The sequence below is a fragment of the Arvicanthis niloticus genome, chromosome 21 (genome assembly GCF_011762505.2).
Source record: "Arvicanthis niloticus isolate mArvNil1 chromosome 21, mArvNil1.pat.X, whole genome shotgun sequence".
In the NCBI taxonomy this organism is placed as follows: domain Eukaryota; kingdom Metazoa; phylum Chordata; class Mammalia; order Rodentia; family Muridae; genus Arvicanthis; species Arvicanthis niloticus.
In genome coordinates this window covers 38754361-38898539 of record NC_047678.1, presented here as the reverse complement: position 1 = coordinate 38898539, position 144179 = coordinate 38754361, and the positions used below count along the sequence as shown (strand labels likewise).

General features: G+C 43.9%; 3 protein-coding genes and 1 pseudogene across 18 annotated transcripts in view; 1 reads left to right on the top strand and 3 right to left on the bottom strand.

Annotated features, from left to right (window-relative positions):
• Nucleotides 1-10943, bottom strand: part of Itga9 (integrin subunit alpha 9) — a 295010-nt gene extending 284067 nt beyond the window's left edge. Inside the window, exon 1 of the mRNA XM_034484311.2 lies at nt 10558-10943. Within this exon, the coding sequence (XP_034340202.1) occupies nt 10558-10745 (188 nt within the window). The 5' untranslated portion in view covers nt 10746-10943. The remainder of the gene's footprint in view (nt 1-10557) is intronic.
• A 24076-nt stretch (nt 10944-35019) lies between these two features.
• On the bottom strand, nt 35020-118274 carry Golga4 (golgin A4). 14 transcript variants are annotated; one of them, XM_034484479.2, is made up of 27 exons: nt 117920-118224; nt 105840-105929; nt 97971-98069; nt 93654-93719; nt 90308-90619; nt 87388-87435; nt 85909-85965; nt 83074-83172; nt 81985-82129; nt 80432-80616; nt 80041-80124; nt 78313-78460; nt 73024-73044; nt 67862-68040; nt 64787-64918; nt 62472-62627; nt 56649-60850; nt 56029-56150; nt 55599-55729; nt 50756-50866; nt 49375-49395; nt 49102-49170; nt 47286-47361; nt 44831-44934; nt 40603-40689; nt 38186-38246; nt 35020-35696 (listed from the first exon to the last, which is right to left on the bottom strand). In XM_034484479.2, the coding sequence occupies exons 1-26, from the start codon at nt 117989-117991 to the stop codon at nt 38217-38219; spliced, it is 6846 nt and encodes a 2281-aa protein (XP_034340370.1). In that variant the 5' UTR covers nt 117992-118224; the 3' UTR covers nt 35020-35696; nt 38186-38216. The 14 variants fall into 14 exon arrangements, with proteins under 14 accessions (XP_034340370.1, XP_034340371.1, XP_034340373.1 ...); XM_034484480.2 differs by having other exon boundaries at nt 64787-64915; XM_034484482.2 differs by lacking the exon at nt 73024-73044 and having other exon boundaries at nt 117920-118274.
• LOC117693746 (translation machinery-associated protein 7 pseudogene) lies at nt 76473-76663 on the top strand (annotated as a pseudogene).
• Nucleotides 118275-131859: 13585 nt separating the features above from the next.
• Nucleotides 131860-139673, bottom strand: Eomes (eomesodermin). Of its 3 annotated transcripts, none has more exons than XM_034484088.2 (6): nt 138373-139673; nt 137249-137403; nt 136485-136606; nt 135732-135890; nt 135585-135646; nt 131860-133722 (listed from the first exon to the last, which is right to left on the bottom strand). In XM_034484088.2, exons 1-6 carry the CDS (start codon nt 139257-139259, stop codon nt 132984-132986), a joined length of 2124 nt encoding a protein of 707 aa, XP_034339979.1. In that variant the 5' UTR covers nt 139260-139673; the 3' UTR covers nt 131860-132983. The 3 variants fall into 3 exon arrangements, with proteins under 3 accessions (XP_034339979.1, XP_034339980.1, XP_076773507.1); XM_034484089.2 differs by having other exon boundaries at nt 131860-133665; XM_076917392.1 differs by having other exon boundaries at nt 133340-133523.
• Nucleotides 139674-144179: the final 4506 nt, after the last annotated feature.

Genomic DNA, 144179 nt, shown 5'->3' with positions numbered 1-144179 from the left:
GTCTGGTGTTGCTTGTATTCATATGATAAATTCTGTACCCCAAAATCTGGTTGCCCCAAGATGAGCAAATATCCACGTATGGCAGCCTTTGTTGTGTAACCTTACTCCCCAATTTAAAACCATTGGTTAAATAAAAATGCTTACAACCAATTACTGGGGATAATAGAGGTAGAGTTTTGAGTTGTGAGGTTGGGGGGGTTCAGGTAGGGACCACACACAAGGAGAAGGAGAAAGGAGAGAGAGAGAGAGGGAGAGGGAGAGGGAGAGGGAGAGGGAGAGGGAGAGGGAGAGGGAGAGGGAGAGGGAGAGGGAGAGGGAGAGGGAGAGGGAGAGGAGAAGAGAGAGAAGAGAGAGAGAAGAGAGAGAGGAGAGAGAGAGAGAGAGAGAGAGAGAGAGAGAGAGAGAGAACGCTTGGAGGAGAAGACAGAACAGGCGGTCTTCATTAGTTATGATGAACCAGAAGCACCTGCCTGCGTGAAATGCCTCCCCAGGATGCCAGACTGCTGGAGCAGAAGTAACCTGGGAAGATTCAAACAGTAAGTATCTGGGGAACGCAATTGGGGAAATAGCCGGTCTAGTATTAGAGAATTAGATTATGGGTCATCCCACAGTAGTTGCAGAGTCTAATAAATAAAGAAATCATAGTTTGAGTCTCCTTTGTTTGAAGCTAGACATAGAAAAGCATAATCCATATTACTTTACACTTCCTTCCTTAACCGCTTCTTGTCAGGTGCTCGGTTGCAACCACAAGAAAAATAACTACTGCACTGTCCCAGGAACTGACCATTTTTTTCCAGCCACATAACCTTGGATAGGTCCCTAACCTTCCTTCCCTTACCTCTAGAGAGATTTCATGACCTCTCCCTATCGAAACAGTATGATGAGCCACAAGGGGAAACAGCAGATGTCAAAAGTGTTTGGGGAGAAGCTAGGTGATGAGAGAAAGGGGGGGGGGCATGGAAGCAGATGTTCACGTGTCTCCACCAGTCAAAGATAGTTTATATATCTAGGTTGGGTATTGGGTTACACTTCTGATTGAGCATTACCAAACTTATAAAGTCTTTGATTAACATTTTAAAAAAAATTGTATAAAAGCAAAAAGGAAAAGGGGGCATGGGATAGGGGTGTTCTAGGGAGGGGAAATGAGGAAATGGGATGGCATCTGAAATGTAAATAAAATATCCAATAAAAAAAAATTTTAAAAAGGGTTTGGGGACCCCACACCCCAAAGTGGGTGGATTAGGATGTCTCATTTGTAAGGACTTACAAAATGCTCCAAAGGGGTATCGGATTATCTCTTTCTTGCTTTAGAACTTACTTCCTTGAATAAGGACTTGGTTGGGGTGAAGGAAGAGTAGGAGATATGCTGGTCTACAAAGTAGTTGGAATGGCATTGAATTAGGGCAGCTTGGGTTCAAGTAACAGTGCCACACATGTACTTGCTGTGTAATCTTGGACAGGTGGCGTGGCATCTCTGTGCCTCAGCCACAGTAGGCCGACGACACACACAGTGCCTCCAGTGCACAGAAGTATCCGTCAAAGGTGGTTAAAATAGCTTGGAGTAATCGAATGGAAGAAGAGTCATCAGAGAATGAAGCTGATGAAGTTTTGAGTCCAGCTGATGGGAGGAAGGACATGGAGTGGGGTGGGATATGCCGGGATGAAGGGACCTCAGAGGCCACTGCTATTAACAGATGTGCCCAAGGCATCAGATAGGGTAGAACTCAGAGCCAAGGACTGTGTTCTCATGCGGCTGAGAATATCAAGTTCACACTGCAGTCCAAAGGAATCTGGCAGGGATGAAGATATGCCGAGTGACATTTGTGTCCCATGAGTTGGCTATTGGACTGTCAAAACAAAGGACCCCCCCCCCGAAACTGGAATTCCCCCAGGAATCTCACGCTGGGAAAAGAAAAATGCTGACATATGGTCCAGCCAGAGGGAGAACTTATCTCTAGAAAGAGATTTCAATCAAAGAGATTGACATCTTGGAGGGGTCATCTTACTGGAGGTACTGGAGCCCCAAAACAATGATAGGCAGGAACATACCTTGCCCGGGACTGCCTTCCCATGCATGATGCTGTCCTCCATTTAAATAGTAACCTCACTTCAAGACCTGAAGACAGACTTGGGCAGAGAGAGCATTCCTGGATCTGTCTGCCACCCTCCCCAGTCGGCTCACACTGAAGAAACATCTTTCTGCTTTTCGCTACTAATTTGGCAGTTTTAATTGGCTAATGGTGGGTGGATGACTGGCCTGGCTTGGGGCATGGGCTGTGGTCCCATGTCAGGCAAAACTACAGCAAGCTTAGACCTCTGGAGATCAAAGTGGGAGCCGACACATCCTCTGTTGTTTCTGGTCATTTCCTTCTCCAAGGAAAGCAGAGCAAGGCTTTTACATCCTAACAGCTACACAGTGGTAAAACTATGTTATCCTCAGCATCTCTCTCTACATCCTCTTGGGACTGCAGGCAATGTGGTGGTTAGTGCTTGTGTGTGTGCACATATACACAGGTGTGTAAAGGCCAGGCATCTGTGATGGTTAGTGCTTATGTGTGTGCACATATACTCAGGTGTGTAAAGGCCAGAGGACAAACTTAGATTCACTCATTTCTCAGACACTATGCATCTTTGTTTGAGATGTTTTCTCTGGGGCCAGAGAGATGTCTCAGCGGTTAAGAGCACTGACTGCTCTTTCAGAGGACCTGAGTTCAATTCCCAGCAACCACATGGTGGCTCACAACCATCTGTAATGGGATCCGATGCCCTATTCTGGTGTGTCTGAAGAACAGTGAACTCACATACATAAAACAAATAAATAAAATCTTTTTTAAAAAGAAGAAGAAGAAGAAGAGGAAGAGGACAGAGGAGGAGGAGGAGAAGAAGAAGGAGGAAGAGGAGGAGGAAGAGGAGGAGGAGGAGGAGGAGGAGGAGGAGGAGGAGGAGGAGAAGGAGGAGAAGGAGGAGGAGAAGGAGGAGGAAGAAGAAGGAGGAGGAGGAGGATGTTTTCTTTCACTGGCCTGGAACTCACACAGTAGACTTTGCTGGCCAGCAAGCCCCAGGGATCTGCTTGTCTCTGCCTTCTCAATGACAGCCATGACAATTACACGGCACCATGTCTGCTTTTTGCAGAACCCAGGTCCTTGTGCATGTGTGGCAAGCAGCATACTGACCATCCACAGAGGTTACTCTCAACTGTTAGCTTAAATGCCAATGCATAGATTAGTAAAGCATAGTCGGGGGTGTGTGTCTGTGATGACATTTACAGAGATGGTTAGGTACTGAGAGCTCTGACTAATGGGTGGCTCTGTCCTCTCAGACTCTCAGAGTCCGGGGAAGGCAGGAGGCAGGGTCTAGTTGGAGGACTCGAGTCCCTAGTTGGAAACATCTTTGGAAGACACGTTTTTCTCTGGCTCCTTCTGTTTCACGATGTATTTCCTTTCACTGTGAGGTTCAGAAAGTGCCTCTGAGCTGCTTGCCTGCCCCGCTTTCATTCCCAGTGGTGAATGTCTGTCCTGCCATTCCATGCTGCTGCTGGCATCATCCCTGCTGATATCAGAAACCAGCTTCTTCAGCCTTGCGGAGTCAAATGAAGGCATGTGAGACACGTCTTCTCAGAACGAAGAGACTCTTCTCAGAAGAGTCTCTGAGAATCTTCCAGATCATCAGCTTGAGTCTGGGCCTGATGAGACATTGTACTTCACAGACTAAGCAGCTACCAACCTCCCAGCCTCTCCTGAATGCAGACAGCCATTGTTGGGCTACCTAGCCTCTTGTGCAATCCAGTGAAGTAGATCCCCCTACATGATATCTTAAAAAGAAGTGCCTCAGCCACACACACCCCCCATCAATACAATGCTCTACCCATGCACACTGGGCAAAGCAGGTGTGGGCCCAATTAACTCTCAGAAACTGTGACCCAAAAGAAATCTTCTCTCCCTCACGTGGTTTCTGTCAGGTATTTGGTCCCAGAGGTGATTTTTATAAACCGGCTAAGAACAACTTACTTTCTATACTTGTGCAGAGCCCGGGGCAGGAGCCAGAGCTCCTGTGACAGCTGTAGGTGCTACCTTCTGTCAGCGCTGCAAGACCATGAATGGGGAGGACACCCCAAAGTCTAGGACTCCCAATCCCATAGGTCTCTGATTCAAGGTCCAGCTGTCACATCAAGTCTTTCTGGCATTCAGTTAAGTGTTCTTGAAAAGATGGAATGTTGACCTAGCTTCCCGCCTTGTTGGCACATCCACATCCATTCTGGGTCTCCCAGCTCCTGCCACGGAATGAGGAAGCGCCCTCCTGTCTGAATAGCAAACAGCTTCTCTTGAGGTTGATGACGCCTGCATGAAGGTAACTTGCTGCCCCCAATATAGGGACACAAAAAGACACGAAATTTACCTCCTCCATTGGCTCTCACCTCTGATGCCTTCCAGGCCACCCAGGAGACCTTCTCCTCCCTGTTGGTGCAGCCATTGTTGCTAATTTCAACCCACAACACAAATCTCCTTGGCTCTTTTGAAGAGCAGGCCTCTGGGACCCAGTGAGAGGGTTTTTTTTTTTTTTTTTTTTTTTTTTTCAGTCTCTCACTCCCTACTTCCCGGCTTAGGACTTGCCCTCACTCCCTGAGACTTCCTCTGGCACAAAGAAAGGTGGGGAATAAAACGATTTATTCTGCCTTGGCTGTTAGCCAAATCCACTTGCTTAAAAAGATTTACAGTTCACAGACCTCAGTGATTCAAAGTTAGGAAGTCTGCTGGGCCTTCGAAGTCCCTCTCCCGAGCCCTCTGGCATCAGAAACAGAGAACCCCAAGATCCAGCTTGTGGCAAGAATAATGCAGATTCAGCTTCCAAGTCATATTCCCAAAGGCCAATCATCACTCCCTATGTCTCCCAGGCTGTCTGGAAGGAGCAGGGCGTAAGACTCAGCTAACAGGCCTGGGGAGATGACATAGTTGGCATCTCCCTTACAACTTGAGGACCTGAGTTCAGCCCCCAAAACCCACATTTAAAAGCCAGGTATGGTGACATCATACTTAAAATCATGGCTTTGGGACTCCTAGGGCTTGCTGGTCAGCCACTCTAGCCTACTTGGCCAGCCCCAGGCCAGTGAGAGACCCAACACATAAAGCAAAGTGGACAGTATTTAAGGAGTGGTAACTCAGGTCCTCTGGCCTCCATGTATTTGCTGACACATGTGCACACACAACACACACTCACACACACAAAATCCAGTTATGCCTATGGATATGGCTGACCTGTCGGCCTTACCCAGCAACACTCTGATACAATTCATTTTGCCTTTTAAAGTTACGGTCCACTCCATTGGAGGTAAACGGTTCCCAAGAACACTTTGACTGCTTTAAATAAACACGAAAACAGTTTCCCAAAGACAGATCGCACACATTATCAGAAGGAGCTCACATCTGGACAGACACACATCACAGGGAACAGGAGCTGGCCGGGGACAGCCATTCACTCTCTCACACTCACAGCTGGTCCTCACTGGCTGAAATGACAAGAGTCTGTCTTCTGGACCTGGCAGGTTCTCCCTTGAGTAATAAGGTGATTCAGCACCAGCTGGGGAAACAGCACCCTTGGCTGTTCCTCAGGATCTTCAGGGAAGTCCTTCTGAAGATTCTTCCTGGGTCCCCTTTGAGCATGGATCCCATGTGTGTGCTTTCAGCTCTGCCTCCCAGGAGGTTGAGAAAGTGGGACAAGGGAGGCCCGGTTTGAGCACAAGTGCCCCAGGAGAGCCTCTGAGGAAGTCATTGCATGCCTTCTCCTGCAAGCTCCCAGTTGAGTAAACGTAGACGTAGACGTAGACGTAGACGCTGAGCTCACTGAGCATGCGCAACGCCACAACATTGGTCAGAGAGCTTATGAGACGGCAGAACTACCTAACAGTTCTGGTGTTTCCTCGCAGAGATTGACAAGACCAGATGAGGTTGGGGAACAGAGTCCCATATCCCAAGGCCCCCGCCTAAATCCTTCATCTTCTCCGGAATCTCCCTCTTCCCTCAGAATAAATACCCCATGCCTACCTTCTCTCAGCTGGAGCCTATGATACAGCTGATATTTTGCCTGAGGCACAGGTGAGAACCCCAGAAAACAATGGGTGATGTCTCCGTTAGCTCTCGGTACATGACAGGAGCTTCAAAATTTTACAGATGAAAAGACAGCTTGTCCCCTTCCATGCTCCACAGGTTTTTTATGTACACATCTTGCTGAGGTTTTAATAGTAAAATATGCTAAGGATTGACCTTTTGGTTGTTGCTTCTGAGTTTCCTTCAAGTCTTTAAGCTCTTTAAGACTTCAGTCAGTAGAGCCTTCTGGGCCCGACAAACATTTCCCTATTCGGGCTGTCCCGGACATAGCCATGTGACTACTCCTACGTGACTGTGCGATTGAATTCTTAATTTTGCCTAGTTTTAGTCCGTTTTTATGTAAACCACAATACTCTGGCAGGTGTCAACATCACCTGGCAGCCCATTGGAACTTTAGATTCTCAGCTCCAAATGCAAACGGAAGGTTGGAACTGCTCGGATTCCTCAGTCAATGATGCTCCTCCAGCCTGCCACTTCTGAGAGCTCGCTCAGTGCCTGAGCACAGCAGTCTTGCTGTCCCAGGAGAAGCAGGAAGCACGTCGCCAGAGAGGAAGCCAGCGCACCCAACCACTTTGGACTCTAGAGTGTGTGTGTGTGGGGGGGGGGGGGCTGCAGGGGCAGCCAGGCTCCATTTATTTATATCTCAGAGTGTTACAGTTGTCGGTTCTGCAACTGAGAAAGTGCTAGAGACCGGGACAGAAATTGGCTTTGTCTATGTTCCCTGGCATCTACTTATATTGTTCAAAGGATGCCAGAAGAATCAGGGTTGGGAAGGGTGGGGACAAGAGAGTTCTGAGTGTGCAGATACTCCCTGGGTGTCATAAGAAGAAAAAGAAAAAGAAAAGCTCAGTCGCTTTCATGTCTGCATCAAAACTGATACCGATGTCATCAGTTATGACAGTTTATCCACGGGGACAATTCTTGCTGTCCATGGCATGGTGACAAGGATCTGTTCAAGAGGTACTTTGAACAAAGCTGGTTGTGTCATGAGTAGGAGTATGATTTCAGGAGCCAGACTCAACTCAGGGGTTCTGAGAGCCAAGGTCACCCCTGTTTTATGCAGGCATTGAGCTCCCTCAAAAAAGGAACAATTTGAGTTCATAAAGAACTTGATTACAGACCCAAGAGCTGACAGCTTCACTGCAGAGACACTTCATGTACTCTGTGACACACACTCACCTGTGAGTCTTATAAAACACCCTGCAGATCGGGCTCAGGCCCAGCTTGTCACTGCTGAGTGGTGGTAACCCTTTATGGGGTTAGGCCTGTGGCAAGTCTTACTCTTAAAAAGGACAGCCCAGCCCCTGCCTCTTTCTCCATTTTTGCCCTTCACGAACTTCCACCATGGTGTACCCCTGACCCTGACAGAGCTAAAAAGCATTAGGGCCAACAACCACAGACTCCAGTCAGACTCTGCACTGTGAGCCAAAACGAACTTCTCTTTGTAAGTTTACTAGGGGTGTTTGTTACAGTAACAGAAACCTGCAACCTGGACCCCTCAGCTCTGCCACCTGGTGTCTGGGTTTTCCTTGTCCTTTCTAGCACATTCTCTGTCCTGTGTACCACACAACTGGGAGCCAATTAGCTTGAAACAAAGGTCCCAAATCATATCACAACTGATAATCTAAAGACCATCTCTTCTGGAAGTGGAACAGAGATACAATGTTTCCTTAACATTAGTCATCCTTTCCTACCCAGGCTTCAATAAGTTTCTCATGTAGAAACCCCTTCCCTTCCCCACCTTCCACCTGTGAACTTTCTAAGTTACTCCCTGAAGTTTTTCTCTGCCCTCCCACTGCACCATACCGGCCTTTGGCTAAACAGCTACCAAACGCCAAGACCCGAATCTCCTGTTTCCCATTTCATGGGACCCTTTGTAATACAATACAGAATGCTGTAAAACTGACATCCTAGCTGACTGAGGAATTCTGATTCCAGCAATTGATTGAGAGGAAATAATTAAGAACGTCCATAGTGTTTCACTGTAAGAATGCTTACAAATGTTGTTACAATTATAAATAACTGGAAATGACCCGGTAAGCTTAGAGGACAGTGGGCTCAGGGAATACCTAATACTAAGAGACTTTCGTTCAGTCATTAAGTCAATCAACCAACCCCAGGGTTATAAGTAAAGGCGAAGATTTAGGGTAGACCTATATAGTTCACAAGACTAGACCAGTGGCTACTTCTAAGATTATTCTCAATGTATAGGAATAAAAGTAAACCCGGGGCCGCAGTAGGGGCTCGTGTAGGTGAAAAGCCTTTGTCTGGGGCTCCACTGACCTCACACAGGCCTCGCTCTAGAGAAAAGGAAGAGAGAAGAAATGGAAGTTTCTCCTGCTTCAAAGTCCACAAGTCCCTGACTGGGGGTTGCATCAGAAGAGGCCGTATTTCGGAGCCAAGAAGAAAATGTGGGGGGAATAAGGAAGAAAGAGTGGAGGACAGGTTTTTAAGCAGCAAAAGAATTCAAGAAAGAGACTATGGCATTGTAGTGAGAAAGCAATCTGCTTTAAATAGATTTATTTTATCTTATATATATTACATATAATATATTCATATATATATATTTATAATATATTATATGTAATATATTTATATTTTTATTATATATGTAATAAATATAATTAAATATATATTAAATTTCAGAGGGCTGCTAAAAAAACTGAGGAACCAGCAGCACTCCAGTACAGGGAGTGGTTGGGCAGGAGAGGCACTTCTGAGATCAGCAGGCCAGCTGCTTGTCCCCACAGAAATACCTGACCCTCTCCTGACAAGGTCAAGCCCCAGCATGTCCACCATCACCATGCAGCCTGGGTGCCTGAGCATCAGGTCAAACCCTCTTTCTCTGCAAAATCTATTCACGACGTCTTTCAAAAACAAAGCAAGCTGAACACCTTCTCTCTACTGGGTCTGCTCCTACCAGTCAGAGAGGCTGTGACCTGGGGTCTATCCAAATCCAGGTGACAGAAACCTGGCTCCTGTCCCTGGAACCAGACTGTTGCAGGGCACACAGGCTAGGCACAGCTTGCAGTTCCCACTTAACCTTTGGGTGCCACAGCTGCCTGCCCTTTCCTTAGTAGCCTCCCCACCCTGAACAGCCCTTCTATTTCTGACAGCTCCTCCCATATGCTTAGTGCTGAGGCCACACTACGTGGGGTTCTGGGATGTATTCTACAAACTGTTTCTATCCAGCCATAAGCTGTACCAAGCCCAAAGCCCATAGTGGATCTGGAGTCTGCAGAACGTAGGAAGTGTTCTGCCCTGCTGTCTGAAAAGGAAGGGTTTGGCAAATGCAGGAAGCAGCCTTGGCTGGTAACTCTGTGACTAGAATCAATGTCAGGAAGGGATGCAGATGAGAGCAACACTCAAGGACTTTGAAAACTGGTTCTCTTGGACGCTGCTCTCCTAAATATACGAAAGCGTTAACAAAGCCAGTCACAAAGTTCTTTCTCCTGGGTTCTGAAAGACCTGCATCCACAACCCCCCACCCCCACTGCTTCAGCCCCTGTCCAGTTCTGAGCAGAGACTCCTAGTATATTGCATGTCCAAAACACACACATATCCAGTCTCCATCACCCAGCAGGCTGCCTCTAAGGATGCTCACTCACGGGATAACACCCTCAACTCGAACTAGCCATCTCCTGGGCCCACAGTAACATCATCTAAAATGAGGCTGAGGAGTTACTGACAACTAAACTCTAGCTGCTATGAAAAGGTGGGCGTGGTGCATGGTGCGGCTGCTTCTTTCTTAGAGAAAGTGGTTTACCCACCTTCTCTAAGCGCTCCTGCTGTGGGGTCAGTTAACTTCACTATTGATGCTTAGTGACAGAGAACCTTAGTCTTTTCTGCAGGCCCACCCATCTCCGCTGGTTAGCAACTGTACCCTTTGAACCAAAAACTTCATCCTCTTAAGTCTTGTCTCTCTCTAGACTGGCACGTGGGAGAAGAGCTCCAGGCTGCCCACTAGCCATACATTCTGTTCCTTGGGGGAATCCTCCCTGCATCCTAGATCCTCTCTGAACTTTGTGGGGCCCCTGGGTACCTCTCCTGGAGATCCCTAAGCCCTTCAGGACCCAATCCCACCACATCCCCTGTTTCTCTGCTTCTTGCATGCTGCGTCCTAGAGTTACATGAAGTGGTCCCCAAGAGCAGCCTGGCCTCCTAGGGGCCCTCCGGGGATCTGGGGCAGTTGGCCAGCCAGCGGTGGCCCCTCGAGGGCACACAGCCAACTAACTTTGCTGTGGCGAGAGCAAAACTGTGCCTGACTGCCCAGGGAGGGCAGGGACCCCCATGGACCTCCCGGACCACGGAGAGCAGGCCAGGATGTCAGCGTGGCCGCCGGACATTTAAATCGGCCCCGCGGGAGGCGGCGTGGAAGAGGCCGGAAAGGCGGCGGCCAACTTGGGGGACCGCGGGGTGGCCGCGCCGGGGTCGAGGATCCGCAGGGGACACTTACCAGCGCGTGTTGTCGTGGAAGTGCTCCAGCACCGCGTAGCCGAAGAAGGAGCCCGAGGGGCCCTGGAAGTGCACGGGGCGCTGCGCGTCGAGGTTGTAGGCGCCGGCCGGGACCCCCGCGGCCACCAGCGCCAGCAACAGCGTGCGGAGCCCCCCGGCGCCGGGCCGCGCCGCAGCCGGGCCGCCCATCCCCAGCCGGCCGCCGCCCTGCGCCCTGGCCCGCGATCGGGGCTCCCGGGACACGCCGCTGCTCAGGGCGCGAGCCGTGCGCTCCGTGTCTGAGCCTGGGACGCGGCGATGGGCTGCAGCGCGAGCGGGAGCGAGGCCAGGGGCGGCCGCCAGCTCACCGCGTCCTCTCGATCCCCGCCGAGAGGTCTGCGCTCTCGGAAGGAGCGGGTCCCGGGCCCGGCGGCACTGGACTGCTGAGAGGCGCGCCCGCGGGGTGGGCGGCCCGGGTTGCCCGGGCGGGACGGGCCCGCAGCGCCCCCTGCTGGACGCGGCTCCAGAAGCATCGGCGGGATCCGGTGCTGGACCCGGGTGAACCGCATCCTGTCCAATGTCCTAGGCTCTGCGGGATTCAGGTTGACTGGGTCTCTCCTCTTTTGTTTTACAATGTGAGTTTTTCTCACACACAAAGGCCCGAAGCCACTCGAGCCAAGGATGGGTGAATAGTCTGCCCATCTGGAACCTCTTTCTTCAGAGGCAACCTCCAGTCAGTTGCTGTAAGAATGAATCATGTGGAAGAGAGCAGAGCATCCTTCCATACTCCTTGACCTGGCCATTGTGCCTTCCAGCTTGGCAGACACACAACACAGCCGGGTGTGCTCCCCTGCGTGTGGGAGATGGTGGTGCAGTATAGGTTGCATAGAGTCTACGTCTTAACCTCGTTTTGGTTGTGTCGTCATCGATAGCTCATCTCGCAAATTAAATTATATACAAGTTTAACAAGCACGCCCAGCCCAGTCCAGCCCCTGGCAAGCTTCATTTATCTCTGACTCTATGAAGTTGAGTATTCCAAGTTTAATGTTATTATTGAACTAACTTTTTACTCTGGTAAAATCACAACCCCCTCCCCACTCACTCCTTCCCACTCTCTCCACGTTCAAAGTCTCATTCATACTAAACACACTTGACGTTTTCTTCTGTTTCTTTCTAATCGGGTTTATCCTTACAACAACAGTGCAAAAGCCTAGGGTAGGCGAGGGTGGGTGGGTGCATGGTCTGGAGTTATGCACTCCCCAGTAGTCTAAACACGGGGATGTTTACAGATAAAGAGTCTCTCCTAGCTGTCGTTGAAGAGGTGTGACAAAGGAAGCGAGATCACAGCTAGCTTTGGAGGTGGAGTCTATGAGGTAATGAAGTCAGGCAGCATCTGAGGACAGAGAGATGTCTTCTCCCCTACCCCTTCCAGGAACGCAGGCCAGAGATAGAAGCCTTGGTGTCAGTCCAGTAAGCCCCCATGATCTCCAGAATTGTTAGATGATAAATGTTTCCTGTCTTAAGCCACTGCATTCAGGTAATTTGCATAGGTCTGACGCACAACTGCTGTCTTACTTGGGGTCAGTATTGCTGTGATGAAACTCCATGACCAAATCAAGTTTCGGAGGAAAGGGTTTATTCAGCTTATACTTCCACATCACTGTTCATCATCGAAGGAGGTCAGGACAGGAACTCAAAACAGGGCAAGAACCTGGAGGCTGGAGCTGGTGCAGAGGCCATGGAGGTTGCTTCTTACTGACTTGCTCCCAGTGGGTTGCTCAGCGTGTTTCTTGTAGAATCCAGGACCATCAGGGCCAGGAATGGCACCTCCCACAATGGGCTGGGTTCTCCCTCATCAGTCACCAATTAAGACCTTGGGGAGTGAAGCATTTTCTCAAGCGAGGCTTTCTCCTCTCAAATGACTTTAGTTTGTGCCATGCTGATGCAAAACTCTCCAGCGTAAGTGCCATATCCACCTGTCTTAGCGTCCTTCCTGGACTGTACTGAAACAGTCTGATTCAAAGCAACTTGGGACAGGAAAGCATGTATCCCAGTTTACAGGTCAGTCTCACTGAAGAGAGGCAGGGCATGAAGCCATGCCAGTAGCTGAGGGAGAGATCATGAAGGATCTATGCTTACTGGCTTTCCTCATTGCCTTGCTCTTCCCTGTGCTCAGTTAGCTTTATGTATGTCATAAGTCACCTGTTCAGGAGCCAGTGCTTCTCACAGTCTGAGCGCTCAAACACCAACTAACAACCACCCCACACTCATGCCCACAGATGAATCTGATAAAGACAACTACTCAATTGAGGGGTTTTTTTTCCAGGTGATTTTATACTGTATAAAACTGGCATTAATGCCAACTAGTACAGAACCTTAAGTTCTATGCAAAAGTGTGTGTGTTCCTTAGTGAAAGACCTGTAGATTTTTAAAAAACAAATTCTTAATAGGTAAGGTAGACTTTAAAAGGTTAGGAAGTGGGAACTGGAGACATGGCTCAGAGGTTAAAAGCACTTGCCACTCTTTTAGAGGACCTGAGTTCAATTCTCAGCACCTACATATTGGTTCACAACCATCTGTAACTTCAGCCCCAGAAGATCCTATGTCCTCTTCTGACCTTCACAGATACTAGATCCGTGCTGTGCCCAGACATCTATGCAGGCAAACAATGATACACAGAAAATAAAAATAAGTGGATCCTTAAAAGATCTTCAGATCCATTTGGTCTAAAACACACTGATTACAATCTTTATAAACTAAACCTCAAAGTTATACTGGTTAAAAAAAAAAAAAAACCAAACTGTCGTATTGGCATTTCATTTCATAAAGCAGGGGTTCCTAAACATGATGATACAGCCAAATCCAGGGATTTAAAAAGGTAGGTTTGGGTCCAGAGACATGGGCTCAACCACTAAGAGCATAGATGCTCTTGCAGGGAACCCAGGTTCAATTCCAAAACCCATACAGTGTCTCACAGCCATGGGAAACTCCAGTTCCAGGGAACTTCCTGAGAATAAAATAAATAAAAATATAGATTCGCAAGCAGTAAGCTGGGTTGGGTTCAGTAAGGGGTAAGACCCAAGAATCGTTTGTTAAGCAACTGGGAAAGAGATCCCCAGTTCGGCATTGTGGTTCTGAACACGTGACATTATGGCAGGAAAACCACAGACTCTGAAGTAAAATATATGGTGCTATTTCCCAGGTCTGACCAGTTGTGCTATCGTAAGGTGTTGCAGTAAATCTCTCGCCCATTGGAAGTCCATAGAAGAAAAGACACAAGTCAATAAGTATCAAATGAATGCTGCATGCCTAGATTGGGCAGATTTACCATTAAACTACACTATTCCCCGGCTATGAGAGCTCTTAACAACTTGCGGTTTCCTAGGTCAAGGCCTTCTTCGTCTTCTCTCTCTCCACCAACTTCCCTCTAGCTTCAACCAACTGCCAACTCCCTGCCCCCTCTCTCCGGCTCTCCTCGTCTTCCCCTCCTTTTCCTGCTTCTGGCTCCTCCCACTCCTCTTCTACTGCCCAATCACTGGCTGTAGCCTTTATTTAACAAATTTGATTGGACAGAAGGTTTACAAGATTCACTCCTCCTTCGCAACCCCTCCCAGGAGTGGAGTTACCATGACAACAAGAGGCTAGGGCTATCCACCACATTTCCCCCTTTTTGTCCAATAATAAAAAAAATTTTTTTTTCTTTTCACATATTAATTGAACACTAACTATATTACCATGTTGTGTTTGTTAAAGTACAAGATAAACCTAACACCCAGTCCATCATTTTTGTTAACTAAATAGAACCTTTGCCATCTCTCTCAATTAAAAAACTTAGTTCTGAACCTGGCTTATGTCCTGTCTTCAAAATGAATAGCATCTGAAAATCATCTTCTCAAAGTAAATAGCCTGGGTTGGCTGTGAGATTATAAATCTTCAACCCCATCAGAAATCCAGGATGACTAGTTAATTAAAGATATGGGAAGCACAAAGCGTGGCTTCTAAAACTCAGCCAATTTAAATAGACCACTGAACATCTAGACAGTTCCTTATTTCAAAACGTTGGAGCATCTGGTCTTCAGCCTTCTGGCCCAGGAATCATCTGACAGACCTAGTAATGCAGAATTACTAAGGGCTGATTACTCTGTCTTGGCAGATATAATCAGTCGACTATTCTGCAAGTGTGTTTCTTTTTTGCACACTATTTTGTCTGTAGATTAAAAGAGGCAACTCTTGCCTAGTGGCTGTCATACCACAACTGGTGTAACTCCAAAGATGCTCAATTTCTTCTTAGAATCCAAGACTGGGAAGCTGTCAGGATCAGATAGGTCTCCAATAAAATAAATGTTTATATCAGAATGTTTGTAATGTCAATTCTATGGATTTCTGACGTTTTTGAAAATCAACTATGTAAGGCAATCTGAACAGTTGTCTGTTAATTCCTTTCCACTAATTTTTTTTTTTTTGATTAAAAAGGACTGGGTCTAAGCCTTGTATTTCTAAATAAGATATATAGGTACAATGCCTATATGAGAGTAATATATTAATCCCACTTTTGTATTAATAAGAAACTTATGCCAGTGAAAATCCTAAATTTGTATAAAATAAATTCCATATCAATGTAAGAGATTATAATTTCAACCTTGTAACTATCATAAAGATTTCTTACCAATGTAAGATATACCTATTTTTTTAAAACTGGGTCTAAGCTTTGTATTTCTGTATGAGTTATACAGGCACAATGCCTATATAAGAGTAAAATATTAATCCCACTTAATTCCTGAGATTTAGCTCTCTAATTCCCTTCCTGTCTGAAGCTACATTTGTAAAGTATTCCTTAAATTACAACACATGTATAATTTACAAAGTAACCAGAACCATCCACCCCAACATAAGGAACTGGGGCTATGATCTCCTTTTGTCTGCTTCCAGCTGAATTGGGGTGAAGAATTCCCATCTGGGGGCCCAAAGGGAAACAGGAAAATTGGCTTAGTCAAAGGAGAGCTAGCTGGCATCATTTGCCTTGAAGTCACTGTGTACTGAGAAAGTTCATAGCAAAGCTGACACCATAACTGTTACAGTCAGAAAGGCTGGACAGGCAAGCTAGATGTTCTGGAAAAGTTCTGGAAGCAAGTCCTTAAAAGAAGCGGCTTCGATGCAGTTGCAGTAGAATCAAGCACGAAGCTGGAATAGGAGGTCCTAGAGACTCAGAATCCCCAAGTATAAATCATGCTAGGGCTGAGTTTCTCTTCTTTCATCCTGTAACATATAAAACTTAAAAGCAACAGGTAGTTTTATAAAAACATTCACGTGGAACATGTAGGGCACACAGCTTTGTCAATGAAGATCAATAAAGAAAGGCCACTGCCCTCTTCAGGTTAGTTTGATTACTTAATCAAACTATATATAACTTATATACATGCCCTCATAAAGGATGGCATGTATTAAGTCATGAGAAATTATTACCCAATTAAATGTTCTTGGCTTTGTATTGACATTTTAGTCCCAGGCAGTTAAGTCCATATAAGAGACATAACACCATATATACATCACCCATTTGGTTGGTTGAGTTAGTCTCCCTTTTCTTCTGTGTTGACTAGTGCTTCAGGGGGGTCTCCCTTTGTCATTTCTGATCTTTATCATTTTGGAAGGAACCCACAGCTTTTCTTTTCCTGTGGAAACATAAGCATAACCTCTCCCCCAGCGTAATACATTTCCCACTTTCCATTCTGACGTCATAATATCCTTAATATAAACAGGTTGATTTAGTTCAGAAGTTTTTCCCACCATCCAATGTCTCTCAGCAACTGTGGTGTTTTGTTCATTAGCATTTAAAAAATTTAGAGTTAATAAAGCACTATGTAATCTATCTTTGGGGGTTCTTATTGATCCCTTTTGCCTATTAAGCATCTCCTTTAGAGTTCGATTGGATCTCTCCACAACTGCTTGTCCCGTAGGATTATGTGATATGCCTGTAACATGTTTTATATTATAATATGTAAAAAACTTCTCCATCTTATTAGAGGTATATGCTGGACCATTGTCTGTTTTAATTTGTATGGGTATTCCCATAATGGCCATGACTTCTAACAAATGTGTAATTACAGAATCAGCCTTTTCTGATGCTAATGCAGTTGCCCATTGAAATCCTGAATATGTGTCTATAGTATGGTGCACATATTTCAGTTTGCCAAACCCTGTAAAATGAAAGACATCCATTTGCCAAATGTCATTTCTTTGAGTACCCTTAGGGTTAGTTCCTGTAGGCAATGGAGTTTGGTTATATAATGAGCAAGTAGGGCATTGCCTCACAATTTCCTTGGCTTGTTGCCAAGTAATAGAGAACCCTTTCTTTAAACCTTTTTTTTTTTTTTTTTTCAAATGAATGCTGCATGCCTAGATTGGGCAGATTTACCATTAAACTACACTATTCCCCGGCTATGAGAGCTCTTAACAACTTGCGGTTTCCTAGGTCTTCTTCGTCTTCTCTCTCTCCACCAACTTCCCTCTAGCTTTGACCAACTGCCAACTCCCCGCCCCCTCTCTCCGGCTCTCCTCGTCTTCCCCTCCTTTTCCTGCTTCTGGCTCCTCCCACTCCTCTTCTACTGCCCAATCACTGGCTGTAGCCTTTATTTAACAAATTTGGACAGAAGGTTTACAAGATTCACTCCTCCTTCGCAGCCCCTCCCAGGAGTGGAGTTACCATGACAACAAGAGACTAGGGCTATCCACCACAGTAAGGCAGCGCAAAGATGATGCTAACACACTGGCAAGCCTTTGAAACGTATCGACGAACTGTCTGCGGTATCTTAAAAATTGTGAGATGGGATGGTTATTAGTTATTCATGTTATCTGACAGCAGTAGCCAGCAGTGAGCTCAATTTCCTGCCTGCCAGAACAAGCTTTTCTGTCTCTAGGATGTCTAACTAGAGGAATGGTGCGTCTGTGAACCTCAGAGGAAGAAGTGTTGACTGCAGCTCATGGTTGTAGCAGTGGGCGGGGGTGGGGTGGGTAGGGGGGAAGAATGGGCATGACTTGTGGCCTCAGGAGCACACAGCTGAGCCACCTCACATCTGGGCAGACCAGGATACAGGGGGAATGAGCTATAACAACTCTCAGCTGGCTTTCTCCTTTCCCTTTTAACTCACTCTTGAATCCCAGCCTATAGGGTGGTGCTACCCAAGTTCACCTCGGTCAAACCTTCATGGACGCAGACATGTCTAGAGGTGGGTCTTCTTGGCAACTATAATCCAATCCAATCCAGTCGAGGATGAAGATGAAGAGCACGGGGAAGCATTCTTTTCAAACCTTCCCACGTGGGAGGCAGACTTGCTCCTCGGCACTATGCCGTTTTAGAAACTGCACCTTTTGTCCAAAGGTTCCTTTTCCTTTGCACCCAGAGAATAAGGCCATTCTCAGCTTAAAGGCTTCCTTTTGCAACAGGACTCACAGGCCAAGGCTCAGAGGATTAGAGACTCTGTAGCGCTAAATGGAACACTTAGGTTTCCATTCTTTCTTTCTCCCCAAGGCTCAGGGATTATCATGGAATGAAGGGCGGGAAGACAGGAAGAGCCGGTGGCAGTGGAGGGCTGCTGCAAAACGCTATTTTCTGGACACACCAGGTCATGCAAGCTTTTGGTGGCTGGCTGTGACCCCACGCACAAGCCCTGCGTAAGATCAAACCAACACACTCCTGGCACTGATGGCTTCAGTTGCCACCCCTAGCTGAGGAACTTTTGGCAACTGATGACCGATGAGAGAGGGAGTTCATTTTCTTCAGAGTTGTGACCCCAGCTAGGATGCCCAAGCTCTGACAGTTGTCCCTATACCCAGAGTAGCAGCATAAGATGAACTCAGAGGCTTGATAGAGAAGTCTGTGAATTTGAGAAGGGAGAGCCATGCACCTGTGTGTGTGCATTGGGGTGGGAGCTGCCAGCCTGCTCCTTGTTAATTTAAGAATTGTGTGTGGTCCTTCTGTTTCTGTGCTGGGATTAACCCAGGGCCTTTGCACATGTAAGCACACGTTCATCTGTGAGCTGCATCCCATTCAATCTCTTTAGCCTCTTTCTCTTTAATAGTATGTTTATTAGACAGGGACTTGCTACATAACCCAGGTGAGCCTGAACTCTCACTATTCTGTCTGTCCTGCCCCCGGGCACTGGGACTTCATATTTGGCCCCATGCCCAGCCCTTAATCACACTTCAGCTGCTTCCTTTAGGTTTGTGGCTAATCTGGCTTTGATTATGCAGGTGTGTGAAGGCTGTAAATGTTCCTCCCTCTCCAGCTTGCTGCTTCTGCTTGCCCTCTCGGTCTGTGTAGCTTCTTTCCCTGTGTTTCCTAAGCTTTGGCTGCAAATTCATGTTCCTTGGGATTTTTATCTCCGTTTGGAATATATTTTTCCATAGACAAATTGTGCTTCTTTCTAGGGATTGCCTGAGTACTTCTGATCTACCTGTGCTGTGACCTAATGTCTGGTTTATACAGGAACTGACAGGTCGATGACAGATTAAAAAATATACAGATAGACAAGTAATCGATGATCATAGATAGGTAGATAGATGATAGATAACAGGTAGGCAGCTGAATAGGTAAGTAGATGAGTTCTAGTAGACAGATATAGATGATAGATTGATAGTAGACAGATAGATAGATGACAGATAACAGATATAGATGATAAGTAGATAGATGACAGATAGATGATAGATGATGATAGGTAGACAGATATATATGACAGATGGGTAGATGACAGATAATACATATAGATAATAGATAGATGACAAAGAACAGATATAGATGATACATAGATGGATGATAGGTAGCTATAACACAACACAGACTGTTTTTGTGCGCCTGAAGGCTGCCTTTCATTTTATTGACTTACATTCTGCCAAGAGTCACAACCCAAACAGGAAAGATTTAGTCGTGGTGTTTATCCCAGCAACAGAAAACAAACTAGGACAACTTTAGATGTTCTTTCGATGGGGCAGAATATTCCAATTCACCTCCTAAGGAGTTCATCTTGATCTGGGGCCACCAGTCCGATGGTCTCCCAGACCCTGTCTTCCCAGGCATGTGTGAGGCGGATCCAGATGCGCCCACGGCTGGGGCTGGGGGTGATTCCATCATTCCTCTGCCCTCTGTGTGAGAAATTTTCATTATTTTTTGGCCTCTGAATATTATCTTCTTACCAGCCACGCTATCTCTTGCTCAGTTTTATATTTAATTCAACAATCTGAGGTATAGGAAGAAAGAGCTTTAGACATCTGGATATTTATTAACCTAAAACAACAAAAAGGAAAGCACTAATTTTTAAGTCATTGAACAACTAAACCATATTTGAACCCTATTGTCTATGAGGAAGTTCACATAATCTCAAACCCTGCTTGTATGCATGTGTGCTTGTGTGCATACACATGCTTATAAACTTGCTGTGTACAGAGGTGTGTGTGTGTGTATCTGTGTGTATTGTGTATGTGTGTATGTGTGTATTTGTGTGTGTGTCTGTGTGTGTATCTGTATGTGTCTGTGTGTATATCTCTGTGTGTATGTGTATATCTGTGTGTGTGTGTATCTGTGTGTGTGTGTATGTGTGTCTGTGTGTGTGTATGTGTGTATCTGTATCTGTGTGTGTCTCTGTGTGTATCTGTGTGTGTGTATCTGTGTGTGTGTGTGTGTGTGTGTGTGTGTGTAGACCAGAGGATGAGGACAACCTTTCGTGTCATTCCTCTGGCACTACATATCTTATTTTTTAAGGATTTCTCACACCTGAAACTGTGAATATAGAAAATGGCTGAAGCCACCAGTCCAAATGAAAGCCTGTCATGAAGAGAAAGCAAGCCCTGGCATGGTGGTGCACACCTGCAATTTCAGCTGCTCAGGAGGCTGAGGCAGGAGGGTCATTGTAAGTGTGAGGCCATCCTCTACCTAGGGAATTCCAGGCCAGTCGAGGCTATATGCTAAAACGCTGTCTCAAGATGAACAAGATGAACGAGAAGGAGGAGTATGGGGAAGAGTGGAGGGAAGCCTTGGACTCAGTGCCCACAGAGCATCTGCTCTCCAACTGAGAGGAAAACGTGGACTTGGCTGGATGGCGGAAGCAGGTAGAGCTAAGCACAGCCGCCATTACCAGTGTGCCCTGCCCTACAGTCCTGGCGTCTGTGGATGGGCTAACTTTGCCAACAGAGCTGAGGAAGAGACCAGCCAACATCATGTGGAAGAAGGAAAATGGTCAGTATCCAGATGGCACCTTGTGATATTTCCAGAAGAAGAAAAGAAAAGAAAAGAAAAGAAAAGAAAAGAAAAGAAAAGAAAAAAGGTCTTTTAGATCACTCCCAGGGCCATAACTACCCTCTGGTCAGTAGCTAAATGCAGTTGGGAAGCTAAGTCACCTAACCTAATTTTTTTTATACACAAGACAAATGTTACTTCCACATGTTCTATAAGCATGATAAGTTCAGGAGGAGGGTAAATCCCATTGCCAAATCTTCAACTTGAATAGCAGGTGGAGACTTCAGTGAATACTTTCCCACTGAGGTACTCAAAAGGCCAAAGTCCAACTATTACTATTGGGTGTAACTTTTCCAATCCGTTTCCAGGCTCAATATCTTTTTCTAGAGATCTGCATCCAGCGAAACTGCTCTTAGTAACAAATACTGGTATTAGAATAGATTCACACACCTTCTTAGATGCTGGGCTTAAAAAGTTGTCCTTGTTTTCTTTTAAATAATGAAAGTGGCGTGTGACTTGTCAAAACACAGACATAAAAATGATGTGTGTGTTTACAATCCTGTGAAAATGTTCCCATGCAAATGTTTCACTTTCCCACTTACAAGTAAGTACTTACTTGTAAGAAATTCATCACTTTGCTATAAAATAGGCTTGCGTTGGATAACTTGGCTCAACTGCAAGCTAATGCGGGTGCTTTGAGATGTCTGAGGTGGGAGAGGAGGAGCTGTAATCTTCAGGATACCAAATATATCAAATGCACCTTCCACTGACGGAGTTTTCAACTTTCAAAGGGCTAGTTTTCAATTTTCAAACATTCAGGATGGAATCACATTGTATCTTGGAAAGGGCAATCCGGATGGAATCACATTGTATCTTGGAAAGGGCAATCCGGATGGAATCACATTGTATCTTGTAGAATGGGTAGCTTTCCAGACAGCTTACCTTGATGAGTAAGAATGATCCCAGTGGCCTGGCAGGCATATTTGCCAGCTCAGGCTGCCATAACAAGACACTACACAGTGCCTGGCTTAAACAACAGAAATAAAAACTTTCACCGCTCTAGAAACTTTGAGCCTGAGATCAAAGTGCCAACAGGACCTGCCAGTGGTTGCCTGCCACCTTCTGATATGTCCTCTTTGTGATCTTTTCTTTGATTTGCATGGGACAAAGGAGAGGAGGGGAGGGACAGGCTGGGGATGTTGCTTAGTGGTCGTGCATATCCAGAGTGTGTAAGACCATGAGTTCAAACCCCAGCACCACAAGGAAAAACATTAGAGGAGGAGAGGCCACGTGAGTGCGTGCGGGCATCTCTTCTCACAAAGGTACTACCCTGCTAGGTCAGGGCCCCACCTACATGGCTTTAGACACTTCCTTACCACAGGTGTGTGTGTGTGTGTGTGTGTGTGTGTGTGTGTGTGTGTGCTCAAACATGCTGAGGATACACACACTCAGTTGATAGTGTTGGTATGTGACCCTGAGTAGATAAACTGTAGGACTCAGTCTTCCTGTTTGTAAACAGGGCATTGTGTTCCTTAGGTAGCTGTAGGGACTAAATCAAATAAACCATGTAAAGCGTGTCACAGAGTGGTGTCTGGAAAGCAACTGATAAGTACGAGTCTCTCTGCCGTTTGAGTCTCATGACAGTCTGAGCCAGGCGACACAGAAGCTGAAGGGACTGTCTCAATGTTCCCTGTTGTGGGACTCCCTTTGTGGAAGGACTGATGCAGATATTGCCTGCGAGACTTAAGGCCTGAAACAAAGTCCTGATTTATTACTGATTAGGCCCAGGACTCATTGCTATACCTTACTTAAGCCTTTGCAGAGAGATGACAATATCGGCCTCCTCGGTTATGATGGTATTAACAGAATAGACGCCCAAACCAGAGTCTCCCAGGAGAGCAGCTGGGCTCAGAGGGCTGGTGTTCTAGTTTGGTTTCTGCTGCTGTGGTCAATGCCATGACCAAAAACAAGGTGGGGGGGGGGGGGAGGATATACTTGGGATACAGGTTACAGTCCATCACCAGAGGAAGCCAAGGCGGTGGGAGCTGAAGCAGAGGCCACAGGGAAATGTTGTTCATCGGCTTACTCAGCCGTCTTTGTTTTCTAGCCCAGGCCCATCTGTCCAGAGACGGCATTGCCTACAGTGGTCTGGACCTGCCTACATTAAGCAGACTATTTAGAAAATACCCCTGTGGACTGGCTCACAGGCTAATCTGATGGAGGCAGTCCCTCTATTGAGGCTCTCTCTTCCAACGTGTGTTGACTTGACAGGTGAAGCGAACAATAACAGAAGGTGCATAATGAAAGACATTTGTGGGGCTGGGAGACATCTCAGGGGATAAAGTGCTTGCTATAAAGGCATGAAGATTAAGCCCAGATGCCCAGCACCCACACAAAGCTTGGGTATGGTGGTTCATCCCTGAAACCTCAGTGTTGGGGAGGCAGAAACAGGAGGATCCTTGGGGTTTGCTGGGCAGTGAGTTTAGTCAACTGGTACACTTCAGGTTCAGTGAGAGACTCTATTTCAAAAAAACGAGGAAGAGAGTGATAAGGGAAGGCAGCTGATGTCGACACCTCTCGTCTCTAAATGCATGTGTGTGCAAACTCTTATTCGTGCATACATGTAAACACACACACACACACAAACACACACACACACATTTAAAGCATGAACAACTAATACTGTGACTACTCGTCCAAGCTACAGAACAGTTTGGCCTCATGATGCCATGAGTTTCTGGAAGAATGACCCCCACAGGCCTGACAGACAAGGCCCACACAGTCCTCCCTCCCTGCCTCCCTCCCAGTATTATCTTATCTAAATGAATTCCCTGACAGGGACGTAGTGAGATTGTTTTTAAAATATGCTTTACTTGGAGTTAATTAAGAATTAAAAACATCTTTTGGAAAGTACCGAGACAGCCCAATTCAGCTTGTTTTTCTGTCTGTGTCTGTGAGCATGTTCCTCTCACGTTGTGACAAGTCACCAGGCTCTAGCACGTGGTTATAACCTGCTTCTTGAGACAGAAAAGAGAGGCAAGCATCAAAGCTGCAAACCAGACAGGGATCTGGTTCATGGCATAGTATTTTCTTGGCATGTATATGTTTCTAGTACAAAACCTAGGGCCTTATACATGAGACAAAATATAGTTTTGAGCCATAGTCATGAGGGAAAACTGGAAAAAGGGTTTCTTAGAGATATAAAATCCTTAAGATACCTTGAAATATGGAAGGCAGTAGAATCTAGTTTTAAAAGAATCCCTGTTCTGAAGCTCACACAGGAAGGACTCTTGCACAGAAGTGTAAGATATGAAGGATGCCAGGACACTGGGAACTGAGGTGGAGAGAAGCCACTTTCGGATCTCTGTGCAGAACTAGACTCTATACGCCATGGTGATTCCCCTCCTGAGGAACATCAAGAAGTCATAGAAATCTAACTCCATGGGAAAGATCTCCGACCTGATATACAACTTACTTCTAAGGAAACAGAGCTAGCAGACTGAGCTGATCCGAATAGTATACTCAGAAAGACACAAAATCAGCACACTCCACCGTGATGAGTGGTCCTCATCTTAAAGATTGAACAGTTAATAATTGGGGGAAAAAATCAATATACAGGCTAAGTGACCAGTGGAATGCACTGCCAAGTCACTGTGTGACAGTGTCAGGACAAGTGTGTTTGTCACTCTTCTTGTTGCTGTGACAAAACAGCTTGAACTGTCTGACAAGTTCAAGCACGTGAGGGTCTGTTTTGGCTCATGGTTTGAGAGTGTAGCCCATCAAGGCAGGGGCAGTGTGAAGGCAGGAGCTGGTCACATTGAGCCCCTGTCAGGAAGCAAAGAGAGTCAGATGAATGTACTCTGCTCATGGGATAGTGCCACCCACTTTAGGATGGGTCTTCCCACCCTAATCTAGAAACTCCCTCAAAGGCATTTAAGACTGTCTCCTAGATGATTCTAGATCCTGTGATAATATTAGCCATCACACCAAAGAAAGCTTACAGGATGGAACTCAGGTTTTTAAAGTATGGAGTAGAGTCCCTGAAATGTCGAGTACTAAGAGCAATTTACCAGAAGCAACAGCTTTTACTCTCTAGACAGAATGAAAATATAAACCAGACACAGAGGAAATCTTAGCAAAACGTCTTTATAACAAAAGGCTTCTCTTCCCTAGTATGGGAAGACCCCCAGACTCAACAACTATTGAACTAACTCAGGGAATGTTAGATTTGGCTATCAAGTGTCCTCCCCATCTCACAGAAAAGACTTATGGCTCAGATGCTGAAAGACCAGTCGTGGGTCACATTCTGATGGCTCTATTACACGGTGGGATTGATGGGAGGTGGAAGGAAACAGGAGCCAGGGCCGTGTCAGGGGGCAGATTAGAGAATGACTTTGTGGAATCAGTTCTCTCCTTCCACTTTGCTGCTCCTCTGAGCCATCTCGCTGGCCCTGGATTATATACAGCTTATTACATGGAAGTCACACCTCGAGGCGGCTGTTACTGTAACTGTATGTTGTGCGTGCATGAATGACCTTGCCCACCTGCTCATCTGCCGTCTCCATTTGCAGAACTGTGGCTTACACAATGTGACAAGCCAGGGCCTGAGCCAGGCTCCACCTCACGTGTGCTGAGCACGTCTCACTCACTGATGCAGTCTCTCAGAGCCATGGGCTTTAAAAGAGAGCTGTGGTCAGGAATAAATGACAAATAACCTGCAGCAGAATACAGTGGGTTCTTGTGAAGTTTAGTCCGCTACTCTTGTAGAAATGAAAGCATCCAAACTTCCGGTCTCTCCAGTGGAGCTACCTTTATATTTAGCCGAGGAAGCCAGCCCGCAGTCATCCCAAGTCCAGAGGTGGAAAGGCAAAGCTGTTGAAATGCTGATGGGCCTGTGGCCCCATGTGCTCTGCATTAGCCTGCCTGTTTGTTCTTCTTTGGGTTAGACGCTTTCAGTTTTTGTGTGAAAGGTTTAGACACATCGTAACATCTATGTCACTCTACTCTAGGCCCCTTCTTCAAGGCTTCTGACTCTTGTTGGCTTCTGACTCTTATTGGCACTATCTTCCTGGGGAAGGCCACTGGGGACCTTTGCTGGAAGTGTTTGTGTGTACCACCCACACCTGAAGGTGAGCTGGGAAGGATCAGAGCAGCAGAGAGTGGGCGGGCCCAGCAGCAGCCCCCCATGCAGTTCTGGGAGAAGTGTCTGAAGCCTGAAGGCTGCAGAGGGCTGGGGAATGCCATCAGGCCCTCTCCTTTAGGACCTGGGTATTGGATACTGAAGTTAAGAATAAAAACACACTAAAGTGGAGGTGTATAACTTTTTAAAGGGGCTACAAAGAGAGGGGGACCAGCAGTTAAGAGCAGTTACTGTGCTATAAAGGACAAGAATTTGGATCCCAGAACACACATTGGGCAGCTCACAAATGCCTGTAGATTCAGCTCCAAGGGATTCAAAGCTTGCTTCTGGCCTCCAAGGGCACTCACATTTACCACACACCACATACAAACACACATACACAGAGACACACATACACACACAGACACACATACACACCATACATACACACACACCCCACATACACACACACCCCACATACACGCACATCACACATACACACACTACACATACACACATAGACACACACATACATACCACATGCACACATACACACACCACACATACACTACATACACACACATACACACACACCATATATATACACATACACCCACACACCACACATACACACATACACATACAAACACACACATACACACCATACATAACACACACCCCCAACATACTACATACCACACATACACACACACTACACCTACACACATAGACACACACATACATACCACATGCACACATACAGATACTACACATACACATACCACACATACACACACCACACATACACACACCACACATACACCACATACACACATACACACACATATACACACACCATATATATATACACATACACCCACACACCACACATACACACATACACATACAAACACACACATACACAAGATGAATTATAACCATTTAAAGTCACGTGACTACAAAGTCATTGCATCACACTTACAATATTGGTGACAGAGTGGCAGTTGCTGAGCACTGTTGGCCGAGTGCTGTTCTGTTTACACTTTACAGGAAGCTCGTCGGTCAAGGACTTACATGAAGGTCCATCTCTAAGTGACTCATGACGTGAAAGAATTGTTAGCGGTTCAAACAGCTGAGAGTCTGGGTTTCATTCCAGTGTCCAGAGAATTCTGCTCAGATGCCCCTGGATGCCCCGCTCCTCCTTTCTGCTTTCTCATGGCTTCTCTTTGGGTTGCTGGTGTTCGGTGCAGAAATTCCATACTTTCCTATGACTACGAAATCCCAACAGCTATGCCGGAGCTCACATCTGTATTGTATATCAGAAGTCCTAGAATTAGATTTCTCTCAAAGTGGGTCATGTGACCTTCCCTGAACTGGTCTTCGATTGTGGGGGGAGGGGATGGTAAGAGAGATTGATTGATGGACTCTCTCGGGATGAAGGTGCAGTGTAGCCCCACTTAGGAATGGTAGGTGGAGCTGTCCAACACCCCGGCAACTTGGTTTACCTCTGTTGCTGTGATAGCCACCATGAACAAAAGCAACCTGGTTACAGTCCCTCATGACAGGAAGCCAGGGCAGGAACCTGGAGGAAGGAGCTGAAGCAGAGGCCTTTGAGGGTCCTGCTCACTGGCTTGTTCCCATTAGCTAGCTCAGCCTCTTTCTTATAGAACCCAAGACCATACCAAGTACAAGTATCAAGTATCCGTTCATCCCCTGAACTTAAAAATTCCATCAATTCTCCTTAGAACTCACTGCCCGGGGACTGTTGTGGGGAGCATCAACTCCAGGGACAAAGGCTTATAACCAACAAGAGTGGGGGGCCACAGAGAGCTGGGAGTCTGAGAACACAGCTAATAGCATCACTACCTGCCTTCCGGATAACCAAATACTCTCTCCCTAAGGGCCCTGGAAACTGCCCTCATGATGCAGAGAGACAAATGCTAAGGCTCACCCAACACATTCACGGTGCTTTTTCCTCTTCAGGTAACCTTTCTGGAAGACAGCTCCAGAGGTGTGTCTCCTAGGTGATTCTAAGTCTAGCCAGGAGAAGATGAACCATCACACCAAGTGACGGAAGAGTCTCCAGGAGAAAGGCCACTGTGGAGAATCAGCAGAGGACAGAGAATGTCCACTGGCCTCGGCACCAGTATTACCAAGAGTGGAGAGAGAAGATGGGTTACTAAGTAAAGGGGTTCACAGGGGGAGGAAAGTCCCCTGAGTGACAAGCAGTGAACACAGACACTTGCTTAGGGTTCATCTCTGAAGAGCTGTGGGAAAACTGACCTTCTGTTCCCTAGAAGGGAATGTGGGGTGAAGACAGAGTCAACCATGTAAGGAAGAGGCCATGGATGGCATCACATTTACATATGGATGGCGATGACCTGGGAAGGGAGACAAGTCTGACAAGTAGGCCTTTCCACCTGCTCATAAAGATGAGGGTGCTGGGACTGCTGAGTCTGTGAAGTACCTGGGGCTCACAGTGTGGTCCCTAGAACCCACATTAGTGAGCCAGGCACGGTGCTGTGCACTTTCTATCCCAGCATAGAGGCGAAGACTGGTGAAACCCTTGGGCTTGCTGGCCAGCCAGCCTAGCTAAATCAGCAAGATCTGTGCCAGCAAGAGACCCTGTGTGTACCCTTGTGAACCTGCACACACACACAAAGGATGTTGTTGGCCAAGTTCACAGAGCAGAATGTTACTCCTACCTCCGGACCCAATAGCCTCTGAATGAGCACAGCAGGGCTCTGGCTTTGCCCATAAATGGCCACAGATTTGTGAGTGGCCTCTAGCCCTGCCACCAGAGACAAGCTGCCACAGAGGGACAATAAAAGAGAGGCCGCCTCCATTAATCAGCATGTAGGATTAGATATGAATGGCTGAAGCCTTGCCAGAGAGCTACAACTAAGGCAGCTGACTGGGGAAGTCAGGCGGCCCTTAAGCAAAAGCATGACTCCGAGAGCTTCCAGGAAGCCTATCTGAAGAAAGACTGCGTAGGTTAGACAGTGCACTCTGGCTCAGAGAACCCAGCAAAACCACAAAACAGAGCGACAGACCACAACCCACACACACTGGAAGGCCTGAGTGGGAGCAGAGAGATCTCTTACTTTGCTGGTTCATAGTTCTACATAGTCTGTACACTGGCCCAGTGTAGTCAATGTCTGTAAAAAAGGAAACAGCTTTTTGCCTTTTCTGGACATGCACTCCTTGACATTAAGGTGTGGCCCCGTGTTTTCCCAGCCCTTGAGTCTGGATTAGCCTTCAAGCTTGCGCTGCTCAACAAAATGCCAAAGTGTCAGAGTGTAGGACCCCAACCTAGGCCTCAAGATGCTGTGGACTCCCGTGGACTCCCATGGCAGCAAGCTTCGACCGGCCTGCCGATGGTGGATCATGCCAGGCCGAGATAAAACACTCTTCTTCCAGGAGGAGCCAATATGGTGATTTAGCATCTGGCACATTTTGGGTCTCTGATGACCTAGGCTTCTTGCTCACGGGTGCAGTGAGAGCTAAGAAAATAAGACAGGAAAAGCACCTGGTGTAAAAGCAGTTGTCGGGCAGGCCATCGTACCAGCTGTTTTCAAGGTAAGAACTCTTTCTCTGGGCATACCCACCCCTCATAGCCACACTGTCTAACGCTGAGAAATTATAGCACACCCACTGTTCAGAAACTAAGATACTAAAAGTATGTTATCACAGGAACCAAGGCCCTGGTGTTTTCTGACCCTTGAGCATTTTCTTAATGAACCTTCACCCTTGCCATGTTCAGTAAACTCCAGTTTAAAAAAATTTTTTTTTTAAACTAAGATTAAATATGGCTATAAGGGAGTTCTGGATCCTCAGGAGGTCTCCCACTGGCCTGTGTCGAACTTTCAGAAAAGGCTGATTAGAAAAGCCGCGCCTGTCCTTTCTCTTTCCAAAGAGAGCAGCGCCCTCTGTGGGTGTCCAGATGCAATTACAGGGCTTCCCCCTGAGAACAGGCAAAATCCCTTACCTGTGTGTGAATTCACAAGTTGGGGTCCTCTTACTCTTCATTGTGAAGGTGGAGCACTGGGTCCATAGCATCTTGGAGGCCACAGACTTGAGCTTGCAGAGGAAGGGCTGCATGACATGCTTCAGGGACCCCAGTGTGTGAGCAGCAAGCAGCCATTGCCATTCTTCTGTCAGGACCCCTGCTGTCCCCTCACTCTCCTTTACTGGCTCTGCAGGGGCTCCCGGGTTCTTGGTCTCCAGCTGACAGCTGCCTCTTCTTGCTCCTTTTCAGAATGTTTCTCAGCTCTCCTGGGTCCTCTCCTTTTCCATCAGACTTTTGCCTCTGGGCCATTCTCACCCAGGTCTCTGTGAACCACACCCTAGGTTCTACTGAGCTCCTGATTCACATTTGCGGCTTGGTCTCTCCTCCGCCTTCCCTTGCTGTGACACAGTGTACATCAGTGATCACAGCCACTTGAGGGGCTGAGGCTGAAGGCCCACCTTTGGCATTGTGGCAATTGTCTCAAAATTAAGAAAGGGGAGGACTAGGAATGTAGGTCTGTGACCCTTGTGCTTGTCATGTGTGAGGCCTTGGGACAACAAAACAAAGCTGGTGGGTTGAAGGTAACATAAGCCAGATTAATAGAATGGTGATAGCCCTTCCCTTGGTGTGTCTGGGGTATTTGGAGGAACACAGGTACATTCTTCTGTAACGAATCTTGACTTCTGGTGTATTCCATGCTGATGTGGCTTTCCTCAGTTTTGGCCTCACTGTCAGTCATACCTATTTGTCTGTACCCTCTTGGCACTGTTTTGGAAGCTCATGCTTTTAGAAACATATACATTTCCCTGGAGATTTTAGTTATGAGGAATATTAAAATTTCAAGTATTTTCTCTCAATCATCCTTTGGATTTTCCTGGTCTGTTTTGTCTCTCCATTTCCTCTCTAAGCATATTTATTGTGTCTTCTTTCACTTTTGGTTTGACTAAAGTTTGTCAATCTCATTCATCTCCAAAATCCAAGTATTATTACTTTCATTGTATTAACCCTCCGTCTCCAGGTCATCTCACGGTCTCTAGGTTATCGATTTCTTCCTGGCTTTTTCATTCTGTTCCTTCTCCAGCTAATCTGGGCTCTACTTGCTTTTAGTTTTCGAAAGCTAAGAGGCCACAATTGCTCTGTTATTCTCTTGTACTCTCTCTGAACTGTTTTCTGTTGTTGTTGCCTGGTCTTGCTATGTAGCCCCCATATAACTAGCAATAAAATAGAAGAGGCCAAACAGACCCCAAGCAGGAAAAAGAAAGCCTGGAGACGTGGCACTGTGCTACTGTTTTACAACTTTCACTAGATTATACTAAAGTAACAAATCCGAACCTCAGGTTTGCAACAATCAAGCTGTTTCTTCTTTTTCATTCCCGGACCTACCTTATTCTTTCTCTGTGGCAGACGGAAGACAAAGGTTGAACCATGCCAGGACTGAGATGTGGCTGACGTCTGTCAGACTGAAGATGGTGGGGAAATGATTACCCCACTCTAAAAGGAGAAAACCACAGCAAGGTCCATAGTGGCAGAATACAAAACAGGAGAGTGAAGAACTGGAAACAACACATCCATCTACCACAAACTGTGCAATGGCAGCCAAAGATGCATGTCCTCGTTGGCTGTCCACTCACCTGCACCACAGGACAACCTGAAAGCCTTGTCCCACGACTGCACTAGATGTCCTATCCAGATCTCATCATCCGTGCCCCAGATTGATGAATTTAAAAAGGGAAATGAGGTGTTTTGGCCACTCCTGACATACAGACGTGGAAGAATGGGAACAGAGCAGGGACACAGTAAGCATTCCTTGTTTAACAGCAGACTCCATCTGGCAAGGGGACAGACGCCTTCCTCCTGTAGCATGGAAAACTTTCCATCTATGTGTCTGTCTGTGTTGGGGGGACCAACAGTGGCCAGAGGGGATGCTGTCTCCCCAGAGCTGGAGTTAACAGGCAGCTGTCTAGCCATCTCCACCCCATCAAATGGACCAAGACCACACAATCAAACACACTGCTCTGCATGCTGAAATAAATATTAATTTTAAAAAGTTAACACTTCTAAAGAACAAAAACCCAACTAAAGATGTCCCAGACTAAATTATGAATTTTAAATTCTGTGCAATGGGGACATTGCACAGAAGCAGGTGGCTCAAGGCTGGATGGTTGGCTATCCCTCACCTGCTGTCCTCACATTGCTGCCAGGGTGTGTGCTTTAGATGGACTTATTTTAAGTCACCTCTAACCCTTCAAATTTTGGTGATGCCACTGGAAGATGACGATCCAAGAGGACATAGACTCAGAATGTTCATCTGGGCATCAGTCCTACAATGCCAGTGACATGGTGCCAGACAAGGCTGCCACAAAGTGACTGGAAGTGTACTCACTTGTGGGCAGCAGAGGCTGCTGGGGCAGACTGGCTAGCTTGGTTTTTTTTCAAGTGTTCTCATGCCATGGACAGTAAGTTCATTGTGGTGTACTTAATGCAAGTACTAAGTGCAACTAACCTAGCCAACAGCTGAGAAATGGTTATTACATTAGGCATGGCCTGTGAATAAAATGGCACATAATTCAAGACAGAGTTAAATCAGTTTTAATGACTTTCAATACAGACTTACAAATGGACGCATGCACACACACCGGGTTTTGAAAGGGGGAAGACAGAAGAAAAAAACAAAGCAAAAACCTACAGTTGGCAGAGGGCTCGCCTGGCATTCATGAAGGCCTGGGTTTAAACAAGAAACAGGCTAGGGGGCTGGTGAGATGGCCCAGTGGGTAGAGTTACTTGCTGCAAAAGCCTGCTGACCTGAGTCAATTCCTGAAACCACAGGAAACTGGAAGGGGAGAATTAACTCCACAGAGCTGCTCAGTGTCTCTGCACGTGAGCCATGACATGCACCCACGGTCACGATGCACAAACGTGCATATGGTAACATTAAAAACTGCTTTAAAGGGCTAACACATACACATCATAAAACCAAAAACATAGTGTGCCCATCCTTTAACTTAGAAATGACAAGTTCAATCATTTCTAGCAGCAGGTAATAACAAGGCCATCGTCTACTAAGCTCTACATGCGCACACATACACAAAGCAGCACAAATTACAGTCACTGCAGGGAAAGGCTTTGCCAACGTGGCAACCGAACGAGTCCTCGCAGCTTTCCCCGAGAAGCGCTGTTTTCTTGGCAGCAGGGCTTTTGACCGCAGTGATGAGGACAGCCAGCCTCTGGCCAGGTCTGGACTGAACACTGAGATCACAGCTCTTTCTCTGTGGTCTGGAGCTGACCCGCAGCCATTATAAACTTTCATTTCTCAAGCATCAGAGAATGGAAGACAAAGCACCCAGCCCTGAGCTGACAGCTGTGATGTCAATATGTCCTGTAACTATGGTAGAGAAATGTCTGACATCTTCCAACTTCCAATCAGTAAGGGTTGTTGAAAATGCTCACCTGGGCCCAAGGTGCTAGCATGAGTATAACCAAATGTCCTTCTTCCCACTGGGTAAGTAGGCTGAGACAGCGGTGCTCACACAGAGTGTGAGTCACCGAGGCAAAGCCAGCAACACCTGCTTGCCATATGAACTGCTATTCCTCTCTTGACTCCATGCTTAGAGCCCAGCTTGACTGGCTTCTTAGGAGCTGGCAAACTATACCTTAGAACCAAATTCTGGTTTAAAAAAACTTTTTTTTAAGATTTACTTTTTGTGTATGAATGTTTTGTCTGAATGTACGTACGTGTGCCATGTGAGCGCCTGGGGCCGATGGAAGTCAGAGAAGGATGTTGGATCCCCTGGAAGTAGAATTACAGATGGTTGTAAGCTGGTAGGTGGGTGCTGGGACTGAACCTATGTCCTCTGCAAGAGGAGCAAGAACTCTCAACTGTGGAAATATCCCTCAACCTCCTGACACCTTCTTTGAAAATAACATTTTGAATAGTATCTGTGGGACATGACAGCACAGTTGCACGCACGAACTCGCAAAGCCTGGGGCTGCAAGCACAAGGCTTGCACAAGATCAAGCCAGCCAAGATCTCAGCATGGATGGGAGGAGCCCATAAGTCCCATTTCTGGAGAGCTACTGGGCAGATGATGGCTACTGGGAAAGGGAATCAGTTTCCTTCAGGGATGTGGGTCCCCAGAGGCTGCCCACGCTCCAGACGGTCCCACATCCATGTACATGCAAGCAGCACTAATAAACTCTGTGGATATTAAATTAATAACAACTTTAAAAAGAGAGCACATGAAGTTGGGAGGGAAAGGGACTGGGAAGGTGGATAATATCATCCAAACATATTTATGCATGTGTACAAATATTAAACATTTTAATACAAATAAAGTTTTATTGAAACACACTATGTTCACTCATTTAAGAATTGTCTATATAGTTTCTTCTGACTACAACAAGAGCACATGGCCTCTAGGACCAAATATGCTTACTAACTGGCCCTTTATAGAAAACCTTTGCCAACTGACGCCACTCTCTTACATGTGGGTATCTGCATAAGGGGTTAAGGAGAAATTACAAGACATTGTGTGGAGAGCACTGAGAGGCCGGCACTGCCACCCTGGAAAGAGGCATAAAAGACAAGAAGAGAACTACTGTCTCAAACCCTTCAGTGGGACACAATTTTGCCAATTTAATAAGCCATGGGTGGAAGTGTCTTCTCTCTAGAGAATAGCGAGCAAGTCAGTTGTAGAGTGTGGGTGGCCCCTACCCCACCGTGCAGGAAGCCCCAGCACGCTAGCAGGCTGGTTGGATAACCAGTGCAACATCCTGGGCAGAGGTTTTATAGATCTGAGTCTAAGAACCATGTTGCCCAGGATGTGAGGAGCGAGAGAACCCTTCTGAGCAGTTCCCACAGCTTCATGTCCAGAAACTTCTCTCTTATATGGCTTAAGAACAATCAGTGACTCCTAGAACAGAAACCCTCCTGTAACATACAGAAGGGGCATCCATGTCCTCCTTAGTTACTCATGTAACTTTGGACATACACACACACACACACACACATCTATCCTAGTGATCAGCATTTAGCTGACCTGACAGCCCTCACTACATTCACTCACCTGAACTGAAACATGGATGCTTAACCATCTTGAAGTGATTTTAATTTAAAAAGAAGCACAATGAAAACTATTATATAGGAAATAAACTTTATTTATCTGATCCTCTGAGATGACATGGCCAACAGTCACAGAGCTGCAGACAATAGGATTATGTACTATTTACAATTTACAGTAGTATTTTTTCCTCTGAAAAATAATATAAGTACAAAAGCTAGGTAAACATGAGGTACTGCCATTTGGGACTTATCATAGCATAAAGAATTAGGCTTTAGCAAATATTCAAAAAAATCAATCTGTGGAACAGTCGATTAAATTCTCTAATTTAGCAGAAAAAAATTCACTAAATTTCACCTCAAAATGTATTGCACAAGTCTTAAAGAAGAAAAAGAAACCACCCTAAAATAAATAAGGAAGATGGACAGTTCTTTACAGAGAGAGAGAACACAAGAAAGAGACACTCGACAGCCAAGCCAGGTGGGGCCAATCAAACCAGCCTTTAAACCATGGAAAACTTCCCAAGAAAAAAACTGAATAAAAAAGAACAAAACTATCACCATTTCTCCACCAAGAACGTCTGCTTCAAAAGCAATGTATTTGTGGCCAGGGTAAGAGCTGTCTTCAAGCTACACAAATGGCCTGTAATGACAGCACCATCCTCCAAAACCACCACACGGGGACAGCTTCTCAGGCAGCGGCTGCCAGCCTCATGCTCCCCATTTCTTCAAGATGAGGTTCGGAGCCATGACTGAAAAGAAAAAAGGAAACTTGGGTGAAATCAGAAAAACAAGCAAGCGAGCTCCTACAGCCAACTTGTGTGAGATTTGTTTTGTTTCTTCAAGATAAATAAATTAATGATCTAGGAATGACAGTAAAAAAAAAAAAAAAAAAAAAAAAAAAAAAAAAAAAAAACATTTCAAATACTGATTCTAATTGGAATATTCTAGAAACTACTGTTAGAATGATTTAAACTGATTGACAGCATTCCCAGAAGACAGAGCTGCCGAGCCCTGACAAGAGCCATGGCACAGTCTGTGCTATGTGGGCACTCCCACCAAGTGCAGCTCTTCAGACAGGGCTCACAGGGAAGGCGGTGGTCCCACCTTCCCAAGTGTGGATTTGCTACATCCTGCCATGCTCTCAGCAAGACAAATGCACTGTGGTATAAAGGCTAAGCTTCACTGGAAGTTCATGAAAATTTAAAACATGCTGAGACAAACCCAGACTTTTCCTAAGAGTTTCCTGGATTAAATTGCTAAATGCTATGACTCAGATCTGAGTAGTTTAAGATCTTACAGAAGTAACTGCCCAAGTAAGTTTAAGTAGCAGAGAGAAACTGTCCATTTACACTCAGGAGGGAAATGTTAAGGTGTTCTGAGTATTTATTTACGAAGCTAGCTCAACAATCATGCGGGCCCGGGAACCTAATGGAGAGATGGGGAACAAACAAACCTCTGATAAGGGTGCTCCTTTTCAATTAGTCTCTGAAACTTTGGCTTGAACACATTTAGGAAACAAAAGTCAGCTCCGCAAAGCAGCACAAACCAGTGCTGTGAAAGCAGAAGACCAGAGGCCCAAGAGCATCACTACTCAATGGAATGTGTGCTCTTTGTGGAGCCTGAGGTCTTAAATATTGATGAGAGGTCTCATCTGAAAACTGGGGAACTTGACTGTTATGTATAGTATCAGATAACACTAGGTATATCTGACGGGTGAGTCTCCTGAGCATGGTGATCCCCATGTTAAGATGCAGTTATCCACTTAAGTCTGCGCAGTCAAATGATTGTGGTAAGCACGATGCTTATAGGTAACTGCAAAATGCTACACAATGGGGAAATACATGGAGAGAAACCAAGAGTGAGAACAGGGAGAGGTTTGCACAAAATGTTAGAGATGTATAAGTGATGGCAGATGTGGGCATTCACTCAGTTATGTTTGCAAAGCTTAGGTTTCAAACCAGGAGTCCAATGGACAAGCACTCAGTCAACAGAAGCGCTGAGGCCCGCACTCCCAGTGTGAGGGGACGCTCCACAGCACTGCAGGGTGGTACAGTACTTACAGGACCAACTGCTTGTCAGGTCTCACCTGCTTAGTATTAAAGCAAACTAATGAAGCCATGCTCTGCAAGGCCAGTCTCAGGAGAGGAGACAGGAACAACTCAGCTCTAGATAATCTTGTAAGCAAATTAAATGATAAGATGTGAAAATCAAAAGGAGATTCATGAAGGGACTTCTTAAAAAGGCAAACAAAATTAAAAAACAAAACCGAGGCGCTGGAGAGGTGATCTACTGCTTAAGAGTGCTGGCCGCTCTTGCGGAGGGTCTGAGTTCGGGTCCCAACACCCACACAGCAGCTCACAACCCCGTGACTCCAGTCCCAGGGATTTGACACCTCTTCTGCCTCTGTGGTACACATACATATAGACAAACATAGACATATAAAATAAAATAAGTAAATCTTTTTAAAATAAAATAAACATTTTTAAAAGCTTCTTTAAAAGATCCATCACAGCCTTAATGTTCTTCATCTTGCTTCGTTTGTCCATGCTGAACAAACCATCATTATCATCAAGTATAATCAGATGTTAGTCACTGAGATTCAATTTGTGATTTGCAAGAATTACACAAAGTTTAAGGTACACGTGTACTCTAAGGGGTTAAGGCAATGTTAAATCAAGCTAATGACAACGACTACTGTGTGAGGCTGGGAACCCTTAAATGTTGAGGACCAGTAAACAGTGGAAAACATTTTAGACAATTATATTTCACTGTAATAGATGTTCATCAGAGACAGCCATAGTCAATTACACTAGGCTGCTAAGAAGCACCCACAGAACACACATGCTGTCTCGCAGTGAGCTGTGTGATCATGGATGTAATAAAACTGCATTTATTTTTAACCAGCTTTATTAGTTTTATTTTTTTCAACCTAGTGGTCTCACTAGGCTTTGCAGTGACTTGGGCTCTCTTCACTTGGATCTGCAGCACAGCGCAGCGCTGCCCGTCCTCACCTGCATCCACAAATATCCTAAACCTCTCCATCACGACCTGTAGCCATTCGTGGTGGCTGTTAGTCTATTTATCAGTCTATTTCACAGAATCAACAGAAAGCAACTCCATTAACCCAATGTCGTAATCATGTCCATTAAAAAGAACAAAATAATCCCAGCAAAATGGTTGATGGCATACAAAACACGTGATCTCTGTACCAAAGACACAAACATGGCTGTCCACTCACCACATGCTCACTAAGCACAGACTGACGGTTATCAGAAGATGCCACTGCGAGGCGAGGTGAACTACAAAGCCAAGAGGAGAAGCTTATTGGGTTAGTTCTCAGACAGACAGTGCAGAGGCTACACTGTGCACACGAAGTGGACAGAGTTACAGGCGGTACCTAAGTCATTTCCAATTCAGGGTCATTGGGCAAAGCTTAAGGAATATGTAATACTTCCCCCATCCTAGATTGTACTGTCAATTTTCATTTAAAGGTTTAAATGCTGAAAGATGCACTTCATGCTAAGGGTGCATTTAACTGCCAAGTAAATTATGAAGTGATTTTTGTTATAATTCCATTAGCAATTACATTAAAATTTGATTCATATAATTTCAGCTTACCCCTACGAATTTTTAGAAGTCAATGAATTTGAAATTCATATATACAATACACCTGTATATTGAATTCTCATTCTTAAAAGGTGTCAATTTTATCACTGAATAATTCCCTCATAATTCAACAGACTGTCAAGAGTAGCTGCAGGAATGATGCACCATGTTGCAATTCTAATGCAAAGGAATTTGATGTCAGTTTGTTACACTGTAGCAAACTTCTTAAATAAATCCCATGCCCTAATTTCAAAGGGCCATCATCCACCATCAAAACTCATGTCATGGTTTGCTTTGAAATGGCAGTATGACAACAAAGGCTGCTGACAGACCAGAGATGAGCTTATTTCTGGATGGTGTGACAAGCCTCTGAAGTTGTGTGTGTGTGTGGGTGTGTGTGTATACACACACAATGAAGTTAGTAAAATGGAGCAAAATGAAAACAAACTAGAAAAATGTCTTTCAATACACAGAGCATAGTAAGGTTAGTATTTTGCAAGAAAATCTGCAGAAACACACAAGACATAGGAATGTGGACATCCTGTGTCTTCTTTTAAGGTTAAAAACCATGTAGAGAATTGAATAAAGAGGAATCGAGTGGAACTATTCAATGTTTTATGTTGAGAGAGTCTCCCACATTGTGACCCACAACAACTTTGAACTGGGATTCTTCCGCTTCAGCCTCTTAAGTGCTGGTATTATAGGCACGTTCCCCAGCCTGCCACACTATTAACAGCGATGAGCTTGGCATGGGACGAATAGTTAAAAACATATTTACATATGTACTGTTTTTCATTAAGCCTCATTCGTATCTGCATTTGTTTTCCAAATCCACCTGGCATGCATCTTATTACATGCCAGGGATGGATAAGCTTCATGGTGGGGTGGAAGCCTTCATCTAAAATGCTATAAAGTTCTGACGATGTATCAACTTAGGGGAAACGAGTGAGACAACAAACCCAGCATGGTTGGTCAAGGACTACAACAAATGACACTCGAGGTTGGGGATGGAGCTTGGTGGCCAGGGCCCCAGCACGCATAAGGCTCTGGGTTTCAGTCTCCAGCACCACAAAGCACAGGAACAACAGACGACATGGAGGACAAGTGTGAAAGCCGAGCACAGTGAGCAATGGAAGGCTTGAAGCAAGGAGAACAAACCTGGCAGACCAAGGGAAGGAAGCTCTGCCCCGCCAGTCACTGGGGGACAGACAGGGTTTATGTTCCTGGATCTGTAGCACTTCAATGAGAGAGTGCGCTTTTGGGAAAAATTAAGAACAGACTTCTCTATAACAAAAAACTCTCTGATTCCAGTTTTAGCCAATTACAATATACTTTATAAATGAAATTCTCTTAAAGATATGGGAAAGGATCCTGAGTCACTAAACAAATATCAAGACTCTCTTTAGACTGATAAAAAGATCAATCAATTTGATGAATTTTCAACTTATAGGATCTATCCCACTTCATGCCCGTACATTACTTCACATTTCCTACGCACCTATTTTATCATTTGAATGGTCTGCCAGGCCTATCTGTCATTCACATATGATTAAATGGAAGTTACCATTTATCCCAAAAAGTAAAGCTTCCATGTTCTTTATAGCTTCAAATTTCCTACCTTCTCTGTAACAACACAGGAGCAGACGGCTGCAGACTGGATTTATTCAGCAAGCAAAGGGTCATGACATATGAGGCTTTGTTTAAAGCCTGTGCAGGTTAGCCTCAGAAGCAAAGGAGGATCAACTCAAACCCAGGGCCCACTTCATCCCTTCCTAGGATGAATGCTGTTTAACTCAAGCTCTGGAACCCCACCCACAAATGTGGCATCAACTGTCCGCACTACTAAGAACTATTTCCCTGACAGTCCCCATTAAATCTGCCTGGGATTAAACTTTCTTAGTGCCCATCCACTGCCACTGCTGAGTTGTGGTACAAAAGACATTCAAAAACTTTTGATTTATTTTACAAACAAAGAGAAAGGCTCTACAAACTAGGCAGAATATAAACTGTAAGAAAGCTGCCTCCCTACAGATGACTTCTGGAACTTACCGTCAGACGAGCATCTTCTCTTTCCAAAATTTTCTGAGCCTGATCATCAGGGAACTTCAGGACAGTGGTTATAACTTTGGCCATGGTCTGGAAGCAACAGGAAAAAGATCATTGGCATAGGATGAGGCAAACAAGCCTCACAGCATTCTGACATGTTCTGGAAGATTCCTTAGTGCTCTCAATGGAAGCCACAAACAAAGAAGTATGATGTGAAGGTGTCAGTCAAGGAAGGAAAGACCAGCACTAGCGTCTCAATTTACGAGGGCTCCTTACAAAGTCTACCCTTGAATTACTTCAGATAATGTATTTCCAATAGCATAAAGCTGAATAAAGATCTAGCTGTTGATCTTTTGTCTCATTAAAATAAAACTTCATCACGAATTCATCTGAAAGGGCCTTATATTTTCAGTAGCCTATAGGATGCATTGTCAGAACAGACGCTCTACGTAACCAGGATTAGAGGTTCTAACTAAGTCACATCATATGTCTCATAGACACGGGCCACTGCATGGACATGAACATGCTCAGTAGTTACTTCTCAAGACATGCAGCATGTCAGCCTAACAGAAATTACATATTAAAGGAACACAGATGTTTTGTTTGGTAGAACACATGATGAATCAAAACATTACACATGGGAGTTTGCAAAACAAGATCATAAACTGTGCAGATCAGAATAAATATACCGTAAGTCAGACTGTCACCCCAAAAGCTCCTGGAAAATTCTCCTCAAAGGTTGAAAACTCCCTATTGTGTATCAAGATGAGATGTTGTTAGGAAGACAGAGAGGAGAGAAGATGTCACTTATGAAATGAGAATGATGATGAGCTCAGTGCTTACATCTCAGGTCAGGTGGTACTCTCTCCTGGGGACTCCTACAGTGCATGGTAGAGCATCCCAGAAGAGGGGACCAGCGCCCATGGCTACATGAACTCTGTGTGTAGGCCTGTGTGTTTGGTGGCAGCAGTGGGGTTCTGGGAAAAGTTGTAGGAAAAAAATCAGCACAATATTATCAACCCAAAATTTTGGAACTATATTCATATCACTAGAAAAAAATTAATTATTAACAAAAAGGGAAGAAACTAACATTTGTAAATTCCTATTACCTGTAGAGAGTTGAGGCAGGACAGTGCATATTCCTAATAACAGCTCAACCAGTTCAACTGAGTCTATTTTCAGCTGCAAACCCCATATATAATAACTTTAGTTTCAGACATCTTGTCTTTGGCTTTACCATTTTAATGGCTTAAAAAACATTTTTAAAATGCCATTTAAAACAACCACATTCTTGGAGGATCCCAGAGGCATTGACAATACCTCACCTAAACCATATTAACTAGACAGAACACAAACTAGTGTGTTAAACTTGAGTATAGACATCAGGTATATGTGTCAAGAACTGGCAAAAAGAAATAAGAAGTAGAACCTATTTCAGTACTTTCTTTTTACACAGAGAGGACTTCTTGTGTATCACTAATAAAGATTCCCCTCCCCTCCAGGTTATCAAAAATCTAAAATTCAAGGGTTCAGTTATATGGAACATTTCCTTAATTTCATTATCATACATATCAAAGCTTTCATCCTGAAAGCACACATGCATGTTCAAACATGTTTATAAAAACACAGTTGTAAACTGTGACTAGCTGTCTCTTCCCACTTGTAGACAACACTAAATGGAAACTCTATCCCTAAGTTTGTCAGCAACACAGAATCCATAGCTGACAACCAAGAAGGCCTCTAGCTTGCCAGAACCTAGGCTCTTTACACCTGGGAAAGAAATCAGACTGCCTACTCTCCAAACACGTCCTCAGGCCCGCCGAGTGAGATAGTAAGAAAAAGTTCAAATGAACCACCTGATTTATAATCGGCTCTTCAGCTGGTGTTTCCTCAGGGGATGCCTCTTCAAGGACGCTTACAGAGCAAAAAGGCAGGCAGACTGGATTCCAGTGTCAAGTGAAAGTAGAGGACCAAAGCCCGTGAAGAGGAAGAGAGCAGAGCTGAAGTAGCTCTAACATGGTAAGAACATGTCACAGAACACAGCACCCGCCAAGCACCTGCCTCATAACAGACGCTGCAGCAAAAGCAGGTGAGAAGCAGGTAGGATGACACGAGGAGACTGCCGATGCGGCGGGCAGCACATTGCCAAGTCCTTCACAGGCTGCTCGCCACTTCTGAGCTCTTTGTTAAAGCAAACCACAACAGATGCATCTAAAACCAGCTCTATTCTTGTTGGAAATCTCAGAACTATCTTCTCTGTGATACATATACACAGGTAAAATTCTGGAAGTACTTCAGATCCTCTAGCCTTCAAGACAGTCTGGTCCTAGCTGGGAACACTGTACCTCACAGATCCAGTGTTCAGATGGACCAGACTACTTGGCACACGGGAACTCACATGGTTTTCTTGGGCCTTCACTCTGAGCTGCTGCCCATCCTGCATGAGTGCTGAGTATTCCGTATCAAAACCTACTTCTCCCCTGGCTTAGAGCCCAGTCTACCTTGACCCTCCACAAGTGAAGCGCTTAAGTCCTCACCCTGCCCTGCTCCACAGTCTGCTTAACTACGGACTAGGCACTGTTCAATTCCAGAGTCAGCCAGGGTATTGGCTTCCACATTACTATCTACCATGACAGTCCATATAGCAATGACTGGACAGTAGAGTAAACACTAGTTTCAATGTTTACATATGAAATGTGATGAAGACTCATAGACTGTTCATCCTTAGCCAGAAAATCACAACAAACACAGACAAAGGTGGATGAAGAGCTCTGTCACTGAGGCAGTGGCACAGCCTTCTAAGCTGTAACCTGAAGTGAACAAAGGCTCCCAAAACACAAGTTACATTTGGCTTGGGCTATGTCTCTCTTCCAGAGGCTCAAACTTGGAAAGCACATTTCACAAGCACTATACTTCCCAGGAGCAACAGGCAGCAGCTAACTTGGTAGACTCAGGAAGGCCACAATCTGTTCGTCACAACACTTGAACCACAACGTTAGAGTCTACAGTGTCTACAGTCCTGGGAGCAGGCTCATAGCTCAGCCTTCTTCTACCTACTGCACTTGCACAAATGCCAAGTCCAGCTGCTGCTTTAGCCTCTGTGAGAACGCAGTATGAGAAAAGAGTTGTTCAGCACCTTTGCTTTACCAGAAAAGATGAACCAAGAAAAGGCCCTGGATCACAGTGAACAAACATACCCTCTCTGTAACACAACTCAAGATCGTATTACTTAAACATAACTTTTACTTGAAAGGATCTGATAGCCAGACATGGTGGTATATGCCTATAATCCCAGTTCCTGGCAGGCAAAGCAGGTCATCACACAGCAAGACATTGCCCCAAAAGTCTAAAACCAAGGGGTTGCGGAAGGGGAAACACCTCCCTAAACTTGTTTGATGTAAATACAACTTAATTTCTATATATACTAAGATATATACTAAAACCTCAAATGACCTCTGGCTCCTGGTGCTTTTCTATGTATCCTACGAAGCTGTAATACTATCTTTAGGTTTCATCTATGCCTTTGCTCTCTTTGGTTTTATATATATTTTCCAAATCACTGTCTGAACTGGACTAGCATCTCTATAACTCACAGAAAGGTCATTATCCCATTCACAGTCGTGATACAGACAATGTAAATCCCATGAGGAGTCTACAAGTGTCAAAAGCAGAAACTGATCACAGTGAAAACTTTTACTGATAAAAAGTTCATGAAATTCCCTAACTACATTTAATTCCATTCAAGATATATTTATCAAATGTCTAATTTAAGGTTTAAAATAAACAACAATCAAACTATAGAAGACATATATAGTAAGGCTCTGTATCAAGAGCCTTATGTAGGAGCTATGTTCTAGAGAACAGATTGGCTAACAGTTCCTACGTGCATAGCATGATAATTTAAACACGATCAATAACCAGCATATGTAGAAACAACTTGTAACAGAGTAAATTATCTCTGGATGTTCCTTAGCGTTGCTGTCATGGAGACAGAATGGTGATTCACAGTGCTATCTACAGGGTCCTAAAACCTCCTTAAAATACAACTGCTTCTCCTACTATTAAGATTTGAAATCACACACTCACACACATACACAAACACACACATGTACACGCACACACAGTGTTCATTTTTGTGAACACTGTCTGCCCCTACGATCTACTGGTGCACATCCTATCAATGTGTGTGTTAAAAGGAGTCTCGTAAAAAGTCATGAGGCAGGACCTGTACCTTGGTCTCTCGACCCATCATATACTCAAACAGCACTTTTCGCAAATATTCAAACTCAGTAGGTTCTCCGAAGAGTGAGACCTCAGTGTGGTACAAATTGCCACCTGTCAAAAAAGACAAAACCAAATTACAAAAGGAAACCAAATAACTAATGACTCAGTAAATGAACACATCAGGAAACGAGGGAACAGAACGAGGTTTGTGCCCCACCAGCTCCTGTGCTATGCACATGCTCACACTATAAATATCCCAACTACTACAGTAGAAGCAAAAATTAGAACTGTTGTAAAATTTTTGTTTCCCATATGCATTTTTCTCCTAGAGCACATGACTAGCAGATAGCTCCTTAACTTTGGTATTTCTCTACTAAACAGTACATGAATGACCTCAGATATTCCAGTGACTAACATGACCATTTTCATGTTATCAAGGATCTAAGACATTTTTAGTTTCTTTTTAAGCATGCCAATACTAAAGTACTTAGTTTCAAATTTTCAAAAATGCTTTGAAACACAAATAAGAAACCTGAAGTGTGCAAAGTATCAGTGTCATAGTGATTTTTCAAAGACTTTTATGTGAACTGGGCCCAGTAGCACAGCCTGAAATCCCAGCTACTTGAGAGCTTAAGTAGACTATTAAGTATATGAAAGGGAGGAAACAGAAAGAGGAGTAAGAAAGAAGAGTAACGACCATGGATATGCTAAAAGTATATTGTATGCATACATGGAAATGTCCTGAAAGCTCATTAATTTGTATAATATATGCTAATAAAAAATAAGGCAAATAAGTAGGGTATTTAATGACTTATGGAAAAGAAAATGCTTACTTAACTTTAGAGGACATGGAAGACATAAGGCATGCCACCAAAAAGAAGTGCATGCTACTAAGCTAATGAGGAACACGACATTCCCTGGTGATGCTCAGCCTACGTCTAAGACTAGGAACAAAGTTACCAATTGTAGATCAGCTAAGCCATGATACAGCAGCAGAGAGGCCACTGGGGTGCCCAGGGCCGGACACTATGGAATAAATGCAGAAACATCTAGGTGGGCCTCGTATACTACTTCACATGTTGTGGCATGTCAGTTCTACTCTCAGTCCTATATTTTACAGAAAATCTTTCACATGTAGACTATGGAAAACATGTACAAGTATGTACCAAACTAATGGAATAAAATATACAACCTAGATGACTCACACATCAAACAAAAGAAATGGATCATGTAAATTCCCTAATTTGGCAAATCTAAATACAATGTTGCCAGAAACTTTATAGACAGATGTTAAATAAGAGGGCAGAAGAATGAGTATCACAGAGTCAGAGGGATTCAGCACCATCAATGTGCTAACTATATTATTATACACGTACACCTAAGAGCTTAATGGGAACAGATGATGCTTTACCTCTCCCTACGGGAGGCGGGCATTCAAATGTTACTGCTTAAAGAAGAGCATGGAGGAGAGATGTGTGCACAGTCCATCAGACTTCTTAGATTCCTTTCATCATTGACATGTGCTGATACATGCAATGTGTGAAAACAAAGTCTGGCAATGGAACTTAGCATCATGTATCAAAGACAAAAGGTTAAAGACATTACATGAAACAAAGCACAGCAGACATGGAATGACAAGTGCTGTAGGGTCTCGCCTCCACATGAAACCTACACAGGCTGGGGGAGAACAGGATGAGATGGAAGCTGCCATGGGCTGGGAAGGCAGGCAGAGCAGACGTGTTCAATGTTCAAAGGAGGCAGATTTCAGCATCATAGTAGAAATCCCTTCAAGACAGATGGCTATTACACTGGGGACAGTGTTGTGTTCAATTACTGAAAGTCGCAGGACTAGGTTTAAAGCATTCCCACCATGTGCTTGGCTGGATGAGAACAGAGCACAAACTCATGTACTTGAACATTTGGTCCCCAGTTCTAGAACTTGTTTTGGGAAAGAGTAGGTGTGGCCTATTGGAGGTGGAATGACTGTGGAGTAGACTTTGAAATTCCAAAAACCACAGCAAGCCCAGTGTCTCTCTCTGCCTGCTGTCTGTGGATCAGGATCTAAGTTCTCAGCTACTTCCCCATTACTACCTATGCCTGCCTACTTGTTCCCATGTTCCTAGACATACTCATCATGTGAAACTGGAAGCAAGCCCAGTTGTCTCTTCACAGCAGAACAGTACCCAAGACTCACAGGAATATGTACCAGTGAGCTCAACTTGTGCATTGCATAGTGAATATGTATTATAAAAGCATCCTGGTGCAGGATGTACACAGTGAATACGTATTACAAAAGCATCCTGGTGTAGGAAGTATATATAATCTGTACTTGTCAACTACTAAAAAAGATAAATAATACAAATAAGAGAAGAATATAAATTAGCAAAGAAAAAAGTAAAGCCATTCATAAGCCTGCCAATAAGAGGTGTGTGCACACAGGTGCATGGGAGAAGTCAGCTCACCTTTGTAAGGTGTCCCCACAGCTGCTGCACATACATTCTTTTCATATCTTTTCAAACGGTCTTCTAAATTATGGACCTAAAAGTAATATTCAAACCGTATCATAAAATTAATATGGAAATCACAAGTAAGGAAAGGAAAGCTACAGCCATTACATTCTCCCTACTGCTAAAGGAATACTAAATACAGATAAAATTTAAAGAAATAGTTTCTTTGGTAGAAACTAAAGGCATATTTAATGAAAGAAAAAACTACATATACTGAATTTTATTAAAATTGAAAACTTTTGTATATCAAAAGACTGTATTAAAAATGTTGGAAAAACAAATTGCAAAATGGGAGAAAATATTTACAGATCACGTATCTGATAAGGAATGTGTGTCCAGACATGTAAGTCCTTACATCTCAACAATAAAAAGAGAACAGAAATCCAAAACAATCAATAAATACATCACTTTAAAGAAGAGATACAAAGGGCCAACAAGCTGATGAAAAGGCAGTTAATGTCATTAATCACTAGAAACAACATAAACTAATACCACAATGAAGTGATGCATCCTGCCTCCTCAGATAGCTATAATCAAAACCTTGTTGGTAAGGATGTAAAATATGGAGTCCTCATAAACCAGTGGTGTGATTCAGCATGGAGCAGTTGCTATGAGAAACAGTGTGGCCACTTCTCATTAAGTTTTAATACAGAAAGCCGTTGTACTCCTTCCTGTACATCTAACTAAAAGAACAGCATGTGCCCAAGCAAAGAGGGACACACAAGGTCAGGCTCTGTGGCATGCTCCTTCAATCCCAGCACTCAGGCCGGAGGATCTCTGTGCCAGCCTGGTTTATAGAGTGAGCTTCAGGACTGCCAGGAATGCACAGAGAAACCCTGGCTCAAAAGGCAAAACAAAAACAGGCACACAAATGCTCCTAACAGCACTACTTGCTATAGACAAAGGTGGCAACAGCCCAAATGTGTATAAACTGGTGAGTGGCTATATACCTTGGCAATAGGACTCATACACTGCTCACAGAAGCAGTTAGGTATGAGGCAGCTTGGAGCAGCAGCCCATGCCTCTTATCTCAGCCAGGGCTACACAGCGAAAGACAGACAACATGGATGGACAAAGACCATACACTGTTTCACTACTGAGGCTAACATCATAGGTTGTGTACTGGACGGGTCCATTAAATGAAATGCCTGCAGCATGTGAATCCACAGAAACAGAAAGCAGAGCAGTGGCTGTCTGAGTCTGAAGGGAGACAGCAACAAGGACTGACAGTTAAGTAAGTATAAAGTTGAAATAGATTCAAATAGAAGTGTAAAATGATGAAAATGATGAATTTATGTTATGTGAACTTTATCACAATAAAAATGACTAATACAAACATCACTGTGCTGTGACAGTTTTAAAGAATATAAATTATTACAATAATATAAACACAAAACATCATTCAAAATATTAAACACTAGAAACAACAGAATATAAATGTTCTAGTTTGGGCCTGGAGAAATGGCTCAGGGGTCAGGAGCACTGGCTGCTCCTCTAGAGGACCCTGGTTCAATTCCTAGTGCCCACATGGCAGTTCACACTGTAACTTGTTTCAAGGAATCCATGGCAACAGGCATGCACAGTGAGTATGCTCACAAAATACCTTTACAAATAGAAAAACTTAATGTTCCAGTATACATATATGCAGTCACAGGTGGAAGGACTGCCTCAAGTGCGTGTGGGTTTGGAGACAAACTTCATGGCAGTATTAAGTCATCACCAAGTCAACTGTTCCTAAGTACACATCACTAGCAGCCACACTGGCTTGTACCTGCTCTCTCAACTCCTGTTCCTTCAGCTTGGAATCGCTGATCAGAGTGGTCTTCTGGGCTAGCTGTGTCTGAAAGAACAAAAGCCAGATGGAAATGAGTGTATCCCCTCAGTGCCTGGACCTGTTTCTTTCTGTACTGCTTGCAAAAACTTCTTTGTAGAAATAGTATCTACATTTAAACTTGTTAAAATGGAGAGGGGTGTGGGGTATGTGGGTGGGGGTTCTCCTAAAATGTCCTAGCTTCAGTAAATGTCAATGAAAAACTAATCTTACCTGTAGCTCCATAACTGTTACCTGGAGATGAAAAAAAAAAAAAAAAAAAAAAAAAAAAAAAGAACTTAAACAATAATACCCACGGGGAGAAGAAACAATCAGAGCATCATGCATGAAATGACAAGAAAATGAGAAGCCAGCTTTACAATCTTAAGAGAGTGAGCAGGTCTTAAATAAAGCACTGTTTCTAACCTGATCTATCTTTGATATCTAAACTGACCACATACAAACATACATGAACACAGAGGAAAGGACTGGAAGGCTGAGACAGCTCTAGCAGTAGCTGTCACGTCAGAAAGGGAGCCAGATGCCCAGCACAAGCAGTGATTGCTATCCTTCAGAATTACTGACACAAGAATATGTTTGTCTACCATGCACTTAACTTCGTGAGTAAACATGTCTCATCTTTCAAAGTCCTTTAAGACATTTCTGAACACAACCTCTGAGGCTCCTGCTGGGCTCTGCTTACAAAGTGTTTCTCATGGAGCTCAGCACAGGTATATGTGACTCAAGACCTCAGCAGCACCTAGAAGGAATACCGCATCAGCTCAATGCCAGCTATTTGGGAGGCTGAGCTGGGAAGACGGCTTGAGCAGAAGCTGACTGAACTCAAGGCTCAAGCCAGAGAAACATGGCAGGACCTACTACCTCAAGTAAAGTCAAAATTAAAACATTCAGAAGCACTGGCGCATGCTCAAGGAGGATGTCGAGACTACTGGAAGATAGTCTCTTCCTTCTACTGTGACAAGGATAAGAGCTCAGAGCACCTGCGTCACCTTCACAATGCATCAACACTCTGGTAGTGGGGATGCAGCAGCAATACTCTCATGCTAGGGAAGTTCATGGTACTAAGATATGTGTTTTCACAGACGCAGTACTTAATAGCCAAGATGTCCCCTCAGCCACAGTCACATGCTAAACAAACACAACTTGTTTATAGCTATCTTGAATAGGAAAAGGGTCCTTTCCCTCGCTCACTAGTGAGGAGTGCTGTCAGAGAGGCCTTTTACAGAGGCTTCATCCCCGCACTCTGGAAAAGAGAGCCAAGTAACCGGCTGTTAGGAAACTGCTGTTCTCAGTGACTGGTAACCTGGAAGAAATCTTCTCAAGGGTGGCGTCACAGTCTGCTAGATTGTCTGTGGAAAGGCCAGGGAGTACTGGGAAACAGCAGAGTTTAGCTTTGGAAGCCTGGATTTAAATTCCATGACAGCACTTAACACAAGATCTGAACATTTGGTTTTAGTTGCATTGACTGAAAAAGGAACTTGAGTCCTCAAAGGCCCTTGGATTAAATGAGCTGAGTGTGTGGCAGCAGGTGAGCCAAGCCGTGGAAATGGCCACACTTCCCAGAACCACGAGAAGGAACTCAAAGTTCTCTCACACTGTCCTTGGCGCTCTCCTCCTGCTCCAGCCTGTGCTCGTATTTCTTCTGGAGCTCCTGGAGTTGGGTCTGCAGGTCTGTTACTTTCGCAGTCATTTCTTCTTCACGGGCCTTTAGCATGAAAACAGCAATGTGACAACAACATTACAAAGCATGCAGAGACGGAGCAGTGCACAACAGTCACACAGCGGTGAGACCAGAACTTCTGTCACTACTCTCCTCTGCCCCCTTCCTGACCCAATCTAAGTCTGTGTTAGCACTGCTCAGTCTTCTTGGAATGCCACGGCTCCCACACACTCCGTCTACTCTATCAACCAAGGCCATCAGCTGGTCTCACCCCTCACGATGCTATTATCAGGTCTTACTGTGCACGGATCCCAGGGTCTAAGGTTTCAGAGTTTTGATACAGTAAAGTTCCTAAAGAGATTCAGGAAATAAAGTAGTATTTTCACACCCAGCTGGCAACTGACTGATCCCAAGAAGCTGTGGAATGATCTGGTTTGATTTCTTCACTAATTCCGGGTGAGCTGGGTAACTCAAGAGTTGGTCTTGGAAGCTTGTCCACTAACCTGCACATCTCATTCCCATCCGTCCTCACATCACACCGGCAGTTCTCCATTAACAGAATACAACTATCTCTTCATTTTCCCAAAACATTGCAAAACAAGAAAAGAGACAAAGCTGAACTAGAAAAGACTTAGATGATTTTTGTCCCCATGGTCCTGCTTAGAAGTCTGACACACAGATCACCTTCTGTTGTGTTCCGAGGGCGCTCCGATCTTGCCTCAGTGAGGAATCCCAAGACCTCTGTGCTAAGGAACAGTTAGAACTGGAATACTGTACTGATGTGATGAGCGAGCTACAGGAAAACCACCACCACTAGGTGTCACTGAACAGGAGCTGACTGTCAGACGCATGGGAAACATTGTTCTCAAAGACAAGCAGATGGCTAGGCACAAACAGTGTGATGAGCCACAGAACACTTGAAAAGTCTGATTCTTCTCATGAAGGTTTCTGAAGCTATGGGAAACAAAGCAGCAGAGCCCAATCTGTGGTGACAGATGTCAAATGTCTCCTCAGTGAGGCACACTGACCTAGCCCTATGTGCAACACCATCAACCTGCAATTGAGATATTACTGTCTGTGGTCTTGACTGTTTTGAGTCTACCTGCACATCCCTGTGGCTACCCAGACTCCACAGCTACGTATTCAGGCATACTCAGACATTTAGCTATGTCTGACACTTCCTTTGATACCTGGAGACTACCAAATAAGCTAAGGTAAGCCTTCTAAGAATTGGAGAAAAATCCCTAGTGAATTGTCCATAACTTAAAAAATAGGTCTGGACCCAGGGGACAACTCAGTGGCAGGTTGGGGCCAACAAGACACCACCAGGTCCTGTGCAAATCCCTAGTTCATGAAAACAGGAAAAAGAAAGGAGGAAAAGAGAAAGAGGAGAGCGAACAAGTGGAAAACTCTTAATTTTTGGTTCTGTTCGTTAAAAACAACAAACAAGAATTAAAGTGACTCTCACTATATACCACCCTCAAATATACATGTGTATACATTTGATTCAAGTTTTTCTAAATAAAAATTAAACTGAAAACTTTTTAAAGATGCAGCACAGAGAGGTCAGAAAGCTGACTCAGTGGACAGAGTGACTGCCACACAATCATGACTACTCAGGCTCAGACTCTCACTAGCCCAGTAAAAAGCCAGATTTGGTGGTACAGGTCTATACCCCAAGTACTGGTGGGAAGATCCTGGGGGTCAATCCACCATGGGAGTTCCAGGTTCAGTGAGTGAGCTGCAGGAAGCGAGATGGAGAGCGACTGAGGAAGACACCTGACACACACACGCTGCTGTCTTAGCCGATTACTATCCATTGCTGTGATAGGACTGTACAAGCCATGACCATGGCAAACTCTTACAAACATCTACTTGGGGCTTGCTTACAGGTTCAGAGGTTTACTCTGTCTTCATCGTGGTGGGAGCATGGAGCATGTGTGACCTTGAAGCAGTAGCTGAGAGCCACATCCTGATCCGAAGGCAGCAGGCAGAGATCTAGGACTGGACCTGGCATGAACTTTTGAAACCTCAAAGCTACTCCCAGTGACACACCTTCTCCAATAAAGCCACACCTCCTACTAATCCTACTCAAACACCCACCAACTAGACTAGACATTCAAATACGGGAGCCTACAGGGACCATTCTCCTTCCAACCAACACAGCCACACAAGCCGCACAGAGTAGCAGTAGTGAATGAAGACTCAGAGCATGGGCAAAGGTGATGCAAGTGAAGACCAGCTCCAGCTGAGGTAAGTGCACAGACCTCACGGAGAATGCAGCCTCGCTGGGCACAGTCACTGTCATCAGACAGCAGAGGGCACCAACAGGAAGGAGACTCAGCAGCAAGGAGACAGGACTGGTTCCCACAGCAGACTAGATGATGAGAGAGGACAGCATCCACTGGCAGCAACAGTGCAGTCCAGAGAAGAGGAACAAGAGCCATGACGCAGTAACAGTCTTCAGAGTGCAGCACATGCCGGCACCATGCAGGGGACACACGCACATTTGTCACCCTAATTACGGAAATGTACTTGTGTGTGAAGGGCCCAAAGACATCTGAAGCAAAAGCAAGTTTCCATTCTTCATATGAGGGAAGTATGGATGTTATCTGAAGGGCGACCAGCAACCCTGGCATGGAAGGTGGAAGCTGGTGATCAAGAGTTCAAAGTCATTTTCAGCTACACAGCAAGATCAAGGCCAGCATGAGCTACATGGGACCATGTCTCAAAAAATCAAACCAACGACAAGAAGAAACATCTAAGATCAGGTGGAGAACGGAAACATTCTGTGCTTACATTTGTTATTAATACATCACAGAACTACCGTAAAGGATGGGGACAGTGCAGTATCCCATGGTCAGAGGGAAGGGAGGAAGGAAAGAGGAAGAGAGGAGGAAGAGCTTGGCTTTGAGTCCTAAAGCCTGGACTGCACCCATCCATTCTGCTGACGTACGCTGCAAGCACTCCCATTTGATTCCGTTAAGCCAGTTGACACATACTACTGAATTAAAGCTCCCCTTTCTAAACTGCAGTTGCTGGAAGATGCTCAGTTATTAAGTATGTAAAGCTAAGGATGGAGCCTGGGAAAGTCACCTCAGTCAGGCTGCCCACACTGCTATCCCACTGCAGCTTGGAGGGCTGCACTCCGAGCTCCCTTCACACAGCCTCTGGAGTACTACAGTTACCTATCTTCCTTCCCACCTATCCACCTATCACCCTAGACTCCCAGAGGACCATCACAGCAGTAAACAGTCTACTCCCTTAGCACCCACATACCCATATACAGAGGAGGAATCACAAAAGAAGAACTACTTCCCTCCCTGAAGCTTCCAGGCTTGAATTTTCTCACACCAAAAAAAAATACCTGTTATCTTTTTAAAGTTCCTTTCTTGGAACTCATTTATGAAATATGTGAATGTAATGATGAATTTCTATTCTAGAACTCAATAGATAGTGTTAGGCAAATCATTTAACTATACTAAGGTTGTGTTCCCTTCTGTATAATAAACAAAAAGGACAGTAACAAATATCAGAGGACAGAACTACACCATGGACATCAGGTGTACTAGATACACCGGACCATAAAACATTCCAAAAGGAGTCAAAAAGTGTCTGTACTTATTTATATTGAGACAAAGTCTTATATAGCCCAGGCTAGCCTTGAACTCCTGATCCTCCTAAACCCAGCTCCTGAAATGCCAGGATCATAGGCACCAACACCTCAACGGGTTCCTTAAAATTGCATTTATTATCTATCTATGTGCCTACATGAGACTAGATGTACCATGTGCATGCAAATGCCCATGAATTTATGTGTACCATGCATGTGCGATGCCCACAGAGCACTGAAGAGAACACCGGATCCTTTGGAACTGGAGTTACAGTTAGCTGTGAGCCACCATGTAGGTGCTGGGAATAGAACTTGGATCCTCGTAAGAACAGTCAGAGCTCTTAACCACTGAGCCATCTCTCCAGCCCCCTTGGCTGTATTTTTAAAAACTCAGCACAAATATACTCTGAAAGTACTAGAAAATGTGCAATTATTTTAATTTTCCTATTTAGATTTAAAGCTTACACACTGCACAAAGATGGCATTCCATATCCTGAAACTTCACTCAATTCAATTACATTTAAAACAATAAGTGGTACTATCCATCCCTTGCTCACACACGCAGTGCTGATGCAGCTCAAGTATGACTCTTCTGGAATAAGTGTGTCCTGGTGTATGATGCAGTAAGGCCTGGAGGTCTTACAGAGTAATACGCCAACAGAGGATAAGTGACAGTGTTGTATCTGAAAACATCCTTGGGGTCCAAGCTCTCACTCTTGTCTGTGGTTTATTTTATTCTGCTACTGCAATGCCACTAGAATACATACCCTGAAACAGCATCTACTGAACACAAAACACTTGGCTGATAAACCCCTTTTCCTACACAGTCCACCCTGGACCATCAAACTCTGGAGTGGAGAAGAAAGGAGGCTGGGTACTGTCCTAAGAAGACACTGGCTAGGCTAAGCCGCCTCAGACACAGGCTGGTTCTAGTTTCCAGACTTAACCTAAACACAAAGCCTCACTTTAGTTTCTCTCAGGGAGTTCTCTACATGTGAGACGCCAGAATACTCAGCACTGCTGTAAAGCTCTGCTAAATTTCAGACTCTCTACACGTGAGACGCCAGAATACTCAGCACCACTGTAAAGCACTGCTACATTCAGACGAGAACACTCAGCACCACTGTAAAGCACTGCTACATTCAGACAAGAGGGAAACCGCACATCAAGTATCTCCTCATATCTGCTGGCCGTCCTTTTCAGATCCTCCTCTTTTTCCGCGATCTTTCTATGCAATTGCTGTGTCTCTTCTTGGTGGCTTTCCAGAAGTTCGGCTTCCACTTCTTGGGCCTTATCTAATATAGGACAAGGAACAGGCATGAGAAAACATGTTTGTGACTATATGCCAACGGCAGTAGGAATTTCTCATTTCCAATTACTGTTGATGAATGCAGCAGACAGGTGTGGGGAGATGCTGCTTCTCGCCAAAGGCAAGTGCCTGACAGGTGAGGCGGTTAGAGGACTTTCTAGAGAACAAGGAACCATTTTCCCTCAAGTATAGTGACATACAGCACCTACCACAACAGAAAAGAGAATAAGCTTCAACTGTGGACTCCCTGAGTGGTGTCCCTGCCGAGTTTGAAGCTGTGCTTACCAATGGTCTCCTGAACAGTTCTTTCTAGCTCCTGCTCCTTCTGTGCCAGCTGCATGTTAAACTCCCGCATCAGCTGCTTCAGGGTGGAGGTGTGCTTCAACTCAAGATCCTCTTGCTCCTGTCTGAGTAACAAGAGTGGACAGCGATGACTGCTGCCTCCACAAAGCAAGTTGCAAACAGTGAGCAAGCTTCAGAAGAATGCGACCTCACTGCTGTTGAAACCATTTTGACTCTGTGTGTGTGTTGGGGGGGGTGGGGGGGGAGGGTCAAAAACAGTGTTTACAATATGAGACTGAAAAACTATGATTACCTTCAGCACTAACCTGGGCTCTGAGAACTGTTCCTTCCTACTCTAAATTTCTCCCCTAGACATGCATGTTACAGTCACAAGGCTACAACTGAGAGCAGCAATGAGATCATTACTCAAGACACAAAGCCAGCAGCTGGGATCTTACCTGCAAGAAAAGCTGTGTCCCCTAAACAAACATGGAACAACACTGTCTTCAGCCCCAAATTATCATTTCTCCTCAGTACTTAACTTACTAGGCAGGTGAAAGCGTCTATAGTACACACGGCACGCGCCCACGCACACAGACACTCAAGGTGGGAACGACACTCACTTGAGCTTTTCCTCTGCTTCCTGCTCACATTCTTTCCTCAGGAGGTCCAGTTCCTGCTGATGCTCCTTTCTCAGAGCTCGGAGATCTTTCTGCAGCCTCGCCAACTCCTTGCTCAGCTTCTGCTTTTCCCGCTCCGCCCCTGCTAACTTTGACTCCAGGTCACTGCTCTGGCCATCCATTGTAGTTTCCAATTTCGACTGGATCACATGTGGTTTGGAATTTTCCTCAGGCCTATCTTCCAAATTTTCCACAGATTTATTTTTCCCATCCATTTCTTGCTGTACAGATTGTGATTTTTCATATTTTAAGGTCAACTTTTCCATTTCAAGACTATGGGCGCCCCTCTCTCTTATTAACTCGGACTCCAGCTCTTTCACCCTTTGCTCCAGGGTCTGGCAAGTCAGCTCCTTTTCCTGGAGGGTTTTCTGGACACTGTCAACCACACTTGCCCAATTCTGCTTCATGCCTGTGTTGTTTTTACCAGTTCCTTCTCCCATGGGCTGGGACACAATTAAGGAACACTTCATCTTTTCTTCAAGTTCTTCTTGAAGACAGCCTATCAAAACTTGATCTTGGAGCTGCTTGGCTCTGGAGCAGTCTAACGTTACAGACAGCTCCCTGTGCTGCACCTCAGACTGCGATGGCGCTGCCTCACCTTCGACCTGCTCCAGCCTGTGCAGCAGCTTCTCTTCTTCAAGGACACTTGTTTGCAGTGTGCAGATTCTTTCTTTACCTGCCTCCTGAGTGCTGTCTTCTTGCTCAGGAGATACTGCCACATTTCCCATAGATCTAGGCACAACTGGCATTTCTGGTTGTGGAGAACTTCCTAGGTTTTTAAGTCTGTCTTCTAGGATGTGAATTTGCTTTTCTCTTTCTTGTAATTTTGCATTCAGCTCACTCAACTGGTTTTCTGTGTCTTTCGCGTACTGTTGTGTTTTCTCTTCCATCTGAGACAAGAGCTGCTTCCTGATGGCAGCGATCTTCTGTTCCGCCTTCCTCTTCAGCTCCACTTTTGCAGCGCTTTCTAACTCAAGTTTGTCTTCTAAAGCTTTCAACTCCTCGTCTCTGCTTTTCACACTTGAATTCACATGTTCTAGTTCCTTCTTCACAACTCCAAGTTCAGCTTCCAGTGAAGACACGTGCTCTTTTAGTCTCAGGACTGTCTCCTCAGCCTCCCTAACCTTGTCGTCTTTCTCTTCTCCCAACTCTTCCAAGCGCTGAAGTTTCTGAACCAGTCTACTGTGCTCAGTGCCCCTCTGCTGGCTGTAATTCTTAAGTGTTTCATTTAAGGACTCAACTTCTTTTTTCCTCTGAGTAATGCAGTCTTCTAATTCAACGACCTTTGCTGTCTTAGTCTTTAACTCGGCCTCTAAGTCACACTCCTTTTTCTCCATCTTGCTCTTCCTGTCCTCAATCTCGCCCTTTAAACATTCAAATCTCTTATTCTGCTGATCAAGGTCTTCCTTCAATAAACGCATCTGCTCATCCTTCTCACTAGCTTCTTTGGCTTTTAAGTCAAGCTGTGCCTGCAAGTCTTTAATAGTGCTTTGGTACTGGGCCAGTCTGGGCTGGGCTTTTTTCTTCCACTCTGAGACTTTGTTGGACCAATGATCTACCTGCTCGAGGGCAGCCATTTTCTCCTTACTCAAAGCATCAACTTTCAAAGACAGCTCTTGAAGCTGAGCTCGCAGCTGCAGCTCCTGCTCCTCATGCTGCTTGTTCAGAGCAGAGATGGCTTCGGCCTTGTCATGTGGGCTGATGCTGCTCTCCAGCTGAGCACTGAGATCACTTAGCTGCTTGCTAAGACTGGCGATCTCAGACTTCTTCTCTGAAAGCTCTTCTCTCAGTAGTGTGACAGCATTGATGTTTTCCGATAACTCTTTCTTCAACCGTGTGATACATGACTCCTTCTCAGAGGCCGCCTGCTGCTGCTGCCCTCCTTCTTTCTGTAAGGCTTCTTTTTCTGTGATAAGACCTTCAATATCAGCCTTCATGGTCTTAATTTGATTTTCTTTTTCTTCCAACTGACTGGTAACTTGCTGAAAAGAGCTCTTTAGTGTATGCTGCTCCTCTGTCAGCTGTGTAAGTTGTGCTTCTAATTCAGAAACTTGGCCCATTCTCCTGAGCAGCGCCTCCCCAATTGTGGCTGTGTGCCGCTGGCAGCGTGACAGCCTAGAGAGAATGACGTTGGTTTTGTCACGGCTGGTGCAGACTAGTTCATTCGTTTTGGCTTCTAACAAAGCTTTAGTTCTCTCACAGCGACTATCTAGCTGAGATGCTAGCTCCTCAAGCAAGGTTTTGAGGTTCAAGCTTTTGTCCTCCAAGGTCTTCTTGCTGATCTCATGTAAAGCCTTACAGCTCTGGAGCTCCTCCTCTGCAGCCTGCACCTTGCCCATCAGCTCAGAGACCCTGAGCTGATCCTTTTCTGCCAGCACTTTCAGCTCAGCCAGCTCCTCTTGAAGAGAAAGCTTTTCATTCAGAGAACAACCCAAATCAGCCTCCAGCTTTTCCACTTGTGACTGCAGCTGAGCTTCACGCTCTGAAAGTGAAACAATGACAGCAGACTTCTGCTCCAGCTGTCCCTGCAGGCCAGCTAGCGCCACGTCCTGCCCAGTGACCGCCTCTGTCAACCTCGCCATTTCTTTAGTCACCTCCTCTTTTTCAGCCTGGACTGTGAGGATCTTGTGCCTGAGCTCACCCAGCCCCTGCTCCTTCTCCTCCAGCTGCTTCTCATGCTTGGCCTGCAGCTCTGCAGCTTGCTCACTCAGTCTCTTTTCCCAGGACTCTATGACATCATCAAGTTTTCGCTGATGAGCGCTGCTCAGGCTTTCTATCTGCTGCCTCTGGTTCTCCTCTAGTCTCGCCACCGTGTCACTAATTCCAGCTGAGTTAGCCTGTGCCATTTCCAGAATTTGGGCATTGAACTGCTTCTCTTTCTGACTAAGCTCGAGGACGGTATTTTCAAGCTCTTTCTTAAGTTTGGCTTCCTGATCTAACAACTTTTTCTTCGTTTCTTGCATTTCTTTTGCTTTCTGCTTAATTTTTTCTATTCTTTTTTCCTGGTTTTTAAATTTGGTTTCATATTCCTTGTGCAAAGCACTAATGCTCTCTTCCTTAGAAGACAGTTTCTGTTTGAGGGTCTCGATCTCCTTGGCCTGCTCTTCTCTCATCTGTAAAATGGCATTTTCCTTCTCCATCAGGACTTGCTGTGCCTGCTCCTTCTCCACAGCACTGTTCTTGAGCTGTGACTCCTGGAGCTGGGCTAAGGATCTGACCTTCTCCTCCAGCTCACTCCTCTCTCTCTCCAGCTGCTGCACCTGAGCTCTCTGAGTGTCTAATTCCACACACACGTGCTTTCTTTGCGTTTCCATTTCAACTACCTGCTTGGTAAGAAGGTTCTTCTCCGTTTCCAGATCCAACACCTTTTGTTGCATTTGGAACAGCTGCTCCTCATACGCGCCTGTCTGCTGCTGTGCGGTGCTCTGCTGAGAGTGGAGGAGATCCAGCTTGGCAAAGGCCTGCTGGAGCTCCCCAGCAGACTTCTGAAGATGCGCTTCAAGATCCTGTACCCGGGCCTGACGCTCTTTCAGGTGCTCGTCCTTTTCCTTCAGGAGACCCCCTAGCTGATTGATCTCATCCTTCAATGCCTTCTCGGTCCTGCGGACAGTTATTTCTTGTTGCTCACTAATGCTGTCAACCTCACACTGGTGGTGGCGCCTCTGCTCCTCCAGCTCGGCCTCTAAAGCCTGCTTCATTTTGTCTGCATCACCCCTTAGGACAGAAAGCTCCTCTGCAAGCTGATCACGGGCTCTCAGTGCTTCTGACAGCTCAGAAGATACAGACTCCAGTTCCATCTGCTTCTCGTCGAGCTTCTGCAAGGTCTTTTCATTCATGTCTCGTATGTGGGCCTGGAAGAGACTCTCCTTCTCCTTCAGTAATTCATCTTTTTCTTGCTGATACTTCTCTCTGAGCTCCTCCACAGCAGCCTGATGCTGCTGCGAGAGGCTCTGGAGCCTCTCAGTCCACAGGCTGTCCTGCTGCTGCTGGAGGCCCTCCAGTTCTGTCCTGTGCTTCTCAGCCAGGGCCGTGAGTTCTTTATTGTGCTTATTCTTCTCAGCTTCCAGATGAACAGCCAAATGCTCTGACTGAGTTTTGCTTTCTTGTAAGTGTTTTTCCAAAGAGGTTTCCAATTCAAGAATTCTCTGTTAATGAAAAACAGATGTATTTTACTAATGCCAGACTTGTTTACTAGTGATGATATACAGATTACACGGGCCTGCCTAAAGGCTGTCCTTTGAATGCCTCACATACCATACCAAACATAAGAAAAGGGAGACAATCTGCTGTGCTCTGTCACTAACACAATCATGAACACAAACTCGGCTCTGGACTTCCTCTATTTACCATTCTATAACCATTTCAGCACCTCTATTTAAAAAAAAAATTCTAATGGGATAGTCAAAAAGAAAATAAATCACAAAGCAAATAATGATAGTAAGTTTGGTAAGAAGATGGATCTCCACATTCTATGTTTTTAGGTATTTTATTACTTTTGTAACTTAATTTTGAGGGAAAAGGGCATCTCATTTTTCTACCCCCAAAAGCATATACCTAAAAGCTTTTAAAATTTTATTTATTATTTATATGTGGATGTGTGTGTGTGTGTGTTTGAGAGAGAAAGAATGAGGAGGAGAGGAGGTAGAAGAGGAGAGGAAGAGTTGGAAGATGAGGAAGAAGAGGAAGAGGAAGAGGAAGAAGAAGAGAGAGAGAGGAAGATGTACCTGTGGCTGCAGAGGGCAGGGAGGTCTGGGAATTGGCCTTTTCCCTGCCTGGTGGTTGGGGATCAGGTTCAGATGGCCAGGCCTATGCAGCAAGCATGTTATCCTAAGCTGTCTCACCAACCTGCACAGTTTTGTTTTTCCTTAAAGAAGATTCTTGAACATATTTAACTAAAGGTTGCTGTTATGTCACAGAATATTAATTCTTTACTCTGAATGTCAGAGGTAGAACAGTCCTAAGACACTGACATGTCCAGCCCCTTGGTGACTGGTGCAATGCATTGCAAAGGCAGCAGTGCAGATCCAGCCCATCAACGCCATCTCATTGCACCATGTCACTGTGTCTGAAATGTCCGTGAAAAAGAGCAAAGATGAACTTACAACTATTCGAAGAAGTGTGACTGCTGGATGGCCTAACAAGACCGACAGATCTAAATACCATCAGCATGTTCCTATGGCACGCCCCGCATCTCTAACACTGACAAGAAAAAGGGCAGAAAACTACATATACTGACACTATAACAAATACTTCATTCCAGCACCATGTTTAATATGGAAAAATGGGTGATTTTAAACATAAAAGCAGGACATTGGTGTAACTAAATTGTGACAAAAGTAGAACACGGGCTATAGTTCAGACATAGTATATAATAGCACTGGACAGATCAGAACACACACTGCCTACAGTGAAACCACTTCCTAGCGAGCGAGGATGGGTAACAACAGAATGCAGTCACTGCAGACTCTGTGTGCTAACAGGCAGAGTCAAGGGCTGCCACAAACACAGAGCTGGGAGCAAACCAAGAAAGACAATGTGGTAAACAGCCCAAGGCCAAAAAAGTATTCATACAGTCTCATAAGCGCTTCTCACTAAAGATGAAGACCATGTACACATACATCCAACCCCACAAGCCAGATGCTCCTCAGAACCTGCTGCTGACTGGAGAGAAATGTCTTCAGAGACATATGCCTCCCCAGCTCTAGGGACAGTCCCCACAGACACATAGATGCCCAGCTCTGGAGCCCACACAGCTCGTGCACTTACGGTTCGGTAAGCCTCTGCTTCTCGCCCGAGTTCCTGGAGTTTGTTTTCACTCTCTGTGAGGATAGCCTTCTTCTGCAGCTCTACCTCCTCTAAAGCCAAGGATTCTTGCTGCTCTTTTTCTTGGGTGAGTTTCAAATATTCTGATCGACTCTTTTCCTGTGCCAAAACAATTGATACCATCACAATCCCACATAAATCCCAAAACGGCATCTCACCTGCAGAACCAGGCTCTGAGGCTCTCCAGTGTAGCCAGCTCTGAAAATCCTCCATTCTTAATAAATAAGAACACCCACGGCAAAGGTTACACGCACTTTTAACATTAAACTAGCATACTAAACTGTAATTTCTTGATTACACTCTAACTTTAGGTATGTATGTTTATGTATACTGTTGCTTAAAGAGCAAGTGTTGAAGCAGTATTTAGACATATTATATAGCATGGTGACATACAGAGCTATACAAAATGATTTCATATTAGAGGATAGACTGAGAAGATAGAATTATCCACAACCTTGATTTCAGTAGTTTTAGGTATACGTTATAGAGGAAATTTTAGAGTCTGTTGAATTAAGAAGTTAGGTCTCTATGTATGTGTATGGATTGACATCCTTCTCCCCTCTACTTTCATTTAAATACAGCTCAAAGTGTCGGTTCCTAGAAGGTGCAGCTCTTGCCAGTGCTCAGACCCACAGCAGGCCCTTCCAGCTTGTTTCCAGCTCCATTTACATTCCATGTTATTCTCTGATTTCCATGCAACTACTCATTTTATGCTGAAATAAATATTCTTGTAAGCTACCTTAATATTTATAATTTTGTTTTATTTATTTTTGCCTTGTTTTCCTTTTTGTTTTTTAAAGAAGTATTTATTTTACAAATATGAGTAGTACACTGTAGTTGTCTTTAGACACACTAGAAGAGGGCATTGGGTCCCATTACAGATGCTTGTGAGCCACCACGGGTTGCTGGGAATTGAACTCAGGACCTCTGGAAACGCAGCTAGTGCTCTTAACTGCTGAGCAATCTCTCCAGCCCCCGTGGTTTTTTGAGACAAGGCTTTCTCTGTGTAGTACTGCCTGTCTTGGATCTCCATATGTAGACCAGCCTGGCCTTGAAATCAGAGATTCCCCTGCCTCTGCTGAGATTAAAGGCGTGCAGCAGCACACCTGGGCACAGTTCCAACCGCACTATCTTCCTAGCCATGCATACGTGTCTCTAATTCCAAGTGCCTATTTTCCTTCCTGAGATTAGAAACCGTGTTGCCTCAGGTGAGAATCAACACTGTTGGAAATGCCCAGACACTCAGAGTCAGGCCCAGACAGCATTGCCAATCCTTCCACATGGAACATGGTGCAAAATCATACATATTATTTTATGAATGATAATTTCATGTACTTTCTTGATAATTTCATCCAAACAACTTTGTGGTAACTCACATAAAAGGTTCTCACAACTGAGAAAAATTACCTTTTGTTTAAATTTTCAAATCACATCTGTTGGGAGCCAAGTCCTAGCATAAAGCAGCTATCATCTTTGCAGCCATCTCAGGCCATACACCCTGACAAGAGACTTAATTTTCAACAGCCTACACCAGCTGAGCACACTCTGATAAACATCTTGTTTTTCCCACATATCTTGTTTTGTTGTTTAGTGCCCCAGCTGCAAGGCACACGTGGTAAAGTGTCTTCAGCTGTGTTCCCCTGCTTGTGCTTATAAATACCCAAGATTTCCTTGCAATAAACAGGACTTGATCAGGCTCTCTGTCTTGTCTCCATTCTTTGTTGTCTCTTGCCCCTCAATCCCCCACACTCTCTCGTTAGACCCTGTTGATTGACCCCTGTGGACTGGAGCACCTGGCCCCCAAACACTGGGCAGCATGGAGCAGCGTGGGCCAGGACACACATCCTTTTCAGCAAAAAGTCTGAATCTTTGCTTTTCTGATTATTATTGTTAGGTCAGTAGTTTGGTTTTTTTAACTCTATTTTTTAAACACTATATAAATTCAAAGGTTTGTTCTTTAAACTTCAGTTCAGAATACACTTTGGGAGGCCATCAGTACAACCCGTATCATGGGCTTTGAGACATCTGAGCCATCATTTCCTACCCTTCTTCTAAGTACTATCTATGGCCAAGATGGGAAGGGGCAGGTATACAGACTGATGGAAGCCTGACCTCATGTGATGAGTACAGAACTAACGGCCCCCTTTGCTTCCTCCTGTCCTCTTATATAAGGAGGTCAAGGCTGCTAGAAACCTCCACCTCACCTGAGTGGATGGCAGCTATGAGATTTACCTCAGCAAAGACAAAACAGCACTTACGAGAGCTATTCTCATCTGCTCCTGCAGCTCCCTCTCCCGGGTCTCAAGCTTCTTGGTCAGTTCCTCCTCTTTGCTAGCCAGCTCCTCTGCATGCAGCTTCTGAAGTTCAGCAAGTTGTTCTTCTGAATTCTTCTGAAAACAAGCCAAAAGGTAAATGAAAACAGCCAGAAAAGCCACATAACTGCACAACTTTACTGACCTGTAATTAACCACACTGATAACTTGTTAAGAGGAAACATAAGAACTGGCTCCAAAGCCAGAGCAGTTGAAAGAAAGCCCAGACGACTGTCTCTTGATTAAAGAAACCGAGGGCTGCCTGGGGTCCTCTGGAGCTGAAGCTCCATTCTCATAACCTGTAGTAGCAAATCCCCCAGGGGTCAGGATAAGTAGGGGGGAGGAGAGGAAGACAGGAAGCAGGAGGAAGGCTGCTTTCAGAACAGACCCTTCTTCACTGTGGTCAGGGTATGCCTAGCTTTCTAGGAAGGTATTATTTGTTTAAGCATTAGTGGCTTTGTTCTTTCTTGGAAAGGAAAACTCAATTTTATAAAAATATCAACTTTCCCTACATAAATCTAAAAAGTTAATGCAATGAAACACCAAAAAAAATGAGGGAGGCTGTTGAGACTAAAACTTGCATGTTACAAGAGCCAACAATTAGGGTCCAGAGAGATGGCTCAGTGGTTAAGAAGAGCCAAGAATGTCCCATCACCACTACCAAAGGCAACGGTGGGGAAGGAGTAGCAGGCAGGGGAGCAGCTCCTCAGACACAGTGACCATATATCACAGTGCAGCAGTACACTGTGGCATTCAAAGGTGTATGTGTGGAGGGGACACCTGCCGAACCTGCCGACATCTTACACATTTACTATCTAATAACGACAATGGCATGTCAGGGGACAACGGCTATATATTAAATACATGGTTTAGGGTGTGATAGCAGTCCCCTGGCAAAAAAAAAATGAGTTGAATTTCAATCTTATTCCTCATATCAAATAAATTTCAGTCAGAACAAAGATGTAGCCATAAGCAAATGAAAGTCAAAACAAAACAGAACTGGAACAACAAACAAGCCACAAAACATGGTGATTCACATCAGTAAGTCCAGCACTTGGGAGGCTGACACAGGACAGGTACTTAGGGGCTGGCTTGGGCTACATGGTGAATCCTGTCTCAAAACCCAAATAAAAACACATAAAGGACAAAACAAAAACCAATGGTCTCAGAATTGGGCATGTCTGTGTCTTGGTTTTTATAATAACTGGGACTAAACCCAGAGTCTTGCAAATGCTAGGCATGTGCCCTGGCACTGACGAATAGCCACAGTCCCACAGGTGTGTTAAAGCATGGCTAAAAGCAGACCACTGAGATGCTCACACTTTACAGCACATGCAGCCAAACTCATAACCAGAGTTTGAGCCCTGGCATCCATGTAGTGTATGAGAACCAATTCCCTCACTATGTCCACTAACCTACACACAGGCACACATGCATGCACGCAAACATGCACATGAACACTAAATAAATAAATGTAATTAAAATTAAATAGGACAAAATCCAGGAAGCAATTAAAGAATAAAACTAGTAACCTTAAATACCAAGAAAAGAAAACTTTCTTTTCAACAGAAAAAGTATTTGAATAAGTTCCTTATATCTAAAAGGCAAACTCCCACTATCAGGAAAAAGCTTCTACAAACAAATAATACAAGGACTTTGGGCCAAGGCTGTGTATATCCAGTAATACAAATGAGGACTCAAAAAATGAATAGGATAAAATGGAGAAAGAATTAAGGCAAGTATGGAATAAAGAGAATAAACTGGGAGCTAGGAACAGGGATCAGACACCATAATTAATTGCCTGTACACTTGGTTGTAAAAACTGAAAAGCTATGGGATTTTGAAAATTACTTATTCTTTTCCTTGTGTATCTGTGTGCTGTGTGTGTGGTGCTTGCACATGAGCATGGGTATGTCTGCCCACATGCACACATAAAGGTATATAGCTAGTAACAGGTCATAATTAATCGATACTTTTCTAGACGTTTAGAGTCCCACAGAAGGAAGTAAATGTGTGAATGTTATTTAATTTCCCTCTCTGTACCCTTATGTGCAATAAGGATACTGCAGGACACTGGAAGTCTTCCTCTCACTCTACAAGTTACTGCAATGAACCTTGAAGTCTGCAGATTAGAGACAGACAGACAGGCAGGCTGGTCGGCTGGCCAGCTAGCTCTTAGGATCTGCCAATCTACAGCCATGCCCAGCCTACTCAGGTGCTGGTGATTCAAACTCAGGCCCTCACGCTTGCAGAGCTAACACTCTCTCACCTACTGATCTTCAGAACAGTCCCACACGTCTTCTTAAAAGGCAACTTCACAGGCCTGCGAGAGGCCTCAGCAGGTAAAGAGGCACCTGCTCACAAGCTTGATGACCCGAGTTCAGTCTATGGAACCCACACACAGCGATGGAGAAAACCAACTCTCTCAAGTGTACTGACCTCCACACATATGCTGTGGGATTTTGTTATACACAAATGCAAAAAAAATTTTAAGTTCTCAAAAGACAACTTTTTATACAAATTAAAATTTTTTAAAACATATTTTAAAGTATAACCAGAGCACTAATAATTATCCTTTAAAGGTCTGGGAATGTAGCTTAGTGGTAAAACAAATGTTTACCATATGTGAAGCCAAATGTTTGATCCCTACTAGTATATAAAAACCAAATAAATGAGTAATTATCCTTTAAAACCTTTAAATACCCAACCTCGGTCATGTACTCCCAAGTTCAAGAAGCCTTCTTGACTGAGTTCTGAGGGTATGCACTGAAGCAGGTAAGCAACCTACCTCAGGAGACTCAGGTCAGCGAGCCAATGAGGAGCATGGTAACTGGAAAGGCAAGGCTTTGAAGCATCCTGGACACGTCTAAGTGTGACAGTCTCTGCCAAAGTGTTCTCACTGTATCCTGAACATCGTCAAATGCTCATCAAGTTCTACAGTACAAACTGACTCTCTCTTACAAACACTTGGGGAATGAACACCAACCGGACCGAAGCGATGCTGATCAAAGTCATCCTTACTTTCGCCATGCTGACAGCCTCCTGCCTCACCCGACTCAGTTCATGCTGAAGGCGGAGGCGCTCCTCCTCACCCGCTCTCTCAGCAGCCTTTATCTGTTCATCCATCTCCACCTTCATTCTTCTCTGTGCATCTTCAGTTTTTTGGGCTGTACTCAAGGCTTTTTCAAGTTCCTCAAAAGCTGTAATGAAAATAGCAGAAAACAAGTACCTCAGGAAACACTCTCCGTGAGCTCATGTGTTTCACAGTCACTCTACGGGCTCTAAGAGCAGCTGCAGCAGCAAGACAGGTTAGAAGACGCAGCACTGCTCTACGCAAGAGCTACTTCTAAGCTGTTCAACAGAGCCTTAAGAAGTGTCCTGTCACTGCAACAATGTTCTGCTGTTGTTGAGTTCTAGAGAAGACTATAAGGACTGCTTACATGAGCCTAAGTTCAGAACTTTGAAATTACATATTAAATCACTAACATTTCCCTGCTCTCCCCACCAGGTTATGGCTAAGAGATTCAAGAGACAGGCCAGGCCACCACTTGTGTACTATGCCATGTTAACTGCACTGTTTGCTCTACAGTGCTCAGGTTCTCTGTCATCAAAATCAGATAATGCCATTGTGTACTCACTAGGACTTTTTCTTTTTTGTTTTTTGAGTCAGGGTCTCACTATGAAGCCCGGCTAGATTCGAACTTGCAATCCTCCTGCATCTTCTTCCTGAGTGCTGGGGTTACAGGCATGTGCCAGTATGCCTGGCTCACTAGGACATTTTTAAGAATGGAAAAACAGTTCTTTGGAAAATCTTATTTTCAGACTTTAAATCACAAAAGAGTATGGGGTTTTGTTTCTTTAAAAAAAAAAAAAAAAAAACATTTACTGGGTGAATCACATACTTAAACAATTCCTCTGAAATGAAACCTACTATTTGTTTAAGTTTCAAACTAGAGCTGTTTTCAGCTAACTAGAAAGGAAACTACCTAACTCAGTGGTATATAAAAAAGTACTACCAACAGCTAACAGGTAAGGTAAACCCAGGCCCTGTAGCCATAACCTCCTTTAAGGGAAAACAAAATCATCACTCAGCCAGCATCCAACCAAGTCAGACACAATGGGGACAAGAGCTGGGGAACTTGGGACCAAGTGTGTGTTCATGTGAGCCCATGGGTCTATGTGTGTACACTACATGCATGTGTGTGTGTGTGCAGATCCATATACACATTATGACTGAGCACCCTGTGAAAATCCTACTGCTATTGTCCTCCTAGAGTATATCCTTTAACCCTGATAGAAGTCCCGAGACTTCCTACTGTACGCTCAGTGGTCAAGAAGGGCTGACAATCCATCAAGAGAAAGTCCACAGGGAACAGAATAGAATGTATCTTGTACAACAAAGCTGGTTAAGAACTGTGGGTGCTTCAACTTAAGGTATCATGGTCAAAAGGCCTTTTGTTGACTGACCCCATCATGGCTTCAGATAACGGTTTAGGCACAGGAACTATACCTGAGAACAAACGCCCATTCTAAAACAATTTTTTTGTTGTTTCAAGACAGGCTTTCTCTGTATAGCCCTGGCTGTCCTGGAACTTGCTCTGTAGTTCTGGCAAACTCAGAGATCCACCTGTCTCTGCCTCCTGAATGCTGGTATTAAAGGTATGCACCACCACTACCTGGCCTAAAACAATTTCTTAGTGGTAAATAACATTAGATACAGAAGGGGTATGGTTGAATTCTGGAAGCATAAGTCAGTGCTCAACAGCAATTAAAAAATTAACCTTCTGGCTAATAATAGTCTCTGATATAAAAGCAAATCTACCCAATTTGTTCATCTTTTATACTTAAAGTACAAAACTGAGGCTCAAATAAGATCTGTATTTCAAAGGAATAAGAAATTGGTGGAAATCATTTCTCAATAGTCTTAGTTTAACTCTACATTTGCCTATAAATACCAGAATAATTCTAAAGACATGAAGATACTAAAAAGTAAAATATCTAAGAAAGACAGTATCTTTGCTTCTTGTAGCTATTTTTACTATAAATTCTAGTGTCAGACACACAGCAACAGTTAACTATTGCTACTACTAAAAATTTAGTTTCCTCACTTAAAACTTGGCCTGAGCATGAGAGATTGTCCAAGAGTGTTCACTGCTCAGTGTGTGCTGAAGACTTAAAACTGAGAAAGTGGGACTAGAACACGAATGGTCCTTAGTACTCACAAGTCACCAGTACACTCTCACTGTTCTGCATGAACCCGTCCATCAACCTTCCTGTCTGCACCACAGAAATCTCTTTGCTAACTCTGTAGAACCTGAACATGGCTTTTGACATCTGTTCAGATTCCAGGAGAAATGATAAAAGGGGAATAGACTCGAATCCACAGTGCCTTCACTTAAATCATTCCCTGATATGGCAGAGAACCAAATAATTTCACAGCCAGAAATATGTTTTTGTAATCTTCTAACCTAATATCCTGAGTCAAATGCAATCTTCACATGAGACGGTAAATGAACTTTAACACACAGGATGGACGGGAGAGCCTTAAATTGGAGAAGTACCCTTGCTTCTCAGCATTTGAAATCTTAAGTATTGCCGATAGTGACCAAGCTCAGTTGAGTAGAAATCTCTCTCATAGCCAGTATTTCTGAACTTGTCACCTAGAAGAAGCTTCCAGGTCTCAGAGAGATTGACTGTGTTATATTCTGATAGACACAAAACTCACTGTCTGCTATCTACACCTTACTTTAAAGAAATATTAAGTATTCTTCCTAAAGCATTAAAGCAAATCCAAATATCTACACCTAATAAACAGATGAAACATTTTCACACCTACTGTGGACTCTACACTATAGAACAATGAAAACCACATTCTCACAGGAATTCTGCTTCTAATAGTGAACCCCACTTCAGTGTTTACACAGGAGGTAGTGAGAGTGTACTGAGGAACAAGATGTTATGTGTGACCCTAAAACAGCAAATAATACAATAAAGTGCAAACACAGTAAAGTGGTAGCCATGGCCTACAGTAATGTACACATGAATTCCCAAGTGACAGCACTGCAGAAGCATGTTCTGAATGTCTACGTCATTGATTTGTTAGTTACAACAAAGGACAAGTGAGCAAGACGAAAAGCGTGCACCAGCCCCAGCTGACAAGTAGTCTTCACTAGCATGCAGCAGTGTAGAAAACCAGTCAAGGCACACACTGGACGGGAAGGCTAAGCACCAAGGGCTGCAGTGTTGGAAACACACACTGTGTTCTTCCAAAGCAAAATTCAATGTACCTCAGGCAATTCTTATTTTTAAAAAGCAAAGGAAAATATAACACTCTGAATATACTTTCAAAACTTTGCAGGCAAAAGTGTAACCAACTAAGTGTGTATGACCCTCTGTGAGCTAAATGAGGTGCTGGGCTGTGATCTTCCTACCAACTCTTCACTTTCCATTTCACATGAGGTCCATCTTGCCTAGGAGATTCTGAAAAAGGACTTCGTGAGCAGGACTGGCAATCTACAGCTCAGTGATCCAACTTACCAAATTCTGATAGGATGTTTGACACAGGCCTACAGTGTAGGTTAGAGAATAACACACAGAAAATACAAACACAGCTGAACCAGTAAGTAGACAAAGGAAATTTTAAAAAGAATCATCAGAGAAAGCAGCGTTTCCTATGCTCCACCTCCTCCCTGCCTCCCTCCAGGGAGCACTGTGCTCAATCGCTGTAACTCCAGAGCTCCAGAGTGTCACAGTTCCCATCCTAGAGAACACTCCACAGAAGGCTTACAGGATCAGGTCTTCCATTTCAAGAAATAAGCAAAAATTCCAACCTCTAGATTAACTGTTGACCCTAAGACACTGGGTAATGATTTTAAAATGAGTAAGCTGGATCTATGTCTTTATTCCTGGGGAGAAAAAAAAAAAAAAGCTGCCAAACACATGTGTCATTAGCGGGGATAAAGTGAACTACTACAAAGTGAATGAAATGCAAATCAATACTAAAAACAACAAAAGACTTGCATTAGCACCACCCAATCAACAGATGTAGTCTACAAATAGCAAAACAGCAGGTTCCCAGGAGCAAGACCCTCAGTGGACCTGGGGAGGAGGGGTGCTCGCCTCCTCATATAGCTCCCCATAGGAAGCAGGCTTTCCTGCTGGATTACATGGTAATCGACTGACTACAGACCAAAAGAGGCACAGGAATCCAGCTATGCTCTGTCATGCCAAGTAACACAATAACAAACATACACTAGATTTTATTTTGAAAAGTAGTTACATTTCATAAAAGCCTATGCTAACATGTGAAAGGCATATGTTTTTTATTTTGAGAATAAGTGAAAGGCTGGAGAGATGGCTCAGGAGTGAAGAGCACTGACTACTCTTACTACTCAACTCCCAGTAACACATGGGGCTCGCAAGCATCTGTAATAGAATCTGATGCCCTCTCTGGTGTGTCTGAAGAGATTAACAGTGTACTCATAGACATAAAGTAAATAAATAAATCTTAAGAAAAAAAAAGAAGAAAAGTGAAAACTTTAAAACATTCTCAGTTTGAATTACTTACTACCGTGGCCCTGGAACAGTTCCTGTTTTAAGTGTGTGACAAGGTCCCTGTCCAAGATTAAAAGGCTCTACAGTTTACGTGAATGAAAAGAAAGCACTAGCAACTCTTGGCATACATAAGTAGTGCAATGCTGACATGTAAACCAGGGCTTTCACAACTGTAAGAGAGCATGCATCTCCAATCCTAAGTTACTTCTTAAGCTACTTCCCCTCACTGTGCCCTGACTTTAATACACCTGCAGATCTATCCAGTGGGTCGGGTTTTTTAAACATCAAATACCTTAAAAGTATCTAACCATGAAAAATATCACATCAAAGCAAAACAAAGTAAATTGAACTGATTAGTCACGAGGTTGCTCCTCAGTGCTGAAGAACACCTGGAAGATGTTTACAGTAACAATGATTATGTTTAAAGCATAAACCCAGTAACAGTCTATTTAAAACAATAAATCTTGCTAACAGATATTCATCGAGTATTAAATATAAATAAATTACTTCCAAGCAGCATAAAATCATCAGACTTTTTTTTATTTTTTTGCCTGAGAAACATGGAATTTTTTTTAAGGCTCATTCTAAGTACCCATGATAAGAAAAAACAGAAAGAAAGCCAGCCTTACCCCAGTCCTGTTCATACAAGGCTTGGGAAAGGCACCGGGATTCACTTATTGGCATGTGTGGATGCACAAAAATAAGATGTTCAGTGAGACTTGAGATTCAAGGAAACTGTTACATACACATCAACAGCTAACAGCATTAAACACACAGGTGGTTTTGGCTTGTATATGCACAAATCTGACATGTTAAATATATAAAGTCTTATTTCAAATGTTCGCCCAGACTTCAAGTGCACATGTTCTTCTGTCTGGCTTATCAGGCTGGACCATACAAAAGAAAATATATAACTCAGCAGTAACAAAGCACAGAATCTCATGACTTAACCCAAGTTTTTACATGCAGCCAATCATTTAAAACACATAAATTCAGCAAAGATGGGGTATAGAAAAAGGAAACAAGGCTTATGAAAGTTAGTGCACTCTGAGAAACCTCCTAGTTCACGTGAAATATTCTACACACTTACATAATTATAAGAGGCATGTGTGTGTATGTGTGCTTGTGTATATGCATGTAGAGGCCAGAGATTCATTTCAGGTCTTCTTCCTCAAAAGCCATCTGACTTGTTTTTTGAAACTGGGTCTCTAACACTGGCTAGGAGCCCACCAAGCAGGCTGAAATGGTTGGGAGCAAACCCCAGAGATCTGCCTGCTCCCACCTCTCCACCTCTGCTCCCACTTGTTAGCACTGGGGCTAACAAGTGCAGATGACGTGTCAGCTTCCACAGGGGCTAGGGATCTGAACTTCCGCCATCCTCCTGTGGCAGGCACATCACTACTTGAGTGTCTACCTCCTTTACTTGGGGAGAGACTTAATGCTGTGACTTATGATTTCTCTTTAGCTATAGCTCTATTTGAATCACCTAACAGTAACTAACAACAACAAAAGGCTAAAGCCTTATAGATAAAAATGATGTGAAAGAAGAAAAAAATCAAAGATAAAAACTAATCTGTATTGGAGAACCATTACAGTATTTTTCAAGAGCAAAAGTTTAAAAAAATAGTTTTAAAGCTACTAGTTTAAAAGTTACTAGTTATCAACAGAGGAATGGTTACCAAGGAAAGCATGTATATTCACTATGACACAAACCATTCAATCATGTTAGTACCTTAGCATTATATATAAGGGTTCCTAATATAGTGTTAAACAGTGGGATAAAAACACATAAAGTTAAACACACAATGCTACCATAATATAAAACTACGGATACATAGAGACTAAAAGCAATACAGCAAACAGTGATGCACTTCTACTTCACCACTCATCTGAAAGGAATGAAAGCAGAAATGAACAGCTGCATGGCGCTTCTAACAGGTGTATTCTCTTTAGCTGTTAAAATGAATAATTTTCAACAAAGCAAGAGTGCTGTAGTGAGAGACATCAGAACTGCACCTGTCCTTCCCAGGAGACTGTTCAAGTGCTAAACGTAGGCTCTATTGTCCTGGTGGAAGCACATCATTAAACTCGTGCCTTAGTAATTTTTACACATGTGTATGTGGTATGTGTGCGTGTGTCTTCATGTATTTGAGCACATGTGGGCATGTGTAAACATGTATACATTGTGTTGATGCCTGAAGATGGCATCACATGGTCCTCAATTCCTGTCCACTTTATTTAGTCTGAGTCTGGGGTTTCTAATTGCAGCTAGTCTGGCCTCCAGCTAGCCGGCTTACCCCTGGGCTCCCCTGTCTCCCGAACACTGAGGTTACAGGCTCCAGCCATGCATGCCTGGCTTTTTCATGGGTTCTAGGGGTACTGGAGCTGTGTTCTTGGCTTTCTGAGGCAAGTGCTTTACTTACTCAGCATGTCCCTAGCTTACGCCTTAACATTTGAAACAGAACTCTTCTTTATCAATCAGAGACTGACATGGACTTTGTCCTACAACACACAGCAGCATTAATTTACAGATTAGGAGCAGTGCAGTACACCTGAGTTTCAGGAAAAGCAACTCAGAATGTGCTTTAGTCAGTGCTAACACCCAGAAAGAATGAGTCAACTATCTATCAACAAATATCTATCAACAGTCACATGTCCAGAGATACTATCAAAATCAACGTCATTACAGTGAAAAATGCATCCAGATAGTTTCTTTGGTAACAATTTTATGTAGATATATCTGTTTCTAAAGTCCCAATAGCCAGCTGAAAGGATAGTACTGTTTCCTTTTATGTCCAAGGACTTTACTCAAGACAGAAGACAGATGTCTAACAAAAAAAACTGAATTCTACAAAACCCAGATGTTTACAGATTGCATACGGAAGCTTGGTTTGCTGGCCACTGACCGTATCCCACGTTGGGCACTCTTCTAGAGTTTTCTTTTGATTATTGTCTGTGCTTTACACTTGACACTAAGAACCAATTTCTGTTGGACACTTCTCAACTAAGACCATCAGCTGGGGTGCAGCTGGTCTGCAGAACTAGTTTTCATTACGGATTTATGTGTCATTGGTGTGAACCAATCTTCCTACAAACTTGTACCATGGCACTCAATAGTTAAGACTTCAAATGGAAACATATACAACTAACTATATTGTCTGGATACTTTCCAAAATTAATGTACCCATTAAATAATTTAAATCTCTATTCTCTCTTTCAATATTTATTAATTTGTATTCTTCTGATATCGACATGCTTCTGTGCACTGTGCATTGAAGCTGCACACTGGGCATCAGTGCACCGTGGCTAGTTTTTATGTGCACACACACTGGTTTCTAGGCACTGAGACTGCACTGGGCTTCCGTGCACTACAGCTACACACAGGATTCTGTGCACTGAGGCTGCAGACTGGGCTTCTGTGCACTGAAAGCTAACTGTCTGCAGTATCTCACATTGCTTGTCATTTAGAAACTTAGATTCTCAAATCTCCCTGACAGGAAATTTTCTTAGGTTTAATGAGAACAAGTTCAACTAAAATCTCCAAATCACTTCACTGAACAATGCGATGAAGACAGACATGCATCTACAAGTACGGATGGTATTAACCAAGTATTTCTCATACGTGGCTGCATTTCCTTTGTTGGTACCTTAACAATATGTTTTCTAAGACCATTTCTCAAAACTGTATCCTAGGAATCAAATCTTTATCAATTCAAGGACCAATGTAAAACTTCATCCCCTCTCCCCGACTTCATGAAACAGCTGTTGTACTTCCCCTAAAGCCTAATACTCACAGCTCCTGTGACATCCTGGGGTAACTTCTTTCCTCTCATTTATTTCTATCAGTCAAACTCAGGACCTCTCAATATATACTCTGAAGCCACAATGTTCAAGTTAAACTCTCACCACACATTTACTTTCTGTGCATAAATGGAGACAAATTACTTAAAGTATAGCCTTAGATTCTCTTAGTTGTAAGTGAGATTAGGAACGGTCCTGTCTGACAGAACGGGAAGATTAAATGGAAGAAGAGCAGCGGTATAGAGGATCAGGGGCTGGTGAAGGGACTGGAGGCACCATGTTGGGACAGGAAGGTGGCAAAAAGAAGCCCCTGAAACAGCCCAAGAAGCAGCCCAAGGAGACAGACGAGAAAGATAAGGCTTTCAAACAGAAACAAAAGGAGCAACAAAACAAACCTGAGGAGCTAAAAGCCGAGGCCATGGGGAAGGCCCGGCCACAGGTGGAATTAGGAAATCTGGCAAAAAGTAAGCTGTTCTTCACATCAGAGGTGATGGTGACCCTCCTCTTCCATCATCTGGATTCCCTGCTATAACATCTTTGCCACCTAATAGCTAGACTGAAGTGTTACCCTGGAGCCTGTTGTTGTACATTGTAATCTTCTGTAAAAAAACAATGACTAAAGTGAACAATGTAATGGCTGGTTGTCTCTAGTGTTCAGCAGTTCCTACCTCAGATGTGAATTTAAAGTGAACCGGGTCTAGAATCCCACCAGAGCCTACGGTTTCATCTGCATTGTACTCTGAATTAAACAACTCACTTAAAAGCCTAAAAACAAACAAACAAAAAACAAACCAAACAAACAAAAGCAAAAAGAAAAGTGCAACAGTATCAACAGAGCCTTGCTATGAGGCCTCAAGAACTGCAGGCCACAGCAGGACTAACACACACTAGCAGCAATAAACACTAAAGCAACTCTGGCCTCACCACAGAAACTACAGTCACCTATGTTAGCCTCTCTGTAGGTTTAACCACAGGCTAATGATTCTTACAAGGTACTTCAATGTCTTATCTCCACATGCCTACAAGACAATGACACTGGGAAATCCCACGTCTAATTCAAATTCAAAAAAATCTTAAACACTCTAGTAATCAACCCTCAAGTTCCCAATTTAGAGCTCCTTACCACTATTCACTATTCTCTTTATTAAAATGTGTGGCCATCTTAGATTCTGACTTCTCTTCTGCTCCTTTCCCATGAGTCACCACCCTAGGTAGCCAATGTGTTCTCTTTCTCAGACCTAGACTTCCTGCTTCTGCTTCCAACTTTATTTCCTTTCCACATAAAACATGAGCTTCTGTCACACAGTGCTCACCTACTGCTTCCTATTGTCCTATATGTACAAGTTTAAACACAACTACTTACATGTTAAGATGCCAATAGCCAGCTCCTTCAAAAGTCAACCTCCTTTCCCAGCAAGCATGATTTCTAGCTGACACCATGGGATCCCCTGCCTGGTCACAGTCCTGCAGTGACTGACATGTCTCCAGCCCCACCTCTCTATTTAGTTCCACTGTGCAGCTCATTAACTGAGGCTTGCTGACCTGTTGCTGACCTGCAACTTTCCTTTCCCTTCTAACAGCTCCTTTCTTAGCACTACTCAGGAGTGAATGTAATGAATACAGCTCTGGCCTGTGTTCTAGTCAACTGGTATGTTTAATACCAAACTGTTGGCTGCTATCAGCAGAAGCAGATATGTACCTTACCTTTTCTGTTTACCTTATATCACCAGTAAGGAAGCGGTTATTATAATAAGCCTCATGCTTGTAAGTTCCTGAAACCTAAATTTTAATACTTTAAGGCAGAGTATTTTCTGTAATAGATTAATACTTCACATATGGTTTCTGTTACATTTTCTTCTACCTATTATAAGTATGTATGTGTATGTATGTATGTGTGTGTACATGCACGTGTGTGCGGGTGGAGGTGTGTGTGTGTGTGTGTGTGTGTGGACTCTCAGCTTGAAGGCTGTGGCTTGACAGTCCCATGGAAGCCTTCTCCAAACAGTACTTTCTTATCAGGAGTCTTTATGGTTAAGCATCTATATCAACAATTAACTCACTTGTTAAAAGACTTTGACTTTTGGGTTGATATCAAATACAAACCCCTGAGTTCTTACCAGCTCTTTCAGACTTTTCTTTCTGTTCCCGCAGTTCCTCTCCCTGGGTAGTCATCTGTTTGATATGACTACGAAGCTGAGCAATTTCATCTTCTTTCAGTTCCAGGGTCTCAAGCATTTGCCGCTTCGTCTCTGTTATCACCATTCCCTGAACAGAAGTGCAGACTCTAAACCATTTGCGTAACAAAACTGCATCACCAACACACAGCACAGCTCAAATGCGGTGGGAAGCAGAACAAACAACTCTTACTAAGGACAGAGCAAGAGTCTCTTTAGTAGCTCACACACTGAAGTCAGGCTTCACTCTGTGCCTCAGCAGACCAGGATGTGTCAATATCTTAATAATAGGTTTAGTCTCTTAAGCATCAGAATGTGTTTCAGTTATAAGATTTATTTTACAATTGTACTATAGATGTATGGTAATTTTCATCTTAATAAATAGTATCAAACAAAACTAGCCTCTGAATGTGACTGGTGACCAGAATAAGCCACAATTAGCATCTGCATTTTCACACGTAAATACTGCTGACACTATGTAAGGTAGATGCTGCCACAGCTGGGTGGACCAAGGCTAGAGCCCAGCTGTACCTAGTTCTTCTCTTTTCTCACACACCTTCCTCTGGCTCCATTACAATCCCCCAACTACTGTAAGTAAAAGCCCGCCATCCCTCCACTTTTTGAGAGGCTTCTCTTCCCTTTGTGGAGAATCCACACAGAAATAAAGGTCAATGTGTGGAAAAACAACGAATCACCAAGGACAAAAAAGACCCTGGGTAGTTGAGGCAGTGTCTTTAAAAGGTACTCAGCCCTCACTCTGCTTTGGAGTATGACTACCGGACAGCCAGTGTTAATGTTAACAACCAAGGAAGTGCGCATAGTTAAGAAAATTTAAAACATGGTGGTAGGTCTCCACTGTTTTCAAAACTCACATCACAAAGGACAGAAAATGTCAGAGGGGAAGGACAGCTAAACCTATACATTAAAAGAAATCGTAATCATATCAATCACAGTGAAAGAGTTGACTTGGTACATAGTAAGATAGCAGATGGCATGTGACTTACTGTTAAACTGCTAGATATCATCATTAGGTGGTTGTACTTTTGCAAAAATAAAGGGTACTTTGTTTCCAAGCTAGGCTAAAATACTACATTCATCAACCAAGATGTGAAATGAACACATTCTGTATTACAAAAGGGCCAGAGAGAATCTGAGATCAAGCAGGGCAAGCTGCGTGACTCTCCCAGCTGCCGGCTAGGTGCTAGCTGCTCTCTGTCTCAGCCCTTCCTACATCCTCCAGTCGCCTAGGCATCCTATGGACAATCCTATGGAATGCACATGGACAAGGTCCTATGTTAACATACACAGCCCCTTCTCTACTTTAGGCAATCATCAGTCTACTTCTACAATGTGTAAAAGAAACACTGAAGCCATTCACATGCAGCATGTCTTAACCACCGTAAGCCATAATGTAACTCTTCTCTGAGAGACAGGTGTGGACCGTGTCCCCTTTACTGCTGTGCTACGAAGGGACATTGACTGATACTAAAGCGCCAGAGAACTAGCTTTACTAATGCTAATACTGTGCAAATCTAGGAAGTAAAAATAGTTTTCATGGAAGCAGCTAAAAACTTTTGAAAAGCAGGTGTATATACAAATGCTTCTAACTGCTTTCAAAGCAAATCTGGGGGCCCCTGACAAATTTCATGATCATAAATTTGGGAGTTTTACCTTATCTTGTTCAAGCTGTTCAATTAAGTTCTTTGCATCACGCAACTGAGTGATAAGTTTAGTCTTCTCAGCCATATGAAGCTCCTAAAAAAGTTTCAGAAATTCATTTCCACCTCTAATAAAGCTTTGTCTCCTATGAGAACTCGACGCAGCTTATCTAATCTAAATAGCCCTTGTGGTATAATGAGGGAGTACACAGGAAATCTCAAATGTATGGTAAATGCTATAAAACCCAGAGCACTTGGGGTGCTCACATAAGGACACCCTCTCCACCCTGTCTATGGACAGGAGGATGAAGGAAGCTTCCAGAGGAAGCACAGGCCATGCATGAGCCTGCTGATTGGGCTGTACACTATTACAGAGCAGAGGTCAGAGGTCAGCGGTCTCTTACCTTCATCTTTTCCAGCTCCTGTAGCCTTTCATCCAGCTGTTCCTGCAGAGCCTCCTTCTCGCTCAGCAGCAGTGCACACTGCTCCTTGTGGGATCCGATTGTCTCCTTACAGCGCTGAAGTAGATTCTCCTGACGTTTCACTCTTTGCTGAAGCATTTCCAGGGTTTTAGCAGAAGTCCCACCTCCTACAAATGGTAAAGCAGCGTCAGCAAGGCAGTCATTAAACACACAAGTGATGAGACACATGAGATGGCTTAGTGGGTGAAGGACCCACGTGCTAGAGAGAACCAACCCTCATGAGCTGTCCTGACCTCCACATGCATATCACATCATACAAACACAGACACTAAAAAAATGAAATTATTAAAAAAGCATAAGGGCTATAAAAAAAAAAAAACTGCAAACAGTGCCATCTTTTTAGGGGGTGAGGAGGGCAGGGATCTGGAGAGCCGTGCTTAGTCTTCTGCAAGCTCAACACACACTCTACCACTGAGCTACAACCCAGTCCCTGCAAAGTCATCTTCTACAACACAAACCTAACTACACTCTGAAAAGGAACACCCCATTAAGCAAGTGGCATTCTTCAAACTACTCTCAAGTTACTGTGTGATGTTTAGATGAAGAATCAAGTATAAAATGAACTCCTTACCCTGGAATGGCATAGACACTGGCATTAACTAGGTCTAGCCTACTTAAAAGTCAAAACTGAGGAAGGAGATTATCCCTAAGCCCTAATAAGCTCATCCCAGAAGTCTTGAGTGTTCTTCCTAGTCCTCTACTCTCTTCCTGAAAGGAATTCTGGCACTCTAGGCTTTACTGCCTGCATTTGAGCCTGTCCTCACACCTACAGAAACTGCTGCCCCCTGTAGGTTCACCACTCAGATGGCCAGCTGCTCAGCAACTTGTTTTGTCTCTAACAAAACCAAAGCCTACAGTGAGTCTCTTGGTAAGAGAACAAAGGCATAGGCTGGTGTGGACTCAAACCTGTAAGCCTGGACTTGGAAAGCTAAGGGAGAAAAAAAAAATCACAACTTGAGCAACACGGCTTACATAATGAGACCTTGTCTTAAAAAAAAAAAAAAAAAAAAACCAACCCAAATAGTATAATATAACATAATCTATATACTTCAATTATTTTAAAATGTGATCCCCTTAAAGTTTATGCAATTTTAAAGTCTTAAATCAATTGTCTTTTTTTCTGAAAAAAAATTCAGTTGGTGGCTTTTTTGTTTTTGGTTTATTTGTTGGTTTTTCTAAGACAATGTTTCTCTGTGTAGCTCTGGCTGGCCTAGAACTCACACTGCAGACCAGGCTGGCATTGAACTCAGAGATCCTCCTGTCTCTGCCTCCCAAGTGCTGAGATTAAAGATAAGCACTGCCACATCCTAACAAGTCAATTTAAAACAAACAAACAAACAAACAAACTTGCATGTTGAAGAAATGTTAGGGTCAAGGGCACCTTACTTCTGCCTCAGTGTGTTTTATCAGCTTGAATCCTTAATGCCCGACACTGTCCTCTCATGTTGAGATTATGCTCTGACACAGGAGCTTACCCACTGGCTCCCCTACACCCTCCATCTTTTCATCCATCCTCTCCGTGTCACTGTGTATGTCTGCCTGGAGCTCCACCAGAGGGAGTGGTTTTGGAACATCAACACTTATTGGGCCATTCTGTAATCGCTGCTTTAGAATAGAAACCTAGAAAAAAATAAAGAAAGAAAAATAAAGAAAGGAAGAAAGAAAGAGAAGAAGAAATTCATTACTAGAAGAAAAAAAGTACGACAGAAATATTTTCTTTAAATTTTGTAAGAAATAGGGTGAAGCCAGGTGGTGGTGGTGTACACCTTTAATTCCAGCACTTGGGGCAGAGGCAGGCAGATCCCTAATTTCAAGTCCAGCCTGGTCTACACAGCAAAATCTAGGACAGCCAAGGGTACACAGAGAAACTATCTCAAAAACAAAACAAAACAAAACCCAGGGGGGTTGGGGGGGAAAGAGAGGGGGGGGGAAAGGAGGAGGGAGGAAGGGAGGGAGAGAGAGAAAGAGAGAGAGGGAGGGAGGGAGGGAGGGGGAGAGAGAGAAAGGGAAGGAAAGAGAAAGAGAGGGAGAAAGAAAGGGAGGGAGAGAGAGAAAGGGAGGGAGAGAGAAAGGGAGGGAGAGAAAGAGAGGGAAAGAGAGAGAGGGAGAGAGAGAAAGGGAGAGAGAGGGAGAGAGAGAAAGGGAGGGAGAGAGAGAAAGAGAAGAAGAGAGAGAGAAAGAGAGGGAGAGAGAGAAAGGAAGGGGGAGATAAGAAGGAGAGAGAGAAAAAGGGAGGGAGGGAGGGAGAGAGAAAGGGAGGGGAAGGAGGGAGAGAGAAAGAGAAGAAGAGAGAGAGAAAGGAGGGAGAGAGAGAGAGAGCACTATGTTGGCTATAGTGAAGAAGAGCTGGCTTGTGCAGTGCAGCTGTTTGCTACATACACGTTACATTACTTGCAATGCCACAATCAGTCAAAAGGTACAATAAACAAAATATGCTGTTAAAATGGAAGAAAGGCAGAGTTTTAAATTACGCTTTTTTCTCTTTACATTTTAAATTCTCCAGCTATCTGACTATCACTCTGCTTTTCTATCAAGGGCATCTATGCTTTGACCTATTCTTTTACCTGAGTCTGGAGAACGCTGATATACTGATCTTTCTCCTCCAAACATGCATCAAACTCTTCCTGAAGATGTTTCTTTGCTTGCTGATCCATCTGCAGCTCCTATATCATAAACAGTATCACAGGTAATTTTCAATATAAAACAACAGACACAAACTTTAAGTTTATGACATCATCATTTCAGATTTGATTTCACTCTTAAGATAAAGTACAGAATACTTAGGGAATCCTCAGCGTTTAAGACATTAACATTTAAGACCTTAATATCAATGAATAATTTTGTTCCTTAAACAATTTAAGGGCCTCCAATGAGAACGTCTTCCTAGAGAAGTGCAATGGTGCACAGTGATGTACAAAGGAAACAGAAGGCCTTGGGCTGAGCTGTTAACAGCCGAATAGCGCCAGCAGTGTCCTCCCATATAGGCTGAGTCACCAGCACCCCCAACTTAACTGGTGCCCACCAAGTAAGAAACATCCAGCTCCTGAAGTCAGTGCAAATGCTACTTCTTAAGGTGGTTGACCCCAAATCAATGTTTATCTCTGCTGCACCAGGCATAAGAGCGACCTCCTCAGTTTGGGCGCCCACTCGCCTCGTGCCCTCCGAGCTCCAGCCCTGCTTGTCCTTTACAGACTGTTCTACCCCTCCAGGCTCAGTTCTGTGTACTCTCTATTCCTCCCTCAACCTCAAGGTCTTAGAACTTTAGAGACTAAGATCTGGAATATACAGGTAGGATACGACTAAGATCTGGAATATACAGGTAGGATACCAAACCCCCTTATTGTTCTGAAGTTGCTACCTCTCTAACTCCCTAAGTTTAAAATATTCAAAGTTATACTTCAGTTATTTTGTTGATACTTGCATATGATCTAATTCTTGCATCACTGTCTCCGCAGTGTTTGAGTTCTGTCTTTGGCCACTGTAAACACACCCAAGTTTGCTATGTGTCAGTTTTGTCATTCCCTCCAATATGGTTCTGGAGAGGTTTCCCGTGTCACCTCCCTTAGAATTCACCCATCCACACAGAACTCCTGGAGGGATTCTTTCTGGATACTACCAAGACCTTATAAGAACTCCCAGTCTTGCATTATTACAAATCGACTAATTCCCAAAACACTGAGAAACTATCTTGTACTAAAGTGTCCTTTATTATTCACTGCACCTAAGATTACTAACAGGCAGCAAAAAGGAATGCCACATGTGCTTACCCATCTATTAATAAAGCAGAGATCCACGCCCCATTTTCTTGAGGATAGCTCCCTCAGTGAGGGACTCCTTTAGCAGAGTGATATTCGGCAGGACAAAACAAGTGTTCCTGTCTCTACACAAAAGACCACTGTAAGTACCCTCAAAGCTCCGCCCGCCTCTACTGTCCATTCTCTGAATGCAGGCAAGGCTGCCGCCATTGTCAGGTGTATCTAATCATTAAGTGCATAAAACTGGACAGTGAATTATGTGTCCCAAATAGAGTCAATCAATGACCTTCATTTATTATTATTCTCAAATGCAAGAAAATAAACAAGTAATATATTAAGCAGAAAGACATTATTTGTCCCTCTAGGAGAAGCAAAGACAGCTTGAAAAAGCCGCAAGGTGATTTCTCTCCCTAACTACTGCACTCTCAGCACCAGCTGTGTCCAAGTCAAAGCAGCAATGCAGCCTCAGCAGCCCAGCCGGCTGAGGCTTTGTTCCTTCACCATCACTTCACAGGGAGAAGGAATTAGCCTAGGATTCAAAACAAGCTTCACAAAGGAAGAATGGCTACTGTTATCTATACAGTAAGGTGAAGTAACGATGGTTACAATGTTTTAAAGGACAAAACAGTAAAACTGGGTGCATACACAACATAAGTAGAAATTAGAAATTAAACACGATTTCAGTACAAATGAAATAATAATGTAATACAAGAATTCATATATGAGTAATACGGACAATGTGTCATTAAAAATAATGAATGCTCTAAGGGACAACAGGGCTGTGATGACACACAGGAAAAGCTCTGCTGCCTCCTCACAGAGGAAGCTTAGCTTGCTTTCTCTTTCCCTCTCTTCCTCTACCCCACCTCTACTACTGTTCTACCACTAAGCTATATTCCCAGCCTTACACTAGCAATTGCTACTTGTAAATTTACCAGTCTGCTATGTTTTAAAGATATTTGTACTTTTAACATACTGTATATCTTAAGCTAATAAATTCCACAAACAAAATTCTACCCAGGATACATAAAATTCTAAACTACTCTTATCTGTTCTGAAATCATCTACTTCAAAGCTCTTAAAATAAAACTGATACCAATGAAGAACATTACTACAAAAACAGGTTACAAGGTATTTCCAGCAGTGCTGCAGGAGGGGTGGACAAAGCTTGTTGCTGGGCACCAGGCAGGACAAGGCAGAGGAGCAGGGAGCAGCAATGAAGCAGTGTCTGAAAAGCCTCCTCGCTGCAAAGGCCACAATGTGACATCAAGGAGTTCAACCTAATCCTGCAGTGACTCACCACTCCAAATTGCAAGTCATTTTATTTCAGCAACAGCATGCTGACCAGGAAAGGCAAAAGAAACCTAGAATATTTAATAGTGCAAACAACTAAGCCTTGGAAGCTGACACTGACTGCTTACACTGCAGGCAGATACATTTTTATCTCAGTAATGTCAACAACAGCAGCATCTACATAGGAAAGCTACACGAATAAAACCATAGACAAGTTGTATGGGCTCACAGGCCGGGCTGATTCCAGTCATTTCCCACTACTCACAGGCCAGCCGAGCGTGGATAACAAGACATCTCTATGAAACTAAGAGGTTGAATCACTGTTCTCGAAGTACTAATCACTAAACTTACCTCTCTTAATTCTGAAATTCTCCGAAGTGATTTATCTTGACTCTGACTCAATATACCCTTTAATTTAAAAAAAAAAAAAAAAAAAAAAAAAAAAAAGTTAGTTAGTTAAACATCTACAAGGGCATATTCATAAAAAAAAAAAAAAAAAAAACCTAGTCTATGTCAATAGTTGAATTTGCTAAAATGCATAGACACAGAAGTCAAACCATAAACTTAACTATATGTTAACTTTACTAACAGGAGACTTATAAAGTAAATTCAAACTCCAGAAGCAAATAATTTCACTATAACAGAGTACAAAGACCATGTTAATTATCATTTATCTGTTGTTAAGGTTTATGTTCTTTAAAAAATCTAATTCTCATGAACAGCATTACAAATGGTTAAATTAGTAACTGTCCATTAAGAAGGAATCAAGTCCAGGAGAGATGGTTTAAGAGTACTCTGTTCTTCCAGGAGACCCAGGTTCAATTCTTAGCACCCACATGGCAGCTCACAACTGTCTGGAACTCCAGTTTAGGGGATCTGATACCTTCTACAAGCCTCTGCTGGCACTAGCCACACATAATAGTCATAGACAGGCATGCAGACAAAACACACATACTTATAAAATAATAATATTTTTTTAAAAAAAATAATTTTAATCAAGTTAAAAGAGTAACCTACTAAAAAGTGTATGCCTCACACTTTGGAGGATAGCAGGGTGTTTTCACTAGTACAGAAAATTAACGGTCAGATGCAGTCCATGAAAACCAAGTGACTGTGTACTCCTGTGATCAGATACAGAGGTACAGAACTAAGGAGAGCGGTGGTGCATCCCTGAAATCCCAGCACTCAGGAAGCTGAGGCAGGAGGATAGCTAGCTACACAGGCCCTGTTTCAGGGAAAGAAGAAAAATGGGGTAACCTGTAGCTTCTTGGATTTGTGTGTCTAACAACAACAAAATAAATAAATCAGTAAGAGAGAGGAACTAGGTAGACAAAATGTCTGTTTATCAATCTAGATTAGCAGGATCTGCCTCTTTGAGGCCCCAGAGCAGAAGTTAAGAAGGAATCAAGCCCAGGAGAGATGGCTTACTGGTTAAGAGTACCCTGTTACTATACTATAGACTACTGTTGCTCTTAATGATAAACTTCTATCACAGGCACCTTTAGTGTTTATTCTTTTAAACAAGTAAAATGTTGGGAGCTGGGGCACTGGGACACACATGAACACACAAACACACACACTTGCAGACCAAGGTGGCAGAAAAGGTGCTTCAAAGAGGCAAATATCCTAAATCTAAATAAATTCTACAGTGGGGACCTGGAACCCAAGGAAGCTAGGATGTAACAGGGAAACTATCTCTGAGCTCTCCATCACTCACTCTTCACCTCCAGCAATGGTAAGATCTGAGATTACATATGGTATTTAAAAAGGAAAGTTAAGATTCATGAGAGCTTCTCTAACTTTAGAACCATGGATGAGTCAGTCACTCACTTGTAGCTTTTTCTTCTCTCTCTGAAGCGTCTGAAATGCTGTGACGAGCTAAAACAAAGCAACCACCAAGATAGCATTAGTTATTTCTCAATAAATACAACTTATTATTCTAATTGCTGCTAAAACTTTGCTCTTTATAAGTGTCAAAAAACAATCAGAACAGTCCTGTATAGATAATTAAGCCTAATTCAATCCATAACAAATATAAATAACATAGTAAGTCTATTTCTAAAATATAAGATGTAAGTTGACTGTAAGCCAGTGAATCTCCACACACTTTAGATTTCAACATGTAATTTACAGGTGAGAATTGCAGGCAACTCGCCTGAAGGTGGAAGGGCACCTACCTGTCGGAGTCTCATCTGCAATCAACTACATTATGCAAGTGTTTGCCAGAAACAAATTCCAGGGCCTGACCCAAAACTGACTCACTGAGAACAGAGGGACATGGTGGAGAGACAGGAACCTGTTTTAAAAACTCCCAAGGTAACTTGTTTTGGACTACACTATTAAACAATAATGAAAATCTGAGGAAAGAAATACATAACTAGCAGATAGGAATGAGGAATCCAAGCCCTAATCCTAATCAGAATGAGCATTGAGCACAACTTGATAAAGTAATGGAGTAACAGCTTTGTTGTTGGTTTGGATTTTTTTTGTTTGTTTTGTGGGTTGTTTTGTTTTTGAGACAAGGTTTCTCTGTGTAGCCCAGGCTGTACTGGAACTCACTCTGTAGACCAGGCTAGCCTTTAACTCAGAGATCCAACTGCCTCTGTCTCCCAGAGCTGGGAATAAAGGCATCCAGCACCACTGCCAGGCTAGTGTAACATCTTTTTATCTCTGTAAGCCTTTCACAGCCAATAGTGACATTCAATACACTACTGGGACCTACGTTAGCCGAGCACAGTGCAGCTCTGAGAAGCATGGTCCAGTAAACCATTCTCCATCTTTTCTAGAAAGGAGATGTGTGCTCCTAAATGTCACTGCTAATGTTGGAGTCAAGAGGCAGTTAACAGTGTAAGGACGAAGTGAGCCTAGGAACAGACCTAAGAATTTGGAAACAAGTTCTGCTTAGGAGTAGACCTGCCTTATTACCTCCAGTCTCAAAAGGCTACTGTTTAAAAAAAAAAAAAAAAAAAAAAGGTGGGTGGGAAGAGCAACACAAGAATTAAGTGCCACCTACAGGCTGACTTCACTCACCCAGGACCCTACCACAGCAAGGAAAAGTAGAGGCACCAGCTGCGACATCTCCCTATTCCTGAAAAGCTGCTTTACTCAAAGACAGCCTAGAATGGGAAAACACCCAGAGCAACTGAGCACCAAAAAGACTCCATCAACTGCTATGTGGCCTTAAGTAAGTTACTTAATCTCTGTGGATCCCCAGTCTGTTTTCTACACGCATACGTAAATTTACATTTGCTTCATAAGAATGGTACAAAATTAAATGCCATTATAAATGTGAACAGAATCTGACATACTTAAATGCTAACTATACTGTTGCCCCAGCTTCAGACTTAAAACTGTGAATAAATCTATAAAAGTAACATAAAGATAAACAATCACAATTATGACCATTATTAAATTGAAGAAAAAAATGACCTAGCTCCACAGCTATGAGAGAGAGAGATGCCTGGCTGCAGTGCCCCATTTACACCTCCAGAGTCCATGAGAGTCCTTTCTATCTTGCTACCATTTATCATTTTAATTTTAAAAAAGGCAATTTATGTATGTCATCAAGGTTTTCATTTCATTTTGGTTTTGGCAGTGTGGATAGTAAACTAGCTACACAGACAGAGAAACCTGGGCTAACTTTACACCTAACCCTGAAGTTCAATATTCATTAAAATTGAATGTAATGTGGATCTACTAGCTGTGTCAAAGTAAAATAATGCATATTGACTATCACAAACAAAAGCCACTGATAACGAAGAACTTCCTGAAGAAGAATTTCTTAACTGCACTTGACAGAAAGGGACTCAAGGAGGTAAAACATATAGTTTTAGTTTCAAAGTACTCTTTTGTTATAAATAAAAGGGCACTATTTACTTCTTCCCTTACACCAAACAGAGGGAGCCTACGACTATTTAAAAGTAGTTCAAAGTAGTTAGGAGGCTAGAGAGACGGTGGTTACGTGCACCTAGCTGTTCCTAACCTTTCAGAGGACCCCAGTTCAATTCTCTACAACCACATGGCAGCTCATAACCAAGCATAACTCCAGTTCCAAGGGATCTGACGTCTTCTTCTGGCCTCCAAGGGTACCAAGCATACAAGTGGTGCACATATATACCATACAAACAAAATATTCATACATATAAAATAAAAATTAAGTTTTAAAAAATTCATGTTAGACAAAAATTTAAATGTCCAAAAAATAAAAACAGCTTGGCAAGATGGCTCAGTGGGTAAGGGTATTTGTAGCCAAGGGCACTGCCTGTCTGAGTTCAATTGCTGGAGTCAATAAGGTAGAATGAGAACCAGCTCCCACAAGACCTTCTTCAGCCTCTTCTCCCATGTGCTATGGCATGCATTCATGCATGTACATACAAGCTCACAATAAACACTTTAAATTTAGATATTGGTACAATGAGAATGAGCCAAATCGCTGAGGATATCAGACTACATAACCACGGCTGTCTGAGAAGTCTGTCTGGCTTCTCTAATCAGAGATGAGTCACGTGAGGAATACGGAAAATAAAGAGAATGACATTTGACCTAGGTGTCCATAGAAACAGCAGAGAATGTGAAAACCAAAATGTCAGTCTGCTCAAAGGCATCTGGACCACAGAAAGACCTGAACTAGGTCTGCCACCCCCTCAGTAACCAGGATCAGGTCAGCCAGTCTCAGAGTAAGAGCAATGCAGTAATAGGAACAAGATGAAGGGGAGCGCTCTGTATGAGCCAACACCCACCATGCTCCTACCTCGGAGTACTTCCCTCTGTAGCTACTTAGGCTTCGTTCCATTCTGCGTAACCGCTGAAGCAGCTGCTCTCTGTTGAGACTGTCTGAGTTCCATGGTGCATCTTCTGCCTCGCTCTCCATATCAGAAGGTGGATCAAAGGTGGCAGCAGAACAGTCTAGGTCAAGTTGGTTCAGGGACTCTCTGGAAGATGTTCGGACCAATGACTCTTTAGAAGACCGAAACAGGGATTCCTTTAGGGGACTTCGAAACAGAGACTCCATGGAAGGTACTCGGAGCTGGAGCTTCTGTGCAAAAGTCTGTGTGTCACCCGACTGTAACGAAAGCCAACAGAGCATGAGTTAACTATACACTCAGACATTTACTGCCCTTCCATCAGCACCAGTCTGGAAAAGGCTCTAACAAATACAACTTGCATTTCAGATCAGTAATGCAAAGCACTGTTTTCTGAGAAATTAAAGACACTGGCAATATCTGTGAAAAGTCTGGACCTGGAGTCAGAGAACTCAGCTCTGACCCTCGGGCTGTCACCTAGCAAGTGCCTTCAGTAAGTTGCTGTCCTGCAGTTTGCCCATCTGTACAAAAAAAAAAAAGCATGTTTAGTAGGCTGACCCCATGGGGCTGCTGCGGAGTCCCACCCAGCCACTTGTTAGGCCTTTTATTACACACTGTGCCTCAAGTGTGGGCAACCAGGGTGAAGTGTGAGGTAGAGGCTCAATTCTGTTTTAACTAGTGAGTTCATGAATTTTATGATTCCAGATCTTTTTTTTCAAGAGAAGAACGATAGGCTGAGAGAGGGGGTAATGCACTAATGAGACAGTTCTGTTTAGAAGGCAGTGGAGTGGAGCAGACCAGTAATACATGGGTCTGCTGGAGCTCCGTCCTATGAACTCAAGTTGTTTGTAACAGTACAACCTAGAATCACCCAAATGTTCACAGCAGAGGACACACTTCAGGATGTACACAGAAGTTCCTAATATACTGCTAAATGTAAAAGATCTAGTTAGAAAGCAGTATGCATACCATGAGCTCAATTTGACTTGTCTATAAATATTTTTTAATTTGTATTTATATTTTCACAGATGCCATCAGAAGTTATGAAGGGCAGACATATACAGAGGTAAACAGTGTCTTCATGCAGCAGTATTTGGGGTGGAATTAGTTTTTGTGTTATATCATTCTGTACTTTCTAGTTTGTTTTTATAATGTTCAAGTTCTACCCTTATGATGGAGGGAGGACCAGAAGGAAGAGGAAGAGTACTTCTTGTACAAAATCTCTAAGAATTGCTATCATTGGCAATACCATTATGGTCACCTCTGGCCCATATGAAGAATTGCTTTTGAGTTCCCTAGCATCCAACATCCTTACAAAAGACCCTAGAAGAGACATATAAAGCACATGGGAAGAAACACTGACGATAGCTGGCATTTCAGGGTTTCCAGAAGCTAATGAATAGCCAAAGTCTGCATCTGCAGACCCTAGTCATCTTATCCTCCATGTCTACTATGACTGGAAGTAACTTTTAATGTTTGTTCTTGGAGCCAGGAGTACTACAGGACCTACACATGCTGGGCAAGCGTGTCCCACTCCACCTCAACCCCAGTCCCTGAACAGAGTGACTCATCCCTTCAGTGCAAGAGTCAGTCTCAACATAACTCAGTTGCTCTACAGAACCTTGAGCAAGTAGCTCAATAGTCCTGCTTCCTTCTCTGTAAAACGAGGACAGAAAACACCACGATGATGATGATGATGATGATGACGACAATAACAACGATGATGAATGCCAGAAAGACTGAATAAGTTAATACAACATGCAGCAACACTTAGCACAGCAAAGAGATAAAGAAGCACAGCCTCCAACAACAGCAAATGCAGAAAGAAGAGAATCATCAGGGTGGGAGATGTAGCTCACTGCAGAGCAGTACTCATATGGTTAGAAGACCTAAGGATAGTAGCTATGGGACCTGACTAGCTTCTCCACAGTAGGCATGTGGCTGTGATTAAGAGACACAACCTTGTTGTGCCTGTCTCTGACTGTGTAAGATGAGGCCAGCAGTACTGTGTTCATGAGATGGCTGTGCAGAGTAGTAATCTAACCTAAGGCAGATACTTCTTTCAGCAGACATCCAAGCTTCCCTTCTTTCCTACCACACCCAGGTTGTGTTGTGGTACAAATCACTTCCTCACCCCAACCCACCCTGACCAGGAGACGGTTAATTAAAACGTTGGTAACACACACCATGAGGATGGAGAGAGATTTATGGTGAAGAACTGCAAGCTGTGGCTGAAGCTAAACAGAAGCACCCTCTCCAGACCAGCAGGTTCATCCCTACACACATACCTACAACAAAATGACCACTCAACAAAATGGTCAACAAAAGACCATTCAACATGAACAGCAAGAAAAATTAGCCTATTAATGAGGGCTTCTTTTTTTAAATTGTTTTTCTCCCACTGGAATACCAGCCAATTATGTTCACCGATGGAATACTAAAAAGCAATGAAAATGTCTTAAAATCATAACAACAATGTAGATAAATCTCATAGAGTATGAACAGAAAAAGCCAGGTATGCTGGGCATGGTGGCTCGTACTGTAATTTCAGTACTCAAGAGGCAGCGGCTGGTTTGAAACCAGCCTGGCTTACACAGTAAGTTCTAGACCAGCCAGGTGAGATGTGTGACTATCTAAAGCAGTGGTTCTCAACCTTCCTCATGCTTAGACCCTTTAATACAGTTCCTCACTTTGTGGTGACCCCAACCATAAAATTCTTTCATTGCTACTTCATAACTGTAAATTTGCTACTGTTATAAGGCCTAATGTAAATCTGTGATATGCAGGATATCTGATATGCAAAACCCTAAGAAAAGGTCATTAGATCCCAAAGCGTTCACAACCTGCAAGTTGAGACCTTCTAGTCTAAATGGAAGGAAGGAAGGAAGGAAGGAAGGGAGGGAGGGAGGGAGGCAGGCAGGCAGGCAGGCAGGCAGGCAGGCAGGCAGGCAGGCAAGCAGACACTTTACATGAATAACTTGCAGTGCTAGAGAAAGAACAGTGGTGACCTGCTTACTGTGAGGATGAGGCGAGGGACCTCTGTGTGAAGGGGCACAGAGGGGGTGGCTTTAAACAGATGGGGAGAGGAAGTTATGGGAAAAGGGTCCCTCTGCAACATGCCTTCATCTGTAAATGGGAAGAGTGACCGCCCTACCTGAGTGGAGATGCTCTGTGGTCTCAGAGGGAGACTCTAACACTTAGCATCTGACAGCACCATTTCAGGCAGTCACACACTAGTAACAACAGACAGGCCACCACTGTCAAAGGACTGACATTTGTAAGTAAATAACAAACCTGAGGAGGGGATGATTCATCTCTATTAACACCATCCGTAGATTTTGTTGCTTGAGTTGATGCATTCTAAGAACAAGAAAGAACATCATAAAAAAGTGAACTATAAACTAAAGTTTTAAAACTGTTATAAACAAACTATTAAGACCTAGTAGACACTTTTATCTATTGAACAAAATTAGTAATTGCTTATTAGAATATTTCCATGCAGGGCAAAAGTAGTGTGGTTAAGTATTTTAGAAAATCACTTTGCTATAAAACATGAAATCAATAGCAAAAATTAGTGAGTAGCAAATTTATTTCAAGCTAATCACATATCTCTTCAAGCCTTTATGTTCCCAAACCAGTTTCCATGACAAAATCAACAGGAGTCAACCAGCAAAGCTCATTCAAATAGAAAAGTAACCAAAAAGAAGTCATGTCAACTGCTCTCCACAGTAAACCACATTCAAATTCAAATCATCTGGGCAAAGTTATAAAAAATAAAAATAAATTAAAAATTGAAATGCCTCATTCACTTGAAGCCAGCAATTTAAATAAAACCAGCATCAACATTTTCAGAAAAATTCTAGTAAAAATGTCTTCCACACACACTGGCTTTTTGTTTGTGTTGGTGAGCCGAATGCTCCAAGGGAGACTCACTGGCTACCTCATGCTGCAGACTGCAGAAATATGCCTAGGAGCTCTGAGCTTCAGAACTCTGTCCTGTGGACTACCTCTACCTTTCACCCACAGAAGGGGCTCGTGGGAAAAGTGCAATAGCATTGCACCACACACGCCACTGCTCCCTACTGTCTCCCTCCGCACAGAGTTGGGCATGGCATGGTAGCTTCCTCTGCCTTTACAGGTAACCAAGGAAAGATCAAAGGAGAAATGGGTGCTTGTCTAAAGCACTCTCAGGTTTCTCAAGATAAACAAGGTATTTAATAATAACAAGTTAATCTTTAGTATCATAAATTTATTATGTCATTTGATTTAACCTTATTTTCAAGAAAGAAAGCAAAATATTTACAAATGAAGGATTTCTTCAGTATTCTTGTTTTATGAAACAGGGCCTCACTGAGTTGCCCAGGCTACTCTTAAACTCAAGTTCAAAGGATCCTCTCCTGCCTCAGCTTTTCAAGTCTTGGGTTACAAATGTGTACCACCACTCCAGCTTTAGAACTGAATTCCTGAAAATATTCAGAGTGGGGGAATGTGTGTATGTGGAGGTTGGAAACAATGTGGCCATGAGGTGTGAGATGAGTGCTAACGGATGCCAAAGATGGACAGGAGCTATGAACTGTTAACACTGGGTGATGGACATGCTGAGGGGGAGTATTCATACATCGTTACTATTTCTAATTTATAATATGCTTCCATTTTTCTTTAATTAAACTTTTAAAGCACCTTCTCTTCCCTCTAAAGTAGTTCATTTCCATCAATCTAAGAGACTTTTTAAAAACTATATAGGGGGGCTGGAGAGATGCTTCAGCAGTTATGAGCACTGACTGCTCTCCCAAAGTCCTAAGTTCAATTCCCAGTAACCACATGGTAGCTCACAGCCATCTGTAATAGGATCTGATGCCATCTTCTGTTGTGTTTGAAGACAACTACAGTGTATTCATATAATATATGAATATTTAATTACATAGGAAAAAGGATTGGGAGAGCATAGGAACTAACCTACCTTCCTGTTGACCATTTCAACGCCAATGTATACATACGACATATTATTTACATAGCACTATAATGATATACTGTGAGATCAAAATACACTTTAAATTATGAAGGAAAGTCTGAAATGGCTCTGTAAAATGGAGGGAGGGGACATGGTGGCAGCGAGGCACATGCTCTGCTTGAAGGGAATGACCTGATGCTCGACTGTGGCCTATTCGAGAAAGCTGCGTTACAGCTGTTTAAACACCAATCAAGCCACAGCACAGAACACTTCAAACAATGCTTAAACCTTTCTTGTCTTTGGACTTTTTGTCTGCTTGTTTATTTTGAGATGGAGTCTCACAAAGTCCAAATTGTTCTTAAATTTACTAAATTGCTGAGGTTGGCCTTGAACTCTTGATCTTCCCTCCACTTCCTGAGTGCTGAGATCACAGGCATGTATAACCATGCCCAGCCTGGAAAATATTTTATACATATAAGGACTCTATTACATAGCTAAGCAAGTCGAGTACAGCTAAGGAGCACTGGCCTAACACACAGTAAACCTGAGTCAGCAGAGCCTGAGGGTTTGTCACTATCTACAGAGTGCCCCTTCCCGCTGTCACCAACCCTTGCTGTGAAGTCCCATCTCACTCACCTGCAAAGCCAATACCCTTCATGCCGCATATTTTCTTCTGCAACACATAGATGCCTTTGTGCTGTACATACACTTGGACATCTCTGTCTCCATGCTAAGCCAGAAGCTCTCAGAGGGCAGGACACAATCTCCTGGGCCCTGTGCCTGACAGTCAACAGGCGCTAGTTACATCTTAGAATTCCTTCGGTGTAATAGCTCTCGGGGTCCTCTTCCCAGAGAGGTGGGAAGAACTCACGCCACACTTTTTCTGGAGGGAATGCTCAGACAACAGAAGCCTGCTCTGCTGACTAGATGCTCTGCAGCTTTGCTTCTCTGCCAAACTTGTCTTCAATTATATTTTTTTCATCTATCTGCAGTCTGTTCAATTATACCTGTTTTCAATCACTATAACCATTTTTTGGCTCCTGGGCACTAAGGATATAGCTGGGGTTTTTTGTTTGTTTGTTTTATTTTGTTTTGTTTTGTTTTTTAAGTAAAGAGAGAAATATGTTTTAAAAACCAAATTAAACCCCAGCAGGGTGGCAAGTGTTTTTAATCCTGGCACTTGGAAAGAAGGGGGATCTCTCTAAGTTTGAGGCCAACATGGTCTAACATAGCAAGTTCCAAGATAGACAGAGCTAATAAGAGCGATCCTATCCATCTCCCAATAAATAAATTAAAACATTTTTAAAAATCAATTAAGGAATATTCAGCTCTTGGTGAACTTTTAATTAATCCCTATTAAATTTTTATTATTATACCAAATAACTATTCTATAGTTTCCCTTTGTCTCATAGAAAGATGTAAATTGTTAATCATAAACATATAAAATTTATATGATTAGTTTTTCTAGTCTTCTGAAATTTACTCTAAATAATTTAAAGTACTTCTTTTTACCTTACAGCACTTTTTACAACAGAGTAAGAACTGAGAATAAATTGTTTTGTAGTCTGTACTCATGACTAGTGTGCCTTTTAAGCTTATATTACTCCTATGTGCAATACACAGTCTTTCTTTCACTCTCTTTCCTTTTTTTCAAGTAAACTTGTAAATCTGTATAGTTGAGACTCCTGACTCAGCTCCAAGTCTTTGTAAATGGCAAGCGTTCCTTGTAGCCAGAGCCACAGAGAAAACAGCTTTCCGAATGTCCCTTCACAGTGCATCTTCCCTGAGCTGGTTTCTTCTCTAGACGCAGTGAAGACCGCTACTGGCGCTGTGTACACCAAGCCTTCACATGCACTTGGTTTAAGAACAAAAATGTTCTGCTTCTCCCACTAGCTACCAAGTTAAACCAATTCTCAACACTCAGAAAAACTGAAAACCCAGTTCAGCCATCCTCCATGAGAACACCAAAAGCTACCCATAGTAAGGGAATCCTGCTACATCTTAATTTATTAAATCATCAATTTACCAGATATTTGAGATAGAAAAAAATATCTCCTTTCCCAAAATAAAACATATTTAAAGTTAAAATTAAGTTAATTCATTCATTAAAAAGAGACAACTGTCTTCTTTCATTCTTAAAAAAATCAATAATTAAAAACAATGTACTTTGTACTTACTTCTTACCTATAGTTTCTAAATAAAGAAATGAACATGCTATAATAGAATCCACTTACTGATACAATGTTGTTAATTTTTTATTTACATAACACATTATTTGCCTTAAAAAATGTCAGTCACATCTCAAACACTCTAGGCTTCCTCCCAACAGTAAAACAGATTTCTAACCAGGCATAATGGGTTTTTCCAATATGAGCAAACATTTCCAAGGGAGAAAACATAAGTGCTAGTTCTAACAGGTGAAGGAGGCCCACAGACATTAGTGGAAGAGGAGTGTTACTGTGATGCTGTTAGTTACTAGGAAGCAGCTGGACACCAAACTCAGCAACTTGTTCTCTGCGGTTTTAGCGCAGGGTTAGCAACACAACGCTGAGGACACTCAGAGGGAACGTAAGTGATTAGCCACATGAGACTTGGTGCTACAGCTGCCCAAACACGGTGATTCCCCACAAGGGAATGCAGAAAGCAGTGGAAGGACTCACCACACTGCCAGCCTGTGTTTTGGGCTGTTTGGAGGAATCCAAAGCAAAAATAGTGTATTCAGAGAGAAAGGCAGGCTCTGCTACCATCCCGGCTAGCAGCTGTCTCAGTGTAACAAGTAGAGGCACAAAAACAAAACAAATGATGAAATACAAATCACAGCATGATCTCAAAGCACAACATGACAACAGTCAATACTACAGCCACCGTCATGATGATCACCCACCCCCAAGAAACTGTAAGCTGCTGGGATGGACCCAGGATGGGATGAACTAGTGAGTTTAGGACTTCAAAGGCCAACCTGGAAGCCACTTGCTAACTGATATACATATGATGCCTACAGCAGGCATGACACCCGATGTATCTGGCAGCATGGTATAAAGACCCATTTTAACACAAACAATGCACAAAGTGCAGAGGGTCAGTGCTGTGCCATGAAGAACAGTGGCCACAACAAACAATACTGCACACTCCACCTGTTCTAGGAGGTTACAGCTTAGACACCACATTAACTCTTTTACTAGACACCATTCTCCTCAGCAGCAGTAGCAGCAACAGCAAAATAAAGACAGGAAGAAACTTCAGGAGGAGATGGGTATAGGGTGTAACTGTAGCCAACATTGCCAGCTTCACACATTCATCCTCAACTCACTATATACGCCAAACACAGATAACTTTTATGTCAATCATACCTTAGTAACGTGCCTTAAAGATAAATGTAAACGACACAAACCCTTAGCATAACTGTTATAAATACTAAGATGGATTTTCTAGATACTTTAAAAGATAGCACTGAAATATGCAGAAATGATAAAACACATAAACTTTATTAAAAGTAAAAAACTTTATTAATACTTATATGCAAAATCACTTTTATCACTTTTATCAAAAGTACATACATAAAAAACTTCCGAAATAAAATCTATAAGATAGTTCCTTTAATACATTTTTTGTGCTTTTTCTTTCAGAACCTGTTACATCAAAATAGCAACAATCATGAACTAGATATACACCAAATTTTATTTTCAGTGATTCCCTTGCATGTGTGTGTTAACATCAGTTGTCTTTCCTCATCACCCTCCACTCTATCTACTGAAGCAGGAGCTCTCTCAGAGCTTGGAGCTTGCCAGTTCCAGCTAATCTACAGCTAGCCAGATTATTACAGGCATCCCGACTTTGTCTGCCAGTGGCTGGGATTACAGGGATTACCACACTTGCCTGGCTTTTGTGTGAGTTCTGGGGACCCAAACTACAGCCCTCACACTTGCCCAGCAAGGTTTCTCCCAGACCCTCTGATGGTGGAGACTGCACGTCTATTCATGTGTAAAGCTGCAGATTACTAACACATATGCAAGCACACAAGATCAGTCCATGTGAGACAAGTGAGACCTAGATAGGAGCTCTGGGGCTGTCACAGACTTCTCAATGGTAACTGCCTTTTTGGACATCACAGAATAAGGATACAGGATGCTACTATTTGAGGAAACTGGAGAGAGGGTATACAAGCTGCCCCCAAGGTTTTTTTTTTTTTTATAATATCTTATGCATATATAATTATTACAAAATGAAAATGCTAAAAAATTAATCCAGTGAAATATTGATTAGTTGTTTTTAAGAAAAAAATATAATAAAGTATAACATACTCTATGGCATATAATACACTATATACCACAATGCATAATATACAATAAATTATATATCCTGTAAAGGGCATGTCTGAAAATAAGTATGTGCAAAAGTTTTAAAATGTACACATTTTCCTCCAGGACTCTAAGGCTAGATACTAACTAAAGTGTTCATTAGTTCTTCTTCACCCAGTGCTTCATCATAATTAGAGACCATCATAATCAGAGACAAATAAACTTTTGGTTCATTTGGACTGGTTGCTGTTTTAATACATGCTCTCAGGTAGCTCAGGCTGGCCTCAAGCTTGCTAAGTTGCCAGGGGTGACTCTGAACCACTGACTCTCTTGTTTCTTGCTGCCCTTTACTGGATTAGTTAGGGTTAACTATGACAGACTAAGACGAAATTAAATTAAATTAAATTATTTTTTAAATTTTAAAATGGTGTGTTGTACATTTGTGTACCTACACATGTGAGTACGTGGATAAATGTAAAGACCAGAGATTCATGTTCAATGTTTGCCTTTATGACTCTCAATTTTAGTTTCTTGAGACAGGGTCTCTCACTGAAACTGAACCTTAACAACTTTGGAGGACTGGCCAGCCAGCAAGCTCCAGGGATCCTCCAGTCTCTGCTCCCCCTATCCCCCCAGCCCCGGTCTAGGATTACATGTGAACACCATCGCACCTGGGTTTTCCACATGGGTTCTGCACACTCAAACTTATGTCTTAATGCTTCTGCGACAAGCATTTTACCAGCTAAGCCACCTCCTAAGCCCTAAATACAGACTTTTTTAAAGCTCTTTTTTTTTCAATATTGATGATTAGTGCTCCTAGGATAGATTCCAAGACCTTACTATACTAAATTCTAAACATTATTATCAATTATCAATTATATATTAAACTATGCTAAATGTATGACTAGCTCCAAAAATCCCATCCAAAATTTACCAAAAATCTGACTCTCGGGTACTCAGAAAGGCCATTCTTTGAATATGTTAACTTTAAATTGAAAGCTATACAGATTTAGTTCTCTTAGGCTTTCAAAGTTGAATTATTTTTTTAAACAAAACACTCTTACGCATAAAAGTGAAAAAAGAAAGCAAGTTTAAAAGGGAGTATATGTGAAACTTTAAAGACCACTCCCCAAGTTTGATGCCCATCATAAAGAAATGGTGACCAACATTCCAAAATGTGGTCAAACAAAAATGAACAGTACAGATGGATCCAAGCCTCTCGCTCCCCAAAGCAAAGCAACCTAAGGTCAGAGTCACAGGCTCACACCTCAGAGCTGAAGATGGCCTTCTCCTGCCCTGTCCTTATATGCTTCTTTATGTCTGTGGCTCTCACCAGCACCCGCTCCTGGCTGCCTGTAAGGCTCTGCGGGAGACTGCACAGCAGGCGCAAGTGGACGGCTTCCATCCCAACACCAGACAAACTGAAAGCAAACAGTTCTTCTCCAACTCTCAAAAATATTCCAGCACCTCAATTTCTCAAAATCTGCTCAACTTCTGATCTAAAATAGCAAAAATCTAGTTCACCTCTTCTGTGTGGTCCACAGTGAAGCCATCACTGCACAAACACTACACAGAGCTATGTGCCCTGCATTCCTGTCACTAAGGCTGCACTGAGCTATGTGCCCTACGTTCCTGTCACATTGTGTGGAAGCTATGCGCCCTATGTTCCTGTCATCATCTGAACTCTTGGATTATCTTGAAGGATTCCAACCTACCCTGCATATTTCATGCAGCCATCCCTTCCACATTTGTATCTGTGGTGGGACAGGCAAGATTTTTTCTGAATTCACTCATTTTTCCTTAGAATTTTTAATTAGTTCTTTTTTTATTACTGCTTAGTGTCATTTTGTTTGGGCTAAGTTTTTTCTCATAATATTCTGTTAATATTAAGCAAAGAAAATGATTTCTTTGCTTGTCTCATTCTAACATTCTAGACTACTCTGCTGTTTTAAGTTCATCTAAAATAAACTCATACCTTAGTGTCTAATTTGTTGGCTAACTTCTTAGTGTTTAGAATTTTCTTAACAGAGGTAGTTCTCAACCTGTGGGTTACAACCTCTTTGGGATGTTGACAGACCCTTTTGCAAGGGTGGCCTAACACCATTGGAAGAAGCATTAGAAGGCTGAGAAGCACTCCTTTACAGGCTCATTTTGAGAAAATTATCTTTGTCATTCCTTCTGTGACCTCCCCTCTCATCCAGTTAATCTGAGTACCAAGGCTCCAGCTTAGGTCAGATTCCATGGCAAGAGTCATTGCAAGCTCAGCCACTAAGCCCAATGGAGGTGTGACTTAGTCCTTCATCATGAGCCTCCCCAAGGACAGAAGCTTCCCATGACAGGCCACAAGCCCTGGACAGAATAAGCAGCAGCTAACTACTGCAGCTAGGAGAACCACCTCAGCTGCAGCTGCTGCTCACTGCACACACTCTAACTTACCAACACAGAACATTTTCACCTTCAGTCTCTCAGTCAGCCATCGGGAGACTTCAGGAAACATCTCGCCTAGCTCCCAGGCAGCTGGGTAGCAGCAGAGACTCCCTGGGGAGCTGACAGAACTGCACTGAGCGGGTTTCCATTCCTACAGAGCTGCGGTTGTAAAGAGCTGCCTCCCAGAGAGGATTTCAACCCTTCCTGGTCTACAGGTGTTTACCATGTCGGTGAACCCAGATACACCCCTCGATGACAACAGAGAAAAGTCATCATTTCTATGTCTGTGTCTCTGGCATGTAAGAAAGCATGATGGGACAAGTTGTCCAGGCGAAGGCTCTGCACAGCAGGCAATATGACTAACTGCTTCTACAGCCGACAGCTTTGCCAAAGGCATCTCTGAAATTCCCTGAAAAACCATCGCTGATTCCAGGAAACTTTTAAATTTCTTTTTATTCATAGTCTTTTTCCATGTTTTCATTTTTATTCACAAATCTGACTGTCATCTCTCACGCAGAATAGTTGGGGAGCCATGCTAGGGAGTTCAGGGCCTCAGAAGTTGGTGACCCCTCTCACACCTAACTTAGACACCGACGTCTGAAGGGTCAACTAAAGGCGTGTGTTCCTTCTCGGAGCACATGTGCCGGAGCAAGGGTTCAACTGCAGGAGAGACTGACGTGCGTAGACTGAATGAGTCATGTTGCTCACATCCAAGATCCCAGCTGAGGCTCTCCTGTCTTCATGGCCAGCTCCACTTCACACACAATCTTTACAAACAAAAGCAAATTCATGTGATTTTCCCTAACCCCAACAGAAACACCAAGTTATAAAAAGATGGAAGAAAATGATCCAATATGGACTGCAAGAGGGTTTACTCGAGGTACCTGAGACCTGAGCACACAAGACTTCCAGCATTACTTGCTACCCCTATTCTGAAAACGCTCATCACCAAACCAGAAGGCGGAACCGAGAGGTCATTTTTCAAAAGAAACAATTCCTTAGCTGAGGTAGAAGAGAAAACAAGACAGTGAGAACACTTACTGCTAACATAAGATAATTTAGATTAAATGCAAACACCTTTTCAAAATTGACAGGAAGAAAGAAAAACCTGAATAAATCTGAATAAGGCTATAGATTAAATTAATAATCAAAACACTTCCATGCATTAAAAAATATTGGGAGTTATAACAGCCCCAGACTAGATCAAACTCTTCTCAAATGTTTACAAAAAAATACAAAAAGAGAGTACTAATCTGTTCTATGAAGTCAGTGCATCCTGATAACAAAATCTAAGGAAAGAGCAAAGGGCCAGCTGCTGCTGGGCATCCCCTAGGACCACAGGAGACGCTTCCACAGCAAGTCCAGCCACACACAAGAAATGCTGTCGCAGTCAGAGGGGAGGCCTGCAGGAAGCAAAGAAACTTAACTGCCACATCAAAAATTAATTACAAGTGTCACAGTCTACAGGCTGACAGGTAAAACCGTGCTCCTCCTCAGTACGCACAGAAGAACTGTGTGCTACTACAGATGACTGCCACTCGGCTGGTTTAGCTTTGCGGAGCAAAATAGCTCAGCAGACAAAGACCCAAGCTCAACCCTTGGACTTACAATGTGGAAGACAGAACTAGATTCCAAGCTGTCCTCTGACTTCCACATGCATGCTGTTTTTAATGCACATAAACGTTTTTAATGTTAGGTCTTTTCCATTCTGGAAGCTAGCTGTGGGCAGCTGAACCCCGTCACCATGTGAGCAAGTTTCCTTCCTCTCCTACTCTATGTCTCTCACAAACCAGAGTCAGAGTTTGTCAAATGCCTTTCTCTGTGTGCAAATTCACTGGGGCATCTTAAAATTACTATTACAAGGAAATGTAATGTAAATTAACCTCTTACCTACATTTACCTGCTAAACTCACTTATTGATTCTAATCGGTTTTTTTTATTGGAATCCTTGCAATTTTAATTTTCTATATGTAAGTCCTCTACAGAGGACATGATTTTACGCCCCCGTTAGGTTACACCTTTGTTATGTGTTCTGCCCAGTACCCACTACTAGAAAGCCACAAAGAAATAGCACATACTTGCCTTTCCTGTTCTTGGAGAAAAACTGCTTAAATTTATTTGTTTTGGTTTGTTTGTTTTTGAGGTGGGGTCTCAGAAATCCTGGGCTCAAATGGTATAGTAGGAGTCTTTAGTTGATTTTCTATTTCCACATGTTTTGCTTCCAATTTGTTGCTATAACAACACATTCTTCGCTCCATTCAAAGAGCTTCTGGGCACTGAGCCCTCAAGAGAAAGCTGCTCACAGAGACAACTACCTCAATAGATAAGCAAACTACAATTTCCACACATGATGCACTGACGCACATACAAGCAGACACTAAAAATAACTAAGTATTTTAGGGTCAGGAGCTGGGGAAGAGGGGATAAAGAGAAATGGCTCAGAGGCTAAGAGCTCTTCTAGAGGACCCAAGTTCAATTCCTGGCACTTCCGTGGTGGGCTCACAATCATCTTTACCCCCAGTTCCAGGAGACTGATACCTTCTTTTGGCTTCCATGGGTACCAGGCACACATGTGGCACAAAGATATAAACCATAAATGTAAAATAAAGTAACTGTTAGAAAAGAAAGTGGTTAAGAGCACCTGCGACTACAGACAGCAGGTCCATGGCAGTCCCTGCTAGAGAGTCAGAACCCCTGAAGCTGGAGTAATGACAGTGTGTGTCCCCATGTGGGTGCTTGGAACCAAACTGAAGTAGAAATTTTTGGTTTCTAAAACTCAGTCATGACACATGATGTTTGTCTGGATGGTTTCTTGTGAAAGGACATGTGATATTTTGCCGAAAACAGACACTTGAGAGGGCCCATGATGTTTAGAAAGAATATAAACAGAACCCTGCAAACAGAGAGAGGATGCTCTTGAATTGCCGCTGCTTTGCTTCTTTGCTGTCTTCACTTTGTAGAGAGAAACATGCTAAAGAACTTCTCGTGGTATTCCGGCTGATTCTGGCCACTTCCACTGACTCGTGCAGATTTGGCAGAGCCTTGCAATTTCTGTTGGATCAAGCAGAGCTGCCGCTACTGATCCGTGTTTGGTGCTTGCTATGAATCTGGACTGCTGGTATCCTGATAACAAAGAGTGGAATTGCCACAACGAAGTATTTCTAAACAGGTTCACACTACCTTTTCCTATAAACCTTCTTTCTCCTCTACTTCTAGTCAGTGGACTAGAAAGGAGGTTGAAGAGTTTAAGAATCCTAAATTAAAGTAGGTTTTGAAAAAACTAAGCCTACACAGAGACACAAATACTAAGGTCCTGTGCAAAAGCAGCAGATGCTCTGGACTGAGTGATCTCCTCAGTCCCCTTCACACCTCCTATGTTTATATTATACATCACAGGAAAAAAAGATACAAAAAAAGATGAACTTTCTATGACAGTTGTTATTTATAATTTATTGCTACTTTTTAGTTTCTAACCACCAAATTAAAAATACAGGGCCTTTCCCCATAAGATGCTATGTTGAACAAAACATTACTGAATTATTCTGATAGCTCCAAATATTAAATAAACATACCTATCCTCTTTAATTTTCTCCAAGAAAAAGTTTACAAGAGCTAACTGCTATTTGTGTTTAGAGAAAGAAAGAGAGAGAGAAAGAAAGAAAGAAGAAAGAAAGAAAGAGCCAGTTGAATTATTAATAAACAGAAATTAAGTAAGTGACTCATCAACACTGTTTCCTTGGATATCACCAAGACCAGCACACAGATCAGCTGCTCCCTGAGAGAACATCAGAGCACTGCACTAACCTCTCTGTTGGGTGTCACGTCATCAAGCTGGTCTGTAAATGAAGATGTCCTGCTTCTAGTCCTTGTTGGTGTTGAAGAGCTGGAGGAAGCCTACATTTAAAAATGATTGTACAAATTAGAAGACAGCAATGACCACCAGTACGCCACACCCTGAGCCATTCTTTTCTCATTCCATGCCCAGGAACTCAAAAAAGGAAAGGGATGGATTTAAAAAAACAGGGAAGAATAACTACAACAGAATCAACTACAAGACTTAGCTACTAGTCAGTAGGTCTTTGATCCAACCATCAATTTAGCAGAATGTTTTAGCAGAACATAAGATAAGGGTGTGGCTATATTTAGGATGATACAGTATTGGAGGAACTGAAGCCCAGGGAAGAGAATATGAAAACTCTACTATCTTTGCCACTTTTCTATAAAGCAAAATGATTCAAAAATGTAAGTTCACTAACAAGAAGAAGGTTATCAATTTCAACTTTAAAGTCCTTGAAACATTCGATACTATGAAATTTACAGTTAAATAGCAGGGCTCACCTCTCTAGTCAGAAGCCTTTCTCTGAATCTACTTACACAGCACAGCTGGTTACTGAGATGCTAACAGCCTGGTTACCAGAATTATCAACATAGACAAAGACACAAATACTAAACCTGATGTCTGAAGTTTACGCTACTGTGAGCTAAAAGCAGTCCTGAAAGTATGAAACCAAAGCATCAAGACCCTTTGTACTTGTAACAAATGGCTCTGACCTCACTCACTGTCTGCTTGCTTCCTCGTACCTTCACATCCACATAGCTTTACAGAGAAAAAACATTTAAATAAGTCCCTGTCATCCACATGAGCAAACAAGTGGACAAATGGAACTCCATGTGTGAACACACTGTTACAGTCAGGGTGGAGCTGAGGTAGGTCATGAGCACAGTACATACGCATACAAATGAGACTACACACACAGAGAATAACAAACAGGTAAGCTACACCTCACATCAGGGCACACGCTGAGTGAACACTGTGGACACAGTTGGCCATCCAGTCTGGAAAAGACAGGAATGTTCATCTCTGAGCAGGAGTAATGTTTATGTCGAAAGCAGAACTGAGGGTGAATTTAAATGACAAAAAGGACATCTACATACCCATGCTTAATAATTTTCTTCAATAAACAGCTCTCATAAAGCCCCGGAACTTACTAGCTCAGTCCTGCCTTTATCTGCAACAGGGAACTTGAGATCTATCAGTCACACCCACGTGAGGCTGAGTCACAAGTAAGAAAATAGACATGTAAAGTTTAAGGTCACCCTTTAGTAAGCATAGGGACAGACCTGGAAACAGCCAAGGGAGTGCAGTGCAGTGGGAGGTGCCATGCTGGTGCCAGGTGTGAGCATTTGCAACATTTTTATTAAGAGTCCAGGATGTAGCAATTGGTCCAGGCTACAGAGCCCTGGAGAAACTGTCAGGTACCAAGTTTTATAATAAATTCCTCTTCCTCTTGCTTAAACTGAATTCTAATACATGTCCCTTCTAACAGTGACCTGAAAATCAGCATACGATCCACTAAAATCAGCTGTGTGCAAGTGACCTTAAGGGATAAGACATCCTCTACCATTCAAGACAAGACATCATAAACCAGGACATAAAGTTTTTAAACAGGTAAATAGATGGATGTGACATAAATCTTTATCAATGGCTTAAACATCGAGAATACACATAACGAAGTCTGTGTGTTTAGAAAAAGGTGGCCACTCAACCCTGTTTACTCCACAGACAGCCTTCATCCACGTTGAGGGAAACTAAAAAGCTGGGCAAGGTGCCTGCTTTACAAGCATGGAGGCCTGAGGTTTGTGGGGTATCACAGTGTGCATCTGTAACTCTCTAATACCTGAGGCCAATTTTCAAACCAAGCTGGCTGCAAAGGCTGGGATGCTACAGAGGCTCCCACTAGGAAGGGAAGAGTTCCTTGCTAGACTGAGGTGATAAACCGTTAGAAAGGCAATTAGAAACTACTACTGAGTAGAGGAAATGCCTCTTGACCAACCAATTCCCTGCTGTGATTCTATAATGTTTAAGAAATCTTTAGGTTATTAATTCAGCTCTCAAACACCCAAATGCCAAGAAAGGACCAGATGCCAAGAGAGAGACCTTTACTCACTGGAAAGTATAACTCAATGTGAATTTTAAAATGGGCCTTACATCTCGGCCTCCTATGAGTCTAATCAGAAGGCTTTATCAACTGTGGATAAACATAAAACAAAGTGATTTAAATTGTTAAAGGTATACACAGATGAAGAATGAGTACTAAAACACCCTGTGGCCAGAAAAATACAGCATCTGGCAATATTCAGCCTAATCACTGATCACTCTCTGAAGCTACAAGAGAGTCACAAGAGAAGCAGTGGTCTCTGGGGGCCTGGATTTTTAATGGGCTCTCTCACTTAGAGACACATGGATTTAAAGGGCTGGAGACACAGTTCAGTGATAGAGCACTTGCCTAACATGGGCAAAGCCCTGGATTCCATGAGGTTGGGGGATGTGAGCTATTTCCTAAGAAAATGAGTGCTGCTGTCCAGGCTCGAATTCGTGTCTCACCCCCTGCCAGCTTAGCATTAGCTGACCATAGGCCTCAACTTCATATAAGAAAAACCAGTCTAGTGGGCTGGGTCCCACATGGCCCTTGCCCTGTAATAACATATCACTCTCACAACTGTATTACCATAGATGGAAAATGGGGTTCTGAAAGCATGGTTTTTGCTGAAAATGTGTTTACTCTAAATTTAAAAACATAAAAAATTACCCAGGTAAGTTTAACTGTTTACATAAGCCCTTCAAATCCTGGTCTACAGGACAGAGACTGAGGCTAGAGACCTGTGTTCTTGCTACACTGAATAAAAACAAAATCCTACAGGAACACACAGCAAGAACTGCTGGCAGTCTCCAGGAGCTGAAAGCCACTCTGCAATGGCCACAGAGAGAGCAAGACCTCCAAGCACTGACTGAATCCTACCTACCATAACCACTGACTGAACCCTACCTACCATAACCAATGACTAAGCCCTACCTACCATAACCACATGGGCATGAAGGAAAGAAAACAACCTGGGCAACACTTTGACAGCTTTCTAGCAGAGACCAGGTTCTGACCAACAGAACCCTTCAGTCACTAGGCTAAGAAGCACTGAAGCTTGTGAAAGCGAGCAGGAGCCTTCAGAATGCTAAGCTGTGAGTGACTGTCCCTGTCCTTTGCTTTTCATTGCCCATCAGAGGCTCCTCAGGTGTTGCTCTAAGCCTCCTCATAAATACTTCCCCACAGGCACGTAAGCACCTTGTGAGCACCATCATAATACTAGAAGCACCCATCTCGGCCACGCAAGGCAAATGTAGCACCCAGTGCAGCACCTTGTAAGCCTTGTCAAGTAAAACATTGTTGACAACTACCAATGCTTCTTGTAGTTTCTCACTTTTGGTCTTCACAACCAATTTGAAAAGTACAAAGAGCACACAATATCATACCTGATTTCCTGATAAGATTAGATGCTCAGAATGTTTACCTGGCTTGCCCAGGTTAGACACTTCAAGAACTAGGTTAACACATAGACCTTCTAACTCCCTGTCTACCTTACCACTTCACTTTAGATGACTAGCTCTCGAATTTCTCTGGGACTCACAGTAAAAATAGTAATAATGATGTCACCATACTTCTACCCAATTCATAGAGACACCCCTAAAACAAAAGCGTTTACCAACTTTTGTTTTAATTAGTGCAGGGCATAGAGGCTAGTCCTCAAACCCAGGTGTTTAACATCTACCCATCACCCTACTGTTGAGCTACATATACAGTCTCCACAGCATGTAAACTTTATATCATGAGATATAGTTCCTTTTTCTTTTCTTTTTTATTCTTGACTCATAAACACATACAATGAAACATGATCATATCACCATTCATTTCCCCCTCCCCCATACCCCCTCTGAACTCAACCAGTGCTGCCCATCTGTGTACAGATGTGAGGCATCCAGTGCAGCATGAGAAGCGTACCATAAGACCTTCACCAACCTGTGAGGAAGAATTCCCATGGATCCCCCTCCCCACCCCACCCCCAGAGCTATCAGCTGCCAATAGCTGTTCACTGAGGAGTGGGTCCTGGAGACCATCCTCTAATGATCTCTGTCTTCAAACCTGTATTCTCACTGAACACAAGAGGAGACTTCCAGGTACAATTCACCAGCCACTTGGAGTATTTTCACTGTGCCATGCTCTCTCTGTAACTGCAAAGCTCCTCTATCTGGCAACCAACTCTCAAATCTACATATTTCAATGTATTTCATATTTTTAACTATGGTTTAGAAAAAACAGGAATTAAAAGCATTAATCCCAGGTTGAACAACATGATTTAAAGATAGCAAACCCACAAAATTTGAATATTCATATTAGTAGGATATGCTGTATTTAAATTTACTGTACTAGAGGCTGCATTACCTGGATGGTTCACAAACACTGAAGAACAAATTGTTAGAAAAACAGGTACAATTCTGCACTTTCAGATCTCTTTAGGTGTCAGTGAAGTTTAATTATTGTGAATTAGTAACTTTCTGAAATCAACTAACCCCAGCTTTCTAAGAGAAAAGGAAGCAACATTCACAGTATTTTTTTGGTCAGCTAGTTACTCCAAGAAGTTCTCTCATCTATTACAGCCTGCCACTAGGAGCCCCTGTTAGTATTCTGTCTAAACTCCACCTCCACAGTTACCTGGCAACAGCCAGGTATGCTCCTCCTCACAATTACCTGGCAACCGCCAGGTAGGCCAGGTCCACTATAAAAGGGGCTGCTTGCCCCCTCCTCACTCTCTTAATCTCTTAATCTCTTAATCTCTTAATCTCTTACTCTTACCCTCTTACTCTCTTGCCTCTCTGTCCCTTCCCCGCCCCCTTCCTCTCTCTCCACGTGGTCATGGCCGGCATCTATCTACTTCTCTACTCCTCTGCTTCTCTACTTACTTTCTTTCTCTTTCTTTCTCTCTCTCTCTCTCTCTCTCTCTCTCTCTCTCTCTCTCTCTCTCTCTCTCTCTGCCTCTACTACCCTCCTGGCTTCCCTCCCCATGCCCTCAATAAACTCTATTCTATACTATACCAGTGTGTGACTGGTCCCTCACGGGAAGAGATGCCTCTACATGGGCCCGCTGAGACATCCCCTTCCCCATACCTCTCCACACACCCAAGGAACATACTCTCTTTATCTTTTTATAAACACTTCATTAGGCTGCTCTTATTGGAGCTGTAGACAAGTATGAGAAACCTCAAAGTGAGGGGTTTTCAATGTTTTCCCATGAGCATTTATAGCAGCTATGGACTCACTAGCAGGATGCTCACCAACCTTTTGACTTAGCTCCTGCCTCTCAAGTTCTGCTGGAGCAGATGCACTGTAAGAAAAGGGTGTGGCTTTAGGCTTGCACCAGCATACAGCACACATGCTCAGTAACTCCTCACACACACACACACACACACCTAGGCAGGGGACAGGCCACTGGACATTTCCTCATTACAGCACTGCTCCAATCACTGCAAATCAACTTGGCATTCCAGTTAAGGAAGGGTTACCTACCATGGGCTTAGTTTTCTCACACCATCTACATTTCAGTCACTAGTGGGAGCTTTTCAGCATGCCCTTAATGGAGCATCTTTGTCATTTTGCAATCTACCATGGTTGTTCCAGAAATGAATCATCACTCTTATGGTATAAATACTTTACCTCCTAAAAATGGTCCTCTAATATGCAAAATTCAGTCATCCAAAAATAACTTAAGGCAACTTCCAATTAAATATGGCATATGAGCTACATATGGCATCCTCCTCAGAGAGTAAGTCTCAAGCAATTTTCAGAAGACTGGAGATGAACAAGAAGAGGTACCAAGCCTCAGCACAGCTGAGGTACTGCAACCCCAGGATCCACACAAGGTAATGCTGCCATGAAAAAAAAGCAATGTTCATCACAGAATCTTAGAAAGCCTCAGGTCTTAAAGCAAAGGGTATGTGCCAGCTGTAAAATAAAGAGGCAAGCTCAGAAACAGGATGAGCTACTCACAAGCCCTTAGCTCTCCTGTCTCTCTCTACACTGCCAGTGGCACATCAATGAGGCTTCAGACAGGGTAACTCTAACAAAGTAAGATAGGACAAAGTATGTAGATAAGGCCAAAGGCCTGAATGATGTGCGTGGATGCTTCTGCTCACTCTTGGAGGATAAGTCTGGAGGTGGAGGGTCTAGAGTACTACAATGGAAGATTGTTGTGCCTCACTCCTTCAGGAGATTCAGGATTTCCACAACAAATAGGTGTCTCAGGTCAGCAGTCCCAGTGCAAGCACACCTCCTGAGATACAGTATAATGAGCCACCCTCTAGAGCATCCCTAGTTAGAGCTACTGACAAAGGAAAACAGTGTGGCCCAGTTTCCCCATGACAATCTCTGTGCTAGCACACACCAGTTCAGATTCCAAGATAAGTATCATAACCATTCAGTTTCCTTTTTATCTCAAGGGAGTAGTAGAGTACACACAGTATCTAGCACACCAAGGTCCTGGATTTGATGGTCTGTGACACACACAATTAGAATATCTAGAAGACACTTAAATTGTATTGTCATCTTTCCAAGAGCGTCTGTTCTGGCTGTCAGTGAGGAAATATAGATGAACTAGTCCCCGTCCCTAAACAGAAACACAGATTCTAGCTCTCTACACAGGACTAACAGGTATCAGTCAGCTAAGGAAATCAAGCTCCAGGAATTCATTAACAGAAATGAACCGCCAAAAATGAGACTTCTAAAAAAAAGAAAGAAAGAAAGAAAGAAAGAAGAAAGAAAGAAAGAAAGAAAGAAAGAAAGAACAAGATGATTAGAATGAAAGACCCAGAAAAATGTAGTAAATCAAAATGTCTACATGGTTAATTTTCTTTTTTTTCTTTTCTGAGTCAGGGTCACTCCCTATGTAACCCAGACTGACCTCAAACTCTTGATCCTCCTGCCTCAGCCTCCCATGTTCAAGATTCTAGGTGTGTGTCCCCAGGGCTAGTTCTGGGGTGGGGGTCTTAACACCTAAAAAGGGGTTGGGGGAGCTCTGCCCCAGAAACCCACTTACAGGGAGGGACACACACTGAAATCTCCTGTGGCTCCTGCCTCCATCTATCAGATTAGAAGTCCATCCATGGCATCTCCAGAGCCACCTCATTAGCTCACTTATCAAAACAAGAGAGAAAAATAACAGGTTCTCAGCAATCTTTTCAGATGTAACCTAAGAGCCACCAAAATAGTACCCACAGCTCCTGTGCAGAGTGGCCCATGCTCCCACATCCCCACATGAGTACATCAATAGTACCCACAGCTCCTGTGCAGAGTGGCCCATGCTCCCACATCCCCACATGAGTACATCAATAGTACCCACAGCTCCCGTGCAGAGTGGCCATTCTCCCACATCCCCACATGAGTACATCTTACTCCTGCAGCTCTTTCTTCAGGCAGTTTCTTTGTCTTAATCCCAGGACTTAAACATGGGTCATAATATCATTAATAAAATCTACAACTCAGTTCCTAACTAGAGACTCCTGAGAGTCTTTCCAAGTGTCAAATCCACAAATCCTGGTTTGGTCTGACTCAAGGTCCCTAAGTCTAAGGAGGTGGTTTTCAACTTCTGGGTCTCAACCTCTTTGGAGTACAAATAACCCTTTCACGGAAGTCACCTAAGACCATCAGAAAACATAATGTAAATATGTATTTATATTATGATTCCCAACAATAGCACAATTAGAATTATGAAGTAGCAACAAAAATGTTACAGTTGCAGGTCACCACAAAATAAGGAACTATATTAAAGGGTTGCAGCATTAGAAAGGTTGAGACCCACTGGGCACTTCTCAGGCTAGTGAGGTGGAATATGAAATTGTCTGCCCCCACCCCCTCTGCTGACAGCTGCATGGAGAATTCTTTTTTTTTTTTTAATCACATGAACAAAGATTATTTTTATTAAAAATATAACAATGTATTCCTATATAAAGCATTATCAGTAAGCACTGAATTCTTGTTGGTAGGAACATAGATTATAAACAATCAGGATAAACTCAGATTCTTCCCATCTCTGTGCTCTTTTTGGGAATTTAAGATAATTTAAGACAGAAGTTCTTTGTAAACTCAAATTTGTAATAAAATTATATCTCTTCAGGATGGGACTCCTCTGCCATCTGTGAGACATCTTGCTGAGGCTTTATGGTCTGTTTTTAAAATTTCTACTACATTAACTATTATTTCAGAGCCCTACTTAAAAAAATATAAACAATTCTGAATGCTTCAAACAGGGCTTTTATGTTGGTTTTTCAACGTTTTAATTGTGGTAAGGCATGCATACTGTATGACTTACCATTCTGAACATGTGTAAGTGTACAGTGCCATGAAGCACAGGAAAGAAGCACACTCACTCACACATTCACATATTCACACACTCAGACATTCACATGCTATGAGACATTCACATTTCCAGAGTTTTCATTTTCCCACTGCAGTGCAGCAAACCATTGAACAGTAATGTCAGAAGAACAGGTCTGTGCTCTAGCCTGAACAATCTGGCTACTCTAGTGTATTTCATGTTAGTAGACTCAAAACAGTTCTCCTTTCATATCTTCATTTTCATAATAGTTAAGTAATTATAGTAATAATTAGTATGAGAACAAACATACCAAAAACTGTTTTCACTTATGTAACACACACACACACACACACACACACACACACACTCCAAAATTTATCACATGAATACAGTGCTAGAAATAGATCAATTCAAATATACTTGGCAAATGCTTGTTTTGTTGTCTGGGGAAGTGTGTGTTTGTTTACAGTGCTGGGGATTGAACACGGGGCCTTGTCATGAGGCAGGCAGTATAATACATACCACTACCAATCTGTTTTAAGATGTTCTTTTTAGTAAGTTAATCCTACAGAGTTACAAAAAAATTCCGAAACACATCTGTTGCTTAAAAAATAAGTTAATCAAAACTTGACTTGAAATATTTTAACTTTAATTCACACTTATAACACTCATACAAATAATCAAATCTGATGAGCAAATAGTTACTTAAAATAATGGTGGCCACAAAGAAAGGATTCAAACAACCTTAGCATCAACTAACAGAAATTACTAGGAATTAGAAGGCTATCATGTTAAATTATTTTGAAGCCTAGGAAGGAAGGAAGGAAGGGAGGAAGGGAGGGAGGGAGGGAGGGAGGGAGGCAGGCAGGCAGGCAGGTAGGTAGGTAGACAGGGAGGCTGACTGGCTCTATACTTACTATTGCTACTATATGAAAGATTTGAAAGGTTTACCCAAAACTACCAGCATCTGACAGGAATTCACTGGAAACAAAGATATCAAGACAATGTTTCTTATGGAAAGCAAGCTAAGAACCAGAAAGCATACACACAACAGCTTCTAGAGAACCAAACAAACTGGATGCCCAAATTCAGGTTATTATACTAAAATGTACTAAAGAACCCCTCAGGTAACTACTACCTTTAATTCACACAAAAGTTTATGTGTGTTATTTCAAAGCTCACAGTAGTTAGTTTAAAAAGCAGGGAGAAGATCCACAGTCTACAATGAGAAACATTACAAAAAGTAAACAAAAGTAAGCAGAGGCTGGAGTGCTGATTAGCTGCTTAGAGCAGGGGTGGGCAAGAGTAAACTTAAGAGTGAGCAAAAAAATGTCTTTCACGTCTCATTAAATCCTTGGGGGGGGGGGGGAGGGGGATATGGTACAGGTGTTTAATCCCAGCACTCAAGTGGCAGAGGCAGGTGGGTCTCTGAGATTGAGGCCAGAGCTTGGTTTATAGAGTGAGTCCCAGACCAGGGCTACAAGGAGAAATGCTGTCTAAAAACTAAAAATGTAATTAATTAATTACTTCAAAAAGGTTATCTTAAGTCTTACATACAGGACTGTGTCTGGTCCGGATGCTTGCTTCTCTAGCAGCATGAAGCTACAGGCTCCGGGAGCTCTCACAGCTTAACTTGCAACAAGTGTTCGTTTGTTATTACTAAGATTCCTTTGGTACTCAAGAACTTCAGTTCATTCTTAGAGAAAAGCTCAACATTAAATATGAAAAGGTATACTAAATATCTTAGCAATCCTATCAATATATTACAGCACATCCTTTTAAACTTGTATTTTCACTACACAACACACATTGCAAAGTTTGTGCTACTGGCTTGATTTTGGGGAACATGGACTTCATGTGTTGCCCAGGCTAGATTTGAATATGAAATCCTCCATAATTCCCAAATGCTGAGATTACAGGTGTGAGCCATCATGCCACTTACAAAAACACATTTCTTTTTGTGGCAAAAACTGAGTCACAATTCATATGCTGCATTGAATTTGTCTCTTGTAACATCTATCATTACATGTAAACAGTACTTGTCTGCAGCTCTGATACTATGTAGCAATTACGTTATCTTTGGGTCTCATCACATCTTCACCTATAGGAGGAAGAATAAGCTCATAGGTCTATGAGGGTTAAGTAATCTATATTAACTACTAAATAAAATGCGGAGCAGAGACCCAAGTCAGTGCTGTTTATTTCTAAGGCTACCTAATTATCAGCTGCCTGGTAAGAATGTATTTAGCCAATTCTTTCCCAGCCCCAGAGTGTTAACATTAAAACAGCACCCGGGCTAGCAAGCCAGCTCAGATGGTAAGGGGCTTGCCTGAGTTCCATCTCAGAACACAGGTTAAAAAGGCAGGTGTGGTGGCACACTCTTGTAAGCCAGTGCTCAGGAGGCAGAGACAGGTAGATTCCCCGGGCTTGCTGACTAGAGAGCCCAGCCTATTTGCTGAGTCCCAGGCCAGGGGGTGTGCTGGAGAGATGGCTCGGAGGTTAAGCGCACTCGCACTCGTTGCTCTTGCAGAGGACCAACCAAGGTTCAGTTCCCAGTACCCACATACTGGCTCACAACCATGCATTACTCGAGTTCCCTGGGATCCAACACCGTCTTCTGGCCTCTGTGGACAGTAAGCATGCACACAGTATACAGACATACACACAGACAAGACACTCACACTCATAAAGAAATCCAGAAATCTTTTTTTAAATCGTAAAAAGGATAACGCTTGAGGAATGAGACCATGGTTGTCCTCTGGCTGTCACTCGCACACAAGCATACACACACATACACACACACATACACACACACACAGAGAGAGAGAGAGAGAGAGAGAGAGAGAGAGAGAGAGAGAGAGGGAGAGAGAGAATGAAAAAGGAAATAATGTAACTAAATCTTTTTACATCCTAAATCTCCTTGGAATATGTTTCTAGAAACACATCTTCAGTGCTGAAACCCCAAGTGCTGGGGAGGGTTAGTCTGTTTCTAACACAAACACGCCCTCTTTTCCCAACCTGGAACCATACTCCCTTAAAAAGAAGCGAGAGCTCGGCTGCTGACAGGCTCCGTGCCCGTCCCGTTCAGCGTTTGCCCCTGCGCCCTGTCCGCCATCACCCAAGTTATTCGAAGTGACTAACCCGTGACAGGCTTGGTCGCTGGACCGCCGCCCTCGGCTCCTGCGAGCAGCCTGGCCCGGGAAGGCTCGACTCTCTGCCTCGATCAGGGTTTGGAAGCAGGAGACTTACAGGGACCTGGCCATTCCAGGTGCCATGTCCAGTGAACACAGAGGACATTGGTCGTATATGGGGCAGAGGTCAGAGGTCACCTATCACGAAGGACCTGGATTGCCCCGCCCCCGTCACCACTCCAGAGTCAGGGTCTTTCAAGGGCGAGAGAAGCTCCCTGTGCGGGACCCGAACCCACTGCACCCATCTGTCAGACCGGGTCGGTCCTTAGGGGGAGAACTCCGAGGTCAAATGTCACGACGGGTCCCGTCACCCTGCACAGGGACGAAGTTTGGGAGAACCCAGGCCAGGGTTCCTACACAAACTGGACGGTCCAAAACCTTCCTGGGCTACGGTTTTGGGGGTTGGGGGCGGGGGGAGAGTCCTGGGGCGGAGGTCAAAGGTCACGGAAGAACTTTAGCCCGCCCCCAGGGTCTCGGCGCGGGGGGACGGCGTACCTGAGCAGGGGCTAATGCCTGCTGCAGCTGCTGCTGCTCCTCGCTGATCTTCTGCTTCAGTTTCTTGAACATGGCGCGACGAGGGGCTGGCGGCGTCTCTACCCGCGGGGCGGCCGGGCCCGGGCCTCGCCGCCTTCCTGTGGAGCTCGCGGGCACCTCGGGGCGTTCGTCGTGCGGGTGTCGGCGTCGCCGCCGCCGCGTCTCTTCTTTCTGGGTGCCCCTGGCTGGCCTCGGCCCCCCATCCAGCCCCGTCAGCGGCGGCGGCGGCGGCGGCGACTACGGCAGCAGGTGAACGTGCCCCGGGCGCCTGCGCGGCCGACGTGGAGCTTGCCAAGGGCTCGCTACGGAACGCCGCGGTGGACAATATGGACGCGGTGTGGGTGAACGCGCGTGCACAGTGGCTCCTGCGCGGAGGCTAGCTGGGGGTCTTGGCACTGTTGTAGTCAAGTAGGGAGCATCCCACCACTGAGCACCACAGTAAAGAAGGCTGGGGTGAGAGAGGATAGAGAGGATAGAGCTAGGAATGCAGGAGTGTATTCAGTGTCGTGAGGCACAATAATTTAGAATTCTCTCTAAGAGTTTTTCGATAGTGGGTTGGTTGGTTGGTTGATTGGATGGATGGATGGATGGATGGATGGATGGATGGATGGATGGATGGATGGATGGATGGATGGATGGGCGGGCGGGTGGATGGGTAGATGGGTGGATGGATGACTGCTGGTTGGTTCATTGGTTGACTGGTTGGTTGGTTAGTTGGTTGGTTGGTTGGTTGGTTGGTTAGTTTAAAGAGAAAATCTGGGGCTGAGGATGTAGAATGCTTGCCTAGAATACACAGGAAGGCTTGGATCTGGCCGCAGCACTGCGTAAACTGGGTGTGGCTCTGTATACCTGTAATCCCAGCATCCAGAGGTAGAAGCAGTAGAACCAGAAGTTCAAGGTCATTCTTGCCTACATAAAGGTAAAGGCCAGTCTGAGCTACAGTGAGATCCTGTCTCAAACATAAATAAACAATCTGGGTATGTTATGCAGGCTGACCTTGAATTTGTGAGCTATAGTGATTTTCCTGCCGCCAGAATAGCTGAGGTGCACAATTTTCTACCTAGTCAGAAATATCCGCCTTTAGTAGAGTCATAGCCAAAAATCTAAATGAAGAAGTCCTGTCCTGTCTCTGGGCATATATACTACCTTGTCTTAGTTTGCATGAAGAATTCAAGGCAGGAACCTGGAGGCAAGAACTGAAGCAGAGGCCAAGGAAGAATGCTGCTTACTCTCTTGTTCCTAGGATATTCTGCCTGGGCTGGAACCGCCCACATTAGGCTGGACCCTCACACTATCAATCATTAAGCTAAACAATGCCTCCACAGACTTGCTTACAAGAAAGGTTATGAGAGCTTAAAGTCTTAACCAGGTGGTAGTGCACAACTATAATCCCAGCACTAAGGAGGCAGAAGCACTTGGATCTCTTAAGTTTGAGGCCAGCCTAGTCTACAGAGTGAATTTTAGGACAGCCAGAGCTAAGACAGTGTCTAAAAACTGTGTCTAAAAAAAAAATAAAACGACAACAAGAGCAACAACAAGCAAACAGAAATACACTAGCAAAAATATCCAGTGAGGTAATTGATGATACTGAACTGAACTTCTGAGCAATGTAAGACAGCCCCAATTAGATGTTGTCCTTATAAGAGTTAAGTTGGGGGCTGGTGAGATGACTCAATAGTTAAGAGCACTGACTGCTCTTCTGGAGGTCAGGAGTTCAAATCCCAGCAACCACATGGTGGTTCATAATCACGGGTAATAAAATCTGATGCCCTCTTATGGGGTGTCTGAAGACAGCTACGGTGTACTTACATATAATAAACAAACAGACCTTTAAAAATAAAGAGTTGCCTTGGTCATGGTGTCTGTTCACAGCAGTAAAACCCTAACTAAGACACCCAGCTGGGTTTCAAAAGCCTGAGCTCAGCCTCCAGAGTCACTGGGACTCGAGGTGCTCACTAGTTTACCTAACCTTTTTTTTATTTTTTTTTTTTAACTCTAAAAAAATGACCATCACAAAGTTTCTCGGAGATTAAAGGGATTATTATGATTATAAGTTGTTGTAGAAAATTCATTCCCTACTCCTAAAAATGAAATTATTAAGGTATTAGAAGGCTGGGAGAGTACTCTGGGCCCTGGGTTCAAGCTCCAGTACTACAGAAAAATTTAAAGTAGTATTAATGGACTAGAAGCAAGGTCTGGTGGCATAAGTATCTGTAACCCCAGATACTTAGGTAACTGATGCAGAAGGATTATGATTCAAGGTCAGCTTGAGCAAGCTAGAAAAACCCTGACTCCAAATAAAAATATTTTAAATGAGATGGGGCTATAGCTCAGTGGTAGAACACTTGTTTAACATTCATAAGGCCCAAGGTTTACTACTTAGTAATGCCAGTATACACGAACATACACACACACACACACACATATGTGTATACTGATATATAATGAAACCATTATTTAAATACACAAATACATGCATGTATATATTTATATACACAAATACATGAGCCTCAGAGAATTTGATTTTTACCTGAAATGTTAATTTTATATGGCTTAACATACATATTACAGAATATATCTGGAAAGATAAATAAGAAAACAGTGTTTGGCCCCAGCAGAGAGACTGGACATCTGGAAGGGTCAGTAGTGGTAATTACTTTTGTGTCTCTCATATATTTTAATTTACACGTTAAGCATGCATTACCTCCTCCAAAATTTATTTTAACACATTGAAGAAGAAAGTAGAAAAATTATTTTTACCCCTTGAATTAATTTTTGAATAAATAATAAGTATGTGTGCGTCCATAAATGCTTAGAGAAAAAAAAATCACAGTTATGTACTGTTAGTACTAGTTATGTAGTTCTAGTTATGTAATACACAGTTGTTATGTACTATTAGTACTAGTTATGTAGTTCTAGTTATGTAATACACAGTTGTTATGTACTATTAGTACTAGTTATGTAGTTCTAGTTATGTAATACACAGTTGTTATGTACTATTAGTACTAGTTATGTAGTTCTAGTTATGTAATACACAGTTGTTATGTACTATTAGTACTAGTTATGTAGTTCTAGTTATGTAATACACAGTTGTTATGTACTATTAGTACTAGTTATGTAGTTCTAGTTATGTAATACACAGTTGTTATGTACTATTAGTACTAGTTATGTAGTACTAGTTACATAATACACAGTTATGTAGTATTAGTGCTAAGCAGGTTAACCTTGAATGGTTTAATTAGACAAGGCAACTAAAGCATTATAATTTCTATTTTGAGCCGGGCAGTGGTGGCACACGCCTTTTATCCCAGCACTTGGGAGGCAGAGGCAGGAGGATTTCTGAGTTTGAGGCCAGCCTGGTCTACAGTGTGAGTTCCAGGACAGCCAAGGCTATACTGAGAAACCCTGTCTCGAAAAACAAAACAAAACAAAAAAATAATAATTTCTATTTTGTGTGTTTATTGTGTGTTTTTGTATATAATGCGATTTTAATTCTTTTCTTTTGCCAACATGGAGCTGAGCAGGGGAAACAGTGTCCCTTTCCTATCTTGACCTCAGAATAGGAGCAGAATTGGGAACTTTCAGAACTTTTGCAGGATCTGCAAAAGGAAATAGAGTCAGAATATTCCACAGTAGAGCGTAGAATTGCTAAACTCTAGACTGTCTTTGGGAAAAGGGAACGGCTGAAAGTATAGTGCACAGTCTTTGATTGCTAGCATGATGGGACTTAGAATCTTGTAGGAGGCATGCCTCTGGCTGTGTCTGCAAGGCCATTCTTAGGTCGATTTAATAGAGGAGGGAAACCCACCATGAATGTGGGTGGGAATCCTGTGGGCTAGGCTCCTAGATTAAATAAAAAGGAGAAAGTGGGCTGAGCAGTGTATTTGTCTCTCTCTGGTCTTCCTGTGGATGCTTCGGACCAGTTGCTTCAGCGGACAATCACGATGGACCATGTCCCTAAACTGTGAGCCAAAAGAAACTCTTTCCTCTTTAACCTGCTTCTGTCAGAGCAGTGAGAATAGGTAACTAATACAGTATTTCACTCCAAATAGTCTTACTAAAAATGTCTTAGAACTGGAGAGATGGCTCCGTGGTTAGGAACCCTTGCTGCTCTGGCAGAGGTTTGATTCCCAGCATTCACATGGTGGCTCACAGCTGGTTAAAAACTCCAGTTCCAGGGTTCCATGCCCCTCTTCTGGCCTCTGAAGGTACTGTATAGTGCACATATGTACATGCAGGCAAAATGCTCATACATACAAAAATAAATTTTAGAAAACAGTCTTTTTAAAATATCTTTTTGACCCATGCAACTCTACCACACCCGCTGAGTTGCTATCTAATCCTCTTGTTTGGCTCAGCCTTCTGTCTCAGACCAGACCCTCCCCCACCTCTCAAGTCCTGCATCTGCCACTGGACTCTGTCCTTTAGTCCAGGAAAGGCTAATGTTAGCCTTGACAAACAAAGGAACCTCTAAATCCTTTTATTTTATTTTTAAAAATCATCTACACTAGAGTGACTCCTAAATTATTTTCAAAGGAGGAAAGGAAGACTATTTTTGTCATTGATTTTTAAAGGGTCATCTTTATAACTTAGGAACACCAAACAGCAAAACAAGCAAACAAAATAACCAAAGTCTTCTAAACTGGCTTTTTCTTCATCATAAGAAAGAAATTCTTCAACGCCGAAGGACCTTTAATATTAAAGATTGTTTTTAGGTGCTACACTTCTATAAAATGAGGAGCTGTCGAGCTGGCTCAGCAGGAAAGGGGACTCACTGGATGCTCTTCCAGAGGGCCCAGAATTTGGTCCCGAGCACCCACATGGTGGCTCACAACCAGTTGTAACTCCAGTTTCAAAGGATCCAATGCTTGTTCTGACCTCTGAAGGCACCAGGCACATATTTGGTGCACATACTCATATGCGTGTTTGGGTACACACACACACGCACATGCACACGCAACGCACACGCACACACTTAAATACATTGTGGTTTTCTTTTGTTTTTGAGGACAGAGAAAATCCAAGCTTATGCAGCTTTAGTGAAAGAGTCAGACTTGACTTGGACCCAAGAGGGAAGTGGCAATGCATTCTGGGAAAGTCAGAGAAAGAGCGTGTGTACCCTCCTATCAATTGCCTTTAGTGGTTCCGGTGGTAGCTGGGGGTCATGGTGGGGAGAGTTTAGGGTCACTCTGCTCACCTGTAAGGCAACTACTCCACCCACTCCACACCTAGGGCAAACTACACCTCAGCATTCCTTCCTCTAAACAGCCACACCCCATGCTCCAGTTTGTCAGCTTCTACAGTGAGTCCACCCAAAGACCTCAGTTTCACATTCACCTTCCAGAGAGACTGACAGATACCTGAACAGATCAGTGGCCATCTTTACTTCTAGAACTTTCCATGAGCCCAGGCCCTCTCAGCATTTATTTATTTATTTATTTATTTATTTATTTATTTTTTGCCTGCTTCAAACGCAGCACAGTCCATTGTCTGGATCATGAGGAACTTAATCCACATACAGACATGCATGCAATGTTCTGATTCACACATGTACACACACACACACACACACACACACACACACACACACACACACGCGCGCGCGCACACACACACACACACACACAGACACTTCACTTTGAGACTTAGGTTTCATGACATCACATTTGCAGAAAACATACTCGGCAAGCCGGTGTCTCACACTTCTGCTCTTCTCCATTTGAAAGTCCATCATTCAGAGTGCTCTGATCTGCTTCTGGCTCCAACAGTTTTTGGGAGAAAAAGAGGGTCTCTCTTGTAACTTTTCCTATTACATGTGAGACTTGTTTGTCCTCCCAAGGGACCAGGAACAGAGGCCACAGCCCTGCACTGTGGGATGACTGTGAAAATGTTGACATTTAACAATAGTCCCTAACCACCGCCTACTGTGACAATTGAGCAGCTGGCCTAACTCAGACTAGTTATGGGTGCAGCCAAAGAAAATAATGTCTTCAATCTGTACCAAGATAAAGATGTGTCTGTTATGGTACAGGTCCTTACACACACATACACACACACACACACACACACACACACACACACACACACACTCTGCAGGCAACTGGATAATAGCTTTGACTAGCATCCAATGAGTGTCACTTCTGGGCAGAAAGACCAACTCCCTCTGCTGCCTCACCTTTTCCCTGTTCATAAATACCTCTCACCCTCTGCCTTAGGGTAAAGGACATTATTGTGAAAGGAAACTGACACTGACGTCAGTTGCCCAGAAAAGTGCTCACAGATTATCATTCTGTCATTGCTCCTGGTCACACTTCCCCTGAGGTACCTTGTCTATTTGTCCAGGGTTTAGCTTCTCTCTCCCCACCTTCTTGTCCTCTAATATCTACATGCATCAGTCAGGAGCAACCAGGCAAACACACCCATACTAGAGGGAGCTGGTTATCTATGTGTTTGGAAAACCAAACTTCTAAACTGGTTGATGACACAACCCATTTGTATAAGGATATAACAAAGGTCCCAGGTGCTTTCTAGTGCATTTTAAAAACAATCATTTCTTATTTTGTGTGGAGAAGGTGTACATATGTCACAGAACTTTGTGTAAAGGTCAGTGACACGCTTCCTCCAACAAAGCCATGTCTTCTCAAACAAAGCCAAACCTCCTATGGGCTTATGAGGGCCATTTTTTATTCAAAGTGCCAATCCCTATGGGATTATTTTTATTCAAGTGCCAATCCCTATGGGCTTATGAGGGCCATTTTTTATTCAAACAACTACACTCTACTCCTTGGCCCCACAGGCTTGTGGTCATATCATAGTTTTAAACAGTATCAGCACTGTTTAAAAGTCCAAAGTTTGAAGTTTCTTCTGAGACTCAACGCAATCTCTTAACTGCAATCCCCTGTAAAATCAAAATGAAAAAGCAGATCACATACTTCCAGCATTCAATGGCACAGGACAGATGTTACCATTCCAAGAGGGAGGAAAGGAGAGTTAAATGCCCAAACTAAGTAAACAAAGAGTGTCCGAACTGCAAGAGGGTAGAGACTTAAGCCAAGCTTATCAGAATAATGTCAGGCCTCTCAGCATAAATCTTAAAGGCTGGAACACTGTATCTTATACCCTAGTTAAATAGTTGTAAACTAAGAACTCAGGCTGCCAGCCTTAAGTGGCAAGTGTCTTTACCCAATACCCAATAGACCATCTCACTAGACCTTCTCCTAGACTCTCTCTCTCTCTCTCTCTCTCTCTCTCTCTTTCTCTCTCTCTCTCTCTCTCTCTCTCTCTCTCTCTCTCTCTCTCTGTGTGTGTGTGTGTGTTTGTCTGTCTGTCTCTCATTTTCCTCTCTATGTGTCTGTTGCTCTGTCTTTCTGTGTGTCTCTCTCTGTCTCTCTGTCTCTGTCTCCCTTTCTGTCTCTCTGTCTTTCTGTCCTCTTTCTGTCTGTCTCTGTCTCTCTCTCTCGGTGTGTGTGTGTGTGTGTGTGTGTGTGTGTGTGTGTGTGTGTTTCTTCCTGCATAGCTGGAGTCTGACTTCATAGCTCTGGATAGCCTGGAACTGACATGTAGACCAGGCTAGCCTCCAACTCACAGAGATCCATCTGCTTCAGCCTCCTGAGTGCTAGGATTAAGGTGTGCTCTACTACTCCTGGCTTGAGTTCACTTATTATTATTATTTTTTAATACTGTGTTTTGCCTGCATGTACCATGTGCTTGCCTAGTGCCTGGGGAGGCCAAAAGAAGGTGTTGGATCCCTTGGTACTGGAGATTCAGATGGTTGTGAGTTGCCAGATGGCTGTGTTGTTTTGTAAATTGAGCCTGTTGGAGTTGCATATCTGTAGCTGTGATAAAATATCCTGGCATAAAGCAATTTAAAGGTGAGTGCAGAAGTTAGATCCAGTTCTTCCTCCCAGCCCCATGCTCCCAGAAATAAGACTCAGACTCAAAATATACTTACATATAATCTGGCCATATAGCTAGGCTCTTCTCTGACTAGATCATAACTTAAAATATCCCATTTATTTTAACCTACATTCTGCCACATGGCTGTTGACCTGTGCTCAGGTACTGTGTGTCTAGCTCCTCACATATTTCTGGGACAAATCTCCTTCTTGGCTCTATCCCAGAATCTTTCTCTCTACAGGAGAAAGGGTTTATTATATCTTACAGCTCCAGGTTATTGCTCATTACTTGTGGGAAAAAAATCACATTGGCAGGGGCTCGAGTGACCTGGTCACATCACATACAGTCAAGAGCAGAGAGAACTAAATGTGTGGGTGGTCACTTGCTTGTCTGTGCTCAGCTCTGTTTCTCTACTTTGATACGGTTTTGTATGGGGCAGTGAGGGGGTGGCTGCTAGGGAGTGATGCTGCCCACACTGGGCTGAGTAGTTCTTTATCAGTAAACTTAATTAAGACACACACACACACACACACACACACACACACACACACACACACAGACTTGTCCACAGGCCAACCTAAAGTCCCTCACTGAGACTTCCTTCCCAGGTGATTCCAGATTGGACCAAATTGACAATGAAAGCCAACCAGCATAGGCACTTTCTCTATGCTGTTCATTTGGGGCCAGTATTCAGTGTTAGAAACAAGTCTGTAAGAGCAGTAGGAATTGCTCAAGAGGAGTAGGGATTGCTTAAGCTCTGAAGTACCAGGCTCACAGTCTCATTCTCCTGATACCCTCTATGTAGTCATGATGCAAATACATGCAATTGTAAGAAAGCCTACAGGAGCATTTATCAAACATGGCTATCCAGAAGATTCAGAGCCTGAGAGAAGACTGCTTTCATAGAAAAACATTGGGATGATCAAGTTTCCGATCACCATGGAGTTTCTGTCAATCACGCTCTGCATGGTGCCCCTAAGTTGTAAATACACTCTCTTATGAAAACGCTTCTTAAAGCAATTCTGAAACACAGGCAGGTGGGGGCTCCTGCAGTGGAACATGCATGCATTAAAGGGGTTGGGGTGGGTGATGAGGCTTTCAAAAGCCAGAATGGGATTCTTCTTTTCAACTTCCCTTTATATAATGTTCATAACAGGAGGTCTGAAGCAGAGGGACACAGTAGGCTCCTAACTGTGAATGGTCTTACATTCATAAAAAATTACACTGGTTGGGAAGCTGCAGCAATTGCTTAGTGGTTAAGCATGCTTGCGGCTCTTGGTACGGACCCCAGTTCTGTCCCCAGTATCCATATCAGGTGGCTCACAAACACCTGTAATTCCAGCTCCCAGGGATATGATGCTCTCGTCTAGCCTCTGTAGATCACAGGCATGCACATAATATACATATGTATGTGTGGGCATGCACTTAGACACACACACACACACACACACACACACACACAAATAATCTTCTGTCAAAATAGAAATATACATATACCTACAGGTATCGTTGCTCTCTATACACAGTAGCCAAGCCATGGGGTCAGCTTAGGTATCCGTCAACAGATTAGCTGACGAAGAAAATATGGTGTGTTTACACAATGTGGAATTATTCAGGCATGAAGAAGGAAGCGTGTCATTTACAGGGAGATGGGTTGGGAGTAGAGGTCACCGTCTCTACAGAGTACAGATGCAGAAAGACAATGTCTCAAGTTTCTTCTCACACGCAGAAGCTAGGACTAAAAGCAAAGAAAAGACCTGGATAGTACAGGGATCTTTAGGAAGGAGTCTGTGGGTGAGAGAGTTGGGGATAAAGTGTAGTTGAGAGGATGGCATGTCTGAAGCACTATAATACATGCATGTTTGGAAACATCCCAGTGAAATCCATTAGTATGTTCAGTTAACATGCAGTAATGATCATTGCTGTAAAACAAACTAATAATTTAACCCGGCACGATGATGCCTGCCTTCAACCCCAGCACTCAGGAAGCAGAGGCAGTGGAAGAACAGAGTCTGAAGCCAGCCTGGCTACAGATGAGTGCTATGACAGCCAGGGCTACACAGAGAAACCCTTCCGTGTCACCGATGAGGAAACAAACCCGAGCAGCGGACATTGCAGCCAAGAAAGCTGGTCTAAGGGTCTCAATCCTGGGCTCCCTCTCTATACCAAAAAGCTTGTAAGCTACTGTAAGGCTGGGATGAACAAAGACATCTACGTGTGTTCTGCCTAGTGGGAAGAAGTCAGTTTTTTAGCTGGGAGAGAGTTACTCTCTGCGGCCACCAGATGGCGGGGAGCACCCGCGGCTGGAAGCAGAGCGGCCCAGACAGCGAGCTTTGGAAAGTCATCCACAGCCCGACACCCGGCTTTGTAAACGCACTGTTGGGGTGTTTGAAAGGGATAGGGGTGTGAGTGCTGCCTAAAATAAATTTGCCCTGGCGGGCATCGGCGGCAGAGCATCATCTGGCGCGGAGTACTCTGGGGGCCAAACTCTTCTCTTGGAGAGCTGCATGTGTGCGCCCCATGCACAGGATGACCAGGACCGAAAGGGTGTGTGTGCTTCCCCTGAGGAGGCTCACCTTTGTAATCTCAGCACACGGGAAATGAGGCCGGGGGATTACCTTGAGTTTGAGACCAGCCGGGTGTTCTAGTGTGAGACCCTGTCTCAAAAACTGAGAAGCAGGAAGATGAACGGTTCAAAGTCATCCTCAGCTAAAGGACAAGCAGGGCTGCTTGAGGCCCTGTCTCAAAAACAAAAACCCAAGACCCCCAAATAAAATGATAAAATAAATAAAAAACAAAACAAATCAAAAATAAAAGGAAGGAAAAGGAGAAAGCAAAGTGAAGACAAGGTGTCTGTCACTTCACACTTTCAGACTGTAATCGCCCAGCTTGAGCGCTGAGGGAATGAAGCCCACCTTGGGCTCGTCCAGGCGGTCGTGATGCAAGCCTGGAGCGAGCCGGCCCGCCAGGCGTCTGCGCAGGCGGGAAGGGATCCTGCTAACCGCATGGACCACAGCGGGACTGGTCCTCTCAAGTCAGCCTGGTGGAGCTTTTGTCTGAAAATCCAAACTAGAGGCCTGAGGGTGTGGCTGGGGGTGTGGAGGAGTTCCTTCGGATGCAGCAACAATGTTTTCTTGGTTTTTGTTTTGTTTTTCAAGTGCGATTTTAAAAATCTCCTGGTTGTTTAGAAATCCTCAGCAGCTGAGAACGTGATTTTTGAAATTCGGACGCAGCGGAGTGGAGGACAATCGGAAGCGCGTCCCAGGAAGCATATGGAAGCGTCGTCCAAACGAGTAAAAACCCAGGACTTTAAATGTGGGTAGAGTATCTGGGACATTCCCATTCACCAGCATTTCCATGACACCTGCAAGATCTCTCTCTCTCTCTCTCTCTCTCTCTCTCTCTCTCTCTCTCTCTCTCCCTCTCCCTCTCCCTCTCCCTCTCCCTCTCCCTCTCCCTCTCCCTCTCCCTCTCCCTCTCCCTCCCTCCCTCCCTCCCACCCTCTCTCCCTCCCTCCCTCCTTCCCTTTCTCCCTCTGCCTCTGTTGCATCTCTTTTCCCCACATCCATCCTTTACCCCCGTTTGAGCCTCCTGCCTTCTTCATTCGGGCTTTAAAGCTGTTAGAATGGAGGGAAACTGGATGAGACTAACAGGAAATTTGGGGCATCAGCATCCCTTGAGGTTGAGGCATAAATTACAGCAGCGGTGAGCTGGCTCCAACCGCAGCCCCAACACCGGTCAAGATGAAGGTCAACTGACAAGACTTTGAACCCCAAACTCTTTTGAGGTTCTTCTCGCCTTTCCCAGGTTTTCTTCCAGGCATCGGAAGCATCCTCCCTCCCACGCTCAGGGCACCTACCCTCCACCCCAGCAATTCTTGGCTTTTGCTCCGCAGCGTAGAAAACCTGCATCCACCGAGAAGGAGCCAGTGCCAGGATGAGAGAGGGAAATCTTGTTCCCAATTTCCCCCAAAGCAGAACAATTAATACGGGGATTGCTGGTGGTTGTTTTTTTTTTTTAAATACCTTTCCTTTTTTTATCTCGAAAACCAAACTGTTTAGCTATGAAGACGTATTTCCAACCACGAACCATTTTTTGGGTTTTTGCCGAGTCTACTCTTCCGTTGCAGTTTGTTTAAGTAAGTGTTTTTGTTTATAGCAAGAGCTGAGGACAAGCGAACTTGCGAGACCCAGCAGACGCCTCCACTCACCCCCAGCCACAGTTTCAGCCTCACGCGGGCGAACGGCCCTGTGTCCGCGCAAAAGCGCGCAGGGCCCGGGTAGGCAGTGTAAACAAGCCGGCCGGGTTCCCAGCCCTTGATCTTTATTTAAATGGAGGCTTGTTTATCGGTGTCATCCTAGGAGGATTAATTAGATACATCTCTTCACAATTTGGTGTCTGACACTCCATCTTAGGAATGCCTTATCACAAGGTGTTAATTGGGGCCACTCAGCCATTTACGTTTCTATTAAACACTGTGAGGGACTTTTCACAAGTACCGGATTCTTTTTACTGTACGGTGCAAAAATATACAAAACTTGAAATAGACTAGGGCCAGAGTCCTCCTTATCCCGACGTGCGATTAGCATTTTCGGTTTTTTTTTTTTTTTTCTTTCTTTCTTTCTTTTCTTGACGACAGAAACAGCAGAGCATCCTTTGACACTCCGGATACCCAAACGCTGGACGGGTGCAGTAAGTTGGTACTGACTAGGTTGAGCCAACTACGCGTCTTTCTCCCAAATCCGCTGCGCGCGCGCGCGCGCGCGCACACACACACACACACACACACACACACACACACATTAAAAAGCAAATCCTTAGAGACCACACGCGCGCGCGCGCACACACACACCTGAAACTCCGAGAAAAGTCGGGGCAGCTTTGCCAAAGAGTCTTGGAAATGCGGAGCTAGTGCCTTCCCCCCTCCCCGCCCCCCCGCCCCAAGTTAGTGGCGATCTCTGGCCCCAGAAGTTTGGAGGAAGGGAGAGGGACTGTCCATAACCCAGGTATATCTTCTGGCAACCTTAATTGGGCGCAGAAGGGGAGGAGGGCCCGACTGATTGCTTGCCTCCCCACAGCTAATCCTCTTAGCAGCTGCATTTCCGCGCTCCGCAGTTAAAATGACCCTCCCAGCTAGACCTTTACCCCAGGATGAGAAGGGGCTCCAAGGGTTTGCAAGCTGGGCTTTAAGCCGTCTGCAGATAGCCCGACGGGACGTCTGGCAGGGGGCGGGGAGGGCCATCTTCCCCTAACTGCTTGGTCTTCCGCACACCTAGGGTTCAGTGAGGGCCTGGAGTGCCCTTCACCGTCTGAGATGAACCGCTGTCCAGATGCTGTTTGCAGAGCTACAGTGTACCAGACAAATGGAAAACTTCTTTGTGACTGCCGCGCCTGAGTCCTGGAAGAAATTTAGCTGAGGGTAAGGCGAGCGAGGACAGCAGCTGCACCAGCCGCGGAAAACCGCAGATGGGTGCTATAGGGTGAGCAAACATCGCGCCCCTGCGGGTTTAAGGTACCCGGAACTCGTAGGCTCTCGAATGGCCACGGGGGTTCCCATGAAGCTTACGTGGGTCTACGAACGGGTCGCCTAAAGCAAACCCAGGAAAAGAACTGAATGACTAAGGGCCGGGGTGGAGGATAGGAAGCTAGGATTAAACCTGCAGAGCACAGTCTTGCATCTCCGGGGCAAACACTCCTTCCCCACCCCCACCCCCAGCCAACACCCATTGTCCACACTTCCTAGTGGGGCAAGGAAGTCGATCCCGTTCATCTTTGGAGTTGGGGAGATAAATAGTTAAAAGATTCTAGAGTCTTCTATGGAGGGGGGCAAGGTGAGAATGAGTGTGTGTGTGTGTGTGTGTGTGTGTGTGTGAGAGAGAGAGAGAGAGAGAGAGAGAGAGAGAGAGAAAGAGAGAGAGAGAGATCACTCTGGAAAAGGGACAGAAGGAAACAAAATTAAATAAAATCCATAGTACAGAAGACAGAGCTATACCCGTTCCCTTATTGAACCACATTTATTAAAAATGACTTACGACTGTACATAAAAATTCAGAATCTCTAAAAAGCCTATAGGAACTGTGATGTCATATTACTTTTTTTTTTCCACATTTACCGAAGGGGAAGGGGGGATGAGCAAGGAAAGAGAATTAAGCAGGATTTTTTTCCCCCTTTAAGCGTGGTAGGTAGAAGTGAGTAAGGAGGCAGCTGAGTATTTAGCTAAGTAGACAGAATATCTCCAAGATGTGAATCCCTCCTCTTAACCCTGCAGCTGTGTTTCGGAAAACTCTTTACAACGCCAAAGCACCAACTTTACATTATTTTTATCTGATACCTAGGCAGTTGAATTTGTACAATAGATTCCAGATTATTCTAAGGTGTCTAAACATACAATTGTACATGTAATTTCTCTCTTCCTCTCTGATCCTCCTGCCTTCTACAGGTCATCCCAGCCACACAGAGCCAGCCCTATAACAAATGGTTTATTCCAAAATTCTGCAAGGAATTGCAGGCAGTGAATACAAGTTAGCCACTTGAACATTAGGGTTTTTTTTTTTTTTTCCCCTTGACTCTCAGGCTCAGCCTCTTCAGCCCATGGCAGAAGCTATCTCTGTGAAGAGTCCACTGTTGGAACTCAAGGCCCAATCCTTCTCTTCTTGAAGCAAAAATATTTTAACCCTCTGGGTTGCTGTTTGCTTAAAGATTTACGAGTAGAAATGAGAGCCAAAGGGTTTTTTTTTTTCCTTGTTTGTTTGTTTTCTGTCATGTTTTCTTGCTTTTGAAATTCATTTAATAGCACCTGGTACTCACTCTTCATAGCTTGCCTTTTCCGAATGTTTCTCATTTCCTTTCCCATAAATGAATCCAGCACCTTGAATGACCTCTGAGTTTTAAAACACTCCTGAGTCCTTCATAGCTTTATTTTACAAAGAAAGAAACCAATTTCTTGCTAGGTCTGGTTCAGTTAGTTACCTGCGGCCATGGCAGAGCTTTGGCGCCTTCTCTCAGAGAATTGCACAAAACAGGATACATCAAAGGTGGAAGGCAAAAGTCTTTTTGGTAACCTAGGCAAAGAGAACAACAAAACACCACCAGGTCCATCTGGTAAGACATTAGAGGTTAAAAGAACGCTTTAAGGAGTCGTGTAGAAAGCATAATACGCCCCCATGCCTTTTGAGGTGTCTTTACTGTACTCCTCAGTGTTAATGTCCTCACACTTTATGGGGGGCGAATTTCCATTGCTGGAGGTGCTGGGAGACAGGCGCTTTCTCTTGCAAGCACTGTTGTACACCCCGGAATCGTTGGAGTCTAGAGACTTGATGGAGGGTGGAGTCTCTATCCAGGAGGAGCTAATCTCTTCTTTGACTTTTTCCTTGGCAAGCTGATCTTCTGGAAAGACAGGTGGGCTCATTCTGGAGGTCCATGGTAGTCCAGCTGCCATCTTCCTCTGATAAGCGCCCCGACCTCCCCACCCTGCCATCGCAGGGAAGGTCGGGTCAGGATAATATCCCAGGGCATGGGATGTCTGGAGGGGCAAGGACTTGATACCATACGGGAGCAAGGGACTGGAAGTGTATTCAGATTCATAGGAGCCGATGTCTAGCTTGTTGGTCACAGGTTGCTGGACAGGCGTGACAAGCCACCGCTGGGGAGGGTTGGCCACCTCTTCGCTCTGCTGGGGTGAGAGGAGGCCGTTGGTCTGTGGCACGGTTCTCTCACCGTTATAATATCGGGCTTGAGGCAAAGTGTTGACAAAGGGCTCCGGGAAGAAGTTTTGAACGCCGTACCGACCTCCAGGGACAATCTGATGGGATCTAGGAGAATCCGTGGGAGATGGAGTTAACCTGTCATTTTCTGATGCGGTGTACATGCTACAATACAAAGAGAGACACTTAAAAATAAAAAAAACAACCCTCACGATGTCCCCAAACACGCTGCCTCCCAGAAACTAGAGCCTTGTGCTGCCAACTGTCTGAGTCGTGCCAAACAAGGAGAACAGAGTGGATTCCCCACTCCTTAAGGACTCAGATATTTCCTATGTGAAACTGGGATCTGTGGCTATATCATTGGGTAGAAGGCTAGGCTTGTCAGCATGGACACAGGCCTGGGTTCTGTCTGCAGCTCAACATAAATCAGACAAGGTGGCAGAGGCCTGTAATCCCAGCACTGGGGAGGTGGAAGCTGGAGGTCAGAGGTGAAAGGTCATTGGAGCTACACAGCCAGTTTGAGGCCGGCCTGAGTCATATGAGACCCTGCCTCAACATGAATAAATATGGAAAATATACTGTACAAGTGCTCACACAGGAAGGGCTAGAGCAACCCTTGCTAATCAACGGGGCAGACAGAGTGCCGGCCGGAAGGCAGGCATCACAACTGCGTTTCAAGAAGCAGGGCCATGATAGTTGAGTGTTGGGAAAAACACATCTTTTTCGTTGTTTTTTTTTTTTTTTTTTTCTCTTGTAACACCAAAGGAGGGGGAAAATCTTCTAGTGTTGCTTTTTAAAAGTTGGACCAGGAACTGGAGGATCAAGAACTGCTTTTGAAGAAGACTAGAGTTTGGTTGGAAGCACACACATCAGCTGGCTGACAGCCACCAGTAACTCCAGTTCTAAGGGATCTGACACCTCTGGCCTACTGATGCCCACATGCATGAGCACAGACCCACACAGAGACACAAAGGCACACAATTAAAAGTAAAAAAAAAAAAAAAAAAAAAAAAAAAAAAAAAAAAAAGCCGGGCGGTGGTGGCGCACGTCTTTAATCCCAGCACTTGGGAGGCAGAGGCAGGTGGATTTCTGAGTTCGAGGCCAGCCTGGTCTACAGACTGAGTTCCAGAAAAGCCAGAGCTATACAGAGAAACCCTGTCTCGAAAAACAACAACAACAGAAAACAAAAACAAACAGAAAATAGTAATAATAGTTGAGCTGGGAGGTGATGGCACATGCCTTTGATCCCAGCTCTTGGAGGTAGGTGGATGTGAGTTCGAGGCCAGCCCGGTCTACAGAGAGAGTTCCGGGACAGCCAGGGCTACATGAAGAAACGCTGACTCAAAAAAAAAAAAACAAAAATAAATAGATTAATTAATTAATTCATGTTGGATGAAATAAAAAGGAAATAGACATAAATAACAGGGATTCTAAAAAAAATTCGAATCCATATTTAAGTGTAGAAAAGAAAAAGAAACTTCATGTTTAAACCTCGACATTCTTTAACAGAACCTGAAGCAAGATTGTTCGAGGCCAGTATATACAAAAGTAGGGATGGGGCTATAGCTCAATGGTAGCGTGCTTGCCTTGCATGTACAAGGTCCTGAGTTCAATCCCCAGTGTGTGTGTGTGTGTGTGTGTGTGTGTGTGTGTCTGTGTGCCTGTGTGTGTGTGTGTGTTTCAGCAAAAATAAACAGGAAGATAGGTAAGAAAAAAAAAATCCCAAATATAAAATGTCATACTAAATATGTCCTCAGGGAAATGATGATTCATTTCCTGCTAAAGGTGACCCAGCAAATGGGCTTGAAGACCAAACTTGATTGACAGATTGATTGTGTAGCTCACACAAAGCCTGGGTGTGGCAGCCCATGCTAGTGAGCTCAGTCGGGGCTAGGGGGTCGGAGGCAGAAAGATCCTAAATTCAAGGTCACATCAACTCCACAGCAAGTTGCAGGCAGCCTGGAATATAGACTCTTGTCTTTTAAAAGGAGATGACCACGCTGGGTGTGAAGGAAAGCAGTACTTACGAATCGTAGTTGTCCCGGAAGCCTTTGGCGAAGGGGTTATGGTCGATCTTGAGCTGGGTAATCTAGATAGGAGAGAAGAATAGTAAGTGAGAGCTTTATCTCTCTAGGCCTAGCCTGAGAGGGTCGTGCGGCCGGCGGGGCACTCACATCCGTGTTTTGGTAGGCAGTCACGGCGATGAATTGTGTCTCTGAGAAGGTGAAGGTCTGGGTCTTGGAAGGCTCATTCAAGTCCTCCACACCATCCTCTGTCACTTCCACGATGTGCAGTCGTGGTTGGTATTTGTGCAAAGATTGCAACACTATCATCTGGGGATAGGACAGAAAAGAGAGACTTTCAGAGGTCTAAGAAGCAGGTTTTAACAAACCGTACATTTTGAGACGAGATTTCTGCTTGCTCCTGATTGACTACAGCTTTTTTTTTTTAAGGGGGGTGGGGATTTTTTTGTTTTTTAAGATTCTTTAAAAAATTTTAAGAACCTTGGGATTAACACTTTTGAAACTTAAAGTCCCAACTCTGAAATGGAAATGACAGAGCACATCTGTAATCGAAACATCTGAGACTGGGAGGTAGGAGGGTCAGTAGTTCAAGGCCAGCCTGGGCTACATATACAAGACCCACTCCCCAAGATAAACAAACAAACAAAAAAAAAAAACAATCAAAACAAAAACAAGAGTGTCTGTGTATTTGATAAACACTCTTTCCTTTTGGCTCCCCAAATCCTCTCTAACTTTTGATGTTTCTATGCATAATAGTAAGAAAGTACGAACGACAAAGGCAAATAAATAAATTTAAAAGTGAGCAAAGTCCCAACTGTAAATACTTAACTAGGCACACTGACAAAAGAATGAGCTGTCCAAGAGGCCCCAGCCAGAAGACACCAGCTCTCCCAGTCCCCTTACCTGTGTGTTGTTGTTGTTAGCGCCTTTGTTATTGGTGAGTTTTAACTTCCCAAAGGAAATCTCCTGCCTCATCCAGTGGGAGCCAGTGTTGGGAGATTCTGGGTGAACGTACATCTTGTTGCCTACGAGGAAAAAGAAAGCAAACATAAGCAAATGAAAGGAGAGAGCGGTCACACAGACAGGTCGGGGAGGATGTCTGTTAGCTGGGCTTGAATTTGCAGCAGCCTCCTCCTGTGGAGGTCTGTTGGCCGAAATCAGTGGATCCCAGCGGGACTCCAGTCACTCCCTCCTGGGCCAGGGTGCTCCCAGCCTTCCTTAATCAAGGCATTCCAATCAGCAGCCTCTCCAAACTTAAAAACAGAGCCAAGAGGAGAGGAGATGGCTCTTGATTCTTGGTCTGAGGCCTTAAGCTGAAGGGGAAGTGCCTCACTGAATACTTAACTTTTATAGATTAAGTTAAAGGTGGCCTGGGCTTTCTCAAGAGAATTCTATAATGCCAGGAACATTTACCAGGGACTTTTCCCGAACCCAGAACTTCATTTGGTTATTCATTTCTCAAACATAGTTTCATAGGGTCAAGGTAAAGGTTTGATACATAATAAGAAACAAGAAAAATGACGGTGCAAATTTCTCCCCTTCAGCAGAAGGCAGCTCTATGCTAACATCTCCAGGCCCCAGGTTGAGGCGACAAGCTTGATTTAAATGCAGCTGGTCCAGCACTGGGGCTCCGATCTCTTCCCGGCCCAGGCCTCCTCCCTCCTCACCCTGCATGTTATTGTCCGCTTTGCCGCAGGTCACCCACTTGCCCCCCTGGAAGCGCCAGTGGTTAGGGTCAGCCAGAACCACTTCCACGAACACATTGTAGTGGGCGGTGGGATTGAGTCCGTTTATGTTGAAGCTCAAGAAAGGAAACATGCGCCTGTGCAAAGAACAGAATCAGAGGAAATAATTTAAGTAGGGACGTCCAGGAGTGGCTGTGGTCCTCCTGGACACACTAGGAGGCTGCAATAAGCAGCAAACAAAAATGGCTCCTACGGCCTGAAACTAAGAAAATGGTTTTAAATTGACAGTTTTTTTTTTTGGAACAGCCTCCAAATCAATATTTTTCCCTAATTCACATTTTCTGAGACATCCATTTACACAATAGGGTCTTGCAGGTGCCTACTGGTTTTCTTTCTGAAAATCCGAAAATTATTTTTAAAGGCACAGGTGACTGAAAACATTAGGCCAGCGCGCGCCCGATTACACACACACACACACACACACACACACACACACACACACACACACTCAACGAGTCTTCTTTGAGTCCCTGTCTGCCAATATTCACTCTTCACTTCCTCAAGAAATAGCTGTTGGCAGTTCGAAGGTGTGCCAGAACTTTCTGGTCCCTTCCCCCGCAAGCAGACCCTCTCCCCCAAACATCTGGCTCCAGAAACTGTCTACCTACCCACCAGCTCAAACCGACTTCTTTCTGCTCTTCTCAGAGAAGCGCCCCACCATGCCACGGAGCTTTAAACAGCCGCATTTCAAACACTCGTGCGTAGGCCGCGGCCAAGCTCCAGCCAGCTCTCTTTCCCCCCCATCCAGCCCACAAGTCTCATGCTGTAAACCCAGAAGCCAGCGGGTCACGTAGATCCGCCCTCAAGGGTCCATTCCCAAATCTCCATCTCCGCCTCCTCCTCCTCCCAGTCAATCCAGGTGAGGGTGACTAGAGGGGAGAGTAACGTGGGCTCAGAGCCCAAGCCACAGGTGTGCGTTAGGAATGGACAGGGACCCGACTTTGGAAATATGATGTCCCCTTTTACAGCGTGCATTTAAACACTCTAAGCAGAGCGCACGGTGAACCCACAACCCGGCGCCAGGGGCCCCTCCACCCTGCACTCACCTGCCCTGTTTGGTGATGATCATCTCAGTTTGGTGCCGATGGAATTTGAGCCATAGGGGCCGGTTGCACAGGTAGACATGGGCGCGGAAGCCGGAGCCAGGCACCCCTAGGCCCCCCAGTCCTCCGCAAGACCCTGCCGCTGAGGTTCCGGCGTATGGCCCGTAAAGCGGGGAGCCCTGGCCGTAGGGATAGGCGCCAGGACCGCCGGCCCCGCCGCCGCTGCTACCAGCGGCGCTCCCCGAGCCTGCGGCGGGGCCGAACTGCGCCCTCGCGGGCGGGCACACGGCGGCGGGGAATCCACGGGGGGGCAGCATGGAGCCGTAGGGGTAGCGCGCGCCATTGGACGCGGGGTACACGGATCCGTGGGCCGTTCCAGCCGCCGCCGGGTACTGGAAGAGCGAGCAGGGCGCGGCGAGCTCGGAGCCCTGCGGTCCCGGCGACGGGAGGTAGTAGCGCTCGGAGCTCAGGCTGTCCATGGAGTAGCGCGCAGTGGCCGCGGCAGTGGCGGCGGAGGGCAGCTCCTCCTCCGCGCACGGAGAGCCCTTGCGGCCGTCCGGGGGCCCGGGCTTGGCCACCGCCGAGGCGCTGCCGAAAGTGTCCCCGGTGTCCGCGTCACTGAGCATGGCCGCGGGAGCCCCCGCGCTGGCGCCTGCGGGTTCTGTGCTCCCCGCCTGGCACGGGAGACTGCCTGGAAACTTCTTGGACGCTTTGTCTAAGTCCAGCCTCTGGGGCGAGGGGGCAGCACCGGGGAGGAGGCTGACGATCCCTCCACCTCCCCCTCCTCCGCCTCCTCCTCCTCCTCCTCCTCCGCGAGCACTCTCTAGCGAGTAGAAGTGCGCGCCCGGCAGGTTCACTGAGCTCACCAGGAGCTGCTCTCCCAACTGCATGCTTTAGCGAATCGCAGACGGCAGCCGGCTGCCTCCTCGCCTCCCGCGGCCTGGCTATAAATGCTGGCTAGGGGAGCCAGCGCCCTCTTCCGAAGGGAAGGTAACGTCCCCTTCCTCCCTCGCCTGGGCTACCCACCTGCGGACCTGCGGGGCGGCTTCAGGGCGCGCCCCAATCCAGCGTCCTTTCCACAAGGGAACAAACCCGGGGTTGTAGGTGTCCCCTTTCTTCCTTCCTTCCTTCCTTCCTTCCTTCCTTCCTTCCTTCCTTCCTTCCTTCCTTTCTTCCTTCCTTCTTTCCTTGTCTAACCACAGGACCCCTACACTCACACTCACAAGGAAGAAGATGACTTAGCTCTGAGTTCTCATTTAGCAACCAGCCTTTTCCTTTCGGCTGCCTCTGCCAAACTCTAGGCCTACTTGACCGCTTGGAAACTTGTGAGCTGTGGTTGGCTGCTTATATATGTGCGGCCAGGGAGGGGCTTCGCAGCCCCATGGCTAGGGAACTTTGCTATTGGCTGTTAGAGGTGACACTAATTCAATTAAGTATTTATTAATTGGATCAGGTCGCCTGTGAGTTTCTTTTTCTCTTAGCCTGTTTGGCTGTTACTGCTGGTTTGGTGTTTCTTTAAGCGTCTTTGGGGGACCTATATCCCACCGAGAATCAATCCTGGTGTTCCCGGTGTCTATATGGCGCTGGAGAAATGGGTTTGAAGTCTGAGAACACAGTCATAGGAGTCATTCCTGAACTCGGGTCTAGTTTGTCAGGTCCTAGGGGCCCGCGCAGGCTTCTTTAACAAGCTCCCTGATCGTAAGAAGGCGCAGGTCCCCGGGGGTGCAAATCTGGGGCAGGGTTGAAGAGCGACCCAAAGTGTCTGCGCACACCCTCCTTCTGACTTCCTGGCCTTTAACACACAGGAACCGCTTTTTTTTTCCCCCCTGTCCCATCTTCTTACGTTAAAGAGTTGGTGGAGAGACACCTCGCGTTCAGCTTTTGGGATTCCAGGGATGGCGAAAGGATTCCTCGTCTGAATCAGAAACCCCAGCTTCTAGCCTCTGAAGTGGGCTGCTGACCGAACAAGCCAAGCACTCAATATTACAACCGCGCTAACAAACCTACTTCCTGGAGGCCGTCACTTTCATTGCTTATAATTTAAACAAAATTCCCTCTGCTCCGTTTTCCTGAATCATGGATGTTTCCTACCTCCCCCAACCCCTGCTTTCGCCAATATCTTTGGTGGGGACTGACACTAAGACACAAAGGTTCCCTAGCAGCTGTGCAGTTAAGATTCCCTGCGCCTCTCTGCGGCACAATACAGAAGGCAGAATAATTAGTGAAATAATCAGTTTGATATTGAATTAAGCTCCTTTGCTCCAGCTGCCTGTTTTTCCCCCCCTGCGTTTCCGCAAACAGTCAAGGACGGGGCCGTCATATTTTATTGTTTTATTATTACAGAAGAGGAGCACGTTTCGTTGAAGATGAGAAGCCTGAACATTCTCCTCTAATAAGCAATTACGGACGCCTGCAGTAGTCGCTCCAGGAGCGCATTTTCCGGTCGAGATGTGGGGACTCTGCTTCTCCCAACCGAACGCGATCACACGGGAAACTTTTGCCTAGAACAGATGAGGTGGCCGCGGGATTTGCTAAGCGCTCAGGCGCCAGCAGTAGAATCGCGCGAAGCTTTCCAACCTGGATCCAAACCCCGCGAAGCCACGAAGATGGGCGCGCCCGAGTTAGGGAGTGGAGCGGCCCTTCACGGACTCGGCTGCTGTGTGGGATTTTGATAGGATAGTGTAAGTAATAGGTGTTGGGCTCTCGCAAAGCTTTTCAAGTGGTTTGGAACAACAACCTTGTCAATTTTGGTTCAGAGAACTCGGGCTGACATCCTGCGCGCTCAGCCCTGAGATCCCAGAATTTGGGCTCAGGCTCTGGCATGGCAGCCTGCTCGGGTTACCTTACTAATCTTATTTTGTTTTGATGCAAAGAAACCTTAGGGATTAATTTTTATTCCCCTCACAGAGTGCAAGATATTCAACATGAAGATTCCACAAGGGGGATGAGAGTTCCAAGAAAAGGCCCTTACTGAGCTGGCGACTCAGCCCGGAGTCTTCCTTAGCCTTGTCCTGAGCTGCAGGATGTCTGAGGGAAAAGTAGGTGTGAGACTGAATCTCACGTTATCTGCAGATAGGGTGACTGAAGTTATATGTCAGTTTTGCATTATAACACACCCAGAAGTAGGGTCCCTTCAAAATACTTTGAAAATACCGAGGAAACCCTGGCGTGGCACAGTGCCACCACAGGCAACGGGCATCGTTCAGACCCACTCTGGCGCAAGTAACTCAGACCAGCTGTCCCCCTAACCACATCAGAACTGGGTTCACTCTACCCTACCCCTAGAGCAAGCTCGCGAAGGAAGGCACATAGGTTCATTTCTCGTGCCATCAGATTATTAACTCCGTATAATTCAATTTGTGTAATTAGGATTTGAGAGGATTCCTGGGACCACCACCTTAGTAAATAGACTTTTATCTGATTTCTGACACATTTTACAGATGGAGAAATAAACAGAAATTCAACAAGAATCAAAACAAGAGCGCTAGGAAACTCTTTTGGGCCCCAGGAATTTTGAGATATGGGGAATTTATTAATATTAACCTTATTGTTATTATATATCAGTGTAACTGTCAATCACATGATGATCTCCCCTTTAAAATGGCGAAAAGCGCCATATCAACTAAAAATATTTTTCCTAGCTTCATGGAGACAAAAAAAATCAAATATTTCTATGTTAATTAACTTATATTTTATTACTATTACTTATGGACTACATTAGTCCCAAGTACTTGAGTACCGTGGAGGACAGACAAATCTATGATTTTTCTACTTGGGAAGGGCTTTTTTTTTTTTTTTTTTCCTGGCTCAGTAATACTTATAGAGAAAGAGAGGTAAAATCAATGTTTTCTTGTGTCTCAGCCACACTTTAAAATCCAAGACCTCTTTTTCCAGAAGTCAGAAGAGAAAACAAAGCAAAAGCACATGTCAGGCAGCACCTCACTTAGCCTGGGTGAACAAATAGCAGGACCTTCCGCTCTGTTTGCTGTTTGATTTCAATTACACCCCAAGCTTCATGAAATCCAAATGAGACATTTATTGAAAGGTGCCTGGTTTTCTGTGGCTTAACAGACAGTGATACGTTGAACAAAAACATCAACAGTGGGGAGGAGATCCTGGCAGTCCCAGACACAGTGGTGGCTGGCTTAACTCAAATACCTCACTTTGTAGCCTGAGATGGAACAAGCAGGAACCTCTGGAGGCTGAAGGAAGCCAAGACCAAGCCTGGGGTGTGAGCATATTAAAGATCTCATACTTGTCCCAAACAATAACAACTTTGTACCACCAGATCATATCTTAGTGATGACACCAACTTGGCCTGTGGTCTCTTGTCTTTTCTTCTCCTTACAGGTAACCCATAGCAATGCTTGAATTTGTTAATAGTAAAACTAAGAGGCTTTGGGGAACCACAACAATATAATGTAACACACGCACACACACACACACACTTACAGAGGAGAATTATAGATCAGTGCAATGATATATGATTTGGAGCCCATCCACTCCCCATCCCCCACACAACCAAGGGGGCCCATATAAATGCCCCAATAAATTCTATTATTTTCACCCTCACTAAAAATGTGTTATCAAAACACGGTCCATGTTATTCAAACACTTTGTAAATTCTGAACAGACTTGCTGCATGCTCTCCTTTTAACCCTAGGAAAACATTCCAACATTAACGGGTCACCAGCACTTTGCCTGGACTCTGGGAAAATGTCAATGGGTTTTTTGTGGCAAGTTGGTCCTTTTACTATTTATCTATGGCCCTCTCTTTGTTGATGTTACATTTTATTTCACCATCTAAGGTTCACTGTTTGGCCCTTTCTTCTCTGATGGCCAGATATACTACTTCTGCCTTATTTCCCAAAGGCAGAGGGAGCTTTCTCCACTGCAAGCTGGCTTGCCTTCCTTCCTTCCTTTCTTCCCATCCTTCCTCTCTGAATCTTCTCTTTTCCCTTCTAAAAATAAACATTTTGACAAAGACAAGTATTCCCTGAGAGAGCTCACCCATATAGTTTCACTTTTGTGGGGATATATTTAAGGTTTTTCCTATTGGGTCATTGAAATAGATGGATAGTTTTGCTTAAAAAAAAAAAAAACACATTAGTATACATACTGAGGTAGATCGATCTCTCTCTCTCTCTCTCTCTCTCTCTCTTTCTCTCTCTCTCTCTCTCTCTCTCTCTCTCATACATACACACACACACACACACACACACACACAATTAAAAGGAGGCCAGAGGCCATGAATTTGAGAGGGGGATACCTGGGCAGGGTTAGAGGGAGAAAAGGAAGACCAAGTGATATAATCATATTTATTTTTAAAAAATAAAAATAAATAAACTCCAGACCTACAACTGTGTGCAGCAAGGGATTATGTTAAATTCACTTATCCTTTTTGAACAAAAATAAGCAAATAAAATTGTCATCTTTGCTAGTACAATTATAGGTCACTGTGATGGTATAAAGAGGAAGGAAAATCCTGGGATGAGAGTTAACTCATATGTTAGAAGTTGCTTTTACAAATGATAACTTTTCCTATGGTATAGCATGATAGGGTATAGTATATATAGTACATATAGTCTATAAACTATATTATATATCATATATATACTATATAGACTATATATAGTATATAACATACTATATATTACCCTTACCTTACCCTTAACCTTACCCTTACTATATATAGTATATAATACACCATATATTACTCTTACCTACCCTTATATATTATATGTTATATGTTATGTTACATGTTAGATATTATACTATATAGTTTATTATGCATAATACATGTTATTTTA

Excerpts from the sequence above, each read along its gene's own strand:
- Golga4 (XM_034484479.2), bottom strand. The coding sequence starts at position 117,991 with ATGTTCAAGAAACTGAAGCAGAAGATCAGCGAGGAGCAGCAGCAGCTG. Across the intron at positions 56,151-56,648 it reads GAAGCAGAGGAAAAGCTCAA|ACAGGAGCAAGAGGATCTTG; the intron begins GTGAGTGTCGTT and ends CTTGTTACTCAG. Across the intron at positions 49,396-50,755 it reads AGGAGAGCGCCAAGGACAGT|GTAACAGTTATGGAGCTACA; the intron begins GTGAGAGAACTT and ends TTTCATCTCCAG.
- Eomes (XM_034484088.2), bottom strand. The coding sequence starts at position 139,259 with ATGCAGTTGGGAGAGCAGCTCCTGGTGAGCTCAGTGAACCTGCCGGGC. Across the intron at positions 135,891-136,484 it reads CTAACAACAACAACACACAG|ATGATAGTGTTGCAATCTTT; the intron begins GTAAGGGGACTG and ends TCCTATCCCCAG. Across the intron at positions 133,723-135,584 it reads TTCCGGGACAACTACGATTC|CATGTACACCGCATCAGAAA; the intron begins GTAAGTACTGCT and ends TTTGTATTGTAG.